Source organism: Oncorhynchus kisutch, linkage group LG18, assembly GCF_002021735.2.
Source record: "Oncorhynchus kisutch isolate 150728-3 linkage group LG18, Okis_V2, whole genome shotgun sequence".
Taxonomy (NCBI): Eukaryota; Metazoa; Chordata; class Actinopteri; order Salmoniformes; family Salmonidae; genus Oncorhynchus; species Oncorhynchus kisutch.
Window position 1 is genome coordinate 60100844 of NC_034191.2, and position 121896 is coordinate 60222739.

Below are 121896 nucleotides of genomic sequence, written 5' to 3' on the forward strand. Positions count from 1 at the left end.
TTGAGGTTATTCCTTTCTGTAATGAAGAAGTACGGCCATCTTGAACGAGGGTCACTTGAAGTGTTCTGTTAGATAGAGGCACGTGACCAGAAAGCATGCTTCAGACTGTTTTCTTCCTGTATTGAACACAGATAATCCAGTTAGTTTGAAATGTTTTGGCAAAGTTTACAGGTAACTTTTGAGATATTTTGTAGTCACGTTGCTCAATTTGGAACCGGTGTTTTTCTGGATCAAACGCGCCAAATAAATTGACATTTTGGATATATATCGACGGAATTAATCGAACAAAAGGACCATTTGTGATATTTATGGGACATATTGGAGTGCCAAAAAAAGAAGCTCATCAAAGGAAAGGAATTAATTATATTTTTATTTCTGCAGGGTTGAAATATGCTTTCTCTCTTTGTTTACGGAGGTGTTATCCTCAGATAATAGCATCGTTTGCTTTCGCCGAAAAGCCTTTTTGAAATCTGACATGTTGGCTGGATTCACAACAAGTGTAGCTTTAATTTGCTATCTTGCATGTGTGATTTCATGAAAGTTAGATTTTTATAGTAATTTATTTGAATTTGGAGCTCTGCCTTTTCCCTGGTTTTGGCCAGATGGGACGCTAGCGTCCCACATATCCCAGAGAGGTTAATGAATGCGACAGGAAAAAACTGAGGATGGATCAACAACATTGTAGTTACTCCACAATGCTAACCTAATTAGCAGATTAATAAGAAGGAAACCTCTACAGAATAAAAATATTCCGAAACATGCATCCTGCAACAAGGCACTAAATCAATACTGAAATATTTGGCAAAGCAATTCACTTTTTGTCCTGAATACAAAGTGTTTTGTTTGGGTGAAATCCAATACAACACATTACTGAGTACCAATGTTCCCTCTAAGCTGCACACGGGTGCGCAGCTCCCCTCGGACTGCCACACAGAGAAATATCAGAGAAAGAAGCACACGATTGAAGTTTTCCTCTTTAGTTAACACTATCAACATTTTGCTCTACTGTGGGAATTGTTCTCGAATCAACGCAATATTAGCCACATTCAATCTAACATACCAAAACAAAATTAACTATGCAAGAGATTTTCTCTTAGCATTGGAGTAGGATTCTATTGCATTGACAGGCATGACTCAGGCAGATACTTTACACAATGGGTGCGCATTTCTCGCCCTCTTTTAAAAGCAAGTCAGGTAAATATTTTGTTTTAGGTCTTAAAGGGACTCTATTGTATTTTGTGGCGGTCTTGAATAAGATAATTAGCCAATAGGCAGAGGGTAGCATAATTTTCCCAAGTCCCTGTAATAATGGTGTGGGAATAATAATAAATTATATTTTTTAAGTTGTTTCTTACATCAAAAAAGACAACATTTTCAGTTCGGAATCATGTCTGCTGGTTTTCTTTACCAAACTCAGACTTACTAACACACAGCTGACATTTACTAACACACAGCTCACGTCTTGTTTTAGGGTATGCCTGAACAATTCCAACCCTTGTGCAGTGTTCACATTAAATTGCACTGTCCCTTTGTTCTTCACACACGGTGCTAGGCAAATGGCTTATGTGGATGTGCAAGGGATCATTTAATGTTGATATGGCCAATATGGCTAAATCTTCCTGTTGACCACACCCACCATGATGTGTGTTCAAGATGGAGGCTCACTGCCTAACTCAGGCCTTTAGACCTTAGGCCCCTGCACTTTGGGTTTACAAACTATTGAATTATTAATATTTGATTTATACAAGCGGTGGGTGAGCTATGGATCTCACTCCCAAGTTTTGTTGATAATTTTACTCTCATCCTCATCTGATAGGTGACTTGCTAAAGATAGCATTGTTTTTTAATTCATCTTTGAATGTGATTTTGTCAGGTTTGAAATAAATTTTGCTGCATACGACAGCTGTCTGCAGAGACAGAACAGGGATTTAGTCACGTACCATTTAATCCATGTTTAAAGACGCAGTCCTTTCTCTAATTCCTGATTGGGTCTAAACACATTTACTTGGCAGACCCTCTGCCGGTTTAGAAACCAGTTTGACATTGCAATTACTCTTATAAAGGTGGAGAACATAGAGATAGTTTTGCAACCAAACAGATTCGTTTTTTAAATTCTTATATTGATTGATGGTAATTCTCACGACACATACATACTGTATGTGTCACCTTTAATTTTGTTATCTAACTGTTTTAGATAAAATTATATTGCTTTTAACATGATGAGTTTATTTCATTGTCATGTTCTATTTGTATTCAACAACATAAATTGGTTTTGAGATGATTTGTAATGGTTTTCATATTTTCAAGGTAAAACTCCTCCGGGGAGGGGGGGCAATTTCAATCTGAACTTTCTCTCTTTCTCAAAGGAAAGTACAATTTAACACTTCTAATAGAGTGTAACATTAATTATGCATTCATTGGTCTTGCATTCCTTTCATATCCATCTGATTCATACTTGATAAACTTCTAGGTTATCTTTGACCAGATCAACCGATCTGACCAACACACAACGCCAAACAGTGACTGGAAACTCTTAACTGTAATTATGTTCAACCAAATGTTGAGAACTGATTGATCTGATGTCATTTCTCTGCCCTCAACAAAGAATAACTTTTTCTTTGGCTTGGTTGAAGTAATATGTACCTAGGGACATGTGCATGTCTGAAGCGCATTGTCAAATCTCCCCCAGAAAAATAAACGGCTCGAAGACTATAGAGGTTGGGTTCCAAAAGCTGGACTTAGAACTCAAGAAAGTAAAACTCTCATGTGGTGTGAGCCGTTTCTTCATGTATTGGACACAGGCTGCTCATGTACAGTAACGTACAGCTTCTGTCTAGGGGGGATTTTGTAGGCATGGCCCTAAACTGTGCTCTCTGTCACCTCTGAATGGCAAATGGCCCAAGACTTTTAAGGGGTAGTCAGCCCTCCCCCATGGAGGGGACAAAATGCCTTTCTCTCCCTCTCTGATCATGCCTAGAATAATGCCTTGTTAAGCTAGTATTGTTTTGTAACTTAAGCTTTATGCCTTTGTATAATGTTATCATTAATTTTACAATGTTAATTAAATATACTTGCATTTAGAATTCCATTCTCAGACCTTTCTTGATAGCCAATTCCTGTAACTCAACTATAGTCTCTTGCATATTGCTAAATCATCTTTAAGGAGTCAGATATTCATTTTAAAGTGCCTTGCTCAAGGACACCAACAGATTTTTCCATCTCACAAATCAGAAGGACTTGGCCAAATGCACAATGTGCATAGGAACAGAAACTACTAAGAATCACCCACATAAATCTAACAACTGACTACCACACAAGATTAAAAGGGTTAATGTTATAAACATATGTTAGAGACTACATTGTCGCAGCCTAGAATTACAGTTAGTCCAGATGCTCCAGACAACTGCATATTGAGTTTAAAACATTGGGGTAGAGCAGGAGCGTACACTGACGAGTGACATGCTGACCAGACGCCCCTTGTTGCGTGCACAAGCATTGTGTGCGCAAGCTTTGCAAAATAAATGTACACATACATGTTCTGCAATCATTTCATCCAAACTGCCTGCGGGTGTCTGCTTAGCCAGGCACTAAAACAAAACTAGGTTATATTTCAGACGCATGAAAGACTGGTCATGGCTCACATCAACTGTATCCTCCCGGACACCTTAGACCCACTTCAATTCGCATAACGCCCCAACAGATCCACAGATGACGCAATCTCAATCACACTCCACACCACCCTTTCTCACCTGGACAAAAGGAACACCTATGTGAGAATGCTGTTCATCAACTACAGCTCAGCGTTCAACACCATGGTGCCCACAAAGCTCATCACTAAGCTAAGGACTCTGGGACTAAACACCTCCCTCTGCAACTGGATCCTGGACTCTTACCACCCCATGCTGATCCTTAACACTGGGGTCCCTCAGGGGTGTGTACTTAGTCCCCCCCTGTATTCCCTGTTCACCCACGACTGCGTGGCCAAACACGACTCCAACACCATCATTAAGTTAGCTGACAACACAATAGTGGTAGGCCTGATCACCGACAACGATGCGACGTCTTATAGGGAGGAGGTCAGAGAACTGGCAGTGTGGTGCCAGGACAACAACCTCTGTTGTAGCGTTAAGATTTCCCTTCACTGGAACTAAGGGGCCTAGTCCAAAAACATGAAAAACATCCCAAACCAGTATTCCTCCTTCACCAAACTTTATAGTTTGCACTATGCATTGGAGCAGGTAGCGTTCTCCTGGCATCCGCCACACCCAGATTTGTCAGTCGGACTGCCAGATGGTGAAGCGTGATTCATCACTATCGAGAACACGTTTCCACCACTCCAGACGACGCATGGCACTGCGCATGGTGATCTTAGGCTTGTGTGCGTGCGGCTGCTCGGTCATGGAAATCCATTTCATGAAGCTCCCGACAAACAGTTCTTGTGCTGAAGTTCCTCCCAGAGGCAGTTTGGAACTTAGTAGTGAGTGTTGTAACTGAGGACAGACGATTTTCATGCGCTACGCTCTTCAGCACTCAGCGGTCCCGTTCTGTGAGCTTGTGTTGCCTACCACTTCGCGACCAAGCCGTTGTTGCTCCTAGAAATGTCCATTTCACAATAACAGCACTTACAGTTGACCGGGGCAGCTTTAGCAGGAAAGAAATTTGAAGAACCACCTTGTTGGAAAGGTGGCATCCTATGACATTGCCACATTGAAAGTCACTGAGCTCAGTAAGGCCATTCTACTGCCAATGTTTGTCTATGGAGATTGCATGGCTGTGTGCTCTATTTTATATACCTGTCAGCAACGGGTGTGGCTGATATAGCCGAATCCACTCATTTGAAGGGGTGTCCACATACTTTTGTATATACAGTGCCTTGCGAAAGTATTCGGCCCCCTTGAACTTTGCGACCTTTTGCCACATTTCAGGCTTCAAACATAAAGATATAAAACTGTATTTTTTTGTGAAGAATCAACAACAAGTGGGACACAATCATGAAGTGGAACGACATTTATTGGATATTTCAAACGTTTTTAACAAATCAAAAACTGAAAAATTGGGCGTGCAAAATTATTCAGCCCCTTTACTTTCAGTGCAGCAAACTCTCTCCAGAAGTTCAGTGAGGATCTCTGAATGATCCAATGTTGACCTAAATGACTAAAGATGATAAATACAATCCACCTGTGTGTAATCAAGTCTCTGTATAAATGCACCTGCACTGTGATAGTCTCAGAGGTCCGTTAAAAGCGCAGAGAGCATCATGAAGAACAAGGAACACACCAGGCAGGTCCGAGATACTGTTGTGAAGAAGTTTAAAGCCGGATTTGGATACAAAAAGATTTCCCAAGCTTTAAACATCCCAAGGAGCACTGTGCAAGCGATAATATTGAAATGGAAGGAGTATCAGACCACTGCAAATCTACCAAGACCTGGCCGTCCCTCTAAACTTTCAGCTCATACAAGGAGAAGACAGATCAGAGATGCAGCCAAGAGGCCCATGATCACTCTGGATGAACTGCAGAGATCTACAGCTGAGGTGGGAGACTCTGTCCATAGGACAACAATCAGTCGTATATTGCACAAATCTGGCCTTTATGGAAGAGTGGCAAGAAGAAAGCCATTTCTTAAAGATATCCATAAAAAGTGTCGTTTAAAGTTTGCCACAAGCCACCTGGGAGACACACCAAACATGTGGAAGAAGGTGCTCTGGTCAGATGAAACCAAAATTGAACTTTTTGGCAACAATGCAAAACGTTATGTTTGGCGTAAAAGCAACACAGCTCATCACCCTGAACACACCATCCCCACTGTCAAACATGGTGGTGGCAGCATCATGGTTTGGGCCTGCTTTTCTTCAGCAGGGACAGGGAAGAGGGTTAAAATTGATGGGAAGATGGATGGAGCCAAATACAGGACCATTCTGGAAGAAAACCTGATGGAGTCTGCAAAAGACCTGAGACTGGGATGGAGATTTGTCTTCCAACAAGACAATGATCCAAAACAAAAAGCAAAATCTACAATGGAATGGTTCAAAAATAAACATATCCAGGTGTTAGAATGGCCAAGTCAAAGTCCAGACCTGAATCCAATCGAGAATCTGTGGAAAGAACTGAAAACTGCTGTTCACAAATGCTCTCCATCCAACCTCACTGAGCTCGAGCTGTTTTGCAAGGAGGAATGGGAAAAAAATTCAGTCTCTCGATGTGCAAAACTGATAGAGACATACCCCAAGCGACTTACAGCTGTAATCGCAGCAAAAGGTGGAGCTACAAAGTATTAACTTAAGGGGGCTGAATAATTTTGCACGGCCAATTTTTAGGTTTTTGCTTTGTTAAAAAAGTTTGAAATATCCAATAAATGTCGTTCCACTTCATGATTGTGTCCCACTTGTTGTTGATTCTTCACAAAAAAATACAGTTTTATATCTTTATGTTTGAAGCCTGAAATGTGGCAAAAGGTCGCAAAGTTCAAGGGGGCCGAATACTTTCGCAAGGCACTGTATAGTGTATTTCCAGTCAATGTAAATATCCTATAATTTTATAGAATTTAATTGAATTTGAAGTACAACTTTGCTCTGTGCTTCTCCACCCATGCACTACAGTTAGGCCCTATAGCAGGCCTGGGCAACTATTTTCCATGAAGGGCCACATTAGAATATATTTATGCCATCGCAGGCCAGAATCATATTACAGGATTATATCATGTGTTGACAGATATATCTACTGTAAATCCTGTCCAGATATGCTAATTATGAAACTTTTTTTAACATGCACAGAAATAAACCACATCCACGTTCTCCTTTTGGTAGGTATTTTCATTATTAAACATGCAATGAACTACATGGAGGGAAAAGTACACTGTGCATTCAGCACCACGGACAGAACTCTTGTTAATGGGTATGCACAAAAACACAAGAAAGAGAGAGAGCTCAACATTACATTTAAATTACTCAATCCGTGTGAGGAGTGAAGTCTCTGATGGACGTTGACTAGAGCAGTGAAGTCAGGTATAGTTTCTGACGTCGCTATGGGCAATGCTTTTTCCTGTCAAGTTTGGGCACCCATCAGTTGTCACACTGGAAAACTTTTCCAAACTCAGTCCCAGCTTTGCCACACACATATTAACCTCCTCCAATAAATCTTTCCCTGTTGTTTTGCTCTTCATTTGCTGCACTGAAGCAAGCTCCTCTGTAATTTCAATGTCTGGGGTTATGCCTTTTAAGAATATCAACAACTGCGTCGTATCACGTGCATCACTGCTCTCATCCAGGGCCAAGGAGAAATCCCAACTAGCATTAAGGCATCGGCCCAGAATCGCAATTCCGTTGTTTGCTGAATGCAGTTTGTGAAAAGTCCTTGTTGCTTTTGCAACTAAGAAAGCAACTATTTCGATGCACTTGGCCTCTGCTCAAAATACATAGTCCTATAATTCTCTGCATGCTTTGTCTGGAAGTGTCGGGACAAGTTGTAGTCTTTCAAGACAGCGATGCTCTCTTTGCACGCTAAGCACAGTTTCCCTGATACCTCAATAAAGAATAATGTCTATGTCCACACTTGCTGGAACACCCTACATTCATTGTCTACTTTCCTTTTCTTTGAAAAACTTTTTTTTTTTGCCATTTCTAGAAGCTACTATTTGTAACTGTAACGTGTGTGTCAGCCTGTCAGTCACCGTCTGTCCTCGTGCAGTTGTTATTTATACGTGCCTTCAAAATAAATGTCCCACACGTGGTGGGAGTTAAGTCATTACACAAAGGCGAGTATTCATCTGGCTTTTAATTTGAATAACAAACCATTTTTAAAAACCGTACTATCGCAAATTCTTTGTGATCTGAGCATGATTCCGTGGGCCGTATTCTGAAATGGATTAGAAATTTCAGCAAGTTTATTAAAAATAAAATAAATTTGCTTAAGTATTCAGACCCTTTATTCAGTACTTTGTTGAAGCATCTTTGGAAGCGATTACAGCCTCGATTATTCTTGGGTATGACGCTACAAGCTTGACACACCTGTATTTGGGGAGTTTCTCCCATTCTTCTCTGCAGATCCTCTCAAGTTCTATCAGGTTGGATGGTGAGCATCGCTGCTCAGCTATTCTCAGGTCTCTGAAGAGATGTTCGTTCAGTTTCAATTCCGGGCTCTGGCTGGGCCACTCAAGGACATTCAGAGACTTGTCCAGAAGCCATTCCTGCATTGTCTTGGCTGTGTGCTTAAGGGTTGTTGTCCTGTTGGAAGGTGAACCATCTCCCCAGTCTGAGGTCCTGAGCGATATGGAGCAGGTTTTCATCTTGGATCTCTCTGTACTTTGCTCTGTTCATCTTTCCCTTGATCTGGTCTCCCAGTCCCTGCCCCAGAAAAAAACATCCCCACAGCATGATGCTGCCACCACCATACTTCAATCTTGGTTTCATCAGACCAGGGAGTCTGGTTTCTTATGGTCTGAGAGTCTTTTAGGTGCCTTTTGGCAAACTCCAAGCAGGCAGTCATGTACCTTTTACTGAGGAGTGCCTTCTGTCTGGCCAATCTATTATAAAGGCATGATTAGTGGAGTGCTGCAGAGATTGTTGTCCTTCTGGATGGTTATCCCATCTCCACAGAGGAACTTTGAAGCGCTGTCAGAATGACCATCGGGATCTTGGTCACCTCCCTGTCCAAGGCCCTTCTCCTCCATTTGCTCAGTTTGACCAGGCGGTCAGCTCTAGGAAGAGTCTAGGTGGTTCCAAACTTCTCCAATTTAAGAATGATGGACACCACTGTATTCTTGGGGACCTTGAATGCTGCAGACATGTTTTGATACCCTTCCCCAGATCTGTGCCTCGACACAATCCTGTCTCGGCGATCTACGGATAATTCCTTCGACCTCATGGCTTGTTTTTTGCTCTGACATGCACTGTCAACTGTGGGACATTATATAGACAGGTGTGTGCCTTTTTCCAAATCATGTCCAATCCATTTAATTTAGCACAGGTGGACTCGAATCAAGTTGTAGAAACATTTCAATAATGATCAATGGAAACAGGATGCACCTGAGCCCAATTTAAAGTCTCATAGCAAAGGGTCTGAATGGTTATCTAAATAAGGTAATGCCTGTCTTTATTTTTTATAAAATTGCAACAACAACAACAAAAAAGGTTGTCGCTTTGTCATTATGGGGTATTGTGTGTAGGTTGATGAGGAAACCATTTATTTAATCCATTTTAGAATAAGGCTGTAATGTAACAAAATGTGAAGGGGTTTGAATACTTTCATAATGCACTGTATGTGTAAGCAAAGTTAGCTATGCAAAGTACAGATAGGTAACCATTTACAGTAACTGCTGTTCATTTTTACTCAGTCAATAAGCATCATCAGCTGGCAGAACATTTAGCTAAGTTAGGGACAGAAAAGCAATAGAGAAATCGAACCTTTCTGCAGCAGGTAGCTCTGGCCGGGCAGCTTCATCTTGTATCAGGTTGATGAACTAACTTACTTCCACTAGCTACTACTAGCTAGCATGAATATAGTCAGTAACCAGTTAGGGCTAGTTAGCTAGCTAGCTCACTAGTTGCAAGCCAACTTTGTTAAGTTGTTGTTGAGCTTGTTCTATTGGCATGCTAACTTCATATTAAGTTCTGCATCTTAGCTAACATAAGTATTTTTTTTCCTGTCACACTCACACAGTCTAATAATTTCTTTGTGGTGCTAACATAGGCTGTAAATACAACCCCTAAGCTCATTAATATTCTATGAGTGGGGTGTGCACTTCCATGTATGGAAAAAAAACTAAAATCCAAAATGTTATAAATGTTCTGTTATTCCATGTCCAATTTTGTCACAATAAATTAAAAAACAAATCGATTTATGATTTTCTTTTTTAAAATTCAGAAATGAAAAACATAAACAGGACGTTTTCCATTTCTCCAATCTTAATTTGAAATCAAAATAACAAAACATAGAGACCAGCCTGCTTTTTGTTTGAGCATTGTTAGTTACATGTTGTCACGTGATTGTGTTTTATGGCCAGAATATTCATAGAAATGTTTCCATAGTCGATCTGCATACTGTTTGAAAAGTTGTGCCCTGCTTACAGGCCATGGCCCTAGTCCAGTCTGTTTGAGATTGACCTCGAAGAGTGAGCAAGTTTGCTTTAAGCACCTCTAAAATGCCTGCATTGCCTTCATTGTCAAACAGCGGTTTGACAATTGTGCCTTGCTTATTAAAATCATCCGTGGCTTGTGGACAATTTCACTTGGAATTGAAAGCAAAAGTACTTGCCATACGTCTCACATTTCGAGACATAACAATTGTACTGGGTCTTCACCTGTTCCCACCATGGTGTGAATGGAGATTTCACTGGGAATGGTCCAGCAGAGTTGTGGGCACAGTGCTCTTGTGTCTTGACAATTTTTCTAGCACTTTACATTGCTGCTTCAAAAAGTGTCTCCTCTCGCTCTAAGGAGGCAACATATTCAACATTTTGCCTGTTTTTTTTCCCCAATAAACTTTTTTTGGAATGCATCTTGTCAGAGAAGAGTTTCAAAACAGGTATATTTTTCTTCAATTCCCTGTTTTGGTGTTTGTTAAGTAAATGGACACTAACCTCTAGAATTGTTTTTTCTCCATCTTTTTATGCATGCCAATTGTTTGTCAGTGATCAAGTATATGAGTTGAGCTGACTAAAATCAAGAAATGGTCATGAGAAGTGAATGCAAAACGCAAGTGTTATTTAATAACTTTGTAAAATGAATGAAATCACACACAAGGCATAAATTTAAATTACAAAGCCTTAACAAGCATTACAAGGGATTATTCTAGGCATACAGATCTTAATGTTAATTTACAAGGCAAAGCATCAACTAGGCCTAATCCGATCTACTCAGGCCATGGGCTTGGTTATTTTAGAAGAGAAGCATTTTCGTACAACTTTATTCCATGAGCAGGACACAGGATAAGAGCGATACTTTCATTTCATATATACCAGATCTGACTTGTTAATTTTCAAAATAAATTGTTGACCAATTCACAGACCAAACTAAAGATAATAAATTAGATATCCAATCAAATTGAACCAGCCAACATCCTCTAGGAAGAGGATTACATCTATTTTTTTTATTTCACCTTTATTTAACCAGGTAAGCAAGTTGAGAACAAACTCTCATTTACAACTGCGACCTGGCCAAGATAAAGCAAAGCAGTTTGACACACATAACGCAGAGTTGGAGTAAAACAAACATACAGTCAATGTTGTGTATTGATATTCTAGTTTATCCCTTTAGGGCACCTGTAACCCCCCTTTGCTTACCTACGTTGAAATGCTTGGAATGTTCTTCCTGTAAAACGCATTAAACAATGTCCACGTTAATTTCTACTCTGGTCTCATGTCCTGTACTTATATTAGTTGTATAAGTAATACAGTGTGCTATACAACAAAACTGGCGACGAGGAAGAAACGTTCTCACGTTTGTGCTCATCATCTTCGGCAGAAAGTCTGAGTTAAATTCGTTATCTTTTTTCTCTCTCTGTAGAAAGACCCAAACAAAACGTGGAGCTAGCCAGTCGAGTGACGCTAGCTAGCCTTTGATGTCACGGCCTCGAGGGATCGGAAGAGTTTCGCTGCGGGAGGAAGTGAAGTCACCGTGACTTAAAAGAAAGAAAAAAAGGGGCCTGGGAGTAAGGGACCATCTGAAAAGTGTGAGATAGAAAAATAAACTGAAAATGTCTGCATTGATTGAAAATATAGGAACATTTGATGAATCTGTGGAACAATGGAGTTCTTACACAGAACGTTTTGAGTACTTTGTGTTGACAAATGGAATTAAAGCAGAAGTCGTGCCAACATTTTTAACTGTTATGGGAGGAAAAACATTCAATCTACTGCGCAGCCTAGTAACGTCTGGAAAACCTGGTGATAAATCATATGATGAAATTGTGCCTTAAAAGGACATTATTCTCCCAAACCACTGATAATCGCAGAGAGATTCCAGTTTCATAAGAGAAATCAAGAGGAGGGGGAATCAATCTCACAGTTTGTGGCTGTATTGAAACAGTTATCTGAACACTGTGAATTTGGGTGATCAATGAGTGACACTATACGTGATAGGTTAGTGTGTGGCATGCGCAGTGAGGCAATTCAGAAATGCCTTTTGACTGAGAGTAACTTAACATTGCAGAGAGCAATAGAAGTGAGTGCGTCAATGGAAATGGCAAATAAAGACACACAACAGCTAAGTGCATCGACCAAAGTGCATAAGGTGTCTACGTGGTTAAAGAACAAGGCAGGAGGTGGCAAGCCATGCTATCGCTGTGGGAAACCAGGGCACCAAGCAGAGGAGTGTTGGTGCAATGACTTAGACTGCAGAAGTTGTGGGGAAAAGGGTCACATCGAACGTGCATGTAAAAACAAAAAGACACAATCAAACAAAAGTACTGAACAAAGGAAAAGCGACTTCAGGAAGTACAAAAAGAAAGTGCATAAAATGGAGCAAACAGATGATGAACAAAGTGATACCCTGTCTGAAGGGAAAGAATCTTTGCATGTTATGTCAATTTCAGACAATGGATGCGGGTACTGGGTGACACCACTACTGGATGGAAACGCAGTACGGATGCAAGTGGGCACTGGAGCAGCCATATATTTGCTGTCTGAGGCTGTATACAAGGAGAAACTACATCACCTCACACTACAGCCCACAAAGATGACGCTGAAAACATACACCGGTGAGATTGTTCCAGTGAGAGGAAGCGTGATTGGTACAGTGGAGCTCAACAAACAGAAGGTAAAGATACCACTCTACATAGTGAAAGGCCACTATCCAGCATTGCTAGGATGTACATGGCTGGAAGATCAAACTTAACTGGCAGGAAATTCACATGGTTGCAAAAGAGGACACAAACCTACAAGGGATATTGAGGAAACATGCGGATGCGTTCAAAGGAGACCTTGGCAGTATGAAGGACATAACAGTTAAACTGACAGTGAAACCAGACAGCAAGCGGGCTCACCGGGGTCCAATGTTACCTCGATGATCTACTCATCACCGGCAAAGACGAGCTGGAGCACCTGAGAAACCTGAACGCTACACTACAGAGATTGGAGGAGTACTGTCTGAGGGTCCGGAAGGACAAATGCAAGTTCGTCCGGCCCTCTGTTGAGTACCTGGGCCACGTCATCGACAGTTTGGGGCTCCACAAGGCGCCATCGAAGGTGAAGGCCATTGCGGAAGCTCCATCCCCACAGAACGTGAGTCAGCTGAGATCATTCTTAGGACTACTGACATACTACGCAAAGTTTGTGCCAAACCTAGCTAACATGTTAACAGTGGAAGTGGACAGACAGATGTGAGGAGGCCTTCAAGAAAGTGAAAACAGCCTTAGCTCAGTCAGAGACCCTAACCCACTTCAACCCCAACTAGCCATTACAGTTGGCATGTGATGCATCGCCTTATGGCGTTGGTGCGGTTGTCTCACACAACATGCCATCAGGTGAAGAAAGGCCAATTGCTTTCGCATCACGGACCTTAAATAAAGCCGAGAGCAATTATGCACAGATAGAGCGTGAAACACTCGCCATTGTGTTTGGAGTTAAGAAATTTCATCAGTTTCTGTTTGGCCAACGATTCACACTGCTGACGGACCATAGACCCCTCACCTCCATCTTTGGTCCCCACACCGGCATTCCGTCGCTTGCAGCCAGCCGCATGCAGCGATGGGCGTTATTGTTATCTGCTCACCAGTACGATATCAAGTACAGAAGGTCTGAGCAGCACTGCAATGCAGACGGCCTCTCAAGGCTTCCCTTACCTGTCGCACACACTGAGCACTCCCAGGCTGAAATCTTCTACTTCAAGGAAGTGATGAACGCCCCAGATACATCTGTCCAAGTGAAAAAGTTCACCCACTGATCCAGTGATGTCCTGGAGGTCTTGAGGTCGTGGACATTGTCACTCGTGGAAAAGGAGAGATGTCGGACAGCCTACAACCTTACCTAGTGAGGAGAAACGAGCTCACAGTTCAGTTTGGATGCTTGCTATGGGGTTTTCGAGTCATCATACCGCCGCCGCCACTGAGGTGGCAGGTGCTTGAAAAACTCTATTCAGGGCACTGTGACGTGGTGCGAATGAAGGAGATTGCAAGCAGCTACTTTTGGTGGCCAGGTCTGGACGCAGCTATCGAAGACAAGGTCAAGTCATGTTCTGCATGTCAAAAGATGAGGAACATGCCTCAGCTAGCGCCACTACACCCACGGGACTTCCCAGAGGAGCCTTGGCAGCGAGTCCACATAGACTATGCAAGCCCACTGGAGGATCGTATGTTCTTAGTCGTAGTTGACACACACAGCAAATGGCCTGAGGTCACAGTGATGAAGAGCACCTCAGCGGAGAGAACCATCGAAGAACTACGGTCAATCTTCAGTCGCTTCAGGTTGCCAACACAACTCGTTAGTGATAATGGCCCCCAACTGGTGTCTGAAGAGTTCCGGTCATTCATGGAAGCAAATGGAATTCAGCACATGAAGTCAGCGCCGTATCACCCTGCAACGAACGGCCTCGCTGAAAGGTTTGTCCAAACGATGAAGCAAGCTTTAAAATCACCACAAGGGAACGGCTCCCTCAATAGGCGTCTAAACACCTTCCTGTTAACCTACAGAAACACTCCCCACGCTACAACCAAAGTGGCACCCGCGTCAGCCATGATGAAAAGACAGCTTTGCACGCGACTCGACCTCCTGAGACCTCCAAAGACGAGACAGGTTGTACAGACACAACAGAGAGCACAGGTGGAGACACAGAGCAAAGAAAAAGACAGAAGCTTCATAGCTAGAGAGAGAGAGTTCTTGCTCGGAACTACTGCAAAGGTACAAAGTGGATACCAGCCACAGTGGTTGCACAAACAGGGCCTGTGTCCTATACATTTCACACACCGGAAAACATAATCTGGAGGAGACACGTGGATCAACTGTTGTCATGAACCAACCTCAGAGATGACTCATGTGACAAATCAAGATCAGCAACTGGAGACCAACCATGACTATGAGCTATCACCTGAACATCCACTGCTGCAACCTACAAATGTGGAAAGTGCTCCAGAGTGCCTACTCAGGGTACTGTTGCACCCCAGTCTGGGCATACACCATCACCACTCAGACTCAGAGATAATGTGACTCTAGACTCACCTGTACGTCGTCATTACCCTGCAAGAGAAAGACGACCCCCTGACAGGTTGACTATTTAGTTCATTCTAACCTCCGACATTGGGGCAGAATACACCCCTGGGTTAAGTCTGGGGACTGAGGCAGTCTACCCTCTATCCCTAGTTTAGAAAAGGTTATTCTGAAAAGTTCATTTATTTACATTTAGAGAATTTATATTAAAAAGAAAACAATAGGCAAAACAGTGACACTTTTTCCTTATGAGTCATCAAAGATAAAGGGGGAGGAATATGTTGTGTATTGATATTCAATTTTTTTCCCTTTAGGGCACCTGTAACCCCCCTTGCTTACCTACATTGAAATGCTTGGAATGTCCTTCCTGTAAAACACATTAAACAATGCCCACTTTCATTTCTACTCCCGTCTCATGTCCTGTCCTTATATTAGTTGTATAAGTAATACAGTGTGCTATACAACAGTCAATAATACAGTAGAAAAATAAATCTATATACAATGTGAGCAAATGAGGTGAGATAAGGGAGGTAAAGGCAATAAATAGGCCATGGTGGCGAAGTAAATACAATATAGCATTTAAAACACTGGAATGGTAGATTTGACAGTAGATGAGTGCGCAAAGTAGAAATACTGGGGTGCAAAGGAGCAAAATAAATAAATAAATACAGTAGGGGAAGAGATAGTTGTTTGGGCTATTTATAGATGGGCTATGTACAGGTGCAGTGATCTGTGAGCTGCTCTGACAGCTGGTGCTTAAAGCTAGTGAGGGAGATAAGTGTTTCCAGTTTCAGAGATTTTTGTAGTTCGTTCCAGTCATTGGCAGCAGAGAACTGGAAGGAGAGGCGGCCAAAGGAGGAATTGGCTTTGGGGGTGACAAGTGAGATATACCTGCTGGAACGCGTGCTTCGGGTGGGTGCAACTATGGTGACCAGCGAGCAGAGATAAGGTGGGACTTTACCTAGCAGGGTCTTGTAGATGACCTGGAGCCAGTGAGTTTGGCGACGAGTATGAAGCGAGGGCCAGCCAACCAGAGCGTACAGGTCGCAGTGGTGGGTAGTATATGGGGCATTGGTGACAAAACAGATGGCACTGTGATAGACTGAATCCAATTTGTTGAGTAGGATGTTGGAGGCTATTTTGTAAGTGACATCGCCAAAGTCGAGGATCGGTAAGATGGTCAGTTTTACGAGGGTATGTTTGGCAGCGTCAGTGAAGGATGCTTTGTTGCGAAATAGGAAGCCAATTCTAGATTTATCTTTGGATGTTTTATGTGAGTCTGGAAGGAGAGTTTACAGTCTAACCAGACACCTAGGTATTTGTAGTTGTCCATATAGTCTAAGTCAGATCTGTCCAGAGTAGTGATGATGGATGGGCTGGCAGGTGCAGGCAGCGATCAGTTGAATTTAAGAGCAGTTGGAGGCCACGGAAGGAGAGTTGTATGGCATTGAAGCTCATCTGGAGTGTTGTTAACACAGTGTCCAAAGAAGGGCCAGAAGTATACAGAATGGTGTCGTCTGCGTAGAGGTGGATCAGAGACTCACCAGCAGCAAGAGCAACTTCATTGTTATATACAAGAAGAGAGAAGAGAGTCGGCCCAAGAATTTTAACCCTGTGGCACCCCCATAGAGACTGCCAGAGGCCCGGACAACAGGCCCTCAGATGTGACACACTGAACTCTGTCGGAGAAGTAGTTGGTGAACCAGGCGAGGCAATCATTTGAGAAACCAAGGCTGTTGAGTCTGCCTATGAGGATGTGGTGATTGACAGAGTCGAAAGCCTTGGCCAGGTCAATGAATACGGCTGCACAGTATTGTTTCTAATCGATGGCGGTTAAGATATCGTTTAGAACCTTGAGCGTGGCTGAGGGGCACCCATGACCAGCTCTGAAACCAGATTGCATAGTGGAGAAGGTACGGTGCGTTTCAAAATGGTCGGTGATCTGTTTGTTAACTTGGCTTTCGAAGACTTTAGAAAGGCAGGGTAGGATACAGTGGGGCAAAAAAGTATTTAGTCAGCCACCAATTGTGCAAGTTCTCCCACTTGAAAAGATGAGAGAGGTCTGTAATTTTCATCATAGGTACACTTCAACTATGACAGACAAAATGAGAAGAAAAAAATCCAGATAATCACATTGTAGGATTTTTAATGAATTTATTTGCAAATTATGGTGGAAAATAAGTATTCGGTCACCTACAAACAAGCAAGATTTCTGGCTCTCACAGACTTGTAACTTCTTCTTTAAGAGGCTCCTCTGTCCTCCACTCGTTACCTGTATCAAGGTTCCGTTTTAGGACCACTATTGTTTTCACTATATATTTTACCTCTTGGGGATGTCATTCGAAAACATAATGTTAACGTTCACTGCTATGCGGATGACACAGAGCTGTACATTTCAATTAAAAAATTGCCCTCGCCAGAAGCCTGTGTTTCAGACCTAAGGAAGTGGATGATTGCAATCCTTCTCATTTTAAACTCGGACAAAACAGAGATGCTTGTTCTAGGTCCCAAGAAACAAAGCGATATTCTGTTGAATCTGACAATTAATCTTAATGGTTGTACAGTCGTCTCAAATAAAACTGTGAAGGACCTTGGCGTTACTCTGGACCCTGATCTCTCTTTTGACGAACATATCAAGACTGTTTCAAGGACAGCTTTTTTCCATCTACGTAACATTGCAAAAATCTGAAACTTTCTGTCCAAAAATTATGCCGAAAAATGTATCTATGCTTTTGTTACTTATAGGTTAGACTACTGCAATGCTCAACTTTCCGGCTACCCGGATAAAGCACTAAATAAACTTCAGTTAGTGCTAAATACGGCTGCTAGAATCCTGACTAGAACCAAAACTTTTTATCAAATTACTCTTGTGCTAGCCTCCCTACACTGGCTTCCTGTCAAGGCAAGGGCTGATTTCAAGGTTTTACTGCTAACCTACAAAGCATTACATGGGCTTGCTCCTACCTATCTCTCTGATTTGGTCCTGCCGTACATACCTACACGTACAAGACGCAGGCCTCCTAATTGTCCCTAGAATTTCTAAGCAAACAGCTGGACGCAGGGCTTTCTCCTATAGAGCTCCATTTTTATGGAATGGTCTGCCTACCCATGTGAGAGACGCAAACTCGGTCTCAACCTTTAAGTCTTTACTGAAGACTCATCTCTTCAGTGCGTCATATGATTGAGTGTAGTCTGGCCCAGGAGTGTGAAGGTGAACAGAAAGGCTCTGGAGCAACGAACCGCTCTTGCCGTCTCTGCCTGGCCGGTTCCCCTCTTTCCACTGGGATTCTCTGCCTCTAACCCTATTAAAGGGGCTGAGTCACTGGCTTACTGGTGCTCTTTCATGCCGTTCCTAGGAGGGGTGCGTTGAGTGGGTTGAGTCACTGATGTGATCTTCCTGTCTGGGTTGTGCCGTGGCGGAGATCTTTGTGGGCTATACTCGGCCTTGTCTCAGGATGGTAAAGTTGGTGGTTGAAGGTATCCCTCTAGTGATGTGGGGGCTGTTCTTTGGCAAAGTGGGTGGGGTTATATCCTTCCTGATTGGCCCTGTCCGGGGGTATCATCGGATGGGGCCACAGTGTCTCCTGACCCCTCCTGTCTCAGCCTCCAGTATTTATGCTGCAGTAGTTTATGTGTCGGGTGGCTAGGATCAGTTTGTTAGTACTTCTCCTGTCTTATTCGGGGTCCTGTGTGAATTTAAGTATGCTCTCTCTAATTCTCTCTTTCTCTCTCTCGGAGGACCTGAGCCCTAGGACCATGCCTCAGGACTACCTGGCATGATGACTCCTTGCTGTCCCCAGTCCACTTGGCCGTGCTGCTGCTCCAGTTTCAACTATTCTGCCTGCGGCTATGGAATCCTGATCTGTTCAGCGGACATGCTACCTGTCCCAGACCTGCTGTTTTCAACTCTCTAGAGACAGCAGGAGTGGTAGAGATACTTTTAATGATCGGCTATGAAAAGCCAACTGACATTTACTCCTGAGGTGCTGACTTGCTGCACCCTCGACAACTACTGTGATTATTATTATTTGACCATGCTGATCAATTATGAACATTTGAACATCTTGGCCATGTTCTGTTATAATCTCCACCTGGCACAGCCAGAAGAGGACTGGCCACCCCTCATAGCCTGGTTCCTCTCTAGGTTTTTTCCTAGGTTTTGGCCATTCTAGGGTGTTGAAGCCAACGTGCACTTTGAGATATCAGCTGATGTACGAAGGGCTACATAAATACATTTGATTTGATTTGATAACCTTCCAGGATACCCGGGCCAGGTCGATTAGAAAGGCCTGCTCAGGGAGCGTTGGATAGTGATGAGTGGAGTTTGACCGCTGACCCATTACGGATCCAGGCAATCAGGCAGTGATCGCTGAGATCTTGGTTGAAAACAGGTGTATTTATAGGGCAAGTTGGTTAGGATGATATCTATGAGGGTGCCCGTGTTTACGGCTTTGGGGTTGTACCTTTTAGGTTCATTGAACATTTGTGTGAGATTGAGGGCATCAAGTTTATATTATAGTATGGCCGGGGTGTTAAGCATGTCACAGTTTAGGTCACCTAGCAGCACGAGCTCTGAGGATATTTGGGGGGCAATCAGTTCACATATTGTATGCAGAGCACAGCTGGGGGCAGAGCGTGGTCTATAGCAGGCGGCAACGGTGAGAGACTTGTTTTTAGAGAGGTGGATTTTTAAAAGTAGAAGTTCAAATTGTTTGGGTACAGACCTGGATAGTAGGACAGAACTCTGCAGGCTATCTCTGCAGTAGATTGCAACACCGCCCCCTTTGGCCGTTCTATCTTGTCTGAAAATGTTGTAGTTAGGGATGGAGATTTCAGAGTTATTGGTGGTCTTCCTAAGCCAGGATTTAGACACGGCTAAGACATCCGGGTTAGCAGAGTGTGCTAAAGCAGTGAATAAAGCAAACTTAGGGAGGAGGCTTCCAATGTTAACATGCATGAAACCAAGGCTTTTACAGTTACAGAAGTCATCAAAAGAGAGCGCCTGGGGAATAGGAGTAGAGCTAGGCACTGCAGGGCCTGGATTCACATCTACATCGCCAGAGGAACAGAGGAGGAGTAGGATAAGGGTACGGCTAAAAGCCATGAGAATTGGACGTCTAGGACGTCCGGGAACCGAGAGTAAAAGGAGCAGGTTTCTGGGGGCGATAAAATAGTGTACAGACAAAGGTATGGTAGGATGTGAATACAGTGGAGGTAAACCTTGGCATTGAGTGATGATGAAAGAGATATTGTCTCTAGAAACATAATTGAAACCAGGTGATGTCATCGTATGTGTGGGTGGTGAAACTGAAGGGTTGGATAAGGTTTAATGAGCAGGGCTAGCGGCTCTACAGTGAAATAAGCCAATAAACACTAACCAGAACAGCAATGGACAAGGCATATTGACGTTAAAACTTCTTGGTGACAGGGGGCAGTATTTTAACGTCCCGATGAAATGCATGCCCAAATTCAACTGCCTGCTACTCATCCTCAGAAGATAAGATATGCATATTATTAGTAGATGTGGATATAAAACACTCTGAAGTTTCTAAAACTGTTTGAATCATATCTGTGAGTATAACAGAACTTATGTAACAGGCGAAACCCCGAAGACAAACCATTCAGATAATTTTCTTTGAGGTCACTCTTTTCAATGGGTTTTCATTGGGAATCCAGATTTCTAAGGGACCTTCTTGCAGATCCTACTGCTTCTACTGGATGTCACCAGTCTTTAGAAATTGGTTGAGGTTGTGTAATGAAGAAGTAGCCCTGTTCAAAACGAGGGTCACTTCAAGTGTACTGTTAGATAGAGGAGCGTGACCAGAAAGGTAGCGTCAGTTTGTTTTCTTCCTGTATTGAACACAGATCATCCCGTCTTCAATTTTATTGATGATTTACTTTTAAAAATACCTAAAGTTGTATTACAAAAGTAGTTTGAAATGTTTTGGCAAAGTTTACAGGTAACTTTTGAGATATTTTGTAGTCACGTTGCTCAAGTTGGAACCGGTGTTTTTCTGGATCAAACGCGCCAAATAAATTGACATTTTGGATATATATCGACGGAATTAATCGAACGAAAGGACTATTTGTGATGTTTATGGGACATATTGGAGTGCCATCAAAAGAAGCTCGTCAAAGGTAAGGCATGATTTATATTTTTATTTCTGCGTTTTGTGTCGCGCCTGCAGGGTTGAAATATGTTTTCTCGCTTTGTTTACGGAGGTGCTACCCTCATATGATAGCATCGTTTGCTTTCCCCGATTAGCCTTTTTGAAATCTGACATGTTGGCTGGATTCACAACACGTGTAGCTTTAATTTGGTATCTTACACGTGTGATTTCATGAAAGTTAGATTTTTATAGTAATTTATTTGAATTTGGCGCTCTGCATTTTCACTGGCTTTTGGCCAGGTGGGACGCTAGCGTCCCACATATCCCAGAGATGAGAGGCATGGTTAGCTGAGTGATCATAGGGGTCCAGTGAGTAGTGAGGTTGGTTGGGGTCATGGCGATTCAGACAGCTAGCCGAGCCATGGGTAGCAAGCTAGCAGAAGATGGAGGTCTGTTTTTAGCCACTATGTGGGATGTCCTGAAGGGTTGATCCTGGTACAATAGAGATGAGAGAATTCCTGAGAGAACAAAAGAGATCCTTGCATAAAGTGTCATCAGTGTTCAGTCTGAACAACTACAAGTAACCACAGAGATCATACATCCATATAGATGGCATTGAAGTTCTCCCCAGACAACAAGTTTTAGATAGATAACAAACATGGATGTAAACAGCATCACTAACACACAAGCATTTCACTGCACCCGCAATGACATCTGCTAATCTGCTAATCATGTGTATGTGACCAATACAATTTCATTTGATTTAATTTCAGTAATCAGTCTGCTGGATATTGTAACAGAGAGAGAGTGTATCTCATCACGGCAGGTCAGTAACAAAGAGAAAGTGTCAATGAATCTGAGTCCCTTTTATAACATCTAGGTTGTTTAGATTTAAAATCTGAGTTTTTTACCAATAGCATTACTTTTAAATAACTTCCAATCAGATATCAGACCTACAGGATGTAAAGACAACTGCATCTCTGCTTCAAAGAACTGTGAGTCAATGGGGGTTGGCGAGCAGCACAGAGAAGGCTGAATTCCTGAGAAGATAATAACACCTTCAGCATACAGTTAATAAGAGTCACTTTGGTGGCTGGGTTACCTACCCTGCACATGAAGTTTCACATGTGAATATTAATTTTGACATTAATATTTTTCAGTTGAGATTTCACAGAATACACACACAAACAGTGCTTGTAACATACATATTTTACATGCTTTGACATACATGATTACATTGTATGTTTATTTAAACAGTAATTATTATTCAACGTCCTCACCTTGGATTTACACTCACAATCTCTTGGTTCACGGCGTTCTGATCTTCCTGCTCTGCCACTATGTCTGCGTCAATGACTGATTTCACCAGTATTCCTACACTTTAGACTTGAGTAAAGTAAATCTCAGCTTTGTTAAAAATACACAACAAACAAAAAACGATTATATTTATCATAGTGATTCAGGAGTAACATTAAAACATAATAATATGCCCCACCAACATTAAACAACTATACAGTCAGATTAAGTGGTAACTAAAATAGCAGTGCAGATGGCACTCTTGTGAAGTGCAGAGATGTATTATAGGTCATGAATGTGAAGAAAGGAATCTTACAGACTTTGCATCGCAGCAGAAAGATCAGCGTACCCCAGATGGGGTCATATTGAAAAGTCAGTACAAAGTGATCATGTCAAATGTAATCATACTGTCATTAATTAAGGAAGTTGATATTTTGCATGTTATCACATTAACTTCACATAAGATCACATGTAAATCCGATTTTCACATGTGAAGGTTTTTCCCAGGTGAAAATGCTTTTCCACATGTGAGAGTTCGATTTTCACATGTGAATCTGAAATTCACATAAGGTGAAAACATGTTGTTCTCACATATGAAAAGGCGGTGTTAACATGTGAACTCAAAATGTACTATAATACAGGTTTCACATGTGAACTACTGACCTCATGTGTCTTTTTTTGACGTGAAATTTTCCGCTCAACATTTGAAAACAGCTATTTCACATGTGAAACTGCAAATTTCACGTGTATTTTTTTTGGTGGTGAAAAGCGTACCACTTACCCCCTAATATCATTTAATTCACTTACAAACACGTGAAAATCGAACTCTCACATGTGAAAAACATTCATATGTAAAAATCGGATTTGCATGTGATCTTATGCACAAATACAAACAGGACGCTAGTTTATTGCAAGGCCTTACCCTCAATCCGTCTCCTTAATGTTGGGTGCAAAGCAGGGAGGCATTGGGTCCCATTTGGTCTATGGACTCAACCCTTAATTGTACCCCAATCCTTCCAATTTCATTGCTGACTAAAAAAACATGTGAAAAACGGTTGTAATGTTGCATACCCGTGTTACATGGGATCATGTATTCACAGGTGTAGTTTCGTGTTATCACATGTTGCTTTTACATGTTGTGATATTACCACATTAACTTCACATAAGATCACATGGGGGTGTAGAAAATAATCGCCTCATTGCTGGTTGCTACTCTGTGTTATATCACTTAATCACGTTAATGTATATGAAATATGAATATGAATTTGTTCTTAACTGACTTGCCTAGTAAATAAAGTTAAAATAAATAAATAAAATACATATTTATGTATGATCAATATATAACTTCCTGTCAAACTGTTCCTCTAATGCATATAACACATTTTCACTGTTTCCACCCATCCATCATTCATTCATTCATTAATAAATACAATATGAATAGCCTCCTGTATTTTATGTGCCTTCACCTAAGATTATACTATGTTGTAATTCATGTGGAAAGAATAAATCGTACTTAAAGAGGTTACCATGACTAAAATACATAACAATATTAATTCAGCCTGGTTGGTGGGAACAGTACAGGGAATACATACAGACAACTGCTGGTGCTGCAACCTGGTTCTGCCTGCGTTATTGTTGAATAATAACATCAATTTTCTGAGAGGAAAGGGCTCAGCACCACCAAAATACACATCTCTTATTTTACCATACACAAACCTGAATAATTAACAGGAAATACCACTTTCAATTCCTGTGTGTTATTCTCTACAATCCAAAGCTGTCAAACCATCTGTAAGATTTTCAACTACTTAAAACTGCAATATTAACTTTTTGGGCAACCAGACCAAATTCACATAGAAATGTTAGTCATAGATATGTCATTCTCATTGAAAACAAGTGTAAGAAGTGGTAGATCTGTTCTATTTCTATGCTTCATGTGCTTACGTTTAATTTTAGCATTTTTTACTTTCGATTTTGTACACCATCTTCAAACAGCTGAAAATACAATCTTTTTGGTTCTGGAAAAGTTATATCACAGCAGTTTTGAAGGTACAATGATTCTCTACACTATACTTTTAGCAACCAGGAAATGGAGGAGCGATTTCTGCATAGTACATCTTTAAAGACATCCCTCTTTATTCAGGAAAATCATGTCTGTATTTTTGGGGGCATACAAAATGAAAGGTTTTAAAGTGCCAAAGCGCATGTAGTAGGGTAGGAGAGATAGATAAAATAATATCTGAAGCAATCTATAACATTGTGGTAGTAAGCCTTGTCCAAGCCAGTGGACAAGGGCAGGAGCCTATTTCCTGTGTCTATAGCATGTGGTAGCTTAATGCACAAGTACACCACAGGATGCTAGTTTATTGCAGGGCCTTACCCTCAATCCATCTCCTTAATGTTGGGTGCCAAGCAGAGATGCATCAGGTCCTATTTGGTCTTTGATATGACTCAACCCTGGATTGTACCCCAAACCTTCCAATTTCAGTGCTGACTAAAACAGTGTATGTACTAAATATGTCTCATGCCCTGAGTATCATGTTGAGTTGAACCTCATTAACTCCCTCCCTCTTCTCATGTAATGATCTTTTGTCTTCTTTTATGTGATTAACTTATCAAATGTGACCAGTGGTTTTGGCCAGGAAATTAACAACTATATTCCTCTTAAGCTGTGATGATTTCTTTGGACATCATAAGAAGAGGTAACTAGGCAGAGTGACATATCAATGCGACCTATTTTAACTATCTTTGATTTCTTCCTCCTACCAGAGAGAGAGAAAAAGAGAGCGAGAGAGAGAGAGATAGCCATAATATATATCCATAATATGACATGTGAAATGTCTCTATTCCTTTGGAACTTTTGTGAGTGTAATGTTTACTGTTCATTTTTCACTGTTTATATAACTATTGTTTATTATCTATTTCACTTGCTTTGGAAATGTAAACATATGTTTTCAATGAAGCCCTTTCAATTTAATTAAATTGAGAGAGAGAGAGATTAGTCTGAGCACAGCTCTGCACGTGGGTGATTTACGTTATTGGTGAAGATAAGGAAGTGGAGCGAGGCAGGCCTGGGAACAGTTTTTCCCCTAAATAAATGGGGAGCCACAAGCTAATGATAACATCTTGCAGGTTTTAAAATAAACAAACGGGTGTAAACTTACATCTTTAAGATCCTTGTTTATCTAAGGAGTTGTTTTCATAACGTTTCATAAGTCTGTAGGAAGATTTACCTCTTCATAATTGGAATATATCTGTTTCAACTTGAAACAAAACACTGCAGACAAGTTTGGAGAGTGGAGTCTTACAACGTAAATATTGCTAGAGCTTATCTGTACTATATCAAAAGATAAATTCTAATAACACTATTTAGGAACGCACAGCTTGTATTAGCTAAAGACGATCTGGTACTTTGGTGACCACTAAGTATTTTTTAAACCTCCTGCTTTGGAATGGATGTATCAATGCGTAGTTCATACGTGCATAATCTATGAGCAGAATTACTGCTTAAACTCAAGTAGCCATGAAATCCCTAGTTTAAAAGCAACTGTTTTTCTGGAAGATTTTATATTTGTTTGTAAATGCTATTTAACCTTTATTTAACTAGGCAAGTCAGTTAAGAACAAATTCTTACACCAAAAAGGCAAAAGGCCTCCTGCGGGGATGGGGGCCGAGATTAAAAAAATATATATATATATATATAGGACAAAACACATATCACGACAAGAGAGATACAACACTACATAAAGAGAGACCTAAGACAACAACATAGCATGGCAACAACACATGACAACACAGCATGGTAGCAACATAACATGACAACAACATGGTAGCAACATGAAACAGGGTACAAACATTGTTGGGCACAGAGAACAGCACAAATGACAAGAAGGAGACAACAATACATCACGCCAAGCAGACACAACTGTCAGTAAGTTTATTGAGTTTATTTATTTTTACAGGGACAGTGCACAATAATCAACGTTTCAGTAAAAGTGCCGGTTTTAGCCAGCCGGCTAATTTTCAACAGCAGTCCCAGTGCAGGCTATTAAAAACAATTACAATACAGACAATCATTGAGCAGTGAGCACATGCAGAGGAACATAAGACAAGCAATATGTAGCATACAGACAGAGCAACATAGAACCAAAAGCAACAAGACAAAATCCATAAAAGCAACTAAGTGTTTCTACACCTCACAAGCTACAGACAACATGGCAGGAGGCAATACACAGCTAGGGATTATGTTCACAAATCTAATTGACCTTTAACCATGTCTACATGTTTTTGGTGAAAGTGTGATAGGTGGTGCAGTTATGTGTGTCTGATGGCAATATATTCCAGACATGGGAAGCTCTCACAGAGAAAGCGGATTTACAAAAGGTGCTTTTTCATACAGTCACCTCTCATGGCAGACCTTGTGGATCTGTTGCCATATGTTTGAGTTTCCTGTTTAACAAAAATACTGAGTGGAGGGGGAGCCAGGCCGTTTAGGATCTTGAATACAAGACATGTGTCTGTGTATTGCACAAGATTTTCCCAACTCAGGAGCTCATGCTTTCTGAGGATGTAACAGTGATGATGGCTATTGGGGGGTGATGTGTCCTCTAAGCTAGCAGCATACCGCCCTGCATCCCACTGCTGGCTTGCTTCTGAAGCTAAGCAGGGTTGGTCATGGTTGGTCCCTGGATGGAAGACCAGATGCTGCTGGAAGTTGTGTTGGAGGGCCAGTAGGAGGCACTCTTTCCTCTGGTCTAAAAAATATTATAATGCCCCAGGGCAGTGATTGGGGACACTGCTCTGTGCAGGGGGCTGTCTTTCAGATGGGACATTAAATGGGTGTCCTGACTCTCTGAGTTCATTAAAGATCCTATGGCACTTATCGCAAGAGTAGGGGTGTTAACCCTGTTGTCCTGCCTAAATTTCCAAGCTGTCCCTCATACCATCATGGTCACCTAATCATCCCACCATGGTTGCCTAATGATCCCCAGCTTACAATTGTCTAATTCATCCTCTTCCCTGTAACTATTCTCCAGGTCATTGCTGTAAATGAGAATGTGTTCTCAGTCAACTTACCTGGTTAAATAAAACATCTGATGGCTGAATTGTAAAGAACATCTAGTGGCTTGAGAGCACCCTTACTAGTCTCCATAATCTAGCTTTTTTAGGATGGTCATCTGAATCAGGGTTAGTTTGGCAGCTGGGGTGAAAGAGGAACGATTACAATAGAGGAAACCTTTCCCTTTATAGATTTCACTTTAGCCTGCAGGTTTGATATGTGCTGAGAGAAGGACAGTGTACCATCTAGCCATACTCCCAAGTACTTGTATGAGGTGACTATCTCAAGCTCTAAACCCTCTGAGGTAGTAATCACACCTGTGGTGAGAGGGGCTGTCACGCCCTGACCTTAGAGAGCCTTTTTATTTCTCTATTTGGTTAGGTCAGGGTGTGATTTGGGTGGGCATTCTATGTTTTCTGTTTCTTTGTTTTTGGCCGAGAGTGGTTCCCAATCAGAGGCAGCTGTCTATCGTTGTCTCTGATTGGGGATCATACTTAGGCAACCCTTTTTCCCGCAGTTAGGTTGTGAGACCTTGTCTTTGTTTTTAGCACTACGAAGCTTTACGTTTGTTGTGTTGTTTATTGTTTTTTTGGTGGAACATTAATAAAGAAAATATACGCCTACCAAGCTGCACCTTGGTCCGGTCATTTTACAAACGAGGAGCGTAACAGGGGCATTCTTCTTACCAAACCACATGACCTTAGTTTTGGAGGTGTTCAGAACAAGGGTAAGGGCAGAGAAAGCTTGTTGGACACAAAGAAAGCTTTGTTGTAGAGTGTTTAACACAAACTCCCGGGAGGGGCCAGTTGAGTATAAGACTGTCTCATCTGCATATAAGCTTGAGAGAGCTTTCTACTGCCTGAGCCATGTTGTTGATGTAAATTGAGAAGAGCGTGGGACCTTGGGGTACACCCTTGGTGATAGGTAGTGGCTGAGACAGCAGATGTTCTGACTTTATACACTGCAATCTTTGAGAGAGGTAGTTAGCAAACCAGGCCAAAGACCCCTCAGAGACACCAATACTCCTTAGCCTGCCCACAAGAATGGAATGGTCTACCTTATCAAAGGCTTTGGCCAAGTCAATCAAAATAGCAGCACAACATTGCTTAGAATCAAAGGCAATGATGACATCATTGAGGACTTTTAAGGTGGCAGTGACACATCCATAACCTGAGGAGAAACCAGATTTCATACCAGAGATAATACTATAGACATCAAGAAAGCCAGTCAGTTGATTACTGGCATGATTTTCCAACACTTCTGATAGACAGGGCAAAATAGAAATAGGCCTATAACAGTTAGGATCAGCTTGATCTCCCCTTTAAATAAAGGACTAAGCGTGGCTGCCTTCCAAGCAATGGGAACCTCCCCAGAGAGGAGAGACAGGTTAAAAAGGTAAGAGATAGGCTTGGCGATTATAAGGGCAGCAACCTTAAAGAGGAAAGGGTCTAAACCCTTTGGGGTCAAGTTTAAGGAGCTCTTTTAGCACCTCGGACTCAGTGACTGCCTGCAGGGAGAAACTTTGTAGTGGGGCAGAGGAAAAAGAGGGAGGAGCATCGGGGCTTGTCGCATTAGAAGGGGTGGGAGATGAGGAAATGTTGGACGGGAAAGGAGGCATGGCTGAGTCAAATAGAAATCCTGACTTAATGAAGTGGTGATTAAAGAACTCAGCCATGTGCTTCTTGTCAGTAACAACCACATCATCAACTTTAAGGGACATGGGCAGCTGTGAGGAGGAGGGTTCATTTTCCATGGCTAACCGTTCTCCAGAACTTCTTGAGGTTAGACCCACAGAGAGTGAACTGCTCCTTAAAGTAACTAACTTTGGCCTTCCGGATAGCCTGAGTGCACTTATTTCTCATTTTCCTGGACGAGAACCAGTCAGCCTGAGTATGCGTGTGCCGAGCCTTTCTCCAAATACAAATCTTGTGGTGGAGTAACTCTGCAAGATCACGGTCGAACCAGTGGCTGAACCTGTTTTTAATTCTAATTTTCTTTATGTGGGCGTGTTTGTTAACAATATCACTGAAGATATCAAAAAAGAAGGTCCAAGCTTCTTCGACAGAGGGGATCAAGCTGATTCTATACCAATTTACAGAGGCCAGGTCATGGAGGAAGGCTTGCTCATTAAAGTTTTTAACCTACGTCTATGACAAATCAGAACAGGACGCTTCACTGAGCAGCCATTACAAATACAGATTGTAAAACAGTGATCACTAGGGTCATTACAGAAAACACCAGACTGGTACCTATCAGGATTATTTGTGAGGATAACATCGAGGAGAGTACCCTTTTCTGGGTATTTGGAGTCCTACCTTGTGGGATTGGTCATAATCTGAGAAAGATTTAGGGAGTCCCATTGCTTTAGGACTTGGTCAGGTGGTTTAAGCATGTCCCAGTTTAAGTCACCTAGCAGGACAAATTAAGACTTAGTGTAAGGGGTCAGGAGAGAGCTTAGGGCAGGTAGGGTACAGGCTAGTGCTGCTGGAGGACGATAACACCCAGCAACATTCAACAATGCGCTATTTGAAAGTTTAATGCTTAAAACCAGCAAATCAAATTGTTTGGAAACAGAATTTGTGGAGACAACTGAGCATCCTTGGTAAAGATTGCCACTCCCCCACCTTTGGAAGATCTGTCTTGCCGAAAAAAGGTTATATCCAGGAAGGTTAACATCAGTAATCAAAACACTCTTTCTTAATCCGCCAATCCTTCTACTGGGGACAATGTAGACCGGATGTGGCGGATAACTGCCATTGCTGTGATTCATGCACAACCAAAAAAGGCCCCCAAGGTCGATTGCAAGCCCCCTTGCAGCAACACGGAGTTGGTGCTCCCATGGACCAGATAGCCGTGGATGTGCTGGGCCAAATCCACCAATGGTAATCGCGTTCATCCTTGTGGCGATCAACTACTTCCGAAAGTGGCCAGAGGCCTATGTACTACCAAACCAGGAAGCAGAGACGGTGACTGACACCTTGGTGTGGGACATATTCATTCATCTGAACCAAGGGCGGAACTTCGAGTCCAAGGTCTTCGCTGAAATGTGTCCGATACTCAGGATTCATAAAATCAGAACCACCTCCATTCACCCACAAAGTGACGGACTGGTAGAGGGGTTAATGCGCACCCTGGGTGCACACCTAATCACCACCTGAGACCAAAAGGACTAGGATGTCCAGCTGTCATTAGTCCTCCTGGCATGTTGTAGTGTGGTGCAAGATACAGGACGCACCCCTGCGCTTTTCGTGTTGGGTCGGGAGCTTAGAACCCCTAAAGAACTGGCCTATGGATGAGCCTCTGACCCATTGAACCCCCCCAGTCACCAAAGTGCCGGATGGCCTCAACGGCTGTTCCCCGGCAACATCAGAGCCACTTCCGGGTGAAGTGGTAACCCTGATGGGGGGCACTGGTGCCCCTCTCTCACTCAGAGCTGGGCACCGTTGACCACTTACCCCCATTGCTCCAACCTGGAGGCCACGGCGTTCAAGGAGACCCCTGGTCGGTTCAGAGACTTTATCCTTGGGGACGAGGACTTGAGAGGGGAGCAATGTAATGACCCTCAGGGAGTTAGGGTGGGCAGACCCTGCCCCAACCTGGCAGCACCAGCCACGTTCATTGTTTATGGGGTTGTCATGATAACAGAGAGTGGGGGCTACTCATTGGTTTTGTGAGGATATAACTAGTGGGGAGAGCCACATTTTGTCTCTCATGTTTATCTCTCGGGGAGATACCTCCTGCTGGACTGTGGATTATGGCTAGCTAGTTCAGGCTAGGTTGGTTGTTTTGTTGGTTGTTTTGTTCAACTCCCTGTTACCCAGTTTTTTATTTAAGCTATCAAAGTTATAAGATCGTGAAACCAGCAAACGTCACAATATCATAGGCCTGCAGTAGCTAAAGCTTAATAATAGCCACACATACCAAACCTTCACAAACATTTCTAAACTTTATTAGGGTAATATCAAAAGTAAGTCAATAAATTGTATATAAGTAAAATACAATCAGAAGAGCAAATGGAAACCAGGGAAAAAAACGCACTACCCTCCCCTGTGCCCCCCCACCCCAAAAAAACACACAACCCTCCCCATAGCAATTTTTTTTTAAAGACAACCCTCCCCTATTTTGGATTTTGCTGAGTTACAGTTCATATAAGGAAATCAGTCAATTTAAATAAATTCATTAGGCCCTAATATATGGATTTCAAATGACTGGGCAGGGGCACAGCCATAGGTGGGCCTGGGAAGGCATAGGCCCACCCACTTGGGACCAGGCCGACCCACTGAGGAGCCAGGCCCAACCAATCAGAATGATAAAAGGGCTTTATTACAGACATAATTACTCCTCCACACTCCCCACCCCCCTGACAAACTCGCAGGTGAGGAAGCCGGGAGTGTAGGTCCTGGGCTGGCGTGGTTACACGTGGTCTGCGGTTGTGAGGCCGGTTTGACGTACTTCTAAAGCGACGTTGGAGGCGGCTCATGGTAGAGAAAGGAACATTAAATTATCTGGCAACAGCTCTGGTGGACATTCCTGCAGTCAGCATGCCAATTGCACACGCTCTCAAAACTTGAAACATCTGTGGCATTGTGTTGTGTGACAAAACTGCATATTTTGGAGTGGCCTTTTATTGTCCCCAGCACAAGGTGGGGTGGCAGGTAGCCTAGTGGTTAGAACATTGGAATAGTAACTGGAAGGTTGCAAGATCAAATCCCTGAGCTGACAAGGTAAAAATCTGCTGTTCTGCCCCTGAACAAGGCAGTTGTTCCTAGGCTGTCATTGAAAATAAGAATTTGTTCTTAACTGACTTGCCTAGTTAAATAAAGGTAAGTTAAAAAAGGTGCTCCTGTTTAATCAGCTTCTTGATATGCCACACCTGTCAGGTGGATGGATTATATTGACTAAAGGATAAAATGCTCACTACATGATGTGTGCTGAAAAGTTGAGAGACATTTCTGTAATCTTTTATTTCAGCTCATGGACCAGCAATTTACACGTTGTGTTTATATTTTTGTTCAGTGAATATCCAGAATAAAACTGCCTCTGAATATCCTCAGGTGGGTACTTTACTATGATCATTGAGCCAAGATTTCAGTGTCCAGATGGTCTCTTGCTCTCACTTATGGAAATACGAAGGAGGTGGGCGGGTGCGGGAACAAGATTCCGGTTTATAAAGTGTTACTTTTGTCTCGAAGGACCAAATAATAAACGAGACTATATGTCCGAGAGTGAGGAGCGATATTTTGCTGTTTTATGGCGTCGACATTTCTGCAGTCTTAATTGATCTAATAACGCTCATTTTTGTTTCTCCCCACATTAGCAATATTTGAGTGGAATCGAAATGAAGCCTGCGATATTATGTATTTGCCTTCTTCAATTTGCAGCTGTCAACTGTAGGCTTGCAGCGCGTGACAAGACCCATCTTGTTAAAATTAAAAGGACCGACAATAATTTGTCATCAAATTATTTTACGGCCAAGGAAATAGGTGAGTAGTCTATCCTAGTTTCATTCCCCTTAATTCGTCATCCAAAAATCCAATTGTCTTTTTTCTCTTGAGTTGTACATTTATTGTATTAGCTAAATGATAAATATAGACTGATGATGAGAAAAGCATGTTATCATTGCTATGGGGAGGGTTGTGTGTTTTTTGGGGGTGGGGGGCACAGGGGAGGGTAGTGCGTTTTTCCCCTGGTTTACATTTGCTCTTCTGATTGAATTTTACTTATATACAATTGATTGACTTACTTTGCACAATGTATGGTTCAAGTCATTGCCATACATTGCCACTCTTCTTGTGTACATGCTGTATATATTTATTTTGTGTGTATGTATTGTCAATGCGACCACCACTGGAAGTCGGGAATCACACTTTGCAGATAATATATAGGAATGGAAAAGATAATAATTAATATGCTATTAACCATGCATGTGTGCACTTAGTTGGCTAAGATTTTGTTCTTCATATTTGTCTGAACTGGTAAAAAATTATATTTGATTCAAAACATTAGAAATTGTAACCTGAATTAATTACTAAACATTTTTAATTCAGTACACTGTTCAGTAGCCTACCAAATCATCCTGTCAATAATTTACATGCAAGGGATTTTCATTTTGAAAATGAATATTGCTGTTGCTGGAGAGCTACCAAACTCTAGGTGTTCACTCCAACACAAATCTAGCACACCTCTTTCTAATAATTAGCTGGTGGATAAACTGAATTGGGTTAGTTACAACTGGGGTTGGAGGGAAAACCTACAGGAGGAGAGCTCTCCAGGAACAGGTTTGGAGAGCCCTGGACTTGATTTATTGCAGTACCTTATGTATTTGTAATGGAGAATGTTTTGCACTGGGATAACAAATGTCACGTTTATTGTAAATGTGACTAATAAAAACCCTTGAACCTTGTATAGCAATACATCCCCCAGAGTCTACACATATCCCTCCTGCTCTGACCAGCTTTGACCTAAGCAGGTTCTTAGGTCACAGCATGTCATGAGCATCTTAGTGGAAGGTCGCCTAATCATCCAAAGCCACAATGCACCAGACTTCAAATACTATTCAAAATCACATAAAAAAAAAAAATCAGCTCCTTGACTTTGCCTGGTGTAATGGACCAATAGAATAGTCCCAAATTGTAAAACCAATTTGCCACTCATGGTAGGCTAAACTCAACATATTTAAATGTTATTTGAACCCAGGTCTGCCACCTCAACACAGAGTTGCCCTCTCAAGCACTTTTTCTCTCTGAGACGCTGCTGCTGCTCACTCACTCCGTTACATTCAGAGATGAGCAACGATACTATCTTGTAACTATTACAAAATATTTGAAAGACCAATGTAAAAAAATAAATACCAAATACTTTTGTAAAGTATTGTATTTAATCTAAATAGTTATTTTTATTAAATACTTTTTTGAAAGTACACACTTTCACTTTAACAACATTCTCAGTAACGGTAAAAAAAAATCTAAAAACTTGCTATAGCCAAGTTTCCATCCAATTGGTGACAGATTTTAATACAAATATTCTCAAATCTGTATAAAAACAATATGTGCATTTTCCCACCAGAGATGTGTTTCCATCAAATGTACTTGTTGCAGAAAGAAATGCTGTGTGATCACGTAGTGCATGCACTATACACACGGATTTTGTGTTGTAGATATTTGGCAGTGGAGTATGGGACTGAGGGCACACACTGAGTGCCTTGGCAGCAGCTAATGGGGATCCATAATAAATACAAATACGATGTAGAGTTGAAAATGCGACGGAAACTCACTTAACGTGTATTTTTTTATTTGGTACATGGGAATTTAACCGCAAAAAGTAATGTCATGTTATCGTGTGTGTGTGTGTTTGTGTTGCTTCACAGGCCCCGCTGTTCCATAAGGTGTATTTGTATCTGTTTTTTAAATCTGATTCTACTGCTTGCATCATTTACCTGATGTGGAATAGAGTTCCATGTAGTCATGGCTCTATGTAGTACTGTGCGCCTCCTCATAGTCTTTTCTGGAATTGGGGACTGTGAAGAGACCTCTGGTGGCATGCCTTGTGGTGTATGCATGGGTGTCTGAGTTGTGTGCTAGTTGTTTAAACAGACAGCTGGGTGCTTTCAACATGTCAATACCTCTCACAAATACAAGTAGTGATTAAGTCAATCTCTCCTCTACACTGAGCCAGGAGAGATTGACATGCATATTATTAATGTTTGCTCTCCGTGTACATACAAGGACCAGCCGTGCTGCCCTGTTCTGAGCCAATTGCAATTTTCCTAAGTCCCTCTTTGTGGCACCTGACCACATGACTGAACAGTAGTCCAGGTGCAACAAAACTAGAGCCTGTAGGATAGTGCTGTGAGGAAGGTACAGCAGCCCTTTGTTCTGGTCAGACTTTTCCCCAAACTTATATATCCCTCACTAACTTCAAGTATCGGCTGTCAGAGCAGCTTACCGATCGCTGCAGCTGTAACCAGCCCATCTGTAAATAGCCCATCCAATCAACTACCTACCTCATCCCCATATTTTTTTTGCACACCTGTATTCCTACTTGCACATCCTCATCTATTACTCCAGTGTTAATTGCTCAATTGTAATTACCTCGCCACTGTGGCCTATTTATTGCCTTACCTCCTTAATGAATTTGCACACATTGTATACAGATATTCTATTGTGTTATTGACTGTACGTTTTTTTTTTTGTCCCATGTGTAAGTCTGTGTTGTTTTTGTCGCACTGCTTTATCTTGGCCAGGTCGCAGTTGTAAATGAGAACTTCTTCTCAACTGGCCTACCTGGTTAAATAAAGGTGAAATAAAACATCTTAGCTACTGTTGTATCAATATGTTTTGACCATGACAGTTTTACAATCCAGGGTACTCCAAGCAGTTTAGTCATCTCAACTTGCTCAATTTACACATTATTTATTACAAGATTTAGTTGAGGTTTAGTGAATGTGTCCCAAATACAATGTTTTCAGTTTTTGAAATAGTTAGTCCTAACTTATTCATTGCCAGCCATTCTGAAACTAACTTGGGCTCTTTAAGTGTTGCAGTCATTTCAGTTGCTGTAGTAGCTGATGTGTATAGTGTTGAAACATCCGCATACATAGACACACTGGCTTTACTCAAAGCATGGCTGATCTTTAGTAAATATTTTAAAAAGTAAGGGGCCTAGACCGCTGCCCTGGGGAATTCTGATTCTACCTGGATTGTGTTGGAGAGACTTCCATTTGAGAACACCCTCTGTGTTCTGTTGGACCGGTAACTCTTTATCCACAACATAGCAGGGGGTGTAAAGCCATAACACATGTTTTTCTGGCAGCAGACTATGATCAATCATGTCAAAAGCTGCACTGAAGTGTAACAAATTCAGCCCCACAATCTTTTATCATCATTTTCTCTCAGCCGATCATCAAGATTGAAGATATGGCAAATAGGAGTGGCAATATCGTCCGCTATTATCCTCAGTAAATTTCCATCCAAGTCGTCAGACCCCGTTGCCTTGTTGTTGTTGATAAACAGTATTTTTTTTCACCTCTTCCACACTCACTTTATGAAAATTACAATTCTTGTCTTTCATAATTTGGTCAGATATATTTGGATGTGTAGTGTCAGCATTTGTTGCTGGCATGTCATGCCTAAATTTGCTAATCTAGCCAATAAAAAGTCATTAAAGTAGTTGACAATATCAATCGGTTTTGTGATGAATGAGCCATCTGATTCAATGAATGATGGGGCTGAGTTAGCTTTTTTTCAAAAAATTTAATTGAAGGTGCTCCAAAGCTTTTTACTATCCTTCTTTGTCATTTATTTTTGTTTCATAGTGTAGTTTCTTCTTTTCATTCAGTTTAGTCACATGATTTCTCAATTTGCAGTAAGTTTGCCAATCGGAGGTGCAGCCAGACTTATTTGCCATTCCTTTTGCATCATCCCTCTAAACCACACAATTTTTCAATTCTTCATCAATCCACTGGGATTTAACTGTTTTTACAGTCATTTTCTTAATGGGTGCATGCTTATTAGTAATTGGAATAAGCAATTTCATAAGTGTGTCAAGTGCAACTATCATGTATACTCCCTCTCCGGCCTCTGGGTCATCAGGCTGCTGATTATCCCGCACACCTGTCACCATCGTCTCGCACACCTGCACCTCATGACAATCACCTGGACTCCTCCTCCTTGACTATCTTCCCTATATCTGTCACTCCTCTTGGTTCTTTCCTCAGGTGTTATTGACTCTGTTTTCATGTCGGTTCGTTTATTTCGTGTTCATTGTTTATTTTATTTATTTAAACACTCACTCCCTGAACTTGCTTCCTGACTCTCAGCACAATCGTTACAGCAACATCTGTTTGCTCGTCATTACACACCTTCGAACAACAAATATTATTTAAATCCCCAACATAGGAATTCCTATAAAATGTATTGTATGACCTCTTATACACTATAATAGGCCCAGCCTTTATAACTTTGATTTTCCTAGATATGGCTACTATATTGTGATCACTACATCTGATGGATCTGGATACTGCTTTCAAGCACATTTTTGCAGCATTGGTAAAGATGTGATCAATACATGTTGATTTAAATTCCTGTGCTGTTTGTAACTACACTGGTAGGTTGACTGATAACCTCAACCAGGTTGCAGGCACTGGTTACAGTTTGAAGCTTTTTCTTGAGTGGGTAGCTTGATGAAAGTCAGTCAATATTTAAATCACACAGAAAATATATCTCTCTGTTGATATCACATGCATTATCAAGCATTTCACACATGTTATTCAGATACTGGCTGTTAGCACTTTGTGGTATATAGCAGCTTCCCATAAGAATGGGCTTTATGTGAGACAGATGAACCTGTAACCATATTACTTCAACAGTATTTAACTCTAATCTTTACAGGAATGTGGTTCTGAATATTAACATCAACTCGACTGATGGTTTTCTCACAAAAAAATGGTGTTATTTAGCAAGTGTGCCCACTCTTGGTATTGGCACCTGTGCTCTAGCCAACAGCGAGCAGATAGCCAGCTGGATTGCTAGAGTGCACGTATAGCCTACATGATGAGATTATTATGTGTAAAAGGGCAAGAATATTTTTATTTGTCAAACAGCAGCCAAGCATCAATGATCATGTCACCAGAATAAGACCCTCGATATGTATTGGAAAGGATCATCAAGCTCATCACCTTGCACTTTCACCACTCTTTGAAGTTCATAACTTATTTAATCTGTAGCCTAATGAACTGCATGGTTTCCGAAGTCATAGTGGGAGGACCACAGATCATGTCATTGTATAACTCAATTTACTTCGATATGATGGTTATTGTATCAATATCTGCGCATAAAGGCATTTCCACCACAATTTCCTGCATAATACATTTTACAAAAAGATCCCACCATTTCAAACAAACAAATGATCTGTCTGCATTTATGAAATTACACCGAAACATCGTATTTCTATCACAGCTGTTTTTTATTTTTACTTTACTTGCATAAAAACTGTGAATGGAAACAGGGTTTATGACTGTGGTATGTAGTTGTTTATTTAGTTTACTTTATGTAGTTGTTTATTTAGTTTACTTTATGTAGTTGTTTATTTAGTTTACTTTACTTTTTTCTTTTGAAACATATCTTGTTACAAAATACATTGCATTATAAGTCAGGCCAGTGAAATACAAAATACTCTATCTTTGAAATAGGTATTTCAAATGCATGTAACAGAAATCTCTGGTTACACCCTGCTACATTTAAATAGCCCTGATTTGTGACAGGGGTGATGAAGATGTACAAAAGTTCTGCTAGTTATTGGTGATAGACACACACAACAAATGTATACAGTTTCCATTTGTTAACCTTGCTGCCATGGCTGACAACTTATATACAGTAAGTGAAGTGAACATGGGGTTTTGATATTCAGATCAATAATAGCAATAACATCTGTTTCCTATTATACTGTTTGGCGTTTCACTATATTTTTGGACGGTAATTCTTGTTATTCAATTTACTTCAACCCCAGAATGTTGTAATCTCTAATCGGAATTAAGGAGGTTTCTTATGACTATTCCTTCTTTCTTTCCAACAGAGCTGTGGAACCAGGCGAAACCCAGAAGGTTGTTTGCCAGAAGAGGAATCCAGGAACACCAGAGATTGCATGTGACGGTAAACTGCTGGAGATTATGTTAGGATCATTTCTGAGTTACAGTACTTTTTGATAACATCATACCTCCCGCCCCACCTGTGACCTGCCCTGTGGAGAGCAGCAAGCCCTTAGCCATTAGCCTTTTGCCCCAGCAGGTTTCAGTAGTAATTCACCCCAAAATCAATCAGACACTTTGTGGTGACGGCATACTGTAGCCACACCTGTCTGTGGCCTGGGGATTGCAGCAAGCTTCTAGCGTAGCGTGTTACACTATATATACAAATGTATCAGTGTATCAGTATGTGGACACCCCAAATTATTGGAGTTGGCTATTTCAGCCACACCCGTTGCTGACAGGTGTATAAAATCGAGCACTCAGCCATGCGATCTCCATAGACAAACATTGGAAGTAAAATGGCCTTACTGAAGAGCTCAGTGACTTTCACTTTTTTTTTTTCACATTTATTTAACCAGGTAGGCTAGTTGAGAACAAGTTCTCATTTACAACTGCGACCTGGCCAAGATAAAGCAAAGCAGTGCAACACAAACAACAACACAGAGTTACACATGGAATAAACAAACATACAGTCAATAATACAATAGAGAAAGTCTATATACAGTGTGTGCAAATGAGGTAGGACAAGGGGGGCGAGGCAATAAATAGGCCATAATGGCAAAATTCTTACAGTATGGCAAATTAAACACTGGTGTGATAGATGTGCAGAAGATGAGTGTGCAAGTAGTGGTACTGGGGTGCAAAGGAGCAAAATAAATAACAATATGGTGATGAAGTAGTTGGATGGGCTATTTACAGATTGGCTATGTACAGATGCAGTGATCTGTGAGCTGCTCTGACAGCCGGTGCTTAAATCTAGTAGTATCTGGAGATATGAGTCTCCAGCTTCAGTGATTTTTGCAGTTTGTTCCAGTCATTGGCAGCAGAGAACTGGAAGGAAAGGCAGCCAAAGTAGGAATTGGCTTTGGGGGTGACCAGTGAAATATACCTGCTGGAGAGAGTGCTTTTGGGGGGTGCTGCTATGGTGACCAGTGAGCTGAGATAAGGCGGGACTTTACCTAGCAACGACTTATAGATGACCTGGAGCCAGTGGGTTTGGCGACGGATATGAAGCGAGGGCCAGCCAACGAGAGCATACAGGTCGCAGTGGTGGGTAGTATATGGGGCTTTGGTGACAAAACGGACCGCACTGTGATAGACTGCATACAATTTGCTGAGTAGAGTGTTGGATGCTATTTTGTAAATTACATCGCAGAAGTCAAGGATAGGTAGGATAGTCAATTTTACGAGGGTATGTTTGGCAGCATGAGTGAAGGATGCTATGTTGCGAAATAGGAAGCCGATTCTAGATTTAATTTTGGATTGGAGATGCTTAATTAATGTGAGTCTGGAAGCAGTTTACTAACCAGACACCTAGGTATTTGTAGTTGTCCATATATTCTAAGTCAGTACCGTCCAGAGTAGTGATGCTGGACAGGTGGGTAGGTGTGGTTAAGTAGTTGGTGAACCAGGCGAGGCAGTCATTTGAGAAACCAAGGCTGTTGAGTCTGCCGATAAGAATGTGGTGATTGACAGAGTTGAAAGCCTTGGCCAGGTCGATGAATACAGCTGCACTGTATTGTCTCTTATCGATGGCGGTTCTGATGTCGTTTAGGACCTTGAGCGTGGCTAAGGTGCACCCATGACCAGCTCGGAAACCAGATTGCATAGCGGAGAAGGTACGGTGGGATTTGAAATGTGGCACCATCATAGGGTGCCACCTTTCCAAAAAGTAATTGTCAAATTTCTGCCCTACTACAGCTGCCCCGGTCAACTGTAAGTGCCATTATTGTGAAGTAGAAACGTCTAGGAGCAACAACGTCTCAGCCGTGAAGTGGTAGGCCACACAAGCTCACAGAATGGGGCCGCTGAAGCGTGTAGCGCGTAAAAATTGTCTGTCCTCAGTTGCAACACTCAGTACCGAGTTCCAAACTGCCTTAGGAAGCAACGACAGCACAAGAACGTCGGGAGCTTCATGAAATGGATTTACATGGCCGAGCAGCTGCAGACAAACCTAAGATCACCAATGCGCAATGCCAAGCGTCGGCTGGAGTGGTGTAAAGCTTGCCGCCATTGGACTCTGGAGCAGTGGAAATGTGTTCTCTGGAGTGATGAGAGAGAACACATCCTATGGACGAATCTGGGTTTGGCGGATGCCAGGAGAACGCTACCTGCCACGAAGCATATTGGCAGCTGTAAAGTTTGGTGGAGGAGGAATAATGGTCTGTGGCTGTTTCTCATGGTTTGGGATAGTCCCCTTAGTTCCAGTGAAGCGAAATCTTAACGCTACAGCATACATTGACATTTCTAGATGATTCGGTGCTTCCAACTTTGAGGCAACATTTTGGGGGAAGCCCTTTCCTGATCCAGCATGACAATGCCTCCGTGCACAAAGCGAGGTCCATACATAAATGGTTTGTCGAGATTGGTGTGGAAAAACTTGACTGGCCTGTACAGAGCCCTGCCCACAAACCCATCGAACACCTTTGGGATGAATTGGAACACCAACTGCGAGACAGGCCTAATCGCCCAACATCAGTGCCCGATCTCACTAATGCTCTTGTGGCTGGATGGAATCCCTGCAGGAATGTGCCAACATCTAGTGGAAAGCCTTCCCAGAAGAGTAGAGGCTGTTATGGCAGCAAAGGAGGAACCAACTCCATACTAATTCCCATGATTTTGGAATGAGATGTTTGATGAGCAGGGGTCCTTAATAAGCTCAGGAAAAAAAGAAACAGCCCTTTTTCAGTACGCTGTCTTGAAAAGATAATTAGTACATATTCAAATAACTTCACAGATCTTCATTGTGAAGGCTATAAACACTGTTTCCCATGCTTGTTCAATTAACCATAAACAATTAATGAACATGCACCTGTGGAACGGTCGTTAAGACACTAACAGCTTACAGACAGTAGGCAATTAAGGTCACAGTTATGAAAACTTAGGACACTAAAGAGGCCTTTCTACTGACTCTGAAAAACACCAAAAGAAAGATGCCCAGGCTCCCTGCTCATCTGCGTGAACGTGCCTTAGGCATGCTGCAAGGAGGCATGAGGACTGCAGATGTGGCCAGGGCAATAAATTGCAATGTCCGTACTGTGAGACGCCTAAGACAGGGAGACAGGACAGAGTGCTGATCGTCCTCGCAGTGGCAGACCACGTGTAACAACATCTGCACAGGATTGGTACATCCGAACATCACACCTTGTGGGACAGGTACAGGATGGCAACATCAACTGCCCAAGTTACACCAGGAACGCACAATCCCTTCATCAATGATCAGACTGTCCGCAATAGGCTGAGAGAGGCTGGACTGAGGGCTTGTAGGCCTGTTGTAATGCAGGTCCTCACCAGACATCACCGGCAACAACGTCACCTATGGGCACAAACCCACCGTTGCTGGACCAGACAGGACTGGCAAAGGGCTCTTCACTGACGAGTTGCAGTTTTGTCTCACCAGGGGTGATGGTCGGATTTGCGTTTATCGTTGAAGGAATGAGCGTTACACCGAGGCCTGTACTCTGGAGCGGGATTGATTTGGAGGTGGAAGGTCCGCCATGGTCTGTGGCGGTGTTTCACAGCATCATTGGACTGAGCTTGTTGTCATTGCAGGCAATCTCAACGCTGTGCGTTACAGGGAAGACATCCTCCTCCCTCATGTGGTACCCTTCCTGCAGGCTCATCCTGACATGACCCTCCAGCATGACAATGCCACCAGCCATACTGCTCGTTCTGTGTGTGATTTCCTGCAAGACAGGAATGTCAGTGTTCTTTCATGGCCAGCGACGAGCCCGGATCTCAATCCCATTGAGCACGTCTGGGACCTGTTGGATCGGAGGGTGAGGGCTAGTGCCATTCCCTCTAGAAAAGTCTGGAAACAGGTGCCTTGGTGGAAGAGTGGGGTCACATCTCACAGCGAGAACTGGCAAATCTGGTGCAGTCCATGAGGAGGAGAAACACTGCAGTACTTAATGTAGCTGGTGGCCACACCAGATACTGACTGTTACTTTTGATTTTGACCCCCCCCTCCCCTTTCAGGGACACATTATTCAATTTCTGTTAGTCACATGTCTGTGGAACTTGTCCTGTTTATGTCTCAGTTGTTGAATCTTATGTTAATACAAATATTTACGCATGTTAAGTTTGCTGAAATAAACATAGTTGACAGTGAGAGGACGCTTCTTTTTTTGCTGAGTGTACCTTTAGTCATGTAGTGTACTTAACTTCAAAATCAATGTTGGCCAGACCTTTACAGTGTAATATCGATATGATTCCACATCCCACGCAACCTGTTCTCTATATCCATATGTGCCTCAAACCTATGTGATGGGTACCGTTTTCTTTCCAATCTGTCCCACACAACAGATGGCATGGGATGTGTACTCGTCTGCTAAATGGCATTTATTATTATTATTATTATCTTTCTAGACATTAGACCACAAATATCCGATTGACATCAATGCAAGATGAATGTGTTAGATTTGTCTACAACCACGTATTGGGTAGTAAGACCTCAACAATTTCGAACCATATCTAATTATATTCCTATTTCTCATACAGTATGATGATTACTGCCCTTCCCCAGACCTGACTGCCCTTAACCAACACAAAAACATCCTATGGCGTTCTGCATTAGCATCGAACAGCCCCCGTGATATGCAGCTGTTCAGGGAAGCTAGAAACCATTATACACAGGCAGTTAGAAAAGCCAAGGCTAGCTTTTTCAAGCAGAAATTTGCTTCCTGCAACACTAACTCAAAAAAGTTCTGGGACACTGTAAAGTCCATGGAGAATAAGAACACCTCCTCCCAGCTGCCCACTGCACTGAAGATAGGAAACACTGTCACCACTGATAAATCCACCATAATTGAGAATTTCAATAAGCATTTTTCTACGGCTGGCCATGCTTTCCACCTGGCTACTCCTACCCCGGACAACTGCACTGCACCCCCAACAGCAACTCGCCCAAGCCTTCCCCATTTCTCCTTCTCCCAAATCCATTCAGCTGATGTTCTGAAAGAGCTGCAAAATCTGGACCCCTACAAATCAGCCGGGCTAGACAATCTGGACCCTTTCTTTCTAAAATTATCTGCAGAAATTGTTGCCACCCCTATTACTAGCCTGTTCAACCTCTCTTTCGTGTCGTCTGAGATTCCCAAAGATTGGAAAGCAGCTGCGGTCATCCCCCTCTTCAAAGGGGGGGATACCCTTGACCCAAACTGCTACAGACCTATATCTATCCTACCGTGCCTTTCTAAGGTCTTCGAAAGCCAAGTCAACAAACAGATTACCGACCATTTCGAATCTCACCATACCTTCTCTGCTATGCAATCTGGTTTCAGAGCTGGTCATGGGTGCACCTCAGCCACGCTCAAGGTCCTAAACGATATCTTAACCGCCATCGATAAGAAACATTACTGTGCAGCCGTATTCATTGATCTGGCCAAGGCTTTCGACTCTGTCAATCACCACATCCTCATCGGCAGACTCGACAGCCTTGGTTTCTCAAATGATTGCCTCGCCTGGTTCACCAACTACTTCTCTGATAGAGTTCAGTGTGTCAAATCGGAGGGTCTGCTGTCCGGACCTCTGGCAGTCTCTATGGGGGTGCCACAGGGTTCAATTCTTGGACCGACTCTGTATACATCAATGAGGTCGCTCTTGCTGCTGGTGAGTCTCTGATCCACCTCTACGCAGACGACACCATTCTGTATACTTCCGGCCCTTCTTTGGACACTGTGTTAACAACCCTCCAGGCAAGCTTCAATGCCATACAACTCTCCTTCCGTGGCCTCCAATTGCTCTTAAATACAAGTAAAACTAAATGCATGCTCTTCAACCGATCGCTACCTGCACCTACCCGCCTGTCCAACATCACTACTCTGGACGGCTCTGACTTAGAATACGTGGACAACTACAAATACTTAGGTGTCTGGTTAGACTGTAAACTCTCCTTCCAGACCCATATCAAACATCTCCAATCCAAAGTTAAATCTAGAATTGGCTTCCTATTTCGCAACAAAGCATCCTTCACTCATGCTGCCAAACATACCCTTGTAAAACTGACCATCCTACCAATCCTCGACTTTGGCGATGTCATTTACAAAATAGCCTCCAATACCCTACTCAACAAATTGGATGCAGTCTATCACAGTGCCATCCGTTTTGTCACCAAAGCCCCATATACTACCCACCATTGCGACCTGTACGCTCTCGTTGGCTGGCCCTCGCTTCATACTCGTCGCCAAACCCACTGGCTCCATGTCATCTACAAGACCCTGCTAGGCAAAGTCCCCCCTTATCTCAGCTCGCTGGTCACCATAGCATCTCCCACCTGTGGCACACGCTCCAGCAGGTATATCTCTCTAGTCACCCCCAGAACCAATTCTTTCTTTGGCCGCCTCTCCTTCCAGTTCTCTGCTGCCAATGACTGGAACGAACTACAAAAATCTCTGAAACTGGAAACACTTATCTCCCTCCCTAGCTTTAAGCACCAACTGTCAGAGCAGCTCACAGATTACTGCACCTGTACATAGCCCACCTATAATTTAGCCCAAACAACTACCTCTTTCCCAACTGTATTTAATTTAATTTATTTATTTTGCTCCTTTGAACCCCATTATTTTTATTTCTATTTTGCACATTCTTCCATTGCAAAACTACCATTCCAGTGTTTTACTTGCTATATTGTATTTACTTTGCCACCATGGCCTTTTTGCCTTTACCTCCCTTCCCACCTCATTTGCTCACATTGTATATAGACTTGTTTATACTGTATTATTGACTGTATGTCTGTTTTACTCCATGTGTAACTCTGTGTCGTTTTATCTGTCGAACTGCTTTGCTTTATCTTGGCCAGGTCGCAATTGTAAATGAGAACTTGTTCTCAACTTGCCTACCTGGTTAAATAAAGGTCAAATGTAAAAAAATTACTAGCTTACAGAACATCAACAAAATGTCTTTTGCACAGCTGGAGGCGAGGCTGCTGGGGAAATGGAGTGTACTTAGTTCTGAGTGGTTGACAGTCCAAGATAGTCTTGGCTATAATGTGTTGGCATAATGATTGCATGTCTGCATCCCAAATGGAACTATATTCTGTATATAGTGCACTGACTTTTGACCAGGATCCATAGGGCACCCTATTTCTATGTAGGGAATAGGATGCCATTTTGAACGCAGTTGCATGAGTGCTCAGTTAGGTCACACATCTTGAAACAGTCAGAGGGTAAGGGCTTGTCAGTTAATCACTTTTCCCTTTTGTGTGTGTGTGTGTGTGTGTGTGTGTTATAAAATCCCAAGGTGAAGCCTGCCCCCCCAACCCCTCATTGTTCCAAGGTGATGGAGAGCTGTATTCCCCACTCTCGCTGCTGTGATCCCTGTGCCTCCTGTCACTGTCGCTTCTTCAATTCCATCTGCTACTGCTGGAAACTGGGATGCCACTGCCAGAAGAAATCTTAAACATACTGACACACACACATGCACAAAACATTCCACTCTACTGCTGGGCACTGGGCTGTCATACCTGAAGATCTGAAGACATACGTTTACATACACGTGCACACTCACACACCACGGGACACACAATCACTTATCCTCTAGTGCTGCCTGGAAGTAGCCCACCTACCTCCCTTTCAACACCTGTACCACCTTATACACTCATCGTGTGCTACAATATTATACAATATTTGTAGACTACATTATGTTTACATTTATTTACTGTATATGTAAAGTCAGATATTTGTGGGGTATAATATAATTAGGATATACCTGACTGTGAAACTGCAATTAAGCTTGTTTGGACTGCCCAAATGTCTTAATAAGCAGTAGTTTTTACAAGGGCTAAGGATATACTTTCCATGTATTTTCTCTCCATTGTGTAATTGGTTTGAATTGGTTTTTACTGTCGGTTTGAGAGCAGACAAAAACCCACAAGTGGAATAATGGTGGCATAGTTATACATTATGTATGCTAATGAATGGCAATACACATTTTATATTCATGTTATGCCAAAATTACTCAACATTTATTTAGGTAGCTGTGAAGACATAATGCATTATGTTGCAGGCTTCAAGCAAATATTTGCAGAAAATAGCACGTGTTACGTTGATGTTAGGTGACTTAGTGGCAAGCTCCACTAGCCTTACTAGTGAGAAACTAGCAAATGTAGGATAGCCTGAGTGCCAGTCTGTTTTTGCTATCATGCCAACTCCTTGTCATTCTGTGCGTTTGGCTTGACAAGGACAGCAAAAGAGTTGGATGGAGAGCTAAAGAATATATAGGTTAAGAGTGATACAGTAGTTTGCTTCTGGTAGCGCCAATGTTGCAGACTATTTTACCTCTTCTTTGCAATAAAAGGACTGCTAATCAGCACAAACTTTACCAAATACAAACCAATACTGCCTTACAAAGGCAAAACACAGTAACTACACTTTTGATCAAAATTGAGTTAAGACTGAAATCAGGCTTTGTAGTATCTGTTTTATCTTGTGACAAAGTTTTCTGGTTCAATTATGTTCCGTTTCAGAGAAAGTGGTGTGTGAAATTTTGCATTAACTGCAGAATCCAAGTAAAACCAAGGGAAAACCTGGTGATCTGAAAATAATAGTTGCGTTCCGGAAAATCGTTGGCAATAGAGAAGTGGAAGGAACTGGTACCACCAAATTTTAACAACAGTTACCCGCTCTGCCATACGAAGGCAAAGAGCAGTAACTACAAATACAGTGAAACGGAGAAAAATGGCTTTAAAGTTGATTTTCTTTCCAGACAAGTATGTTGTGGGTAGATAAGTGAAGTATTTTGTTTTTTACGCATATCAACCATGACCACTGATTTAACCTATGGACCTTATGTCAAATATATTACCATACAGCGTCAAACAGGAAAAACAAGAAAGTTGGATAAACACATTTAGATTGTATATACTGCACAAAGTCAAAACATTTTTTAAGTATAAACATTCTGCGTGGTGAAGTAGTCCTAACCTTATGGTGAAAAAAATGCTTGAGGGTTGCTACGATACAACATTCAAAAGATGAAAACATAGCTACATAACACCCTTAAATACAGTTGGAATGTAGTTAGAATTATCGAACTGTAGAACTATCAAACTGTTTCCATCAAACATAAAAACAAGAAAGTTGGATGAAAACGTTTAGATTGTAGATGCTGCACTTTGCCTTTGCATTACCCATATAGTTGTTTAAAGTCATACAAAGGCAGAGTGTAGTATCTGCATAGGTAAAATCAGTGGTCATGGTTGATATGCATAAAAATGACTTCATAATAAAATTATACATCAGTGCATCGTCACTTATCTACCTACAACATATTTGGCTGGTTATCCCAAAAACTTTAAAGCCATTTTTCTCAGTTTCACTGTTTCCATAGTTAATGCGTTTTGCCTTTGTAGGGCAGAATACATCTGTACTCTTTTGGCTCATATTGATCCCACACTCGTACAATCCACTTGATGATAATCAATGTCCCGTTGCCATTAAAGGAATGGTGTGGTAAACAGGTACTTTTTTATAAAAAACAGAATCTTACTGTTGTAAAAGTAAGCGAGATCTTACTATTTTTGATAACCAAACACTGAATGAATGTTTTTAACCAAGCTGCATGGTCTAAATAAAGCTCTATAATAAAACAAACTTCATGATTAACTCATTGTACTTCGTTTATTTTCAACAACTGTGTGAAATGATTTCAACAAGAAAAGTAAAAAAAACAGATTGTCACGCCCTGACCGTAGAGAGCTTTTTATGTCTCTATTTTGGTTTGGTCAGGGTGTGATTTGGGTGGGCATTCTATGTTTTGTATTTCTTTGTTTTGGCCGGATATGGTTCTCAATTAGGTACAGCTGTCTATCGTTGTCTCTGATTGGGAACCATACTTTGGTAGCTTTTTCCCACATGGGTTTTGTGGGTAGGTATTTTCTGTTTAGTGTTTGCACCTTACGGGACTGTTTCGGTTTAATTTATTCTCTTGTTATGTATCAGTGTTCAGTTCAATAAATAAATAAATAAACAAACAAACATGAACACTTACCACGCTGCGCTTTGGTCCGACTACTCTTCCTCATCCGACGACGAAAGCCGTTACACAGATGGAGTGAGTCTTTAAATACAGTGCATTGTCCGTTTAAGAATGTTGCTGTTAACTTGCCATAAGTTACATATGTGAGAGGAAAATATGCAGAGTGGGACGGAGGCTGTGCTAAGACTGAAATGAATTAGGCTGTATTTTAAAAACAATACCTATAGTTGAACTAATCAATTTAAAAGGAATATCTTAAGTGTATTTAATCAAAACTGAGACATGCGAGCAACCATATTTGAACAACATTTGCCAGGCGTGTGGCACTGTTTAACATTATATAAATATTTTTTCAGTTTTGTATGTCACAACAGCGTGAACGATTTCCATACTGCATGCATTTCACCAAGATCAAAACATCAGTACAAACATTAACAAATCGCACATCTCAGAGAGAACATTATCTATCTTACTCTACACATTTAAAGATGAACCTGTGTTTAAAGAAGAATCTGGAGAGCTATGGGTTTGAGTTCCTTACAATGAGTGCATTATGTTTTGTATTATGTGAACCCAGCTAGAATTGAACTCACAATTGAACCCACAACCAATTGGACCACACAAATCAATTCTATATAGCATTTCACAGAACCTATTCATGCAAAATAACTGAAAGGCACATCTAAAGGCATGCAGGTTACAGTGACCCTTGAACATACCTCACTGGGCGCACACTGGTTGAATCGACGTTGTTTCCATGTCATTTCAATTAAATGACATTGAAACAACGTGGAATAGACGCTGAATTACGTCTGTGCCCAGTGGAACAGTACATTCAACTCCACTGAGGCCTCAGACAATCTTGCCCATTGTGGTTTCTTTTTTTCTGGACCATATGTTTTAGATCTGTTCCATGCAGAGGGGTAATACTGTAACGCAGCGGGACAGAAAATATTATTTTGGGCGACACAGATAAATGTGTTAAACTAAATTCCACGAAATGTATTATTTTCCGTAGAAAGCTACTACTGCCTGCTATAGATGTCTCCTATTGTACACGGATGACAATGATGAAATGAATCAATGCAAAAGTTGAAATATGGTCATATGTAACATGTTTGGAGTGAGTTGGTGGGTCCCCCCCACTCTTCACCATTACAAGAACTCTGTCAGTTGGATCACTATCTACAATTTGGCCCCAATTCTGAATGTACACTGCTCAAAAAAATAAAGGGAACACTTAAACAACACAATGTAACACCAAGTCAATCACACTTCTGTGAAATCAAACTGTCCACTTAGGAAGCAACACTGATTGACAAAACATTTCACATGCTGTTGTGCAAATGGAATAGACAACAGGTGGAAATTATAGGCAATTAGCAAGACACCCCCGATAAAGGAGTGGTTCTGCAGGTGGTGACCACAGACCACTTCTCAGTTCCTATGCTTCCTGGCTGATGTTTTGGTCACTTTTGAATGCTGGCGGTGCTTTCACTCTAGTGGTAGCATGAGACGGAGTCTACAACCCACACAAGTGGCTCAGGTAGTGCAGCTCATCCAGGATGGCACATCAATGCGAGCTGTGGCAAGTAGATTTGCTGTGTCTGTCAACGTAGTGTCCAGAGCATGGAGGCGCTACCAGGAGACAGGCCAGTACATCAGGAGACGTGGAGGAGGCCGTAGGAGGGCAACAACCCAGAAGCAGGACCGCTACCTCTGCCTTTGTGCAAGGAGGAGCAGGAGGAGCACTGCCAGAGCCCTGCAAAATGACTTCCAGCAGGCCACAAATGTGCATGTGTCTGCTCAAACGGTCAGAAACAGACTCCATGAGGGTGGTATGAGGGCCTGACGTCCACAGGTGGGGGTTGTGCTTACAGCCCAACACCGTGCAGGACGTTTGGCATTTGCCAGAGAACACCAAGATTGGCAAATTCGCCACTGGCGCCCTGTGCTCTTCACAGATGAAAGCAGGTTCACACTGAGCACATGTGACAGACGTGACAGAGTCTGGAAACGCCGTGGAGAATGTTCTGGTGCCTGCAACATCCTCCAGCATGACCGGTTTGGCGGTGGGTCAGTCATGGTGTGGGGTGTCATTTCTTTGGGGGGCCGCACAGCCCTCCATGTGCTCGCCAGAGGTAGCCTGACTGCCATTAGGTACCGAGATGAGATCCTCAGACCCCATGCTGGTGCGGTTGGCCCTGGGTTCCTCCTAATGCATGACAATGCTAGACCTCATGTGGCTGGAGTGTGTCAGCAGTTCCTGCAAGAGGAAGGCATTGATGCTATGGACTGGCCCGCCCGTTCCCCAGACCTGAATCCAATTGAGCACATCTGGGACATCATGTCTCGCTCCATCCACCAACGCCACATTGCACCACAGACTGTCCAGTTGGCGGATGCTTTAGTCCAGGTCTGGGAGGAGATCCCTCAGGAGACCATCCGCCACCTCATCAGTAGCATGCCCAGGCGTTGTAGGGAGGTCATACAGGCACGTGGAGGCCACACACACTACTGAGCCTCATTTTGACTTGTTTTAAGGACATTACATCAAATTTGGGTCAGCCTGTAGTGTGGTTTTCCACTTTAATTTTGAGTGTGACTCCAAATCTAGACCTCCATGGGTTGATAAATTTGATTTCCATTGATAATTTTTGTGTGATTTTGTTGTCAGCACATTCAACCATGTAAAGAAAAAAGTATTTAATAAGAATAGTTCATTCATTCAGATCTAGGATGTGTTATTTTAGTGTTCCCTTTATTTTTTTGAGCAGTGTAGTTAACTGCCATGGAGAGCTTTTAAAAAAAAAAAGCTGTTGCACAACAACTCACTGCCTTTCTGAAGGCAAACAATGTATATGAAACGGTTCGCCCTGTTTTAGACCCCATCATACCACTGAGATGGCACTTGTGAAGGTGGTAAATAACCTTTTTAATGACGTCAGTCCGAGGTTCTGCATTCCTCGTGCCCCTTAGCCTTAGTGGTGCTTTTGATACCATCGATTACATTCTTTTGAAGAGATTGGAAACCCAAATTGGTCTATATGGACAACTTCCGGCCTGGTTTAGATCTTATCTGTCGGAAAGATATCTCTGTGAATGGTTTGTCCTCTGACAAATCAACTGTAAATTTCGGTGTTCCTCAAGGCTCCGTTTTAGGACTACAATTGTTTTCACTATATACAGTATTTTACCTCTTGGTGATGTCATTCGGGAATGTAATGTTAACTTTCACTGCTATGCAGACGACACATAGCTGCACATTTCAATGACACATGGTGAAGCCCCAAAATTGCCCTCCCTGGAAGCCTGTTTCAGACCTAAGGAAGTGGATGGAGGCAAATATTCTACTTTTAAACTCGGACAAAACAGAGATGCTTGTTTTTGGTCCCAAGAAACAAAGATTTTCTGTTGAATTTGACAATTAATCTTGATGGTTGTACAGTCGTCTAAAATAACACTGAAGAAAATGATGCAGAAAAATGTATCCATGCTTTTGTCACTTCTAGGCTACCCAGATAAAGCACTAAATAAACTTCAGTTAATGCTAAACACGGCTGCTAGAATCTTGAATAGAACCCAAAAATGTGATTTATTTTACTCCAGTGCTAGCCTACACTGGCTTCCTGTTAAGGCTAGGGCTGATTTCAAGGTTTTACTGCTAACCTACAAAGCATTACATGGGCTTGCTCCTACCTATCTTTCCGACTTGGTTCTGCCGTACATACCTACACGTACGCTATGGTCACAAGAAGCAGGCCTCCTTCCTGTCCCTAGAATTTCTAAGTAAACAGCTGGAGGCAGGGCTTTCTCCTATAGAGCTCAATTTTTATGGAATGGTCTGCCTACCCATGTGAGAGATGTAAACTTGGTCTCAACCTTTTAAGTCTTTACTGAAGACTCATCTCTTCAGTGGGTCATATGATTGAGTGTAGTCTGGCCCAGGAGTGTGAAGGTGAACGGAAAGGCACTGGAACGAACCGCCCTTGCTGTCTCTACCTGGCCAGTTCCCCTCTCTCCACTGGGATTCTCCGCCTCAAACCCTATTACGGGGGCTGAGTCACTGGCTTACTGGTGCCCTTCCATGCTGTCCATCGGAGGGGTGCGTCACTTGAGTGGGTTGAGCCACTGACGTGATCTTTTCCCCATGTGCAGTTGCAAACCGTAATCTTTTTATTTTATTTTTATGGCGGTTTAGGAGCAGTGGCTTCTTCCTTGCTGAGCTGCCTTTCAGGTCATGTCGATGTAGGACTAATTTTACTGTGGATATAGAGATACTTTTGTACCTGTTTCCTCCAGCATCTTCGCAAGGTCCTTTGCTGTTCTGGGATTGATTTGCACTTTTCCCACCAAAGTACTTTCACCTCTAGGAGACAGAACGAGTCTCCTTCCTGAAAGGTATGACGGCTGCGTGATCCCATGGTTTTATACTTGCTTACTATTGTTTGTACAGATGAACATGGTACCTTCAGGCGTTTGGCAATTGCTCCCAAGGATGAACCAGACTTGTGGAGGACTACAGTTTTTTTTTGAGATCTTGATTTTCTCATGTCAAGCAAGGAAGAACTGAATTTGAAAGTAAGCCTTGAAATACATTGTAAGGGGTGCGTACTGGCGGAAGTGAAGTCAGGCGCAGGAGAGCAAAAACTGGGTTTACCACAGAGCAGTTTAATACATAAAAGCACCGGCATCCAGAAAAAAACAATTAATGGGTACAAAACCCGTCGCACACCAGATAAAAGTGCACATGCACTTACAAAAAACAATTCCGGACAAGGACATGGAGGGAGCAGAGGGTTAAATACGCAACAGGTAATGAGCAAATTGAAACCAGGTGTGCGGGAAGACGAGACAAAACAAATGGAAAATGAAAAGCGGATCGATGATGGCCAGAAGTCCGGCGCTGCCGAACAAGGAGAGGAACCGACTTCGGCGGAAGTCGTGACATACATCCACAGATACACCTCCAATTGACTCAAATGATGTCAATTAGCCTATCAGAAGCTTCTAAAGCCATTACATAATATTCTGGAATTTTCCAAGCTGTTTAAAGGCACAGTCAACTTAGTGTATGTGAACTTCTGACCCACTGGAATTGTGATACAGTGAAATATTCTGTCTGTAAACAATTGTTGGAAATATTACTTGTGTCATGCACAAAATAAATGTCCAAACCGACTTTCTTTAACAATACTTTGTTAACAAGAAATTTGTAGAGTGGTTGAAAAACAAGTTTTAATGACTCTAACCAAAGTGTATGTAAAGCTCCGACTTCAACTGTACATAAGAGCTGGGGGGAAAACCCTTTAAGTTCCAGGACTAACAAATCAGGGAGTGGACCCCAACACACAAAGGGTGAGCTTGAATTCCTTGACTTTCGTCTCAAGCCTCCTGGTCGTAAAATCTTGGGGGGCCTTGAGTGCACACTGCAGAAAGATAAAAGCACAGCCTGTTCAGTAACCCAGGCATGCTATCATGTTGTCTTCATGGTGGCAAGGCATATTCCCTCACGGCACATTGGACTTTCCCCATATGAAATATATGTTCTCAAATCAGTGCTTGTGATCTTTCTATAGAAAGATTTTCAAAAACAGGAAAACCTTTGCCTGTCACCTTTAACATCTAGGGACATTAGTCAAGATGCTGTCAAACCAACACTGAACCCAGAAAGGTGATGATTGGGATGTTTTGTGACAGGCAGACACGCAGCGAACCTAAAAATAGCTTTCTGATAACATTCCATGTGGTTTGAATTGATTTGAGGTAGAGGATTGACTCCTTTCTGACATGGAATGTAACTTTGATTGAGATAGAAAACGGGAGGCAGAAGCAGAAAAAGGGAGGAAAAAGTCTCCCACACCATTGAAGCATTTGGAGCCCCTCCCCTATTTTGTACCTCTCTATAATGTTGGCTCTCATCCCCATCCCCAGGGCTTCATTCCTCACAGAGCTCAGGTTGAATTCTGAGGCCAAAAGCTGCTACATGCTTCTGAATTTTCTGGATACTGTAAACCATAGTTCAAAGAAAACAGGTCTGATTCCCCTTGTCTATCACAGCTGTGTGCCGAGGCCAATATAGCAAACTATTGATGCTTGACAAAAGTAAGTTATATGTTTGTGATTGCGAAAATGTTAAGTCTAATATTAAACTAGTTATGGAGTTCACAAAGGAAATTCTCAGTATTTCTCAGTATTTCTGCTCCCAAAGTGATGGGAACTCACCCTTGTTATGCTGTTATGCCGACAACTTTAACACCCACATCTCCCCAATATAAATAAACCATAAGACCATGTTGGTCAAGTGTTTGTCTATTCGGAGCAGTAGAAAGTGTATGGACATCGCCTGTGCCTCATGTGGATGAGTTTCAACACTCTCTTTCATTATTATATTACAGGGCTGGTTTTGTGGAGTTGTGTAAACTGAGTAATCTTACAGTCTTCTTTAGATGTTACTTCAAAGACAACATACGGTTACAGTTCATATAAGGAAAGCATACATAAATTCATTAGGCCCCAATCTATGGATTTCACATGACTGAGAATACACATATGCATCTGTTAGTCAAAGATACGTAAAAAAAAAAAAGTAGGGGCATGGATCAGAAAACCTGCCAGTATCTGGTGTGACCACCATTTGCCTCATGCAGTGCGACAAATCTCCTTTGCATAGAGTTGATCAGGCTGTTGATTGTGGAAAGTTGTCCCACTCCTCTTCAATGGCTGTGCGAAGTTGCTGGATATTGGCACGAACTGAAACACGGTGTTGTACACGTCGATGCAGAGCATCCCAACATGCTCAAATGGTGACATGTCTGGTGCGTATGCAATGCAAGAACTGGGACATTTTCAGTTTCCAGAGATTGTGTACAGATCCTTGCGACATGGGGCCGTGCATTATCATGCTAAAACATGGGGTGATGGCAGCGGATGAATGGCACATCAATGGGCATCAGGATCTTGTCACGGTATCTCTGTGCATTCAAATTTCCATCAATTAAATGCAATTGTGTTCGTTGTCCTGTCCGTAGCTTATGCCACCATGGGGCACCCCGATTCATAACATTGACATCAGCAAACCGCTCACCCACACAACACCAAACATGCTGTCTGCCATCTGCCCGGTACAGTTGAATCCGGGATTCATCCATGAAGAGCACACTTCTCCAGCATGCCAGTGGCATTCGACAGTGAGCATTTGCCCACTGAAGTCGGTTACGACCCCAAACTGCAGTCAGGTCAGTACCCTAGTGAGGCCGATGAGCATGCATATGAGCTTCCCTGAGACGTTTTCTGACAGCTTGTTCAGAAATTCTTTGGTTGTGCAAACCCACAGTTTCATCAGCATGCCAATTGCACACTCCCTCAAAACTTGAGACATCTGTGGCATTGTGTTGTGTGAAACAACTGCACATTTTAAAGTTTCCTTTTATTGTCCCCAGTACAAGGTGCACCTGTGTAATGATCATGATGTTTAATCAGCTTGTTGATATGCCACACCTGTCAGGTGGATGGATTATCTTGGCAAAGGAGAAATGCTCAGTAAGAGTGATGTAAACAATTTAGGGCTGTCAGTGTTAATCAGTTAACTCAGGTAAACTTTTTGAAATTGGGTCGTTCCACCAATTTGGTGCCTTTTGGGGAGTGTTGCTTGATCAAAAATGACTTTACATTTGACCTCATGTTAACATTCTGTCATAAAGAGCACACATTCAACTTGTTGTTTTCCCATCTCAACACGTTATTAAAGTTGTTGCAAATGTATGAAAAATAAAAAGCTGAAATTTCACAATTACATAAGTATTCAGACCCTTTACTCAGTACTTTGTTGAAGCACCTTTGGCAGCGATTACAGTCTAGAGTCTTCTTGGGTATGACGCTACAAACTTTGCACACCTTTATTTGTTTGTTTCACCCATTCTTCTCTGCAGATCCTCTCAAGCTGTCAGGTTGGATGGGGAGCATTTCTGCACAGCTATTGTCAGGTCTATCCAGAGATGTTCGATCAGTTTTAATTCCGGGCTCTGGCTGGGCCACTCGAGGACATTCAGAGACGTGTCCCAAAGCCAGTCCTGTGTTGTATTGGCTGTGTGCTTAGGGTTGTTGTTCTGATGGAAGGTCAACCTTCGCCCCCAGTCTGCAGTCGTAAATGCTCTGGAGCAGGTTTTCATCAAGGATCTCTCTGTATTTTGCTCCGTTCATCTTTCCCTTGATCCTGACTAGTCTCCCAGTCCCTGCAGCTGAAAAACATCCCCACATTATGATGCTACCACCACCATGATTCACCATAGGGATGGTGCCAGGTAAAAAATGAAAATACTCACCCCCTAGTCACAACAGGTTTAATGCAAGTCAACAATTCTTCATCTTAGGTCTTAGGTCTTCTGAGATCTCTTAGAATATGCATATAATTGACAGCTTAGGATAGAAAACACTCTAAAGTTTCCAAAACTGTAAAAATATTGTCTGTGAGTATAACAGAACTGATGTTGCAGGCGAAAGCCTGAGAAAAATCCAATCCGGAAGTGCCTCATGTTTTGAAAGCACTGCGTTCCAATGCGTCCCTATTGAGCAGTGAATGGGCTATCAACCACATTACTCTTTCTCCGTATTCCCGAAGGTGTCTACAGCATTGTGACGTAGTTTTACGCATTTATGTTGAAGAATACCCGTAAGCGGCTACATTGCACAAGTGGTCACCTGATGGCTCCCATAGTGACTCTCGCGTAAAATACTGAGGTAGCCATTACTCCAATCGGTCCTACTGAAAAAACTAATTGTCCCGATGGATATATTATCGAATAGATATTTGAAAAACACCTTGAGGATTGATTATAAACAACGTTTGCTATGTTTTTGTCGATATTATGGAGCTAATTTTGAATATTTTTTGCCGTTTTTGTGACTGCAATTTCCGGGCGATTTCTCAGCCAAACGTGAAGAACAAACTGAGCTATTTCGCCAACAAAAATAATCCTTTTGGAAAAAAGGAACATTTGCTATCTAACTGGGAGTCTCGTGAGTGAAAACATCCGAAGCTCATCAAAGGTAAACAATTTAATTTGATTGCATTTCTGATTTCCGTAACCAAGTTACCTGCTGCTAGCTTGACAAAATGCTATGCTAGGCTATCGATAAACTTACACAAATGCTTGTCTAGCTTTGGCTGTAAAGCATATTTTGAAAATCTGAGATGACAGGGTGATTAACAAAAGGCTAAGCTGTGTCTCAATATATTTAATTTGTGATTTCCATGAATAGGAATATTTTCTAGGAATATTTATGTCCTTTGCGTTATGCTAATTAGTGTCAGGCGATGATTACGCTCCCGCATGCGGGATGGGGAGTCACTAGAGGTTGCATTAAGCTGGAAAGGGTTACATAAGTATCTCTAAAAGCCTTGATGTTCATCATTCCACGGTAAGACAAATTGTCTATAAATAGAGAAAGTTCAGTAATGTTGCTACTCTCCCTAGGCATGGCCGTCCTGCAAATATGACTGCAAGAGCACAGCGCAGAATGCTCAATGAAGTTAAGAAGAATCTTAGAGTGTCAGCTAAAGACTTACAGAAATTTCTATAACATGCTAACATCTCTGTTGACTAGTCTACGATACGTAAAACACTAAACCAGAATGGTGTTCATGGGAGCACACCACGGAAGAAGCCACTGCTGTCAAAAGAACATTGCTGCACGTCTGAAGTTTGGGAAAGTGCACCTGGATGTTCTACAGAGCTACTGGCAAAGTATTCTGTGGACAGATGAAACTATAGTTGAGTTGTTTGGAAGGAACACAACACTATGTGTGGAGAGAAAAAAGGCACAGCACACCAACATCAAAACCTCATCCCAACTGTAAAGTATGGTGGAGGGAGCATCATGGTTTGGCGTTGCTTTGCTGCATCAGGGCCTGGACAGTTTGCTATCATTGAGGGAAAAATGTATTCCCAAGTTTATAAAGACATTTTGCAGAAGAATGATAGGCTATCTGTCTACCAATTGAAGCTCAACGGAAGTTGGGTGATGCAACAGGACAGCGACCAAAAACACGGAAGTATAATATCAACAGAATTGCATCAACAGAAGAAAATATGGCTTCTGGAGTGGCCCAGTCAGAGTCCTGACCTCAACCCGATTGAGATGCTGTGGCATGACCTCAAGAGAACAGTTCACACCAGACGTCCCAAGAATATTGCTGAACTGAAAAGGTTTTGTGAAGAGGAATAGTCCAAAATTCCTCCTGACCGTTGTGCAGGTTTGATCCACAACTACAGAAAAGGTTGAGGTTATTGCTGCCAAAGGAGGGTCAACCAGGGTCAACCAGTTATTAAATACACATTCTGTTTCCACCCTGCACTGTGAATGTTTACACGGTGTGTTCAATAAATACAAGAAAACATATCATTGTTTGTGTGTTGTCAGTTTAAGCAGACTGTGTTTGTCTATTGTTGTGACCTAGATGAAGTTCAGATAGAATTTTATGACCAATCTATGCAGAAATCCAGGTATTTCCAAAGGGTTCACATACTTTTTCTTGCCACTGTATATATTCTGTGCATGCCAACAAACAACTCAATTCCCCCCAGGGAACAGGTAGGATCCCTTGCTCCTCACAGGGAGCAGAGGTGTAGTCTCCCCGTTGGTCCTATGTATCGTAGGCCAGGGACACATACTATAATATTTGGGGTCCCACTGTTTTTAATGGGAATAGTTCAATCCACTGCACAGGGGGAAGCAGCCCGAGTCCTCAGAGATGAGACACAGTCTCTGTTGGCCAAGGGAGCCTTACGTGTGGTGCCAGTGAGTGGAAGCTCACCAGGGCTTCTTCAGAAGCTATTTCTCACCCCCCCTCACTCACTACATCTAAACTATTTTGTGATAAATGATCATATCTGAAATGTCGTAGACTACATATTGCAAGAACAGATCACTCAGGAGTTATATGTTAACATAGGGTGTAATTTTGCCTAGTAAACACAAAAACTATGTTTCAAGTGAATTTGGCAGGTCTGATGCTGAAAAAGAAAGGAATATATTATATAATATAAAGCAGTGTGTAGGCTAGTTCCAGCAGTTAGCTACACAGGTACATGGCAAGAAATAATTGAAGGCGAGTGTCACGTTCTGACCTTTTATTTCCTTTGTTTTGTCATTATTTAGTATGGTCAGGGTGTGAGTTGGGGTGGGCAGTCTGTTTGTTTTTCTATGATTTGGGTATTTCTATGTTTTGGCCTAGTATGGTTCTCAATCAGAGGCAGGTGTCATTAGTTGTCTCTGATTGAGAATCATACTTATGTAGCCTGGGTTGCACTGTTTGTTTGTGGGTGATTGTCTGTTAGTGGCTTGTGTCAGCACAGGTCTCATTTGTAGCTTCACGGTCATCATTGGTTTATTGTTTTTGTATAGTGTTTCAGTGTTTTCTTTATTAAAACTCACTATGAACACATACCACTCTGCATTTTGGTCCTCTGATCCTTCTCGCCTCTCCTCTTCAGATGAAGACCGTGACAGAGAGGTTGAACAATTTTTTTACAAGTAGACTTATTTTCAATCATTCTGTGATTGTACAGTCGTGGCCAAACGTTTTGAGAATGACACATTAATTTCCACCAAATTTGCTGCTTCAGTGTCTTTAGATATTTTTGTCAGATGTTACTATGGAATACTGAAGTATATTTACAAGCATTTCATAAGTGTCAAAGGATTTTATTGACAATTACATGAAGTTGATTCAAGGAGTCAATATTTGCAGTGTTGACCCTTCTTTTTCAAGACCTCTGCAATCAGCCCTGGCATGCTGTCAGTTAACTTCTGGGCCACATCCTGACTGAATGGCAGACCATTCTTGCATAATCAATGCTTGGAGTTTGTCAGAATTTGTGAGTTTTTGTTTGTGTACCCGCCTCTTGAGGATTGACCACAAGTTCTCAATGGGATTAAGATCTGGGGAGTTTCCTGGCCATGGACCCAAAATATTGATGTTTTGTTCCCCGAGCCACTTAGTTATCACTTTTGCCTTATGGCAAGTTGCTCCATCATGCTGGAAAAGGCATTGTTCATCACCAAACTGTTCCTGTTGGTTGGGAGAAGATGCTCTCGGAGGATGTGTTGGTACCATTCTTTATTCATGGCTGTGTTCTTAGGCAAAATTGTGAGTGAGCCCACTCACTTGGCTGAGAAGAAACCCCACACATGAATGGTCTCAGGATGCTTAACTGTTGGCATGACATAGGACTGATGGTAGCGCTCACCTTGTCTTCTCCAGGCAAGCTTTTTTCCGGATGCCCCAAACAATCAGAAATGGGATTCATCAGAGAAAATGACTTTACCCCAGTCCTCAGCAATCCAATCCCTGTACCTTTTGCAGAATATCAGTCTGTCCCTGATGTTTTTCCTGGAGAGAAGTGGCTTCCTTGCAGCCCTTCTTGACACCAGGCCATCCTCCAAAAGTCTTTGCCTCACTGTGCGTGCAGATGCACTCACACCTGCCTGCTGCCAATCCTGAGCAAGCTCTGTACTGGTGGTGCCCCAATCCCGCAGCTGAATCAACTTTAGGAGATGGTCCTGGTGCTTGCGGGACTTTCTTGGGTGCTCTGAAGCCTTCTTCACAACAATTGAACCGCTCTGATAAATGGTTGATTTAGGTGCAATCTAATCTTACTGGCAGCAATATCCTTGCCTGTGAAGCCCTTTTTGTGCAAAGCAATGATGACGGCACGTGTTTCCTTGCAGGTAACTATGATTGACAGAGGAAGAACAATGATTCCAAGCACCACCCTCCTTTTGAAGCTTCCAGTCTGTTATTCAAACTCAATCAGCATGACAGAGCGATCTCCAACCTTGTCCTCGTCAACACTCACACCTGTGTTAACGAGAGAATCACTGACATGATGTCAGCCGGTCCTTTTGTGGCAGGGCTGAAATGCAGCGGAAATGTTTTGGGGGGGATTCAGTTCATTTGCATGGCAAAGAGGGACTTTGCAAGTAAATGCATTTCACCTGATCACTCTTCATAACATTCTGGAGTACATGCAAATTGCCATCATACAAACTGAGGCAGCAGACTTTGTGAAAATTAACATTTGTGTAATTCTCTAAACTTTTGGCCATGACTGTAGCTGATCCCCAAAACTGTTTTTTTTACATTTAGTTTTATTACAGAGAACTGGTCAACACATTTTTTTTTGTAATCGCTTGTCACTAAATATAATGCATTATGCTCATGTGTCTCAAGCATGTTATAGTATGTTACAAAACACTCTTAACCAAATCATGTTACATCAGAATCCCATTCTGAATGATGTCTGGTATAATTTTTTTATTGCGCTGTCCCATAAATTCATTTTTGCATATTTTTGTTGTTGTGTACAGCATCAGTCAAACATGGATTTATATTCATACATAAACAACTCAGCAAGATCACTGAATAATTTTAACAATGGCCCATGTTTATATGCATACACACATCATCTACTCGCAAAGAAGTTGGTTATTGGACTAGTTGTACTATGATTTATTCTATTCTACTGAGCCATTTACTTTATGTTCGTATTCTTATTTTTATTTATTATTACTCTTCTGTGGCATTGAGAAGGAACCTGCAAGTAAACATTTGTTGGATGGTGTATACCATGTGTATCCTGTACGACTAATAAAACTTGAAACTTGTTTACTTTCAACGAGGAGGTTTAATAAAGTGCTCACATGATAAACAACTCACATGTGCACTGCACCTGTAAATGGTGAGAATCAGAGAGAGCAGCAGCACCCACATACTGTAGCCAAAGCCCCTTCCAAGACTTCATCCAACTCTTAGAACCAAGCTTAACTTATCACAAAAGAATTTACGAAACACATCCATGAATGATCTACTGCAGAATACCAAGGCACATTTTTGGAACACCCAACAACTTGTTTTTTTGCATGGATGAAACAGTATTTTTGTTTCTGCTGTCTAAATTTAGATCAAGGTCTAATTGGAATGATGAAGTAACTGTGAGAAACTTAGAGGTTCCTGGGAGAATTCAATCTGGATATAATTACACAGAGTTTAGGTCTCCTTCACTAATCAAATCTATAGTCTGTGTATTCTTAAGTAATTAATGAGAATATTGGTGTATTGTAAAGTAATGGAGCTTTATTTCATAGATGTGATTGAATCCCTTCTTTCTTACTTTCTCTCTCCGCCTTTGTCTCTCTCTCTGCCTTTGTCTCTAATTCTCTTTCGGGTTGAGTCCACAGACAGCTTTCATGGGAAATATTGTAAACATTATGGCTCGAGTCAACACTAAAAGACAGACTTTGGCGTCCTCTGCTGGCCCGGGCGCACACACACACACACACACACACACACACACACACACACACACACACACACTTTCAAGGAAAACTATGATATTGTTATTTAAGTTTCAGTTCAAATTACGGTATACACGCTGTCTTATTGTCAGTTATTCACTGATTGCATTATACAACCTCAGATCTTTGTCTCAAAATGCTTTCAATACTTGTACAATGTCAAATCAAATGTTATTTGTCACATGCGCTGAATACAACAGGTGGTACAGGTACACCTTACAGTGAAATGCTTACTTACAATCCCTTAATCAAAAATGCTGTTAATAAAGATAAGTGTTAAGAAAGTATTTACAAAAAAATAGAAAAATAACAAATAATTAAAGAGCAACAATAAAATAACAGTAGCAAGGTTATATACAGGGGATACAAGTACAGAGTCAATGTGCAGGGGTACAGGTTAGCTGAGGTAATTGAGGTAATATGCACATGTAGGTAGAGGTAAAGTGACTATGCATAGATAATCAACATAGAGTAGCAGCAGCATAATTGATTGTTAATTGATTGGAGAATGAGGCCTTGGCCTCTTGAATAAGCAACACAGTGGCTGAATGGCCCAACAATATTTATCTCTGGGGGGGTAGGGTGCAGGGAGCCAATGACTCTTGACTGCTTGTTTTTGTTAATTCTGCTGTGGCACACTTGCACACAACAAAAGGGCAAAGGGGTGGCCATCATACACCTGTCCATAAACTGAAAAATGCTTAGAGACATAAGACTTATACAGGGAGGAAGCACAGTGACTTTGCAAAGACTATAGCCACAACATAGCCTATATCTGTCTGGAGGAGCCAAAGGGGAGGCAACAATAATCTTGGTGCCTGTAACAATAAGATTATATACTCATAGTACCTATTTGTTGTCTCAGGAACAAACAAACTCATTTTCAGGTGTTTCAGTGATATATGAAGTTTGTTTGAATAGTGTTAAAATTACTTTTAGAGAGCCAATGGACAAATCTAGCCATAACAGCACCAAAAACGATGACAATGCAATCTCTACAACAGACTGAGATAATCCAGCAAGCATTATTTTATTTTTACAAATTCGTATTATGGTCACTGGTTGAAATTTACATTTATTTTCGTAGCCATCAAAGTATTCGGTCCAGGCTAGCTACGAGCCTGCGTTTCCACAGGAAGCCCAAATCTGATATTTTTTTCACGAATTGGTCTTTTTACCAATCAGATGAGATCTGAAAAAGATGATAAGTGAAAAGACATGAAAAAAAGACGTGATTGGTCAAAAGACTAATTAGTGGGTAAAAAATATCAGAATTGGGCTGTCTGTTAATTGACGTAGACGTAGTGACATTGTTGGGGTGGCGTCAGACGTCGCCGTCTGCGTCTGTTTTTGCTGCAGGGTGTCTTGCCACCAGAGAGGGAGAGGCAAAGCGAGAGGATTTACTCTGGCCAAAATCTGTTTACGTGAGATAAGCCCCTTTTTGTATGGATATCTATTAGAAAGTGTCGAATTACTTGAGGCTTATTTGATTGAACATAAGTTTAGTCATGTACAAGCTGTTACAAATGTACTGTGACAAGTAGATTCCGGTGGCATTCCGTCAACGTTGAGTAAAACAACGTATTGTGCCTGTTGTTTATGGGTATCTGCCCCTCTCATTGGCTAGAACGGTCCCATCTGCTCTCTTCTGCCTTCACTCATTGAGGACATATATTTTCCATTGTTAGAGCGGTCACTCTGTTATCTTGTCAATATAATGCAAGGAATCATCAACTAGATTCAGCCAATGCCCGATTTTTTTTTCATGAGCGGATGTTCAGGGTACCGGAACCTAATTTCTAATACTTTGTAGACTGGAAATTGAACACAAGAAGCACATAAATATATAATATTTGACTAAAGCATAATCACTTCAAACTTTGCTTACATTTGTATACGATCATATATATATATATATATATATATATATATATATATATATATATATATATATATATATATATATATATATATATATATATATATTATATATATATTATGCGTGGGAATACTTTGGAACAGATTTCTAAAATACATATATATTTTTTACAGTTTATGTCCAACAATAAAATATGTCAGGTGGAGTTGAGCGATGACCAGTGTGGACGGACTGGAGCTCCGACATCACATAAAATTACGTTTTTATTCAAAACGACTGATTTCAGGGCCACAGAATAGCCCTTATTACACATTACATTGTTATAAGTGGGCTATTCGTTGGCTGCGGAAATCAGTCGTTATGGATAAAAACGTCATTTTTATTAAAATAAAATATGTGTATGTGACGTTGGAGCTTCAGTTCGCACACGCAAATTGTCGCACAACTCCTTCATAAATCGTTGAGTTGAGTTTAGTAGGCTACTACGGTGTATGCGAGAACCTGTTTGTGACGAGAGACGGCAATCGTAGCTGGACGCTCGGCCTGAGAGGTTAATGCCTGGCTGTTTATCGAGAGAACATAGCTACAGGGAGTTTATAACACCGGGTTGGAGCTACAGGCACGGTAAACCACCCAAACTTAGAGACATTGGATGTCTGTCCTCTACAATTCTACATTCCTGCTTCAAGCTGAGTCTGCTTGTATTTCAGCTATCTAACATTAGCTAGGCTAGCTACGTTCCTCCAACTCAACTGACTTGAGATCTTTGCTTGAGGTAGCATAGGATCTTGTTTAGCTAACTAGATAGTAGCTAGCTAATTAACTGAAATAACAGATGAAATAGTTTAACTAGATACCAAGTGATTGATTACTACTAGCGAGCTGGTAACGTTGGCAAGCTACAATATATGTGTTTGAAATGGCTAGCTAACTTTAGCTAACGTTAACTGGTAATGGACCGTGCTATCATCATCAGTAAGTAATGCCAGCAAAAGATGGCGGACACCTAACCAAGCTACTAGCTAGCTATCCAACTGCTGCTATGGCCTAGCTAAGTAGTTAGCTAGCTAACTTAGCTGTATCTAACCACCCGATTGTTTTCGTCCGTTGTGATCAGTGTGCCCGGTCTAATACACTCCCAAATGATTGCGAGACATGTAACTTAAAGTTAACCATCTGGCTAGCCATCTAGTTAACTAACTTAGCTAGCTGGTTAGCTAAAATACACGGAATCACCCAATATTTCTCATGGTCATTAATGCCAACGTCCTTGCAATTTTACTAAAGATTAGCAAACGTTAGCTAGATAAGTTGGGGATAAACTAACGTTAGCTAATTAGCACCTTTACCATTTCATAAAACTAGTTACACCTGACTTGTAGCTAATAATGTTGTCGGTATTTTGTGTACTCTGGGTAACTTTTCATGGTTCTTGCCCTAGGGAACTCTATCTAGGGTTAAATAAATAAAGCTAGCTAACGCTAGTTCCACGGTTGTTTTGTTGCCACACGAATTGAACTATTGATGTAATGTTATAGCTAGATAACGTTACATTTAACTCTTGCTAGTGTCCGTGATGATGTAGGTCTGCCAATGTGGCCTAGAAATTGCCATGGTACTTTACAGAGACTAACTAACCTGTTTGGACACTATTTTGAGAAATATGACGATTTTCTAATAACAGACACTCCCCTCAGCTACGTCAATTTTTTTTTATTTTAGATCCTATAGATTTGGCTGCCTTCATTCTTCTCTCAAATTTGTGTGAGGATTTGATGACGAACCTATATGAAATTATTTGTCCTCTGTAGCCCTATAGAGGCCTAGGCTATTTGGAGACCAAGCCTGTGACTTGGGAGAGATAGTAAAAAACTGAAGGCCTTTATTTGTTTCAAAGTGCTCTTCCACACATGTTGGGCTTTTGTGATTGCAGGCCTGCGGGTAGCATCCTCCCATTGACAGTAGTATTGTATGCTTTGGCTGTCACAGTGTGAAGGCATTAGTTACATGATGCTGTCGCTTGAGCAGCTCCTTTGGCAGGCTCTGTCCATAATGCTTATTTTGCCTCTGTTTCCCCCTCTGTTGTTGACCTTTCACAAGGAAACCGCTATGTGTGGGAATTCTTGAGTTGTTGTCTCTTGCACCCAACTGTGAGGCTAGTGGCTCATGCCAAGGTAAATAAATGTTGCAACTGTAAAAAGGCAATGCCCCTGTTTTTGGTAGATATGTCTGGGTGGGTGTTGTAACCTCAGTTTGTCAATCATTCCTGTGTTTAAATATATATATATTTGCATAAGCTGAATGCTATCAGTGGAAATTTTGGTAAAACGGTTAATTGTTTTAGATTGAAGTCAGTGTTTTGTGCTGGTGTGGTTGCAGGCGTCTAACTAGCCTAATCTGTCTATTTGAAATGAAGACGCCTCTAATGCATAAAGTCTGCCGCTCCTTGTAGGTCAATCACTCACTTTAAATATGAATAAGATTTCAATGCCTTAGTGTTGGCTGAAGTTTAGGCCTTCATGGAGCGTGGCTACTAGGCCTAGATCAGATATCTATATTCAGCGTCGGGCCAATTTTTTTCTTTTTTCTTGAGTAGATGGACGGGGGCCACCTAATTGGAATACTTGACCAGATTTCCTAAATTAACTTGAAACTGATTTCCTGTTGTTTTTACAGCCTTATGTCCAACAACGAAAACTCATAAACAAAAAATTAAATATAAACAGTACCAGTCATACCAGGGTTCTTCTTTTCTTTTTACTCTTTTCTACCATTGTAGAATAATAGTGAAGACAACTTTTGAATAACCATGTAGAAACCAAAAAAAGTGTTACACAAATCAAAATATGTTTGACATTATTCAAATTTGCCACCCTTTGCCTTGATGACAGCTTTGCACACTCTTGGCATTCTCTCAACCAGCTTCATGAGGTAGTCACCTGGAATGCATTTCAATTAACAGGTATGCCTTGTTAATTTGTGGTATATCTTTAATGTGTTTGAGCCAATCAGTTGTGTTGTGACAAGGTAGTGGTGGTATACAGAAGGTTGCCCTATTTGGTAAAAGACCAATTCCATATTATGGCAAGAACAGCTCAAATAAGCAAAGAGAAACAACAGTCCATCATTTAAGACATGAAGGTCAATCAATCCGGAAAATTTCTTGAACTTTGTGCAGTCGCAAAAACCATCAAGCGCTATAATGAAACTGGATCTCTTGATGACCGCCACAGGAAAGGAAGTACCAGAGTTACCTCTGCTGCAGAGGATAAGTTCATTAGAGTTACCAGCCTCAGAAATTGCATCCCGAATAAATGTGTCTTACTTGAACTCTGAAACGTCTCAACATCAACTGTTCAGAGGAGGCTGTGTGATTCAGGCCTTCATGTTCGAATTGCTGAAAAGAAACCACTTCTAAAGGACACCAATAATAAGAAGGCTTGCTTGGGCCAAGAACCATGAGCAATGGACATTAGACCAGTGGAAATCTGTCCTTTTGTCTGATGAGTCCAAATTCCAACCACCTTGTCTTTGTGAGACGTAGAGTAGGTGAACGGATGATCTCCACATGTGTGGTTCCCACCGTGAAGCATGGAGGAGGAGGTGTGCTGTTGACACTTGGTGATTTATTTAGAATTCAAGGCACACTTAATCAGCATGGCTACCACAGCATTCTGCTGTGATATGCCATCCCATATGATTTGCGCTTGGTGGGACTCATTTGTTTTTCAACAAGGCAATGACCCAGCATACCTTCAGGCTGTGTAAGGGCTATTTGACGAAGGAGAGTGATGGAGTGCTGCATCAGATGCCCTGGCCTCCACAATCACTCGACCTCAACCCAATTGATGGTTTGGGATGAGTTGGGCCACAGAGTGAAGGAAAAAGCAGCCAACAAGTGCTTAGCATATGTGGGAACTCCTTCAAGACTACTGGAAAAGCATTTCAGGTGAAGCTGGTTGCCTGTTAATTTATTATTGAATCACAGCCTACTTTGACAAATGGGTGATGTTTTAACCAAAGCGCATTCGTGAAAAAAAGCACAACCGTTGCACGACTGTACCTAACCATAAAACATCAATGTCGTTTTTAAAATCAATTTAAAAATAAGAAAAACCTGCATATTTAGTTATAAGATTAATGTTAGCAGGTAATATTAACTAGGAAAATTGTCACTTCACTTGCGTTTTATTGCACGCAGAGTCTGGGTATATGCAGCAGTTTTGGCCGCCTGGCTCGTTGCGAACTGTTGAAAGGCCATTTATTCCTAACAAACATTGTAATTCATTTGCCAGAATATTACATAATTATGACATAACATTGACGGTTGTGCAATGTAAAGCAAGATTTAGGGTTGCCACCTGTTCTATAAAATACGAAATGGTTCCTTACTCCACTGAAAGAATAAATGTTTTATTTTCGAAATTATAGGTTCTGGATTTGACCATATTAATGACCAAAAGCTCGTATTTCTGTGTTTATTATAATTAAGTCTGATTTGATAGAGCAGTTTCTGACTGAGCGGTAGTAGGCAGCAGCAGGCATTCATTTAAATTTTACTGCGTTTGCCAGCAGCTCTTAGCGATGCTTGATTCGCACAGCGCTGTTTGACTTCAAGCCTATCAAGTCCTGAGATTAGGCTGGTAATACTAAAGTGCCAATTAGAATAGTCAAAGGTATATGGTATACTTTACAGATATGACAATTTATAATATCAGTACAAAGTATGACATTCTGAGTTTGCTACATAACCTCTTACAAAGTTGGCTTTAAAAATAGGTTATATTCTACTGAAAATTCCATGTTGTAGAGTAAGGCATTGTTGGCAGAATAGATGGCTGCTGTTCAATGGATGATTAATATAATTCACCCAACACATTTCTTGTTAGTCTAACAAATATTGCTATCAGGTTGTAAATCACAGCTGGCCGCGTACATTGTTTGCTGCCGACAGTCATTCAGGATGCACTGTTTCAGAAGAAGAAAGAAGATTAATGTAACTACGGCTGGGAATGTCAATATAATTAAACTAGCAGCGGCAATGATCACAAATTAGCCATGTTAGGATAACTTATCAGTCATGTCTATTCATGTAGCTACTTATTTAGTGAGATAAAAATGCCTAACAACCGCTAGCTAGCTGCTGGGAGGATTTCATGTCATTGGATGAGTTGCTGACTTTTCCACCCATATAATTTTTTCGGTGGCTACAGCTTGAGATACAGGTGTCATTTGGTTAGCTAGCAAGAAATGTGAATCACTTTGTTAGCTAGCAATGCTTAACTTGAGCAACTGTTATCCACACTTATAAATTGACAACTAAGAGATATTCTATTTGGCATCAGTCAAATGGGCAGATATGTTCCCATTCAGTTGTCAAAACGTGGGTTGGGACAAGAAGGCAAGCTGCAGAAGGGCGAGCAGGCTACTATTCCCCATTTATCAGTGCAAATTTAAGCAAGCTAAAAGTTTGAGAGGGTTTATCTACTGTTCCCTTGTTAGAGTCGAGGTAATTTTGCTCAGGCTAACATTAGTTGTTGATGTGCATAGGCAACAGAGGGAGGGAGCCTACCTATTCATAGTTGTTTGGTCAATGGGATTGCAAAGTTCCCAAATGTAAAAGGACTCCCTTGGGATTTACATATTTGCAGAAATCCATTCAGGTGTGTTTTGTGGCATTTTGGTGAATGTTTTCTAATGATCAAAAGTCACGATGTTACTTCCTGTAAATCACAGTCCAGTTCAAAATGAAGGATGGCAGGCCTGTGTGGCAAATGGCTTATTTGCATGAAGGCCTACTGGAGCCTACAAACACCAGTTTGTGTAGAGTCTGGTCCTGGACAAGTTTATTTCCTGAAGTATCTATTAGTTGTCCAAACGCACGGCGGCTTTCCCAATCTATATTGCTATAGAATTAAAATATGAAAACTTGAAAATGACTAAGTGCTCGCTTGTCAGAAAATTTATTTAAAAAAATTAAAAACATGCGCCGTTCTTCCTGAGGCTGTATATGAACACTTTTAAAAAAAACATTTAATGTTGCCAAAACACTCAGTTCCATTTTAAATGGCAGCTATAGAATTTATAGTGGATATGTTATTACTCACTCACTGTATGTGTGCAGTTTGTCCATGTGTTGTTTTCCCAAGCAGCTGTACAGAGATTTGGACATGTCTGTCTAAATATAAAATGCATGTCAGCACATACTTTTCCTGTGATTATTAGAATTTGGGTTCCAAATCCAACCATGCTTTTTACTTGTTTACACCAAGGATAGTGTTGTCACGATAGCAGAATTTTGACTTCGATTCAAAAACAATACAACTGCAAAAAAAAGGCGTATTAGCCAAAGTCACAGACTGGAACTTGATCCAGATGACTCTCTTAAGTTCAATATCATTTATTATTGAAATGTTTGATTTTTGGATGTATGCATTAATTAATCAATTATACAACTCATTTGACTTTGGTAAACTGACTACCTACATAACGGTCATTTTATTTGAATGGTAAATCTGTAGTCTATTGATAAACTGGGTAAATCAAGTACAGGTGACTGCCTATTCAATAGGAGTGTGCACATTCATTGAGTTACTGAGCTTGTTTTGGCTGATTTCATGGGGCTACAGATGATAAACAATCAGTCTTCCATTTGGGACTTATTGTCCTGATCAACATTTGCGTGGAAGAAGCAACCACGTCTTTTTATAAAAGTGTGCGCTGTCTCTTTAAGACCCATGACCTCATTCACAGTCAGCTCCAGCAAAGATGATATTGATGGGGAGAGGAAGTGAATTAATAAAGTTTTGTTGACTATTTTGAAATCAGCAATGTTTTGGTTTGAATATCACTAACAACTACTAGGGTAGTTAATTAATGTTAGGTTCAGCTGTACGCTAGCAAGGAAAGTTGGCCTACAAAGTTGGAAGCTACCAGGGTCGTCTAATGGACATGGTTGCGAACAGTAAATAAATCAACATTTCTACATGCCGTGTTGCTTTATTCGAGTGTGTTAACTTCTGTGCAGCGTAAGTGGTGACACAACCAGACTCCCAGTGGGTGTGTAGTGGTTCCTCAGGACAGGCTAGACTGGAGCTAGCAGTGAGCAAGTGGAGCAGGCACGGTGCTCTCGAACTATAAAGGAGACATCGGCTGCGCTGCTAGACTTCATTCTCTCTGTCGACGACGTGTGATACATTTGACAGAAGTACAGAAAGTTCTAGTATTGGCAAAGTACTACATTTTTGGTATACCGTGCAACACTACAAGAGTATTGAGCACATGGTCTTCCTTTTACTGTGCCTATATGGTAGCACTGGAAAGCTACTCACATGCACAAAGAATACCAAATATCACACACATATCAATACCCCCCCCCACTCTCTCTGATCTAGTGAGTCTGATCCATTCCTGAGTCAGAGAGCCATTAGTTATAATGATATCCAATTCAGTGACGCTTGCTGCATGGGCTGTTGACGTCCCCAATGGTGTGCCTGCGCAGAGGCCAGCTCTCAGCAAACTGACTGGGAGAGCAGTGTTCCTCAGCCTTCACGTTTAACTAGCAGCTTTACAAGCGATGACGCGACTCTGAACATATAATAATACTTTGATTCAGTCATATTTGAGTTATTAATCCCATAAGTGAGACATTGTTGCTTCTAGACAGTGTTGCACATCTTTGATGGCTTCCAAGAAATCAAAACGGTATCTCAGAATTCTAATAGAGAAATGTCTTGGTGTTGCAACTGCTCTGAAACACTGTACGATTAGATGCCTCAGTCTCTCTGTCACAACCAATGATGACACTTGCCTGACTGACTGGCCCTTAGGCAGGCTTTGTCAACCAGCCTAAATGACTAAACACACACTTCATCCTCCCTCTCTGTCTGTCCTTAGTTTTCCCTCTGTTTCCCTGTCACCTAAGGACAAAAAAAAGTAACTAACTGTACGAGGCTATAAACTAGGAGGAAACTTTGCACCCAGAAGCTGCTTTTCATATTGCGGGCGATTTTAAATTCCGCCTCCTTTAAGACACGTGATACCCAACTTCCATCTACACGTCTCCCTCGCCACTAAGGGCGATAAAGTCCTAGACCGTTGTTACTCTACCCAGAAGCAAGCATACAAGGCCCACCCTCGTCCCCCATTCGGCAAATAGATCATGACTCCATACTCCTGCTTCCTGTATACAAGCAAAAGCTCAAACAGGAATTACTCGTGACTTGCTCTGTTGAGAAATGGTCATCAGAAATTATGCTACAGGACTGCTTTGCTAATGCTGACTGGAACATGTCCCATTCTCCGCTGATAGCATCGACGAGCTAACCACCTCCGTCACAGTGACGGTTTGCTGTTTCCCCAATCAAAAGCCCTGGATTAACAGAGGTTGGTGTTAAGCGAAAGGACATGGCTACTGCACACAACAGCCAAACCTGAGGCCAAGGCTGAGGAAAGGAACAAGTACAAGAAGTCCTGCTACGACCTCCGCAGAGCCATTTAACAAGAAAAATAACAATATAGGGCCCTATGAAATCCATTTTCTTTTCTTCCCAAATTCCCTTTTTTAGATTTATTTTTATGAACTTTGTTTTATGATTTAAGCTAATTTTATCATCATAAAGTGTATAATAATGTGAATGAATAAAACAATTTAATAAGAAACATTAATGATGCAACACATTGCACTTTTTTTTTTACCAAGGCAAGTGCTTCAATACAGTTCTACAAAGTATTTCATTATAAATAATAAGTTGGGCAATAATATAGGCAACAATGCAATCGGAAAAAGTTATTCTCGTGTAACAACTTTGCATTCGTTGTTTTTTTTGTGAAATGAAGTGTTTCACATAAGTTTATCATGAATAAAGATTCATGCAATAGGCAACCTATGGAACTACCCTATGAGCTCCTATGTCTGTCCATTGTAGGTTTTTCATCTATCACAGACCTCTCCATTTGAAGTACATGATTGTCAGCCTCTGTTGAGCTCGGTGAGTACCTCTCGCTTGTCTGTGAGTAGAGTTGTATTTGCTGAAACTCCTCTCAGTCGACTGGGAAGTAGATGTTGGGCACTGCCACTTCTGCAACTCTTGGGGATCTCGCACTCAGGCCCCTCCAGTAATCCGCAAGCTCCAAAGCAGTTGAGGGCTTCCTGGACACAGTTCTGGTAGGCAATCCTTTCTTCACTGAGCTCTGATGGGTTTCAGGTGTGTGTGTGTGTGTGTGTGTGTGTGTAGGCTTCAATCTGCTTTTCCATGGCTGGAGCCTGCCTGGGATCGAACACCCTAGCCAGCCTGTAGACCTCTGGCTGGATGTGTGTCCCAGTGCTTTGACAATTTTGAAGTCCAAGTGGAATGCATCATGGAGATGGTCAAGCACCTCCCTTCTCTCTCCAATCGCCATCTTTCTCAATAGCTCATCTGTCTCTGCACTATACCCACATGTTTTTGCCGTTCCGTTCACTAGGTAAGAGCCCAGATCTTCCATGACATTGTATGCAGACACTGCTGTGGGACGGCGGGTTCCTTTCAGGATTGACAGAGCTGTTATCAGTTTTGGCGCAGCCCTCCGAGATTGTTACCCTAACAGTGATGGCCTGCACCTTCTCTGTTTCCAGCTGGCTGAGGATGTTTGTGACTGCTTGGGATGGTGACTTTTCTGCCAACAAAAACTCTGTGCTAATGAACATGCTCTGCATGGTACTTCACTGCCTCAAACCAGCTATTCCATCGGGGGCTCACTGCTTCAGGAGGTGCCTTGGCCTGCACGAACTCCTTCATAATGAGGAAGCACCCCCATCTCTTTCTGGCAGGCTTCTTGACGAAGACAGATCTCATCCATGTTACAAGTGATGCAACTTCAGAGAAGTGTTTGTAGTAATGCCAGGTCTCACCCACCAGATTGATGACATGGCAGAGATGGGTTACATGGACACTGTTGTCTATCACTCCTTTCAGAACCTCCTTGTATGTCTTCAGGCAGTACGGGGCATTATCTGTGACCATTGCCCAGGCACTGTTCAGTTTGTTGCTGTGGAGCGAGGCTAGTATAACTTGGGAAGTTGTTGAGTAGTTGCATCTCTGTGAAAATGACATCCACCAGAAAGTACGGGTTTTCAATACCTGCAATGAAAGTTGAGGAAATGTTTTAACCTAAAATAATATTGTGACAAAATACAAGTGTAAAAACAATATAGAGATAGTTAGCTAGATGGAGAGAAAGCTGCTGACATTATGCATCGCTATATGATAGCTCATCGTTTGGAATATCACAATTTGCGTGCGGACAATTCACACTGCGGAATGTAAATGTAGGCTATTGCAATGGTATATTATTAGGCTGTTAACTCACCAATGATTAATGCTGCAATCCCTTACATCTGTCTCGTCAACAACCACCGCAAACTTCTTCCAACGGATCTTCTGTAGAACGGCAGTCATGTTGGTCGAACACACGGGGCAGGTGAATTTGAGAGAGGCTGCTCTCATTTTCGGGCAACGTTCCTCCCTGTTTGCAATGTTTCACTAGAAACGTTCATAGCTTTCTTAGCTTTTCTAAGGGGATGTCGGACTCTGCGCACACAGCCACAATGTCCTGAATCTGCTGATGCGCTTGCACTAGTAATGGTTGTTTTGAAGAGGCATGCTCTGGCTAATCAATAGTATGTTGACTGAATTTGCAAAACAGCTTATCGCCTGATGACTCCTAGTCCTTTGGGTATTGCTATGCTCTGAATTTAGGGTCTAATTAATATATATATATATTTTTTGACGACTTGGTTGACATGTTTCTCAAAGTAAATGCCAAGTTGTTGGGTGACGTAAGTGACCCACTCCCCTCAAAACACTATTTCTTTAGGCCTACTCATCTGTAATTTTTACAATTTATGAAATCATTTAGGTTACTACAATTAGGCCATTTCTTTTGTATCTATTTCAGCCAAATCATGGAAAAAGCTGCATATTCCACATTTTAGTTGATTCCATTTTTATGACCAAATTCTGTGATTGTCTATATTTTCTGCATAGCGGAAATCATAGGGCCCTAGAACAAGGTGGAATCCTATCACACAGGCCCCGCCGCATGTGGCAGGGCCATTACGGATTACTAAGGAAGACCCAGCCTTGATCTGCCCAACAATGCTTCTACCAGACTAACTCGATGCATTTTATGCACACCTCGACAAGAACATCGCCGTGCGTGAGCGCTCCCACTAACAAGACGACTGGCTGATCTCTCAGAGGCCGAAGTAAGCTTTTTTTTAATCAGGTCAACAATTGCAAGGTCGCTGGGCCGGACGGTATTCCAGGGCATGTTCCTAGAGCATGCACTGGACAACAGGCATGTTCACAGTAATTTTCAACCGCTCCTTGTCCCGGTCTGTAATCCCATATGTCCCAAGCTGACCACCAATCAGTCCTGTTCCCAGGAACTCTAAGGCTACATACCTAAATGACTACTGCCCTGTAGCACTCACCTGTAAGCATGATGTGCTTTGAAAGGCTGCTTATGGCACACATCCATCATCCCAGACACTCTAGACCCACTCTAATTTGCATACTACCCCATAGATGAGGCAATCTCAATTGCACTCCACACTGCCCTCATCCACCTAGATAAGAGGAATACCTATGTGAGAATGCTGTTAATTGACTACAGACCAGCGTTCAACACCATAGTCCCCTTCAAACTCATCACTAAACTTAGGACCCTGGGACTGAACACCTCCGTCTGCAACTGGATCCTAGACTTCCTAACGTGTCGACCCCAGGTGGTGAGGGTAGGTTATATCAGCACAGCGATGCTGACCCTCAACACGGGGGCCCCACAGGGCTGTGTACTTAGTCCCCTCCTGTACTCCCTGTTCACCCATGACTGTGTGGCTACGCATGACTCCAACACCAAGTTAGCAGATGACAGCTGCACCATTGAGCATCTTAACTCGCTGCATCATTGCTTGGTATGGCACCTGCACCTCCTTTGATCGCATGGCGCTAAAGAGGGTGGTCCAGACAGCCCATTACATCACTGGGGCTGAGCTCCCTGCCATCCAGGACCACTATCAGGCGGTGTGAAAGGAAGGCCCGGGAAATGTGTTGGCATACTGCATTTTATCTGCATGAGTGTCCTGTTCTGTCCAAATTAGCTCCATCTGCTTTACAATGCCAGCACAAAGGTCCAGTTTGTCTCCATCTTTGAAATATGATATGTAGACTAGAAAGAGGAAGAAGGGAATAATCAAGCCACTGACTGTCACCCTCAAACATTGATAGCGTGCAAATTTCTTGTGGACAGACGCACATAACATAAATGGTAGTGGTCGACAGACTTAGGGATGCGATGACTAACGAGGAACTTTATTCCGGTACGCTGATGTTTTTTTCATCACTAGCAATATGGTTTCCAGCCAATTCGTGACAGATTTTAATGTGAAAATTCTCAAATCTGCAGAGATGTTTCCATCAAACGGACTTATTGCGGCTGAAAGGGTGTGTGATGACATAGTGATGTGGGGGGGGGGGGGGGATCAAAAGTTAAATATCGGGATATTATTACCAACTATATCGTATCACTTTTGTAAATATCGCAATGTAATTTTTTTGCCTGTTGGCTGTACCTGCACCAAAACTTTTGTATATTCTCTTCATAGCTTGTTCTTCAGCTTTTTATATAGGGGGCCAATTAGATTTCAGGACTTATTTGCATGACTGATCAAAACTCGTTTTCTCATTGCTCTCGCCCCTCTGCAGTAGACTTACGGTGAGCAATATGTTTGAAACATCAAATCGCAATAAAATCACAGTATCAAATTGCAATACATATGGTATCGGCTCGTAAGTAGCGTGGTAAAATGGTGAGGTCCCTGGCAAGTGTACCTGCCCTATTAGTGTTTATTTTAAAAAATTACGGTTAAATTGCCATGTACCGAATACAAAGATAAATTCAATGGGTTTAAACTTTTTTTTTTTTTTTTAAATCTTTTTTTCAAAAATGGGTTTTAACTTTTTATAGAGTAAATATGCCCATTCTGGTCTTGGCACATGCCAATAAAGGCGCTTCCAGTGCCGTTCTTGCATAATTAATTTTGCTAACACAAAAGTTCCCACCATGGCAAACTTCTTAATGAATAATTATAACAAATAAATCAAACATCAGTTAATTTCTGAGTAAAAATGTGTCATTTAATTCTTGCTGACCTCACGGTCAAGCCAATGCCTATGTCCCAGGAGTTTCTCCCGGTCTTTCTGTATTGGCTAACTAAGGCCAAGTTCTTTGCGTTAGTCCACCAGACTCTGTGCATTTGGGGCAGAGAAGTGCCTGGGAATGAGATTACCTGTGCTCTTGCCCTCCAACCCCAGAGACTTCCAGGGCTGAGGGGATTATAAACTGCTCCCTGGCCTGTCTGTCTGGCTGGCAGTATCCCTTTTTCATTAGTCAGCCTTCTGAATTAGAGACCGATGGCAGCTTACTGTTGGTCTCTGCTCTGCCCCAGTCCTATGTCTCTCTACTCCTATTCTGTCTCTCTCTACTCCTAGTCTGAGAGGCCAGGGTACTCGTGAGGAGATATTGCTATAGGTCTCTGCTGTGCTGTCAGATTAAGCAGAACATCACTCTTTTTATCCACAGAGGAAAAAATGAAATTTCCTTTGCAATCTGCACATTTAGGATGGACAGCTATGATGCTTTTTAAAGTTTTTTTTAATGCAGCCTGTTCATTCAGCGCCAGACCGACTGAGCGCTGATGTCTTTGAGGCACGACATCACTGTAAGGGTCATGACATTTTTGCTGACCATAATTGGCCAGCCAAATGGCCGCGGTCACCTTAATAACTGTTTTTGAAAGCAATATTTGACGCACATTTTCTCCTCCACTTCTGACTGCATGTGCTGCCATAGGAATATAATGCATTGTCGTGTCTTTGGCTATGCCAGATTAAGTGATATGACATTCTATTCTATAAAATAATTTATCTGTAATTAATATTACCTGATTGAGCTAATCATGTAAATGTAATTAACTAGTCGGTGCACCATGAAAGAATACTTATAGAGCTGTTATCTTCCAAATAAACTCTTAAAGACCTAGTAATATTTTTCGTCAATATTAATTGTCACCTTAATTCAGTCATCTGAAAGTTGTAATTTCTTGGCTATCTGCACGAACCCTGGCTAACAAGTTGAATCAGTAATACAAAATTGAGTTTTTATTTACTAAATGCATAACTAATCACACAGAATTATATATATAATTAATCATAACTTGATTACAAATTACGTCCCAAGCGGGCGGAACAGATATGATGGCTTGTTACACAAAAGAAAAGGGGCTGGGTTTGAGTGAAAGAGCGGGAAGACTGAGGAACAAAGGGCGATGCTGTGCTATCGTAAATACAGTATCTTATGCATTCTAAATTACCGCCCATTTGGAAAATGCAATAAATATTTTCTCTGAGCTGCGCTTCGGTAGGTTGGTGGTAGATGGAAGGCCGTGTTGCCCAACAGAGTCCTTTGTCCTTTGAAGAATGTCTGGTGTCAATTATACGTTGTAGTAACGTCGTTGTGCGGTAGACGGGATACTCTGTCTGTTCCTTCCTAACCTGCGTTTGCAGCTGCTGGTGCTAACTCAACAGCTAGGAGGTATCACTTCTGTCGTGAATAAGAGTTCAAAGTTCTTACCATTCGCAACCAAAGCTCATGCTGATGTTGGCTTCATTCTGTACTTCTCTGAACCATTCTGACATCGGACCGTTGTCCTCACATCCTCGGAACAGGAGGTTATATTGTCGTCAAGGCTTTATATAGGAAGGGAGAGGAGGGCGTGTTTGAAAAGTTTTATAGCCCATGTCCCTTCACAGGGACGGGCCACTGATAGGGCTCTGCTCAATCTTATGAAAGCCCAAATCTCAAATTTTAGAAGCTAAAATCACATTTCATCCCATCACAAATAATTTCCTATTCAAACATTTAAATTGAACATCAATTCCATGTGAATCCAATAACTCTGTGTAGACCTTCCACTGTAGAGTTTGTCATCTGATCATTGATGAGAATGTCTCAGATGACAACCGAACTGACATCATATTCATTAAGTACCACCGCATATGTTCCATCGGCCGGATTACCAGAATATAGTTCATTTCCCCCCACCTTCTGATGTTCCCAGAATCTCTGTTAACCAAGGTGTTTGCAAATGTAACATCAGTAGGGTAGAGAGGAGAAAGGGGGGAAGAGGTATTTATGACTGTCATAAACCTACCCCCAGGCCAACGTCGTGACAGAATATTGCGAGTGTACCCATAGGAGCAAAGCGGGAAGTAAACGTCTTATTTAAAGTGTTTTTTTATTATTTTTACGGTTATTTCACTTTTCATGACTGTCTTCATCCATAGCCTTCGGTTATACAGTAATTGTGCCAGCCCTAGATGTCACGCCGGTTCACCTTTTTAAGGTTATGCCAACTATCTGTTCCCCTGTCATGTCGCTGTTACAGCTGGAGGCGTAATGATGCTGCGAGTCTCTTGGTTGTTCGTTCAGCTGGTCAGAGGTTGTTAATCTCAGACATTGGTTGGTTTCCATGCCAGATGCACTCCGTAATGCTGTGTCATTGGTTCTGATGCCAACATCCCCACTCTCCCCTGTACTTCGCTTCCCACATCCTCCCCTAGTCTCCTATCCTCCTCTGGTTGGGCTGCTCTGTGTCTCCAGACGGAGGCTTGGAGGGGATCAGGGAAAGGTTTTTATCTTGCCTGCCTGCTGGTAGTCTCTGTGCCACTCTGCTGAGCTGGAGCTAATGCAAGGCAGACGCATACCGTCCGTCCCCCTATGCCAGCCAGACGGGTACAGGAGAGCAGTGGTGTGAAGGAGAGGACAGGAGATAAAAGGTGAGTAAAGGACTGAGGCGTTTTGCAGAGGATTAATAAAGTGCCGTGAGGAAGGGGACGAGTGCAGTGTGTTGGAATAGGGTGAAGTGCCCTTCAAGGTCTTCTGGATTCTGCTCCCTCTAATGACTTCCATGAGATGTTTGGATGAAGCCCCGGGGCCATCTATATCAGGCATCTCACAGTTGGAGTGCTGATCTCGGCTTAGTTTGGGCCTGAAGATCATAATACATAGCCTATTGATTATTTGGAAAAGCGGGACCTGATCCCCCTGGTCTAAAGACAATGGAGGCTTTCTCCTGTCCTGATGAACAGCACTTCACCCTTAGTCAGCTGGGAGTCCTCTGGCGCCACTCATCTCAGCCTTTAATGCTCTGAGATGATGGCCTTGCTTGCCCTGTTTACTCGTGAGAGTATTTTACACTTTGAGGCAGTCTGAGACAATTTGTGGCAATTGGTGTGCATATCTGCACTTTAATAATGGTTTGTGGCTGTTTTCATGTCCTTTTGCTTTGCCAGTGAGTAACATGATTTTCCTGTGTTTTTTATTTGTAGCAATATCAGATGGCTATGTTTGTCTGTGTGGTGTTATTCCCTCAGAATTGAGTGGTGGTGGCGTATGTATGCTGACAACGGATCATTTTCTTAGCCCGCGCTCTATCTCTCGTCTCCATCTGCACTGTTATCAGTTTGGCGCTCCCTGAGCCTTGGTCTGTGGCTCTCAGCTTCTGAGTACACGACTCCTAGCACCCCATCTGTGTTTGGACAGGAAGGGAAGGGATCTTGTGGTAACCATTTTAACTTGGCAGTTTAAGGACATTCGTATGTTGTCACTCCTCTTCAACAAACAAACCATACATCAGCACTTTGTTCAGATAAAGAAAGTTCCCCCCCTTTAATTTTCCCTGTGACTGCTTCTGTTAGGTTAAAGCCTTTGCACAACCCAGATCAGTGTTAATATAACAGCTGACAGTGCATGACTAACTACTCCCGGTCTCCTGTTACAGGGCAATCATGGGCCACGGAGTCGGCTGAGGATCCGGAGGGTTCTGCAAAACGCACCAACCGTGAGTAGGCATGTAAATGTGCCATTCTATGACTTTTTTCCCCCCCTGGATGTGAGCTCGAGCTCATGTTAGCCAAGGATATGAAAGGTACTGTGCCTTCAGAATGTACCCAGACCCCTTGACTTTTTCCACATTTTGTTGTTACAAAAGTGGGATTAAAATGGATTTAATTGTCATTTTTTGGCAACTCAAAATACTCTGTCAAAGTGGAACAAACATTCCAAAATTTGTATAAAAAATAAATAAATATGAAAGAAAAAATATATTTATATTTTATTGGATAAGTATTCAATCCCCCCTGAGTCTATACATTTTAGAATCAACGTTGCCAGCGATTACAGCTGTGAATCTTTCTGGCTAATAAGAGCTTTGCACACTTGGATTGTGCAATATTTGCACATTCTTTTAAAAATTCTTCAAGCTCTGTCAAGTTGATCATTGCTAGACAGCCTTTTTCAAGTCTGGCCATAGATTCTCAAGCTGAATTTAAGTCAAACCGAGTGGCCTAGTCACAGAACATTTCAATGTTGTCTTGGTAAGCAACTCCACTGTTCTATTTGGCCTTGTGTTTTAGGTTATTGTCCTGCTGAAAGGTTCATTTGTCTCCCAGTGTCTGTTGGAAAGCAGACGAAACATGGGTTTTCCTCAAGGATTTTGCCTGTGCTTCGCCCCCCCCCAAAAAATCCCTAGTCCTTGCCGATGACAGTCATACCTATAACCAATGTTCCCTCAAATTTTTGACAGATCAGTTCTGGTCTGCTGAGCGCAAGCTTAAACGTTGTGAAAATTCGGTGCAATGCTTCCAGCGCATGTTTACTGTGAACAGAGGCTGTACCCTCTTTTTAAGTTAGCCACAGTAGCCTTCTTGGCCACTGTTAAAACTATTTGATCATACATAATGTAGGCCTAGCAGATTGGCCTACCCATCAAAAACAACGACTTGTCCCGAAGCCAGTCCTGCGTTGCCTTGGCTGTGTGCTTAGGGTTGTTGTCCTGTTGGAAGCTGAACCTTCACCCCAGTCTGAGGTCCTGAGCAGGTTTTCATCAAGAATCTCTTTTCCTCTGTTCATCTTTGCCTCGATCTTGAGTAGTCTCCCAGTCCCTGCTGCTGAGAAACATCCCCACAGCATGATACTGCCACCACCATGCAGTGACCCGTAGGGATGATGCCAGGTTTCCTCCAGACTTGGCATTCAGACCAAAGAGTTAAATCATGGTTTCGTCAGACCAGAGAATCTTGTTTCGGCAAACTCTCAGTGGGCTGTCATGTGCCTTTTTTTACTGAGAAGTGGCTTCCGTCTGGCCACTCTACTGTAAATGCCAGATTGGTGGAATGATGCAGAGATGGTTGTCCTTCTGGAAGGTTCTCCCACTTTCACAGAGGATCTCTGGAACTCTGTCAGTGACCATCGGGTTCTTGGTCACCTCCCTGAACAAGGCCCTATTCCCCTGATTGCGTTGTTTGACCGGGTGGCCAGCTCTAGGAAGAGTCTTGGTGGTTCCAAACTTCTTCCATTTAAGAATGGAGGCCGCTGTATCCTCGAACCTTCAATGCGGCTGATTTTTGTTTTTGTTGGTACCCTTCCCCAGATCTGTGCCTCGACACAGTCCTGCCTCGGAGCTCTACGGACAATTCCTTCGACCTCATGGCTTGGTTTTTGTTCTGACATGCACAGTCAACAGTGCGCCGTACCCAGAGGTGTATGCCTTTCCAAATCATGTCCAATCAATTGAGTTTACCACAAGTGGACTCAAATCAAGTTATAGAAACATCTTAAGGATGATCAATGGAAACAGGATGCACCCGAGCTCAATTTCGAGCCTCATAGTAAAGGGTCTGGATACTTATGTAAGTGAGGTATTTCTGTTATGGTCAATTTTGCAGAAATGTCTTAACCTATTTTCTCATTGTCATTATGGGGTATTGTGTGTGTATATTGATAAATGTTTTATTTAATCAATTTTAGAATACGCCTGTAATGTAACAAAGGCGATGAAGTCATGGGGTCTGAATACTTTCCGAAGACACTATCAGTGTTTCAGATTGCTGGTGACTTTTCTTAGTGTCCCACGTACCCTAGAGAGGTTAACGTCCCGCCTGACCAATGTCCAGTGAAAATGCAGGGCGCCAAATTCAAACAGAAATCTCATAATTAAAATTCCTTAACCATACATGTATTATACACCATTTTAAAGATAAACTTGTTGTTAATCCCACCACAGTGTTCGATTTCAAAAAGGCTTTACGACAAAGCATACCTTGCGAGTTCTGTTAGGTCAGTACCTAGTCACAAAAAAACAGACATTTTTCTAGCCAAAGAGGAAAAATTCATCACTAACCTTTGCTCTTCATAAGATGGCACTCATAGGACTTCATGTTACACAATACATGTATGTTTTGTTCGATAAAGTTAATATTTATATCAAAAAATCAACGTTTACATTGGCGAGTTATGTTTTGCCTCCAAAACATCCGGTGGAAGTGCAATGTCAATTTACAGAAATACTCATCATAAATGTTGATGAAAATACAACTGTTATACGTGGAATTAAATATATACCTTAATGCAAACGCTGTGTCATATTTTTAAAAAAGCACACCATGGAATAGTCTGAGTACACTGCTCAGAGACCAAAACAAGCAATACAGATACCCACCATGTTATGGAGTCAACAAAAATCAGAAATAGCATTATAAATATTCACTTACCTTTGATCTCCATCAGAATGCACTCCCAGGAATCCCAGTTCCACAATAAATGTTAGTTTTGTTTGATAAAGTCAATAATTTGTCCAAATACCTCCTTTTCGTTCGCATTTAGTACAGTAATCCAAATGCGCAGGCACTAGGTCCAGACAAAGTCAGTTATATTGCAGTTCGTAGAAACATGTCAAATGATGTGTATATAATACATTTTTAGGATGTTTTTATCAAATTTTCAGTAACGTTTCAACCGGAGAATTCCTTTTTCTTTAGAAATTAAAGGGAACAGAGCTAACTCTCACGAGCGCGCGCCTGACTGAGCACATGGCCTCTCTGGCAGACCTCTGACTCATTCCATTCTCATTCACCCCACTTCACAGTAGAAGCATCAAACAAGGTTCTAAAGACTGTTGACATCTAGTGGAAGCCTTAGGAAGTGCAATATGACCCCACAGACACTGTATATTGGATAGGCTAAGACTTAACCTACAAACCTCAGATTTCCCACTTCCTGGTTTTGTTTTTTTTTACTCAGGTTTTTGCCTGCCCTATGAGTTCTGTTTATACTCAGACATTCAAACAGTTTTAGAAACTTCAGTGTTTTCTATCCAAATCTACTAATAATATGCATATCCTAGCATCTGGGCCCGAGTAGCAGGCAGGTATACTCTGTGCACGCTTTTCATCCGGACGTGAAAATACAGCCCCCTACCCCAAAGAAGTTAAGGTTGTCCTCGTTTTGACCACCTTTGTTTTGTGTCTTCAGGCTTCCACTGTGGTGTATGACATGGCCACGGCCTCTTCCAGAACGGAGTGTAGCTATAACCACGGACCGACGTCGCAGCTACATGCCGTCGTTGCCTGTGCCAAACTCAAGCGGAAGAAGAGCTTGTTTGGGACGTCCATATATGTGGAGGTGACAGCGGAAGGGGAGTCGCGCCGCACGGCAAAGTCCCACAGCTCCTCCAACCCCAAGTGGGATGAGCGGCTCACTCTGTAAGGAACCCTACCTTCTGTGTGTGTGTTCTTAATGTGTGTTGTGAGTAGCCCATTTTAATTTGCTCACCACCTTAATCACTTACTATGGTCTGTTTGGTATGCTCTAGCAACGTTGTATTCCTTTCTGAATCAAGTACCACTCTTTTTAGAGTTAGACCAATGGTGTGTTAATTCAGTATGAATCGTTTTCTGTAGTGCTTCTTCAACCTAACCGGTTCTGTACTGGAATAGGAAGACGAGAGGGAGAAGGAATCTAGACTATTTTTATATTTAGCAAGATCCAGGCTACACATGATGTCTGAGCATTTGTGGTTAAAAACAAAATATGAATTTTCGCAAAGGTCTTACTTATCTGGGGGTGGTTCTGAGATGGGAACAGTGTGGATTCATTGGAACACTTAGTGGGCTTGTGGGAGAGCTGACTAACTACTAGAAGTCTGAGCAGTCTGAATATCTCAAATACTTAGTCATCCAATCTGGGCAGATGGCCTACAGCACAAGGAAATGACGATGATTGAAAAACCAAAGCAGACATACTGTATCTTTCCTCTGAACACTCTGTTCCCAAAAAGAGCCTGTTTGCTTTATTGTTTTATTTCCCTTGTTGGTGCGGCGGTTTGAACTCTGCTGAAAAGACCCTTCTGTATCTGTTCAGTTGCAACTCCAGCAGAGCTGCCTGTAACCTAGCAGCTTTTATGGTTCTCTGGCTTTAATGAGTCAAAGCCAAATGTCAGGCTGTGTTCCAAATGACACCTTATCCCGTATGAATAGTGCACTAGTTTGGACTAGAGCCCTATGGGCCTGCTCAAAAGTAGTGCACTATTAATGCAAAAGGATGCCATTTCAAACTTGCCCTCAAACTCATTAACCAGGCCACTAATTGCCTTGATGGGGTAATTATCTCGGACAACCGCCAGGGCTCTGTTTGTTTGGTTTGTTTTTGTGTGTGCTACATGTTATAGGAGTAGCTAGCTACCGGTCTGAAGCTCAGCTGTGGCCTTCAAGTCATAGTCCACTGGTTCTAAAACAATCTCTATTATGGTGGCCTCTAGTAGATTCTAATGCTAGATTGTATTTTCAACCAGCAACTGTCAGGAAATAACACTGATACCGTTTCAGAGTTGGTTTCATCAGCTGTTGTGAGATATGAAACAGGACAAAAATAATTTTGAATGCAAAGGGCCTTTAAAGCATCCTGTAATAGTCTACTGACTTAATTTAACATCAGGTAATTGGCAAAAAGCCTAACAGTATGCAAATTATGGAGCCAAATGAAAAGCTCTCTTAACGATGCAATTTGATCAGCTACTGACGAGTCACTCACTTTAATGTCTTGCAAGTCCTTATGGACTTCATATCGAAAATACAAACGGAATCTTTAGTTTACTTGTCCTGAATTGATACCATGGAGATATAACTACGTTGTATGATTTATGAATGGTAAGGATTTATGAGAGACTCTATTCAGTCATTTTGACACCTTTTTTAAATAAAAAATGTAAACTAGTCCAGCTTGCTGTTCATCAATCAAAGCACAGTCAGCCTATGTGCCACCACTCTGTGGCTGCCTATGAAACACACCATGGTCCAACGTTGACTTTTTTTCTCTCTGGCCCGGTCGAGCCATTTGGCCAAAAAATCTACTGGTCCGAACAGAATTTTTGCTGGCCCTGGCATGGTTTAGTTCTTAAATGCATTGGGGTCATGCAGGGCCTATAGGTTTGTATGCTTTCGCTCTGCTAACATATGGAATTGTTTTAAGATTGTTGTACCATGGATCATATAGCTATTTTATATAGAATTTTAGTACCCCTGTAGGTACATTTTGTATTTATTTAAAAAGTGTGTGTGTGGACACCTCTTCAAATTTGGCTATTTCAGACACACCCATTGCTGACAGATGTGTGTGTGTGTGTGTGTGTGTATATAATTGAGCACACAGCCATGCAGTCTCCATGTACAAACATTGGCAATAGAATGGCCTTACTGAGCTCAGTAACTTTCAACATGACAGTCTTAGTATCCCACCTTTCCAACATGTCAGTTTGTCAAATTTCTCCTCTGCTAGAGCTACCCCGGTCAACTGTAAGTGCTGTTATTGTGAAGTGGAAATGTCTAGGAGCAACAATGGCCACACAAGCTCACAAAGCAGCACCGCCGAGTGCTGAAGCGCGTAGTGCGTAAAAAATAATCTGCAACTCTCATTACTAAGTTTCAAACTGCCTCTGGTTGAAACGTCAGCACAAGAACTGTTCGACGGGAGCTTCAGTTATTTTGCTGACAATCCTTCCTGAGGCAGTTTGATACTTGGTAATGAGTGTTGCAACCGAGGGCAGATTATTTTTAAGTGCTTCAGCACTCGGCGGTGCCGTTCTGTGAGCTTGTGTGACCTACCACTTTGCGGCTGAGCCATTGTTGCTCCTAGACGTTTCCACTTCACAATAACAGCACAAGCTAAGATCACCATGCATAATGCCAAGCGTCGGCCAGAGCGGTGTAAGCTTGCCGCCTTTGGACTTCTCTGGAGTGATGAATCACACTTCACCAGCTTGCAGTCCGACGGCTGACTATGGGTTTGGCGGATGCCAGGAGAACACTACCTGCCCGATTACATAGTGCCAACTGTAAGGTTTGGTGGAGGAGGAGTAATGGTCTGGGGCTGGTTTGAGCTAGGCCCCTTAATTCCAGTGAAGGGAAATTGTAACGCTACATCATACTATGACATTCTAGACGATTCTGTGCTTCCAACTTTGTGGTAACAGTTTGGGGAAGGCCCTTTCCTGGTTCAGCATGACAATTCCCCTATCCACAAAGCGAGGTACATCCAGAAATGGTTTGTTGAGATTGGTGTGGAAGAACTTGACTGGTGCCCAACCTCACTAATGCAATTGCTGGGGGGACTTGCTTCCATTCAGGCACAATGTTCCAACATCTAGTGGAAAGCCTTCCCAGGAGAGTGGAGTCTGTTAAAGCAGCAAATGGGGGACCAACTCCATATTAATGCCCATGATTTTGGATTGATATGTTTGACGTGCAGGTGTCTACATACTTTTGGTCATGTAGTGTATGTATACTTTAACATTGCAAGTCATTACTCTGTTCTTTGTTGTATTAATTCCATTCATTTTTGTTTCTAAATTGGTACGTGATTTGAGAATAGGACGCTTCCCCTTTAAGACAGACGTTCCAAAAAGAGATCTTGACATGGCTATAGTCGGCTAGCCAAGAGGAATGCTAGGCAGGGTTGCCATGTCCTTGATTTTCCCGCAAATTAGGCTACTTTATGAAAAATGTATTGGTTGCAGGTTTTTGGGCTACTTCTAAGTTGCACGGTGAACGCCATGGCATTTCTCTTAGAATATATTTCACGATCAGGTAGTGAGTGTTTGAGAGTGCTGCAGCTGAGTCATGTGAGAGGAGACAGAGCAGACAGGACTTACCAGTTGTAGATTGTCATTTATGGAGACTATTACCTATTACTTTCCAACCCTTTTTCCATAAAACTATTGGGGGGATGGGATTCCTCAGTGGAAAATTCCATTAAGCGTGGCCAATAATACATTTGCATCTGTTGGCCATCCAAGTATCCTATTAAATGATATGCCATTGTAGCCTACCATTTGATAAATATGTTTAAGTCCTCGCAAATCAATTTGTGCCACTTGTGTAGCCTAACTGGAGCTAGTAAACCAATTTAATAAATAGCCTTTAACTATATTATGCATATTAATGGACATGTTTAATTAGATTGATGTTAAGTCAGAATAGGCTACAGAAGAAACACTGACAAACATATTCAGTTCATATTATTTGATTCAGTGATTTGAAATTACAACCCCATCCTCTGTAGCCTTTTCCTGCAGGCTATTGGGCAACACAATCACTTCTTTCTTAGAAATCGCGTCACTATTCATGTTGAATGAATTAGTTTGTCAATTTGAACTAAGCAAGCTGCTAAATCGTTTAGCCTACGCAACATGTAGGCAATCTGAAATTAGATGTAGGGCTATAGGCTACCTGCGTCTAGCTAAGAAAACCATGGCAAAGTTGAATTGCAGTCATTTTAGTCTGTATTCCAGCATTTCCCAAGCTCTGTCATCAGGGCCCCAAGGTGTGCACGTTTTTGTTTGTCTTAATTTGAAATCCGCTTTGTAGTGTTAAGACAACCAAAACGTGAACCCCTTGGGTACTGAGGACCGAGTTTAGGAAACCCTGCTGTAGCTTATGACAATAGAGCCCCACCGTGGAGATGTCATAAAACCTAGCGGTCCAACACGGAAATGGTTACATTCATTTTTTAAAACACCTAAAATCAGGGTTGTTTTGTGTAGGATTACCTTGGCGGGATGTTTTGATAACTATGTAAATCTCTCGGACAAGTTGACTTTTATCAATATTTTTCTCTCTTTATTCGAAAATGCTAATTGTTGTCACGCAAGACTACAATTTCCTGCAAGCTCCTGCACATCTCTAGCTGGCACCTTTGCTAACATGTAAATAAATGTTGCAAATGTATTAATTTCTATATTTAGCTAACATTTGATAGTTAATCCAGAGATGTTTTTCTTAACCTTTTACCCCTTTTTTGTCCCATCGCTGCAACTCCCGTACGGACTCGGGAGAGGTTGGCGGACGCATGGCTCTCGACCGTCGCAACACAACAACGCCGCACTGCTTCTTGACACAATGCCCGCTTAACCCAGAAGTCAGCCATCAATGTGTCAGAGGAAACACTGTACACCTGGTAACTGTGTCAGCTTGCATTGTGCCTGGCCCAACACAGGAGTCGCTAGAGCGCGATGGGACAAGAAAATCCCTGCTGGCCAAACCCTCCCCTAACCTGGACGACGCTGGGCCAATTGTGCTCCGCCCCATAGGTCTCCCGGTTGCGGCCGGCTGCGACAGATCCTGGACTCAAAACCAGGATCTCGAGTGGCACAACTAGCGGTGCAGTGCCTTAGACCACTGCGTCACTCGGGAGGCCGATCCAAAGATTCTTACCTTTGCCTTGATTCGGTAGTCTCGTCCAGATCATCATCATTGCATTTGTATTTCTTTATGATAGCCACATTAGCAGCTAATTAGAATTTCATTTGTTGGGGTAAATACAGGGAAACATATTGGTTTTAAAGTCACCTCGTCTAAGAGGGAGTACTCATACTGTTGTGCCCTGACTTGTAATTTCTATAATCTGGGCCATCTTATAATGGTTTGTCGGCTTAATATTTGGCACATAGTAACGGCACAATTGCCAGAAAATAGCGTACATTTTTATAAAAATAAATTTAAAAAAGCTGGTCCAAGTATTTATTCTGCAGAGATTGAGATCCTCTGTCCAACTTTCATCACTCACATTCTCCTGTTGGATTTCTGTAGTTTATCAAGTTTGCAGACGACACAACAGTAGTAGGCCTGATTACCAACCATGACGAGATGGCCTACGGGGAGGAGGTGAGGGCCCTGGGAGAGTGGCACCAGGAAAATAACCTCTCACTTAATGTCAGGAAACAGCAGAGGGAGTACGCCCCTATCCACATCAATGGAACCGCAGTGGAGAAGGTGAAAAGCTTCAAGTTCCTCGGCGTACACATCACTGACGATCTGAAATGGTCCACCCAAACAGACAGTGTGGTGAAGGAGCAACAGCGCCTCTTCAACCTCAGGCGGATGAAGAAATTTGTCTTGGCCCCTAAAACCCTCAGTTTTACAGATGCACAATTGAGCGCATCCTGTCAGGATGTATCAACGCCTCATACGGCAACTGCACCGCCCGCAACCGCAGGGCTCTCAAGACGCCCTCCATTACACCTACAGCACCTGATGTCACAGGAAGGCCAAAAATAAGATCATGATCAAGGACCTCAACCACCCGAGCCACGGCCTGTTCACCCTGCTATCATCCAGAAAGTGAGGTCAGTACAGGTGCATCAATGCTGGGACAGAACAGAGCTGGAACAAAACAGCTTCTATCTCAAGGCGATCAGACTGTTAAATAGCCGGCTTCCACCCGGTTACTCAACCCTCACCTTATAGACTGCTGCCCCATATACATAGACTTGGATTCATTGGCCACTTTAATGGAACACGAGTCACTTTAATAATGTTTACATACTGCTTTACTCATCTCATACAGTGGGGCAAAAAGGTATTTAGTCAGCCACCAATTGTGCAAGTTCTCCCACTTAAAGATGAGAGGCCTGTAATTTTCATCATAGGTACACTTCAATTATGGCAGACAAAATGGGGGGGGGGGGGATCCAGAAAATCACATTTGTAGGATTTTTTATTTATTTGCAGATTATGGTGGAAAATAAGTATTTGGTCACCTACAAACGAGCAAGATTTCTGGCTCTCATAGACCTGTAACTTCTTCTTTTAAGAGGCTCCTCTGTCCTCCACTCGTTACCTGTATTAGTAGCACCTGTTTGAACTTGTTATCAGTATAAAGGACACCTGTCCACAACCTCAAACAGTCACACTCCAAACTCCACTATGGCCAAGACCAAAGAGCTGTCAAAGGACACCAGAAACAAAAATGTAGACCTGCACCAGGCTGGGAAGACTGAATCTGCAATAGGTAAGCAGCTTGGTTTGAAGAAATCAACTGTGGGAGCAATTATTAGGAAATGGGAGACATACAAGACAACTGATAATCTCCCTTGATCTGGGGCTCCACGCAAGATCTCACCCCGTGGGGTCAAAATGATCACAAGAACGGTGAGCAAAAATCCCAGAACCACACGGGGGGACCTAGTGAATGACCTGCAGAGAGCTGGGACCAAAGTAACAAAGCCTACCATCAGTAACACTACGCCGCCAGGGACTCAAATCCTGCAGTGCCAGACGTGTCCCCCTGCTTAAGCCAGTACATGTCCAGGCCGGTCTGGAGTTTGCTAGAGAGCATTTGAATGATCCAGAAGAAGATTGGGAGAATGTCATATGGTCAGATGAAACCAAAATACAACTTTTTGGTAAACTCAACTCATTGTGTTTGGAGGACAAAGAATGCTGAGTTGCATCCAAAGAACACCATACCTACTGTGAAGCATGGGGTGGAAACATTATGCTTTGGGGCTGTTTTTCTGCAAAGTGACCAGGACGACTGATCCGTGTAAAGGAAAGAATGAATGGGGCCATGTATCGTGAGATTTTGAGTGAAAACCTCCTTCCATCAGCAAGGGCATTGAAGATGAAACGTGGCTGGGTCTTTCAGCATGACAATGATCCCAAACACACCGCCCGGGCAACGAAGGAGTGGCTTCGTAAGAAGCATTTCAAGGTCCTGGAGTGGCCTAGCCAGTCTCCAGATCTCAACCCCATAGAAAATCTTTGGAGGGAGTTGAATGTCCGTGTTGCCCAGCAACAGCCCCAAAACATCACTGCTCTAGAGGAGATCTGCATGGAGGAATGGGCCAAAATACCAGCAACAATGTGTGAAAACCTTGTGAAGACTTACAGGAAACGTTTGACCTCTGCCAACAAAGGGTATATAACAAAGTATTGAGAAACTTTTGTTATTGACCAAATACTTATTTTCCACCATCATTTGCAAATTAATTAAAAATCCTACAATGTGATTTTCTGGATTTTTTTTCTTCTCATTTTGTCTGTCATAGTTGAAGTGTACCTATGATGAAAATTACAGGCCTCTCATCTTTTTAAGTGGGAGAACTTGCACAATTGGTGGCTGACTAAATACTTTTTTGCTCCACTGTATGTATATACTGTATTTTAGTCAATGCCACTCCGACATTGCTCAATCTAATATTTATATTTCTTAATTCCGTTCTTTTACTTTTAGGTACGTGTGTATTGTTGTGAATTGTTAGATACTACTACGCTGTTGGAGCTAGGAATGTAAGCATTTTGCTACACCCACAATAACATCTGCTAAATATGGGTATGTGACCAATAACATTTGATAAGATTTTCATGCAGGAAAGGGATTTATTTACAATTTTATAAACCGGTTTTGAGCTCTGAATGCTTATTGGCTGAAACCTGGGGTATGTCGGACTGTATACCACGGGTATGACAAACCTTTTACTGTTTTATTACGTTAGCAACCAGTTTTATAATAGCAATAAGGCATGTTGGGGGTGTGGTATATGGCCACTATACCACAGCTAACGGCTGTATCCAGGCGTTCTTTCAACATTCTAATTCCTTTTACGTCTCGTCATGGCTCGTCAAAATGTACATATTGTTAGTATGTTCACTATTGAAGGTTTGGTTTTGCAAATCCCTTTCCCTAAAATAAATAAGCCTAGCGAGTAGATTGCTGGGTGCTTCTTTTTTGCTAAGGACAGCTCACATGTGATGTGTGAAATTATCAACTGATATACCGCTCGAAGTTGTGACTCGTGGGACAGAACGTGGTGGTGCTTGAATGAACGGCCAATCCTATTGCTCAATGGTAGACGCGAGGTCTCCAATTGTAGTCCGCGACAGAGCAGGTAAATGTTGAGCTAGAATGAAAAAAAATGTGCTGGAAAGTTATTTGCCCTGTCGTGCCAGTGACTGACCAGATGTTAATGTCGGACCGTGCACAGGAAAATGAATGAATTAATGTGCCAGAAAACAATAGGCTAAGTGTATTTTGACTAGTCGTTGCCACACTCCATGTGAAGAAATTCCGACGCAACCAACCCCAGCGCACACAACACACACACCCCTGTACCAAGAGGCGGGGCAGACTGTTAAACCAGGAGTGTTTCTCTTCATCACCAGTTCTATCAATGGGTACTTTAAGTGGAAAAAGTACCTGGCTGAAAGTGAGTCTGTAGACAGCTGACACTAGTGCAAAACACTGCTGGTATATTGCACTGTATTTTCTGAATGCAGGGAGAGGGTCACCATTGGCGTTAAACACACTTGGTTAGCTATCAGCTTTTCATTTATCAAACGGCTTCTAGAAGGATTTACTGGAAATGTGTCCCAAATGGCACTCTATTCCCTATATAGTGCACTACTTTTGACCTAAACGACTAGGCCAGGGGATGCCATTTGGGGCACAATCTGGATGTGTTTACTACCTTGTCGTCTTTTGTTTTGTTTACTTCCGTCTGCCTCTGCACGCTTTCTGGTCGTCTCTGTTTTCTTAACGCTCATCTCTCTTTCTTGCACTCTCTCTCTTCTTGGTTGCCTGTGTTTCTATAGACCAGGGTAGTTCTTTATTCTGCAGTCAGAAGCAGCCCTCGGTCGCTCTCTGAGGGGGAGGGGACCCGTGCCCGTGTGAGGAATACTAACCAGTCTGATCTGCAGAGGAGGAAAAGAGGTCTGGGAGAGGGAGTGTGACCAAAAACAAGCGTTTGCGAAAGGCTCAAGAAATTGTAATTGTCAAGGGAAATGGCCAATGTGATAGTCCTAGTATATCATGGAGGTGGGATTTGAAATCAATGACTAAACACAACTCTTTGAAGTCTTAACAGGGTAACGACAAGGCGGACTCCTGAGTCTCCCTTCCCTTCAGATGTTGTGTATGCCACAGACAGACCGCTGAGACCTCTCCCTGTTAAAGTGTGTCCTGTGTATAGAGCTGATTTGGATTAGAGCGCTGTCAGTGGCTGTGCCCAGACGACGGGAGACATGTTCAGATTGAGGGAGCCCTTCTAAGGATTGCTGAAAAACATTAATTACAATTATTATCAAATGCTGCATATCACCCCAGGTTGTGACACCTTGCTAGAAGTCACAAGAAGATCCTTCCTCTCTGGCTGGCTGTCTGTAGCTAGGTTTTCATTCAGTTGGTGACACGTTTTCAAGAGAATATTCAAAAATCTGGATAACACTATGCACATTTTCCCATCTGCATGAAATGGTTGACTGGAAACCTGGTTTTTGTCTGTCTGCCCATTTGACTTCAGTGGAGCCACTTAAAGTTTAATTAGTGGGGTAACAGGCCCTACAGTCATTGCATTGAGTCATGGTGATATTGTGACTGTTTGTAATGCATGCTGTGCATCTTGAAAAGCATATCAGCACTGACTGCGCTGTAATAGTGCTAGTAGTTTATTTCTATAGCAGAAGAATTGGATAAAGAAACCACCAGTTAGTTGGTGTAAGATATGGTAAGAAAAACATGTTTGCTCCCAAGGGGAAAATTGTCTTGGACGCACATTACTGCTTTATAAGAAATGAACACTTGAGTAGTCTAACAGGTGTCCAGGTCACTTTCTGTGTGTGCGCACTTGCGTGTGCATGCGGTATAGTTGATGTGTGACCTCTGCGCTGTGTTGCAGAAATGTCAGGCCACACACGCAGGTGGACTTTAAGGTGTGGAGTCACCACACCCTGAAGGCTGATGCTCTGCTGGGGAAAGCCACTCTGGACCTACTCCAGGCCTTGGAGCAGCACGACCGGAAATGTACGTAGTTGGCAACCCGCCTCATCTCTTATTCCTCCTTTTTATGTTCTAACCTTGACAAGAACAATGTCAATAGGCAACAGGATATCAGCTCCCTTCCCCTGAAAGAATTTGTTCTTACTCTTGAGGATTAACTGCAGTATCCCTTTCTGCTGTTGGGCACAGTATTCCACAGTAAATGGTTTAGAAAGAATGCTGTTATTTTCAAGTAGGGCCTCAAATACTGTATCAGACATTTTCTCGCTAATGAGTTACTAATAGCTGTGTTCTCTTCCATCCTGTCTCTGCCATGCCCTGTCCCCATCTCCTCCTTTCTCCCCTGTCTCTGCCATGTCTCCCCTCCCTCCTCAGTGGAGAACGTGAAGGAGGTGTTGAAGCTGGTGTTGGACAATAAGGGGGCCGTGGTTGCTACGGGAGAGCTGACCGTGTTCCTAGACGGTCTGACCGTCAACCAGGAACAACTGCTCAACGGCAACGCTGCCACCTCTACCAGTGAGTACTGCTGTGTGTCTGGCTGTCTGTTTTTAGTATGCCTGTGGCTTGTCATACCTTTTTGGATTTATTTATAGTATGTATGCGTGTTTAGTTGTAGAATATTGTTTAGGATAACAGTGCCTTCGCCTCCCTTTCAGAAGTCCAGCAGAACGGTGATGCCATTCATGAAAATGGAGGGGACACTCCATCAAGGGCTCCCAGCAGGTAAGATAAGAACTCCTGGCAGAAAACCATGTTGTGAATGAATGGGCACTGAGTCAGCAGAAACGTTTGGTTTAGATGGCGGCGGAAATAATTTTATGAGCAGAAAATGTGGTGCCGCTTATATTGGAGGCAACCATAAACCAATGCTGAAAGGCAATGCGGTCTTCACACACACACACACACACACACCGATAGAGCTCCAGTTTTCCTGCCTTACATCATTGTGGTAGGGACTATATTTGTCCGGCTCTTGGCGCGTTCTCAGAAGCCTGGGATATTAGAACTCTCACCTTGTAATTTATCAGAGCTCCGACTGCACATATTCTGTCCCTCTGTCTCCCTCTGTCCCTAAATCAGGACAGCTTGCATGCAGGCCTTGCCACACAACCCTGATCTTTATCTCACTCACTCTGTCGAAGTGCAGTTAACAGGGCTAATATGTGTTTTATTAGAATCCTCAAAGTGGATGTTGGCAATTTATTCAGACCGAGAGGTGAAGGAGATGGCAGACAGACTTCATCTGCATTGCAGTTACTGCTGCATCCAGCCTGTGACTACTGCATACGCTGCACTTGCTTTGTCCCTCTCTCCGTCTCCCCCCTTTCGCCCTCTCTCCTACACTTCCTATAGCCCCTGTGCCCCTTCTCCCAGCTGTTAAAACACATCCACTGTCCCACTAGGCCTGACTGTCACAGTATACACAACCTACTGTGGATAGTGTGTGTTTGCCCACCTCCAGCAAAAACACTGCCCAGACTCTGTGTTAGTGGTGTGTTTGGGTTGTCCACATTGGGGCGCAATATACTGTATGTGCTGCCTGCCTCATGTAGGCTAGTTACATCTGTCCCTCGGGTCTGTCTGTCTCTGGTCTGTGGCAATGAGTGCAGAGACAAAAACCTTGTGAACCAACACAAAGGCTCTCCTTCAGTCTTGCCTGTTTCATCACCATAGCACCCTGCCCCCTCTCTCCCTCGTCCTCTGCCCTGCATGACAATAGCCTCAATGTCACAAAGCTTTGCCTCTTCTCAGACCAAGGACTGCGTCACTAGTACCCCGTACAGAACAGGACATACGCAGGGTGGAGCGCCCAGGCTCCATTTACTCCCACTCTGAAAGACTGGCATCACAAGTCCTTCCCTCACACACAGACGCGCGCACACTCACATAGACGCATTCACATACCCTCTGTACTCTGAAGTGCCACAGAAGCATTGTTACAGAGGAAGTGGAGTTGGCTGCATGTGCGTGGCCTGCCTGAAAAACAGGAAGAGGGTTAGTGGAGGTGGTAACGTTTCTGCTTGCTGCTCTGAGGTACTGTGGTGGTGCTGTTATCCTGGCCAGAAAACAGATATGGAAATTTTTAGAACAGACTCAAAACACCACACACACACACTAGTCTACAGAGAGGGTGCTGTCAGGCACGCTCCATCATTAGTAGTGCTTTCAGACAGTGATTCGTCACCCCCATTGTGTTGTGGGAAGACACGTCGTGTCTCAAGGTGGGGCCACCTGACACATGATGGGGAGTCTAGCCTACTGCCCCATGTTTAACCCCCCCCCCCATCACATAGGTCATAGGATCTGTCTCTGCATATATGTGGATGATAACTCAGCATTACATCCTTATTTGCCATGTCATATATGAAACATAAGATACCATTTAAAAATATATATATATTTTGAAATGATGTCTTATGTTTCCAAAATAAACGTTGGAAGAATGCTTTGAGTAGTTCATGATCCTAGGGTTGCAACACATGCGTGATAGCCCCATTGAAAATCAGATTTCTCCATTTGTATTATTTTATACTGTTCAATTCAACTCCAAACAAAAATAGTCAAGTAGACTCTGCCACGCAGTATGATATGTGCAAAACATCTAGGCCTAGTTAATTGAACTGTTGAAATCATGAAAATATAGTGATTCCAATTGTAATATAGTGGCAGCACCTTGCTAAGAAAAGACAAACGAGCAGACAGTTTGCTGATCGTAGGATACACTGTTAGTTTGTGTAATTTTTTAACGCTTGTTGAAAGCAGCATGTTACCAACATATTTGCGTTCATATGACCATGCTAAGTGAATGGCAGTGCCCGTGGCTCTGTGGTCACGCAACTGCTTTCTCCTTGAGTAACGGGGTACGGCTTGATGTGTTTAGCGGCATGCAGGAGGAGAGGGAGAGGACTCCAGTATCAAATGGGGTAAACTCTAAACACCGGAGTTGTGTATCACATTTAACAAACCAAACATTGAAATGACATTTTAAAGGTTAAGTAAAAACTCAAACTGGTCCATTTATCAATACTGGTATACAGTATAGTAAAATACGGTATACTGCCCAGCCCTATCTATTTGTACTGATATTTTACTTGATATTTATTTCACGGTTTATTGAAAAAGTTTCAGTTTTTGTGAAGTCTCTTTGTACCTTCAGTGCATTCGAAAGGTTTTCAGACCCCTTGACTTTCTCCATTTTATTTCATTACAGCCTTATTCTAAAATGGTATAGTTTTAAAAAATCTATCTAGGCATAATCCCTATAATGATAAAGCAAAAACAGGTTTTTATAAAACTTGCAAAAAATATAAAACAGAAATACCCTATTTTTACATAAGTATTTAGAAACTTTGCTGTGAGACTTGAAATTGAGCTCAGGTGCATCCTGTTTCCATAGATCATCCTTGATGTTTCTACAACTTGATTGGAGTCCACCTGTGGTAAATAAAATGTATTGGACATGATTTGGAAAGGAGTGTGTGGATAAGCTCCCAGAGGTGACAGTACACATCAGAGCAAAATTCAAAGGAATTGTCCGTAGAGCTCCGAGACGTGTTTGTGTCGATGTACAGATCTGGGGAAGGGTACCAAAAAGTTTCTGCAGCATTGAAGGTTCCCTAGAACACCGTGGCCTCCATCATTCTTAAATGGAAGAAGTTTGGAACCACCAACACTCTTCCTAGAGCTGGCCGCCAGGCCAAACTCGGCAATCTGGGGGAGAAGGGAGGTGACCGAGAACCCAATGGTCACTCTAATAGAGCTCCAGAGTTCCTCTGAGATGGGAGAACCTTCCAGAAGGACAACTATCTCTGCAGCACTCCACCAATCAGGCCTTTATGGTAGAGTGGCCAGACGGAAGCCATTCCTTAGTAAAAGGCACATGACAGCCCACTTGGAATTGACCAAAAAGCACTTAAAGGACACTCAGACCATGAGGAACAAGTTTCTCTAGTCTGATACCAAAATTGAAGTCTTTGGCCTGAATGCCAAGCATCGCGTCTGGAGGAAACCTGGCACCATCCCTACGTTGAAGCATGGTGGTGGCAGCATCATGCTGTGTGGATGTTTTTCAGTGGCAGGGACTGGGAGACTAGTCAGGATCGAGGGAAAAGATGAACGAAGTGAAGTACAGAGCGATCCTTGATGAAAACCTGCGCAGGACCTCAGACTGCGGTGAAGGTTCACCTTCCAACAGGACAACGACCATAAGCACACAGACAAGACCACACAGGAGTGGCTTCAGAACAAGTCCTTGAGTGACCCAACCAGAGCCCGGACTTGAACCTAACTGAACATCTCTGGAGAGACCTGAAAAATAGCTGTGCAGCAACATTCCCCATCCAACCTGACAGAGCTTGAGGAGCTCTGCAGAGAAGAAAGGGAGAAACTCACCAAATACAGGTGTACCAAGCTAGTAGCGTCATACCAAAGTATGTAACTATGTTCTGAGTGAAGGATCTGAATACTTATGTAATATAAAAAATGTCTAAATCTGATTTTTTTCTTTGTCATTATGGGGTATTCTGTTTAGATTGAGGGGCTAAAAATAATGCTGTAACGTAAACAAATGTGGAAACTCGAGGGGTCTGAATACTTTCCAAATGCACTGTATACAATACATTACCTTCATATCAAATATTCTATTCACATGCAGAGATTACAATTGTAAACTTCTAATCCTACAGCTCAGTGAATGGTACGGGGTGTGCTCCCACCTATAACGGGGTGGACAGTGAGGGTCCCTCCACCTCTGTCCACAGCGACTCCAGCCCCGGCCCTGCCCCTGTTGTCAATGGCGACGCAGCATCTTCCCCGACCCACCAGACGGCCAGCCCCAAGCCCACGCCCAACCTCGCCCCCACCGACAGTGACGTAGCCAATAGTACTGGTGAGAGTAGAACCTCATTTGAATATTGAAGTTCTGGAGTTATCCATAGTTTTTCTACCAATGGGTTATGTTCACTCACCCACATGTCATGCTGAGAAAAACACGTTGTCACTGTTGTAGTAAGACTAAAAATAAAGCCTGCTTAATAGAGATTCTCCATTGAAGTGACCTTTTAGTTTAAGAAACTGTCCCTTATTGATTTTGACATCCCAAAAATCCAAACTTCTCTATATGGGTTGGTCCACAAATTTAGTTCTGTTTGGGTACTGTACCTTAGTGAAAATGAACTTTATTTCACAGAATTTTAACATTGTCAGAAAGCGCACATCTTATTATACCATTTTTTTTTTTATTAGGTGCCAAATAAAGTAGTCTGTCTGCAGATCTTACTTTTTTAGTAAGCTCCTGCGCATGTGTATATCTCCTTCTGCAAATGTGTATATGCTCTACTTTACACATAGAGAACAGGCTACTCTGCAATGGCTGCATGATCTCACATAATGATTCCAGTATTGTACTTTACAGAACCTAATATAATGGCATAGTATAACGTTACTGTAAGACAAAAACACAGTTTTACAGGTGAAATGTCTATGCGGTATATGCATACCAACCATTTGATCTCAAATCAGTTTTCATGGGAATAAGCTGAAGCACGCATGAGTTCACCAGCTGTTCCGGATGACTGATCACTCTCTCCGTAGCCGATGTGAGTAAGACCTTTTAAACAGGTCAAAATTCACAAGGCTGCGGTGCCGCCACGTCGGTTGCGATTAACGTCTTATGGTATAGGGGAAGCTTGCGTCCCACTTGGCCAAAAACCAGGGAAAATGCAGAGCGGCAAATTCAAATAAATTGATATAAAAATCTAACTTTCATTAAATCACACATGTAAGATACTCAATTAAAGCTACACTCGTTGTGAATCCAGCCAACACGTCATATTTTAAAAAGGATTTTCGGTGAAAGCATAAGAAGCTTTTATCTGATGATAGCACAACAGTACACAAAGAGGGTAGCATATTTCAACCCTGCAGGCGCTACACAAAACGCAGAAATAAAATATAAAACATGCCTTACCTTTGAGCTTCTTTTGTTGGCACTCCAATATGTCCCATAAACATCACAATTGGTCCTTCTGTTTGATTAATTCCGTCCATATATATCCAAAATGTCCATTTATTTGGCGCATTTGATCCAGAAAATAACAGCTTCCAAAATGCGCAACGACTACATGGCCAAGCACGACTCCAACACCATCATTAAGTTTGCTGACGGCACAACAGTGGTAGGCCTGATCACTGACAATGAGACAGCCTACAGGGAGAAGGTGAGGGCCCTGGCAGAGTAATGCCAGGAAAATAATCTCCCTCAACGTCAACAAAACGAAGTAGCTGATTGTGGACTTCAATAAACCGCAGAGGGAGCACACCCCATCCACATCAACAGGACCTCAGGGGGAAGGTGAAAAGGTTCAAGTTCCTCGGCGTACACATCACTGACGATCTGAACTGGTCTACCCAAACAGACCGTGTGGTGAAGAAGGGCCTGGCCCCCAAGACCCTCACAATGTTTTAGACGCACAATTGAGAGCATCCTGTTGGCCTGTATCACTGCCTGGTATGGCAACTGCGCTGCCCGCAACCACAGGGTGGCTCGTGTGGTGCAGGCAGTGTGCCCAACGCATCACCAGGGGTACACTGCCTGCCTTCTCAGGACACCTAAAGCACCCGACGTCACAGGAAGGCCAAAAAGATCAAGGACATCAACCACCCGAGCCACGGCCTGTTCACCCCGCTACCATCCAGAAGACTAGGTCAGTACAGGTGCATCAAAGCTGGGATAGAGACTGAAAAACCGCTATATACTAGCCCATAGACATGGAGTCACTTTAATGTTTAAATACTACTTATTAGATGTTCAATGTTTCTTTAAAAAATGCAAAACCATATTAAAGTGAGATTTCAGTTCACGTAACAGAATTGACCTGTTTATTTATTTTACATTAAAATGAATCACATGAAGTAAATATTAATCTCTAGGAATGATTAAGGCTTTACAATGATGGTGAAAACGTACTCTTCCTAGAAGTCACAGAGGGTGCCCAGTGGGACATAGCAAAATACAGAATTTTTGCCCTTTAGCAAGTCTTTATCCATATTAAATATCCTGATGTTTGCAGTGTACATAGCTGGCCTGCTGCAGAGCTAATTTCCCAACTGTTTTATTCTAGCCTTGTTCATGGTTGAGTTGATCCGAGGGAACAGAATGGATTCATTTAGATCAGCCTGTAATCCCTCTCTGCTGCTGTCCTGTCAGCACCTCTGGCTCTAAGAAAGCCCCTAGGAGGGATCAGCCAGACACCGAGGAGAGCAGTGATTTAAGTTTACATATTTCGGCAAGCCACAGTGGAGAGGGGGAACATGGTTAGCTAGGCTCTCAGACAATGGTTGGAGTAAGGTTTGAACCATAGCAAGGTAGTTCATTGGAATCATTGTTTAACCCCTTAGAGTCGATGTCCACGCCCCGATGTCCTTCATTTTAAGCTAGAGATGTTTTTTTTTTGCATGGGCTGCGTCTCAATCACTGCATCAGCCAATGTCGCACTTCCACATCTGCAGTGAAAGGTGTCTTTAGCGTCCGAATGGTTTGTTCTACAAACCTCACTGAAAATAAATATCATCGCAACATGTAAAGTGCTGGTCCCATGTTTCATGAGCTGAAATAAAATATCCCAGAAATGGTTCCATATACACAAAAAGCTTATTTCTACCACATTTTGTGCCAGATTTGTTTACATCCCTGTTAGTGAGCATTTATCCCTTTGCCAAGATAATCCATCCACCTGACAGGTGTGGCATTTCAAGAAACTGATTAAACAGCATGATCATTACAGGTGCACCTTCTGCTGGGGACAATAAAAGGCCACTTTGAAATTTGCAGTTTTGTCACACAATGCAACAGATGTTTTGAGGGAGCGTGCAATTTGCATATTGACTGCAGGAATGTACCCCGGAGCTTTTACCAGATATTTGAATGTTAATTTCTCTACCATAAGCCGCCTTCAACGTCATTTTAGAGAATTTGGCCGTAGGTCAAACCTGCCTCACAACCGCAGACCACGTGTATGGCGTTATGTGGGCGGGCGGTTTGCTTATGTCAATGTGAACAGAGTTCCCCACCACGGGGCAATGGTATGGGCAAGTGTAGACCACAGATCACAAACCCAATTTGCATTTTATCGATGGTAATTTGAATACACAAAAATACTGTGAAGAGATTTTGAGGCCCATTTTTTTAGTTTAAGGTATCTGTGACCAACCGATGCACATACCTGTATTCCCAGTCGTGAAATCCATACATTAGGGCCTAATGAATGTATTTAAATTGACAGATTTCCTCATGAACTTTAACTCCGTAAAATCAATTAAATTTTTGCATGTTTAAAAAAAATATTTTTGAGACTCGTGAACATGTGGGGACTCATGAACATGAGGTTCTCTGCTTTGCTATACGACCCCCACAAGCATCACGGGACTTGTCTGAAGTCGGTACAGCCGATCTGACACTTATAAGACTCTCATGAGCACGTACATATCGGTTGTTTTGTTCAAGGACGCCCACAAGACTAATCTGAAGGTAGCCGGGTACCAGTTTTTAAAAAATGAATGGAAATGTATATTATTGCTTAAAATAAAGGGTTAAATACATTTTAAAAAATAAAATGGAAACTGCAGTAGTTTCCTGGTATTTTATTTCAGGAGGTAGATAGCTTTAATATTGCAGATTGATGGAATCCCCCAAATATTTTTTTGAATGTAAACGTTTTTTTTTTCATTTGCTCCAATAGGCGTAAACTAGTGGTTTGGTCTTTTTTCTATTTCTCAGATATAGGATTCAATGCGTTTCTATGGGCTAATAGCCATAAGGCCAAATTCAATGTTTCATCAAAACAAATGTTTATTCTTTTTGATACCTTTAACACTGCTGTCGAATCTCTTTTCTTCACCGATTGTTGTCCTTTCCCCTTGCTCTTTTTCACACCTTTTCAATTGTCTTTCCCTCTATAGTTGTAGTTAGAGGGGAGGCCGCTGCTCCTGCCCCCTCCACAGACGAGACCCTGCCCCCTGCAGACGGCCCTGAGGACTGCAGCGAAGCCACCTCTGGCCCTGCTCCAGCCACCAACCCAGCCTTCACTTCCACAACTGGTCCCTCTCCCCCTCAACCCACCACAGAGGCTCCCTCCACTGAGCATGACAGTCCTGCTGCTCCCCCCTTCTCCTCCTCTTCAGCCTCGGGCCAGGCAGCCCCAGCCTCCTCCACCCCCAGTTCCACTGTCGAGGCAGCAGGGGGCTCCAGTGGGGCAGAAGCAGATGAGGCCAAGCCCAGACAACAGGCCCCCAACGCAGGCACTTCAGACCCCCTCCCCCCTGGGTAAGTGACGTCTCACTGGATTTAACTGTTTGTGCTGTACCTGTGTCAGTCGTGTTTAATATCTGTGAGTGTTTGTCATCCGGTCTTGTGACCATGTGTATTGCTCTGTAGGTGGGAACAGAGGAAGGATCCCCATGGAAGAACCTACTATGTGGATCACAACACTAAAACCACAACATGGGAGAGACCACAGCCACTCCCGCCAGGGTCAGTAAGATGGCTATTTGCGCTGTGTTGACTAACACAATGTCAGCATGTTACCAGGATCTGATCTCTGCCATCTGTTATTTTTCGATCCCTTATAGTAGGACATTGCATATTGGTCTTCTGTCTCTATCTGTGAAAAATGTACTAATGTACTAAGCTGCTGCTAAATGGCATATAATAGTAAATATACTTTCTCGCGCTCTCTCAGTTGGGAAAGGCGTGTGGATGACCGAGGCAGGATCTACTATGTGGACCACAACACCAGAACCACCACGTGGCAGAGGCCCACCATGGAGTCGGTGCGTAATTTTGAGGCATGGCAGTCCCAGCGCAGCCAGCTCCAGGGGGCAATGCACCAGTTCAACCAGAGATACCTCTACTCGGTAGGGACCTCGTCTTCCTCCTGCCCCCAGAAACCAATTTGTTGGCTATGTCAGAGAACGTGGCGGATAGGAAATATTAGTGCTTTCAGAAAGTATTCAAACCCATTTTTACTTTTCCCACATTTTGTTGTTACAAAGTGGGATTAAATGTCGATGGAAGAACAATTCTAACATATTTGTAGAAAATGTATGAAAAATAAAACACTAATAGATCTTGATTTAGATAAGTATTCAAACCCCAGAGTCAATATACGTGGTTACAGCTATGAGCATTTCTGGGTAGTTCTTTAAGCTCTGTTAAGTTGTTAGCTACATTGAAGATTTGTATTTTAAGAGGAAATAAAATTCTCAGTTGTAGGCAACCGACACACTTCTGTTTTGTGAAGAGCAAATGTCAGTTCAGTATAACATATTCATATTGACCTTTCTGGCCCATCGAATAAACCCAGGGTCCCTGCCAACAGCTAAACGTTAATCTGCCAATCAAATTATAGAATGTGTTTTCACATTATTCTCAGAATGATCATCAACCAATTACTCAGCAGCATAAACAAACCAGAAAGGCCTCTGGTCTGAAGCTACAGGAGAACTCCTGGCTTTTATGTCAAACAAATCTAGTTTTTCACTTTTTGTATGCATATCCATGTGTTCATTTAATCAGCCTTTTAAAATAAATTCTATCATTGATTACTTGTTTGTAAAGGCACAGACATGAGTGAATCTTAATCTTACCGATAGACATGTCTGTAGTCACCCCATGTCCTCACATCACTCAGTCCTGGTCCCTATAGCCAACATTGACACCTCTGATGTAGTGCTTTGAGAGGTTTCACTGGGCTCCCCTAACCCTTTGAACTCTCCTGTAATCTCATCTGCTCTGACGATGATAAGCACTCTACACTGACTGACTACCATGGAGGGATCTGATGTAGTCAGCATTTTGCTGATGGCCGGCTAGCTAACTGCTCAGTTACTCACTAGTTGGGAAATCATCTCATTTGGACTATTTTCCCTTTGTTCCTTCTCTCGGTGCTTTATGGACGTGTATGTGATCTCTATTCCACGGTTCATCCAGGCTTCCATGATGTCGGCAGAAAACGACCCTCTGGGACCACTGCCTCCTGGTTGGGGTAAGTTCAGTTCTGAATTTGTGATGTTCTCAATTTAGGACCCACTGTGTTCACTATTTGATCTGTAGTGAGGTTGTTCCATAGTTGGCTCACTGTCTATCACCTTTTGGATTTCATCATGGTTTATCTTGGCTTGGTTTGTGGCCAGATGTACAAGATTGATACTGAAATGATCTTGTATATTTTTTCTCCATGCATATTCGGACTCTTTGTACATTCACCTCTTGTCCGCTATTTGCAGTCTTGTCTGTTGTAGTTCCTCCTGTTCTTTCTCTGTCTGTTTCTCACAATTCAATATCAGGGCTTTATTGGCATGTGGAACATATGTTTACATTGCCAAAGCAAGTGAAATAGATAAACATTACACTTGCAAAAGTTCCAAAAGAATATAGACATTTCAAATGTCATTGTGTGTTGTAATAATGTGCAAATAGTTAAAGTACAAAAGGGAAAATAAATAAATGGATTCTTCAATTACATTGAGCTGATTTTCTGATGTGCTGTTCTTTTTTTCCCCGTGGTGTATTGTCTTAGTGATTCACCATAGCGAAGCTGTAGGCTCAGGTTTTCTGTGGCTCTGTTTTTGATTGGATCTGTTTCTCAACATCCTTAGGTTTTTGCATTCTTCATCAAACCATTTGTCATTGATGTTCATTTTCTTAGGTTGTCTTGACATTTTTAGATTTGATAAGGAAGCTGAGAGGTCAAATATACTGTTTAGGTTTACTGCCAAATTTACACCTTCACTATTAGTGAGTCATTTTGTCCAGGAAATTGTCTAGAAGGGATTGAATTTGTTGCCCAATTTGTTTTTTGATAGGTGAGTAGTGTGGAAATCTATCTATAGCATTGTTTTTATACACTGCTCAAAAAAATAAAGGGAACACTTAAACAACACAATATAACTCTAAGTCAATCACACTTCTGTGAAATCAAACTGTCCACTTAGGAAGCAACACTGATTGACAATAAATGTCACATGCTGTTGTGCAAATGGAATAGACAACAGGTGGAAATTATAGGCATTTAGCAAGACATCCCCAATAAAGGAGTGGTTCTGCAGGTGATAACCACAGACCACTTCTCAGTTCCTATGCTTCCTGGCTGATGTTTTGGTCACTTTTGAATGCTGGCGGTGCGTTCACTCTAGTGGTAGCATGAGGTGGAGTCTACAACCCACACAAGTGGCTCAGGTAGTGCAGCTCATCCAGGATGACACATCAATGCGAGCTGTGGCAAGAAGGTTTGCTGTGTCTGTCAGCGTAGTGTCCAGAGCATGGAGGCGCTACCAGGAGACAGGCCAGTACATCAGGAGACGTGGAGGAGGCCGTAGGAGGGCAACAGCCCAGCAGCAGGACCGCTACCTCCGCCTTTGTGCAAGGAGGAGCACTGCCAGAGCCCTGCAAAATGACCTCCAGCAGGCCACAAATGTGCATGTGTCTGCTCAAACGGTCAAACAGTGGGGTGGCATTTCTTTGGGGGGCCGCACAGCCCTCCATGTGCTCGCCAGAGTTAGCCTGACTGCCATTAGGTACCGAGATGAGATCCTCAAACCCCTTGTGAGACCATATGCTGGTGCGGTTGGCCCTGGGTTCCTCCTAATGCAAGACAATGCTAGACCTCATGTGGCTGGAGTGTGTCAGCAGTTCCTGCAAGAGGAAGGCATGGATGCTATGGACTGGCCCGCCCGTTCCCCAGACCTGAATCCAATTGAGCACATCTGGGACATCATGTCTCGCTCCATCCACCAATGCCACGTTGCACCACAGACTGTCCAGGAGTTGGCGGATGCTTTAGTCCAGGTCTGGGAGGAGGTCCCTCAGGACACCATCCGCCACCTCATCAAGAGCATGCCCAGGCATTGTAGGGAGATCATACAGGCACGTGGAGGCCACACACACACACTACTGAGCCTCATTTTGACTTGTTTTAAGGATATTACATCAAAGTTGGTTCAGCCTGTAGTGTGGTTTTCCACTTTAATTTTGAGTGTGACTCCAAATCCAGACCTCCATGGGTTGATAAAATTGATTTCCATTGATGATTTTTGTGTGATTTTGTTGTCAACACATTCAACTATGTAAAGAAAAAGTTAAGAATATTTCATTCATTCAGATCTAGGATGTGTTATTTTAGTGTTCCCTTTATTTTTTGAGCAGTGTATTATTTAGCTCGTTTGGCTTTGATGCCTTATGTTTGAGCAAAGCTCTGTTCAAGTAGTGTGATTTTGCTCTGATCTGATGGGGGTGTCAGTGGACTGACTGAATGCTCTTTTTTATTTAACTAGTCAAGTCAGTTTAGAACAAATTCTTGTTTAAAATTACGGCCTACCAAAAGGCCTCCTGTGGGGACGGGCTGGGTTTAAAAAGAAATATAGGACAAAAAACACATCACGACAAGCAAGACAACACTCTTGGTTAGGGCTTGTAAGTAGGGAAGGGCTTGTAAGTAGTTCTACACCTTTTGTATTTGGCGCACGTGACAAATCAAATTTTGATTTAAAGAGACCTAAGACGACAACATAGCAAGGCAGCAACTCATGACAACATGGTAGCAGCACAAAACATGGTACAAACATTATTGGGCACAGACAACAGCATAAAGAGCACGAAGGTAGTGACAACAATACATCACGCAAAGCAGCCACAACTGTCAGTAAGAGTGTCCATGATTTGAATGAAGAGATTGAGAACTCTCCAATTTGAGTGTTCGTTGCAGCTCGTTCCATTTGCTTGATGCCGCGAACTGAAACGAGGAGTGACCCAGGGATGTGTGTGCTTTGGGGACCTTTAACAGAATGTGACTGGCAGCACGGGTGTTGAATGTGGAGGATGAGTGCTGCAGTAGATAGCTCGGGGGGGGGGGGTTAATAAATAAGCAACAACCAGTGGGTCTTGCGACAGGTATACAGAGATGACCAGTTTACAGAGGAGTGTAGAGTGCAGTCATGTGTCCTATAAGGAGCATTGGTGTTAAATCAGATGGCCGAATGGTAAAGAACATCTAGCCGCTCGAGCATCCTTACCTGCTGATCTATGAATTATGTCTTCGTAATCTAGCATGGGTAAGATGGTCATCTGAATCGGGGTTAGTTTGGCAGCTGGTGTGAAAGAGGAGCGATTTACAATAGAGTAAACCAAGTCTAGCTTTAACTTTAGCCTGCAGCTTTGATATGTACTGAGAGAAGGACAGTGTACTGTCTAGCCATACTCCCAAGTACTTGTATGAGGTGACTACCTCAAGGTATAACCCTCTGAGGTAGTAAACACACCTGTGGGGAGAGGGGTGTTCTTCTTGCCAAACCACATAACCTTTTTGTTTTGGAGTTGTTCAAAACAAGGTTAAGGGCAGAGAAAGCTTGTTGGACACTAAGAAAGCTATTGTTGTAGAGCGTTTTAACATAAAGTCCGGGGTGGGGTCAGTAACGTATGAGACTATCATCCGCATATAAATGGATGCGAGCGCTTCCTACTGCCTGAGCTATGTTGATGTAAATTGAGAAGCGTGTGGGGCCTAGGATCGAGCCTTGGGGTACACCCTTGGTGACAGGCAGTGGCTGAGACCGCAGATGTTCTGACTTTATACACTGCACTCTTTGAGAGACTCTGGGTTGAGGTCAGTGATAAAGTAGTCTACAATACTACTGCCAAGAGATGCGCTATATGTGTACCTACCAAAGGAGTCCCCTCGACGCCTACCATTGACTACGTACATTCCCAGCGTCCAACAGAGCTGCAGGAGTTATGACACGTTTAGTTGGTTATGTTGCGTCTAGGGGGCATATGTGGTTGGGAATGCTGTCACCTCCAGGTAGGTGTTTGTCCCCCCGTGTGCCGAGGTTATCAGGTTTTTAGGTCGCCACAGACTAGTACATGTCCTTGGGCCTGGAAATGGTTGATTTCCCCCTCTAGGATGGAGAAGCTGTCATCGTTAAAGTATGGAGATTCTATTGGGGGGATATAGGTAGCACACATGAGGACATTTTTCTCTGAGATCATTTCCTTATTTAATTTGCCAGATGTAAAATGTTCATGTTTTGACTAATTTAATAGTGGGTTAGGTCTGCTCTATACCAATTTAGCATACCCCCAGAGTCTCTTTCCTGTTTCACACCTGGTAGTTTGGTGGATTGGACTACCAGCTCTCTCTTTCTCTCTCTCTCTACTTGCATGTTGATGTGTGAGCTAAACCGTTCTGTCCCCCCCCCCCCCCCCCCAGAGCGACGTGTGGACTCCAACGACCGGGTGTACTTTGTCAACCACAGCACCAAGACAACACAGTGGGAAGATCCCCGCACACAAGGGTGAGCCCAGCTAGCTCTGTGGCAACGCCATGTCCTGCCATATTGATCTGATAGTAGCTAACAAAAACAGAATTTAGTAGTCTCTCTCTCTCACCGCTCTCTCGCTCTCTCGCTCTGTCTCTCACCCCCCTCCCTCCAGGCTCCAGAATGAGGACCCTCTTCCTCAGGGTTGGGAGATCCGGTACACGCGGGAGGGTGTCCGCTACTTCGTAGATCACAACACTCGGACCACCACCTTCAGTGATCCGCGCACAGGGAAGTCCTCTGTGTAAGTAGTGGACTGTACTCTTGATTTTTTTTTTGGGGGGGGGGGGCTGTACTTATGACAGACGGGGCCTGTTTAAGAGCAGCTGCTCATAAAACAGTCATTAGTTACGGTGTCTTGTGATGCAATGAGCAGCAAACCTCTCTGCTTGTTATTGTTTAATTTACATATTCAAGAAAACCACCATCTCTGAATCACTAAGATCTTTTGGGATATTCTTCCAGTTCATTATGGCTTCATCAAACAATTCTTCTGGCCACATGATGACGATGATTAGTTATATCCTGTTACTGTGTCCCTGACCTCTGACCTCTGCCACTCCCTCCTCAGCACCAAAGGCCCACAGATAGCGTACGAGCGCAGCTTCAGGTGGAAACTAGCACACTTCCGCTACCTCTGTCAGGTATTATTATGCTCCCTATGTTCTTCTGTTTGGATTGTTTTAGTTTGGATGAAGGGATGGTTGTTTTGCACATTCCAGTCACGTTTTGATTTCACAGCCACTTTTTCTTTCTTTCTCCAGTCCAACGCACTCCCCAGCCATGTTAAGATCACCGTGTCTAGGCAGACGTTGTTCGAAGACTCTTTCCAACAAGTAAGAGTTGGTCTTTGTCTGTGTGGAACCGGTTGTAAGAACATAATATACAGGAGACACACAGACAGCAACACACAAACACACGTACAGTTCCTTGTGGCATGTCACATTGTTCCTCACTGACTATATCATTTGTGCAACTCAAAGTAAGACAATTGTATGATTACATGTGATAAGTTGCAGGATGATGATTGTGTTTTAATATTATGGACTATGTTACCCCTGCCTGCAAAACACATTTCACTCTGGGTAAAATGTTTTTACAGTGGCCGGTTCTCTGTAGGCTAATGCTAGTATTTGTGTTTCCAGATTATGGCCCTGAAGCCTTACGACTTGAGGAGGAGACTGTACGTCATCTTCAGAGGAGAAGAGGGACTGGACTACGGTGGCCTAGCCAGGTCTGTCACAACCACTCACATCGCAGTTGCACACACTGATAATCACCCTTTAGTCTTTTAGGCCATTTCTGTAACCATATGCCTGTCAGTAAGATTATTCCAGACGTGTTTGAAAGAAACATGCACAGTAAAATTGTCCCAGGTTTTTTTTTTTTTTTCATTGCCAGTCTTCACTTCTGACTCCCTCACTCTCTCGCGTTGTTCCCACAGAGAGTGGTTCTTCCTGTTATCCCACGAGGTGCTCAACCCCATGTACTGCCTCTTTGAGTACGCTGGCAAGAGTAACTACTGTCTGCAGATAAACCCAGCCTCCACCATCAACCCCGACCACCTCTCCTACTTCTGCTTTATAGGACGATTCATAGCCATGGTACAACACACACACACACACAGTCTTGCATACACAAACACTCCTTCAGCAGAATCATGTGAACATTCCTGGTCTCTCTCTCCTGTCCACAGGCCCTCTTCCACGGGAAGTTCATCGACACAGGCTTCTCTCTGCCGTTCTATAAACGCATGTTGAACAAGAAGCTCATCATCAAAGACCTGGAGTCCATCGACCCTGAGTTCTACAACTCTCTGATCTGGATCAGGTAGGCAGACCTACCGCTCTCGTCACCTGTCCTGGCCAGGAACCACAAGGTTGTGGGTTCCATTCGCACAGGGATAAAAGCATCTGCTAACTGGCATATACAGTGTATTCAGACCGCATGGCTTTTTCCACATTTTGTTACGTTACAGCCTTATTCTAAAATTGATACATTTTTCCCCCCCTCATCAATCTACACCCAATACCCAATAATAACAAAGCAAAAATGAAAATCTCACATTTACATAATTATTCAGACCCTTTATACAGTACTTTGTTGAAGCACCTTTGGCAGCGATTCATTCCCTACTGCATGATGCTGCCACCACCATGCTTCACTGTAGGGATGGTGCCAGGTTTCCTCCAGACGTGAGGCTTGGCATTCAGGCCAAAGACTTCAATCTTGATTTCAAAAGACCAAAGAGTCTTGTTTCTCATGTTCTGAGAGTCTTTAGGTGCCTTTTGGCGAACTCCAAGCCAGCTGTCATGTGCCTTTTACTGAGGAGTGGCTTCCGTCTAGCCACTCTACCATAAAGGCCTGATTGGTGGAGTGCTGCAGAGATGGTTGTCCTTCTGGAAGATTCTCCACAGAGGAACTCTAGGGCTCTGTCAGTGACCATCGGGTTCTTGGTCATGTCCCTGACCAAGGCCCTTCTCACCCGAATGTTCAGTTTGGCCGGCGGCCAGCTCTAGGATGAGTTTTGGTAGTTTCAAACTAATTCCATTTAAGAATGATGGAGGCCACTGTTCTTGGGTATTTAAATGCTGCAGTAATGTTTTCATAACCTTCCCCAGATATGTGCCTCGACACAGTCCTGTTTTGGAGCTCAACAGACAATTCTTTCTACCTCATGGCTTAGTTTTTGCCCTGACATGCACTGTCAACTGTGGGACCTTATATAGACAGGTGTGTGCCTTTCCAAATCATGTCCAATCAATTGAATGTACCACAGGTGGATTCCAATTAAGTTGCAGAAACATCTTAAGGATGATAAATGGAAACAGGATGCACCTGAGCTCAATTTCGAGTCTCATGGCAACGGGTCTGAATACCTATGCAAATAAGGCATTTCAGTTTTTAATTTTTTAATACATTTGCAAACATTTCTAAACCTGGTTTCACTTTGTCATTATGGGGCATTGTGTATAGAATGCTGAGAGATGTTTTTATTTAACACATTTTAGAATAAGGCTGGAGCGTAACAAAATGTGGAAATAGTCACGGGCGGAATACTTTCTAAATGCACTGTACACTGAGTGTACAAAACATAAGACTCTACTCTGTCCGTGACATGGACTGAACAGGTGAATCCAGGTGAAAGCTATGATCCCACTTGTTAAATCCATTTCAATCGGTGTAGATGAAGGGGAGGAGATGGGTTAAAGAAGAATTTAAGCCGAGGCATGGGTTGTGTATGTGTGCCCTTCAGGGGGTGAACAGACCAGACAAAATATTTAAGTGCCTTTGAACGGGTAATGGTAGTAGGTGCCAGGCGCACCGGTTCAAGTGTGTCAAGAACTGCAACACCGGTGGGTTTTTCATGCTCAAGTTTCCTTTGTGTGTCAAGAATGGTCCATCATCCATAGCACAGCCAGCCAACTTGACATAACTGTTGGAAGCATTGGAGTCAACATGGGTCAGCATCCGTGTGGAAAGCTTTCGACACCTTGTAGTCCATGCCCCGACGAATTGAGGCTATTCTGAGGGTAAAAGGGGGTGCAACTCAATATGAAGAAGGTGATTACCCATTTTAATCATTGACTACCAAACCCCTAAGCAATTTTCTCCTGTGTAGGGGTAACAACCGTGTGGTCTAGAGATGTACTTAGTTTATTCCTGAGCCACCCTTAGCGGGTCAGAAGAAACTGTAAAATATCCAGTTTTCAGGGATACAGCATCACCTTGATAGTATTTTTCCCTGAAAACCGGATGTGGGGGCCCAGGTCAGGCGTTTTATTTTACGCCTGCTTACTACATTGTTAGTCCATAACGTTCTCCCTGTCTCTCCAAGGATAACAACATAGAGGAAATCAACATTGGTCCTGTGCTAGCCAGCGTACACTGGTGCTCTCTCATCTCCAGGGATAACAATATAGACAAGTGTGGGGCTAGAGATTTATTTCTCTCTTAACATTGGACCTGAGAGCCTTGAGTCTGTGGTCCTTCACTTCAGGGATAATAACTTCCTGCAGTGTGGTCTAGAGATGTGCTATATATAATGGTGCTTGTCCTTCATGACAGGGATAACAACATCGAGGAGTGTAGCCTAGAGATGTACTTCTCTGTGGACATGGAGATCCTGGGGAAGCTCACGTCACATGACCTGAAGCCTGACGGCAGCGACCTCCTGGTGACGGAGGAGAACAAAGAGGAGTACATCGGGTAAGGAAGTGACGGCCCGATCACAGAGCAGCTTGTTCACGGCGACACAGAGGCATCCAATGATATGCGATGAGCAATTGTGCCCATGTATTTTAGTATGATGTTTACATGGTGATAATAGTGCTGCCGCTTAGTGACGTACAGCCTCATTTTGCTAATCTTACTGCTGTTATAATGGATTTTTTTGCTTCAAGGTACTTGCAATAGATATTCTCCATTGAACAAGCTTTTGAATCCAGGACTGTGCTAAATCTGTGTCCTAAACTGACCTGATATCAACTAGCTAAATATTTGTAATCTTTGCATTCCTTACATTGCTCAAACCTGAGGCTGCTTAGGGTCTCATCCTTATAATCATAACTGTCACTACATCATGTTTCCTACAGGTTGATGGCAGAGTGGCGGTTCTCCCGCGGCGTGGAGGGCCAGACCAAAGCTTTTCTGGACGGCTTCAACGAGGTGGTGCCTCTGCAGTGGCTCCAGTACTTTGATGAGAAGGAGCTTGAGGTGATGCTGTGTGGCATGCAGGAGGTGGACCTACAGGATTGGCAGAGAAACACTGTGTATCGCCACTACACCAGGAACAGTAAGCAGATCATCTGGTTCTGGCAGGTAGGTACATCCAATCCCCCGAGGTCATGGGTTCAATCTCCGCGACGGCCTTTCCTTTCAGTGAAATGCCTTTCTTGCAAGCTCTAAACCCAACAATGCAGTAATCAATAACAATGTCATGCAAGAAAATAACAAGGTAATACAAAAACACAAGATGAATAAAAATAACATGAGAAAGTAGGCAAGTATACTAGTTACAATGAGCAGGGATACTGGAGTGCCAGAGGTAGATGTGTGTTGAGGTAAGGTGACCAGGCATCAGGATATATGATAAACAGATTAGCAGCAGCATATATGATTGTGTGTAGAGTCAGTATAAATGTGTGTTTTTAAGCAAATTATGGATTGTGTGTGTGCTGGAGTGTCATTGTGTCGGGCCCTGTGGGTGTGTTTACAGTCTAAAAATAAAATACAATCGTCAACTCTCATACTCTGTGTAGCCATTTTGTTAGATATTTAGCAGACTTATAGCTTGGGGATAGAAGCTGTTCAGGAGCCTGTTGGTGTCAGACTTGATGCACCGGTACCACTTGCTTTGCAGAAGCAGAGTGAACAGTCTGGCTTGGGCCTTCCTTTCACACCGCCTGATATAGAGGTCCTGAATGGCAGGGAGCTCGGCCCCAGTGATGTACTGGGCTGTCCGCGCCACCCTCTGTAGTGCCATGCAATCAAGGGTGGTGCTGTTTCCATACCAAGCAGTAACACAGCCAGTCAAGATGCTCTCAATGGTGCAGCTGTAGGACCTTTTGCCAAACTTTTCCAACCTGCTGAAGGGGAAAAGGTGCTGTCACGCCGCCTTCACGACTGTGTGTGTGGAGCATTTTAAGTCCTTAGTGATTTGGACACTACCTGCCCTGAATTCCCATATGTTTCTGTACAGGTATGTTGGTAAGGATGTTGTATGTTGTCGCAGTGTTAATCGTCTGTCTGTGTGTGTACAGCTGGTGAAGGAGGTGGACAACGAGGTGCGTCTGAGACTCATGCAATTTGTTACGGGGACCTGCAGACTGCCTCTAGGGGGCTTCGCTGAGCTCATGGGTTAGTGACACACCTACGACTAACCTTCATGTCCATCGATATGGGGTTGAACAATTAGTCAGGATTTATCTATGTGCCGTTCTGGCTCGGAGAAGGCAGGTAGGTAGGTAGTACTGGGGGAAAGGGCTATTTAGTTCAAGTATTTGCAGTGATTTATTTTGTTCACCATCTTTCTGTCTCTGTAGGTAGTAACGGGCCCCAGAAGTTCTGCATTGAGAAGGTCGGAAAAGACACTTGGCTCCCTCGGAGTCACACTTGGTGAGTGGTCCAGATCCACGGCAACATCCTGCTTGTAAATCAAATCAATGAATGATGTTTCAATGTCAAATAATAATGTGTTGGGTGTAAATCATGTCATACTTGAATACAATGACTGTTTCTTGTTTTGCTTTCAAACTCAATTATTGGTTTTATGCTTATTTTCTTTAGCTTTAACAGGCTGGACTTGCCCCCGTACAAAAGCTTTGAACAGCTGAAGGAGAAGCTGCTCTTTGCTATCGAGGAAACAGAAGGATTTGGCCAAGAGTAGAGAAAGATGTCTCGCTCTCTACCACAGTGTATCCAGCCATGTAAAACAACAAATGAAACATTGCACACAACTACCAATGTACATAAGCTATTTTGTCATTTTAAAAACCAAATCTTGATTCACAACTTCATTTGAGCAATCCCCCTTATACTATACCCCATTAAAATATGCAAGAATTTCAGCTTTTCCTCCGCTTTTAAAAACTGAAAAATCTATGTATGATTATTATTATTTTCTCCCCTTTTTGGCTGGTTTTTAAAAGGAGACTGAAAACGTGGAGAGGATTTTATAGTTGAACCATAACTTATGGCTCTAGTTTTATAGAGCTTTTAAGGGTGATTGTAGTGTTTGGTCCGGTGCCTGTTTTTTTTTTTTGGACCTGTAGTTGTGATTGTGCTGCGCTTGCATGGCTGCCTCCAGAAAAGAGGAAGACTGCCTCCAACCCCAACTGCACATCCACTCCTATCAACTTAAGCCAGCTACCCATCAGCCTGTCAGTATTGTCGTTGAATAAAAACCAGTATTCGGTAGCCCTGACTCGAGTCCCCTCCAACTCTGCACCAAGATAAGAGTATGGTGATTAAAGGTCCAATGCAGCTGTTTTTATCTCTATATCAAATCATTTCTGGGTAACAATTAAGTACCTTACTGTGATTTGTTTTAATCATTTTAAATTTAAAACAAACAGCTTCTTAGCAAAGAGCAATTTCGCAAGGAAGAATTTCACTAGGACTGTCTGGGCGTGGTTCGAGATGGGTGGGGGAAACTGTAAATGGCTGTTATTGGCAGAGGGGTTTGGAACTTAGTGGTCTATTAACCCATTTACAGCTGGGTGACGTCACCATGGAATGCCAAAACCCTCCCACCAAAACAGGCAGAAATTTCAGGCCGTTCTTTTAAAACAGCCCTTACACTAAAAGGGCATTATAATTTTCACAATATTATTCCAACCTCATAGTGTGGAGATGTATATTCATAAAAACAAGAATCACATTTTTGACTGCACTGGGCCTTTAAAGTCTGGATGAGTGGATGGTACCTTCACGTGAGATTATCCAGTCGTGTTGCACCTTGGGTTATGTGTAAACTTGGCGCTGTCGACTAAAAGGAAACGCTTACTTTTTTTCTGGGCTTGAGTCAAGAACCAACAGCCTTTACTGTCGAGATTTGTGAGAACATGACTCAAGGAGAGGACGGTCATCAGTTTTTACTCCGTGGTTGTGTGTAGCCTACACGGGTTTGTTGCTTCAGAAGAGGACATGGATCAAATAAGTGGTTCCATTTTATGAATGAGTTAATGGGACCCCCCCCCCCCCTTTTTTTTTTGTGTAGTAGTTGCCTGACAGACTGGTACTTGCATAGAGATCCTATACTTTTGAATTCTAGGACCCCGATGGGTGTTACTGTCAGTTTGTGTACACCAGCTCTGAGAGACATGTTGTGACTGGTGGCAGTGGTTTGGGGTTGGGGGCTTCTAGGTCTCTGCTGCAGTGGCAGGTTTATCACTGGCACTCAAAGCTTTGCTTTGCCATGGCACTGCACCTTGCTACTCTTATCATTTACCTGCCTATTTAATTTATTAAGTAATGTTCTTTTTTTCTTTTTTGAGAGAGAGATTATATAGCCTTTGTCTCAAATGCTGTATGTTCACCCGAAGCAAAGCAGTTGTTACTAATGGAGAGAAATAAACACAAAATGAAAAGAAGACATTTAGTTATGGATGTATCTCTCCTGTGGCCATTTTTTATTTAATTTTTTTTCAAGTGTGTGGGGTGCATGAACTCCCTTTCTGGGATAGTAAATTGATTAGTTACTTGACTTTCCCTGCTAAGAATGTTGATCTGTATGTCACATGCATACAACAGAAATGTCAGTACCAGAAGTGCTTCCTCGTGCTAGTTGCTACCCACTAAATGAATGCTCATGTATTCAGCAAAAGATGTCCAAAAATGCTGTAAAATCACAATGTTTCCTTGCCATTAACTTTTTTCTTACTCATAGACTTAGTAGCTATGTAACTGAGCAGCCTTCTGAAGGGACAATGATTGTTAGTGTTACGCAGTGGATATCCCACCTTGAAACCCTACAAGGGCATATGCATCATCTCTGTGCAAGGATGCATAGGTGTTCCAGCTCTCTTGAGCTATAGTGTGGTATTGTGCCATTGACGGTCAAATAGAATAACCTGCGATAACCTTCTGCAGTGCAAACCCCCTAAACCCCACACCAGTGCAAGTTCTTCCATTGATAGCAAACCCCACACCATGCCAGTCCACATTCTCCTATAGGTAGTAAACCCTACACCATGCCAGTCCACATTCTCCTATAGGTAGTAAACCCCACACCATGCTAGTCCAAGTTATATTAGTATGTCAGCAATACATTACCTGCCATGCCAACCTTGATGCTTTAGGCTGTCCTTTTCTTATTTTGCAGATGTTTATTTTTTTTGTTTACATTTTTCTCTCTTGAAATGTGAAATCTCTACCAACACCTCTGGTGCTTCTTTTGTTTTGATTGTCTGGTGAGGGAGGGACAAGCCCTAGCCCATCAGCTGTGACAAAGCAGTCTGCGTTGAAATCTGTCCTGACCACTGCAAACCATCATTTAGATTAGTTAGAACTTCACCATGAACCTATGTCATGTGTATATAACATCTATTCATTTCCTATTGGTGAGAGGAGGGATGGCAGAGGAAAAGGATGACCGACGGAAATCAACCCGCCACCTAATGACATGCTTCCTTTTGAACGAATCAAAGAAATCAATTGTAAATGAACAATGTAAAAAAGTAAAGTACTTAATAATTATTCTTCAGAGCCTCACCAACATCGACAGACGGGCTCTGTGACGCCTCACTCATATCAGAGATGAATTGTAACATATCGACGTAGATGCACACTGTAAAACACCTAATACTACACTGTACAGAGCGCGCCCCCCTCCCCCCCCTCTATCGGAGACTATAGAAAATGCATTTGTCTGCTTTAACCCTTGTCAATAAATGACTAGAAGATGGATTTATGAGACAAAGAAATAAACCCATACCCCTCATGCTTTTCTGTTTTGAGAGACGTGGGGGTGTCTGAGGCCTTCTGCTCAGGATTCAAACCTGTCACCTATTTTTGTTCTTAAAAACATGTATTTTTTGGGGGGTTGGGTCTTGCCTGTGGAAAGAACCATATTTAATAAATATATCTGACCATCTTTACAACTGGGTTTGAGTTCATTCAAATTATTGTAAGTGAAACTGCATAGATTTAAGGCCATAGTTGGGACTGAATACCATTTCAACAATGAATTGACCACAACTGACTTAGTTTTCCACAATTATTTACACGTTTGCTGAATCTTGAGGCTATTTTCCCAAAACCACTTACACAAAATGCAAAACTCTCTACAAATCTCTAGCAAAAGCAAACATTGCATTCAAAACTATTGCAATTTTTTTTTCAAATGATAGGTCATTTGAATACAGTTGAAGTCGGAAGTTTACATACACTTAGGGTAGTGTCATTAAACTTTTTTTTTTTTTTTTTCAACCTCCACAAATTTCATGTTAACTATAGTTTTGGCAAGTCTGTTAGGACATCT

The 121896-nt window shown here is 42.4% G+C and overlaps 2 protein-coding genes and 1 long non-coding RNA gene across 4 annotated transcripts; 2 read left to right on the top strand and 1 right to left on the bottom strand.

Moving 5' to 3' along the window:
- Positions 1-11038: 11038 nt before the first annotated feature.
- Positions 11039-11581, bottom strand: LOC116354797 (uncharacterized). Its single transcript, XR_004204024.1, has 2 exons — positions 11435-11581; positions 11039-11305 (listed from the first exon to the last, which is right to left on the bottom strand). It is a non-coding gene; the product is annotated as an uncharacterized LOC116354797 (long non-coding RNA).
- Positions 11582-32737: 21156 nt separating this feature from the next.
- LOC109909750 (agouti-signaling protein) lies at positions 32738-48945 on the top strand. Its single transcript, XM_020508768.2, has 3 exons — positions 32738-33083; positions 39172-39248; positions 46583-48945. The coding sequence occupies exons 1-3, from the start codon at positions 32939-32941 to the stop codon at positions 46739-46741; spliced, it is 381 nt and encodes a 126-aa protein (XP_020364357.1). The 5' UTR covers positions 32738-32938; the 3' UTR covers positions 46742-48945.
- A 17025-nt stretch (positions 48946-65970) lies between these two features.
- wwp1 (WW domain containing E3 ubiquitin protein ligase 1) lies at positions 65971-121513 on the top strand. 2 transcript variants are annotated; one of them, XM_020509136.2, is made up of 23 exons: positions 65971-66179; positions 82441-82500; positions 85971-86200; positions 96445-96569; positions 96921-97061; positions 97202-97268; positions 101231-101433; positions 105504-105867; positions 105979-106074; positions 106283-106457; positions 107533-107587; positions 111806-111890; positions 112030-112158; positions 112486-112558; positions 112679-112750; positions 113060-113148; positions 113359-113518; positions 113611-113744; positions 115983-116123; positions 116510-116735; positions 117677-117773; positions 117959-118031; positions 118203-121513. In XM_020509136.2, exons 3-23 carry the CDS (start codon positions 85992-85994, stop codon positions 118300-118302), a joined length of 2814 nt encoding a protein of 937 aa, XP_020364725.2. In that variant the 5' UTR covers positions 65971-66179; positions 82441-82500; positions 85971-85991; the 3' UTR covers positions 118303-121513. The 2 variants fall into 2 exon arrangements, with proteins under 2 accessions (XP_020364725.2, XP_031652262.1); XM_031796402.1 differs by lacking the exon at positions 65971-66179 and adding an exon at positions 81248-81436.
- Positions 121514-121896: the final 383 nt, after the last annotated feature.

Excerpts from the sequence above, each read along its gene's own strand:
- LOC109909750 (XM_020508768.2), top strand. The coding sequence starts at position 32,939 with ATGAAGCCTGCGATATTATGTATTTGCCTTCTTCAATTTGCAGCTGTC. Across the intron at positions 33,084-39,171 it reads TTTTACGGCCAAGGAAATAG|AGCTGTGGAACCAGGCGAAA; the intron begins GTGAGTAGTCTA and ends TCTTTCCAACAG. Across the intron at positions 39,249-46,582 it reads ACCAGAGATTGCATGTGACG|GTGAAGCCTGCCCCCCCAAC; the intron begins GTAAACTGCTGG and ends TAAAATCCCAAG.
- wwp1 (XM_020509136.2), top strand. The coding sequence starts at position 85,992 with ATGGCCACGGCCTCTTCCAGAACGGAGTGTAGCTATAACCACGGACCG. Across the intron at positions 97,269-101,230 it reads CCATCAAGGGCTCCCAGCAG|CTCAGTGAATGGTACGGGGT; the intron begins GTAAGATAAGAA and ends CTAATCCTACAG. Across the intron at positions 117,774-117,958 it reads GGGCTTCGCTGAGCTCATGG|GTAGTAACGGGCCCCAGAAG; the intron begins GTTAGTGACACA and ends CTGTCTCTGTAG.